Source organism: Pangasianodon hypophthalmus, chromosome 30 (assembly GCF_027358585.1).
Source record: "Pangasianodon hypophthalmus isolate fPanHyp1 chromosome 30, fPanHyp1.pri, whole genome shotgun sequence".
NCBI lineage: Eukaryota > Metazoa > Chordata > Actinopteri > Siluriformes > Pangasiidae > Pangasianodon > Pangasianodon hypophthalmus.
Genome location: NC_069739.1, coordinates 10,980,261 through 11,124,439, shown reverse-complemented (window position 1 = coordinate 11,124,439; position 144,179 = coordinate 10,980,261). Strand labels below are relative to the sequence as shown.

At 38.7% G+C, this 144,179-nt stretch overlaps 4 protein-coding genes and 1 non-coding gene across 13 annotated transcripts; all 5 read left to right on the top strand.

Moving 5' to 3' along the window:
* Window positions 1-15,605: 15,605 nt before the first annotated feature.
* ostm1 (osteoclastogenesis associated transmembrane protein 1) lies at window positions 15,606-24,581 on the top strand. Its single transcript, XM_026918188.3, has 6 exons — window positions 15,606-16,036; window positions 18,466-18,580; window positions 18,883-18,980; window positions 19,113-19,223; window positions 19,543-19,705; window positions 21,143-24,581. Exons 1-6 carry the CDS (start codon window positions 15,692-15,694, stop codon window positions 21,196-21,198), a joined length of 888 nt encoding a protein of 295 aa, XP_026773989.3. The 5' UTR covers window positions 15,606-15,691; the 3' UTR covers window positions 21,199-24,581.
* A 6,753-nt stretch (window positions 24,582-31,334) lies between these two features.
* si:ch73-257c13.2 (uncharacterized) lies at window positions 31,335-35,085 on the top strand. Of its 2 annotated transcripts, XM_053231603.1 has the most exons (4): window positions 31,335-31,458; window positions 31,654-31,685; window positions 31,719-31,840; window positions 33,325-35,085. In XM_053231603.1, the coding sequence occupies exons 1-4, from the start codon at window positions 31,340-31,342 to the stop codon at window positions 34,258-34,260; spliced, it is 1,209 nt and encodes a 402-aa protein (XP_053087578.1). In that variant the 5' UTR covers window positions 31,335-31,339; the 3' UTR covers window positions 34,261-35,085. The 2 variants fall into 2 exon arrangements, with proteins under 2 accessions (XP_053087578.1, XP_026774103.3); XM_026918302.3 differs by having other exon boundaries at window positions 31,654-31,840.
* A 2,099-nt stretch (window positions 35,086-37,184) lies between these two features.
* On the top strand, window positions 37,185-55,269 carry sec63 (SEC63 homolog, protein translocation regulator). Of its 2 annotated transcripts, none has more exons than XM_026918383.3 (20): window positions 37,185-37,414; window positions 39,703-39,802; window positions 40,221-40,335; window positions 40,461-40,573; window positions 41,445-41,506; window positions 41,598-41,656; window positions 42,804-42,854; window positions 42,971-43,079; window positions 43,386-43,480; window positions 44,644-44,776; window positions 46,245-46,337; window positions 46,424-46,569; window positions 46,794-46,941; window positions 47,044-47,126; window positions 50,736-50,795; window positions 50,920-51,087; window positions 51,210-51,371; window positions 51,465-51,665; window positions 52,266-52,370; window positions 52,544-55,269. In XM_026918383.3, the coding sequence occupies exons 1-20, from the start codon at window positions 37,291-37,293 to the stop codon at window positions 52,676-52,678; spliced, it is 2,262 nt and encodes a 753-aa protein (XP_026774184.2). In that variant the 5' UTR covers window positions 37,185-37,290; the 3' UTR covers window positions 52,679-55,269. The 2 variants fall into 2 exon arrangements, with proteins under 2 accessions (XP_026774184.2, XP_026774183.2); XM_026918382.3 differs by having other exon boundaries at window positions 50,736-50,798.
* Window positions 55,270-55,405: 136 nt separating this feature from the next.
* Window positions 55,406-93,419, top strand: scml4 (Scm polycomb group protein like 4). 7 transcript variants are annotated; one of them, XM_026917423.3, is made up of 10 exons: window positions 55,406-57,118; window positions 57,207-57,559; window positions 65,262-65,511; window positions 76,219-76,445; window positions 77,755-77,884; window positions 84,162-84,362; window positions 84,752-84,952; window positions 88,907-89,113; window positions 89,308-89,453; window positions 90,386-93,419. In XM_026917423.3, the coding sequence occupies exons 3-10, from the start codon at window positions 65,298-65,300 to the stop codon at window positions 90,509-90,511; spliced, it is 1,452 nt and encodes a 483-aa protein (XP_026773224.1). In that variant the 5' UTR covers window positions 55,406-57,118; window positions 57,207-57,559; window positions 65,262-65,297; the 3' UTR covers window positions 90,512-93,419. The 7 variants fall into 7 exon arrangements, with proteins under 7 accessions (XP_026773224.1, XP_053087745.1, XP_053087744.1 ...); XM_053231770.1 differs by lacking the exon at window positions 57,207-57,559 and having other exon boundaries at window positions 65,262-65,502; window positions 88,910-89,113; XM_053231769.1 differs by lacking the exon at window positions 57,207-57,559 and having other exon boundaries at window positions 65,262-65,502.
* On the top strand, window positions 83,147-83,359 carry LOC113529419 (small nucleolar RNA U3). The gene has a single exon (XR_003403056.3). It is a non-coding gene; the product is annotated as a small nucleolar RNA U3 (small nucleolar RNA).
* Window positions 93,420-144,179: the final 50,760 nt, after the last annotated feature.

Here is a 144,179-nt window from a genome sequence, read left to right as displayed (position 1 = left end):
AGCATATAAATTTGTTAGCTTAATCATACGCATTTCTGTTATGTAGCAGGATTGTAGGCCAGCTAATGGATTTTTTTAAAATCATAAAACATTTAAAAGTCATTAGACTCAAACAAACTGTATATAGAACATCAAATAAGGTTAAAAGTCGCTAAGGTAAGTAATCATTTGAGATCTACAACAATGATAACAAGCTACTTACATTTGTAGGTGAAGTTGGCTGAGAGTTCGTCCACCATTTTATTTGAGCTGAGAGGCTTCAGAAATTATGACTTCATTTCCAGGAAGGGAACATAGTGCGCATCGATGCTCCCTCGTTTTTGTGGTGCATTGTGGGATTTTTTTAGGGAGCAAACGTTCCAGTGCACGATTGGGATAGCCCTTAAAATGGCCGACTCCCTGATCAGCGCCCTGACTACTGAACTAGGGAGCTGATTGAGACGCAGCCCATGTTATTTTTATGTTCTGTGCTGGATGCTGATTGATACACTGTCTGGATCTACACTTGGGATCTGGGGCATGTTTAAAGAATTACTTGTGTAACTGGCTTAATTTGCACTGTCAAATAAATGGTGAATAGAGCAGCTATGACTGTGTGACGTTGTCCTTTCTGACTGTGGGAAGATCACACCCCACTCATTAAGTGAGGAAGCTTCATTTTTCTGGATTAGACCAGAGGACGGACTGTGTGTGTGTGTGTGTGTGTGTGTGTGTGTAGGAAATAAGAGGGGGTAGGTGTTAATGAGGGATTCCATTGTTTTCCAAAAGATCAGTCTGGGTTGTTGTTGTTGTGCCCTTTTTCCATGACTTGCATGCTATCTGTTAGATAAATGGATTAATAATATTCAAGTGTTATACTTATTTTTGAATAATAGTCATTAACCAGCCTGTGACCTCCCTCCTTGTAATTGGTTGATCACTGATCTTGAAAAGGGGAGTAGCAGAATAGGTGGACTGTATAAATGGAAGGGCAGAGCAACTGTCTGAGCCAATAAGTGTCACTTCCCTTACAGTAGCAACTTTTATTTTCCATTCTTCACACAGGGGAAATCATAATTATACAGTTGCCAGACAGAGCGCAGACTTTTTTCCCCCTTGTACCCGAATTCCTTCAAAAGGCCCAAACACAAATGGTACACAGAAGCCTGGCCCTTGCCCCTTACTCCTCAGACGCCGAGCTATCATTCATAACCTTTCTGCATCGCTCCGATAAAGGAGAGGAAAAGAGAGGAGAGGAGAGGGAGGGGAGGATTGTGGGGAGGACCACTAACGCTTATTTAAAAAGATTTCCTTTATTGGACCATGTGCAGGCAGTTCACTCACAAAGGCCTTAAATGGGATATTTTCTGTTCCCTATAGTTGCTTTCCCTTTTAAGTGCCGAAGCGAAAAAAAAGTAAGTTTACAACTCCTAGCACAATGGAGCTCTTCACTCTCAGGTTGCTGAGACCCAGGCTGACCTGGGAAAGTTAATTAGGAGGCCAACAATGACCGAGCCCGAGCAAAATACCTCGCCTCTGCTCCAGCCAAAGATGTCATCCATTAATTAGGCAAATCTTTAAGGTGGGCTTATTGAATTTACAGAAAGGGAGCGGTTTGGGCGGGCTGCGTTTTTTTGATCAGGCCCTCGCCCAAGACAATGCCTTCTGCTGGTTAAGGAAAAGGGGAGGGGATTGTCAGAGAAGAGGAGGAAGAGAAAGGGAAGAAGGAGGGGAAGAAAAGAGAGGGAGAGAAAAAAATGTATGGGTTGCAGAGCAGCAAGCCTCAATTGGAGTGACGACGGGGAGATTCACAGGGGGTTTAGGGGGGCATGCTTCGGCGATGATGTCATGCAAAGGCAACCTGGGGCCTTGGGAAGAGAGGAGGGAAAGAGGGAGCCATGGAGGCCACTTGAAGTTAACATTACTACATCTAGGCCAAAGCCTTTTCAATAAAGGACCCTTGCCTCATATACACCCATACACACACTCACAATTACACACACACACACACTCTTTTACTAGTCACCTAGCCTTTGTTCTTTTATGATCAGCATCATTAGTCTATTTAGAAAAGTCACATCACACTGATGCCTTTGGCATCATCATCATCACATCTGATTCTTCATTATGCCTCAGGTTTTCTTCAGGCTGTTTCTTCTTCTGAGAACAAAAATAAAAAGTCATACACTTTATATGCAAGTTATATTCCCTTTGAACCATTCTGACTTTAAAAGCAACATGAAGCCATTTTGTGTTTTGGCGCGAATATATCCATGACTTTTTAAAATAGTTAGTAGTTTATTAATCAAGGTTTTCGATTGTTTTTTCTTCTCTTATATGAAACTTAATTGTGCTGCCAACTTTTAACTCCCATACACACAAATTAACTGCTGACACACTCGTGCTCTTACACTTTCAACGCCATTAACTTGGATAAAATATACTTAACCAATAGGCTATAAAGTAGCTAACACATTTCAAAATGTGTTCTAATGTACAGTATAGTAACATCACTACCATGTGGACACCACTACCATGTGACATCACTACCATGTGACATCACTACCATGTAACACCATTACCATGTGACACCATTACCATGTGACATCACTACTATGTAACATCACTACCATGTGACACCACTACCATGTGACATCACTACCATGTGACATCACTACCATGTAAAACCATTACCATGTGACATCACTACCATGTAACACCATTACCATGTGACATCACTACCATGTGACACCACTACCATGTAACATCACTAACATGTGACATCACTACCATGTGACATCACTACCATGTAACATCACTACCATGTAAAACCATTACCATGTGACATCACTACCATGTAACACCATTACCATGTGACATCACTACCATGTAACACCATTACCATGTGACATCACTACCATGTAACACCATTACCATGTGACATCACTACCATGTAACATCACTAACATGTGACATCACTACCATGTAACACCATTACCATGTGACATCACTAACATGTGACGTCACTACATTGTGATGTCACTACCCTGTGACATCACTACCATGCCATGTATCATTTGATGTGATAAAAATGTCAACTACCAAAACTAAATATTGTTGGCCTTCACAACAGCAGATCTCTCTGTACCTCTTTCATATTCTTGTTAACACACAAAGGTAAAATAAAAAACTGCACTCGACCCATGTCATTACATCTTTTCACTGTTAAATTAGAATTGGCAGAAGTGTGTAAAATGTTGGGTCTGGTGTCTGTGATTAGAGAGTGCACTCACAGAGAGTTTGAGTTTTTAAATAACTTTCTAAATGACAAAACAAATGAGTTTTTGGTGCATTTATCTGTCCTTGCTTATGCGCTGCTCTAGACAGCTGCGTAAATCGCTCAGATGGATACACTGCCCTTGTCCAGAAGCTTACCTTATCACAGCACCCTCTGGTATTTTCTAGATATTTCAAAATAAATTCACAATGATGACTCCAGTATAAGCACTAACATTAATTACTAATATTTCCATTGCAGGTGGCCTTCAGAAAATTTTCACCCACCCAATCTTATGTAGAATTTTAACGTTTTTCTTTAAATATGTTTTTTTTTTTTTGCAAATCCGTATTTGAATATTTATGTATTTACTGTACAAACTCTTTCTTTCAAAGTCCAGATCTAGGACACACAATCATGCGTGAGCTCAAGCTCGAATAAAGTGGCCGGTCTTATTCACAAAGTGAATCAGTCGCAGTGCATCACTTTTTTTTTTTTTTCTGTAACTTAAAATATTTAGAATTAAAGATTAGTCAAGGGCTTGGAAATTGCTACTTATAGTCGTCTGAGTTGTATCTGTCCAGAGGTTTGTCATAAAAAAATCCTTGAACAGAATCCAGAGGAACTGTATGCGACTCTGACAGGCCGGGAGCTGTGCAAGGCTTTGAGCTGGGTGCTGGACAGGACCCTTCTGGCTGCCCTTTTGACATGAGAAGCCCCTCAACCCCTCAAGACAAGGTTCTTCATGCACACACACACACACACACACACACTTTACTCCCTCCCTCTCTCTCTGTCTTTCTCTCCTCCGCACTTTATCTCCTCATAGACCCCCTTACCTCCCCCGGTCCCTTAATCGGAGGGGTGGGACCTATGTGTGTTTTTTTGTTGTTGTTCGTCCAAAACAATCACCCCTGGGCCCCATTACGGTCGCTGCACGTTCTGCTTTAATTGGTGCAAAGCGGGGAGCGCGCGGCGGCGGACTCAATGTGAGCGCGTGACAGGGGGAAAAAAAGACTTTTTTTTTTACAAAAAAGAGTTAAAAATATATATATAATAATAAAAAGACTAAAAACTACGAGGTAGTATTTTCACGACCGTATCACAGCAGAGAATTTGCACAAAAAAAAAAAAATAAAAAATCCGTCCAAAATCTTTGGTCATCAGAAAAAAAGAGAGAAGACTAACTCATCTATTTTATTTTATTTTATTTATTTATTTTTTTTATAGGTGCACCCTGGCATCTTTCATGTAGTTTTGTCTACTTTAGGTCGCATATTTTCAGTCGATCAGAAAACGCCTCCAGCATCAGAATATGAAGAAACATGAATATATGATTGTGTAAAATGAGAGTTTGCGTGCTCTGTAAGACTTAAGACGCAGGGCCATTTCCATACAGTGCTGTGCAAGATGTCGTCCATGTTTATTTTGTAACATGCATGGTACAAAATATATGTAAATTTCCAAACATCATTTTTTCCAACAAATCATTTAATATTACAAAAAGAATTGTTTGTATGTCAGTAAAGAAAGCGACACATTACACAACAGTCCACTTTTCAGACAAAAACAGGAATGAATGCTGGGAGTTGCAGGCAAAAAGTCTCCAGAAGAACTACTGCAGATTCTCCAGAATGCTTCAGCATTTCACTGCATGTGACTTCTGCACAGTATATACAGTATGTGTATAGTATATGTGTAGTTATAGGCTAATATAGTGTATTCATCTGTGCACTTGATTTCCATTGTGTGTTTATTTATCTGTTTCCTTTATCTGTTATGTTTTAGCCCAATCATGAGAATTAATAAAAGTCATACAAATGTTTGATGTTTGATTCTTTACTCTACAGTGTGGAGGAAGCCACTGGTTCCTGCTCAGAAGCCACTGAACAAACACTCAGCTGAAGTTGTTCTCATGTCTAGGTCTGTGCTGCAGGAGCGAGTCAGGGTTGGGAGTTGTTATGAAACACGGCGTCTGTCCCGTTTTTCAGCTCAGCCACTGCGTATGAAGTCAATGCGGCCTTTGTGCTCTCAGCCACTGCGCTTTGGTAATCATCCAGTCTGCGTTTGGAGACTCGCTGGAGCTCAGAGCTGAGAGTTGAGCACAACAGTGAGCCAGGAGTTCCTTTTCAGAAACAATATGGACACCAGAAGAACAATAAGGCCTACTATTAACCTGGGGGGTGCTAATAATTTTGGCACATGTGTCTAGAAACAAATTTTATTATTTTTTTTTAAATTTAGCAGCATTTATTTTCTGACATGTGAAGGTCAAATCTTCTGATACTGAACCCTTGCAGTGGAAATCCTTCAAATAATGTGATAATTAATGTGACATCAAACAGGAAGTTCACCTTAAATAGCTTGAGTTGGGAAAAATGACACTTTTTTTTTTCCTCCATAAGATTATAAAAAGGAAAAAGTTAAGGATTTAAATGATGCTTGAAACTCTCAACAACTGTTGTTAATAATGCACTGCTGGATTTTTGTGCATTAAATAGTGTTTTTATGAAATTGAGAAATTCAAGAGATTCACTCAGTGTATTATATTTTTAGAGACTGATGTTGATTTTTTTTTTTTAAATCCTGTGTTATGCTACTACTTCAAGAAAGCATTTATATAAAGTATTATTTACCTTTTAATTGAGTATGAATTTGGAGATTATTAAAGATTTTCTAAACACTGTTATTGTTACAATTGCTGTAAGAAATGAATTATAGAATGAAACTCAGACCAACATCTTAATATGCAGACATTTTTACTTAGTGTACTATATTCATATTATCTTAGAATATAATGATGATGATGATGATGATGATTGGAGAAGATTTTTTTTTTCAAGTCCTGTTATTGAAATGTGTTTCACTGAGTTCATGAATAAGTATGCTACAAATAATAAATAATCTTTTAAACATGCCATTAGAAATGGACATGCAGTCTTGCAGTAAGTTTTGCAATTTTTTTTTTTTTTTTTTTAGATTATGATCTAAACATTTTCCATCACATTTCAGAGATCTTTTGGGTATTTTGTTTTATTCATGGCAAAGAAAGCTCAGACGAGTTAGAAATTCAAAAACTGTCCTAATATTTCTGCAATCCTGGACTTAGCCCTATACTGCAGATATATATTTATATTTATATTACATATATATTACAGTGAAGTTAAGCTGGGAACAATAATTTCCATAATAAAAGGGGTAGATCTTAATGGCCACCAGTGAGCGTGGTGATATTCCTGCCCCTAATGAGCATGTTAGGAGCAATTAATTAGCTTGCATGACTGTCTTTGATGGCTTTTAAGAAACTTCTGCTCACTGAAAAGCAAAAGTTTCTCTTCTCCAAGCTCTCCTCCTACAGAGTTGCCAGATTGGACAGTTTCCCTCTTGAGTGGGTTCCTTTTTTTTTCCTACCTGTGACATTAGCATGTTTTAATCTACAGTCTACTGGAAGGGATGGCTGTTTGATATAATATATATAATAAACTGAGACAGCATGATTTGATCATTTAAGCTATAATTATTATTCTCGATGAATATTATTCTCGATCCGGTTGCCAGCTGTCATATTTCACACGTCGACAGAATCAGAAGCTCTTTAACCAATAAGTTAAACGTCTAGTTTAAAGGAATTTAATTCCACAACTGAGTGCAAGAACACAGAGTGATATCACATATCCCATATTCTATGACTAATTAAACATGCAATCTAACAAATAGCAAAAGTGGCATCGTGTCTGGAGGGCGGGATTACAAAAGTGAGTAGAATGTATTTAGACTTTAGCCTAGTGTAATTACTGTCCTCTTAAACAGAGTAATTGCTACCAATCCTCAACGATGAAATGATACGCATGTGCAACATGCAATTTGTTCCGACTTAAGGCTTAGCGTATTGCACATTGCACATGTTTAACAATTTTATCTTATCAATATGATATCTGCCAAGCCTTACTGACACTGTAGGCCTGCTGATCATTTCATCTTCTGCCATCTTTAGATTATTCTTTTATATTATTTATTATATACACTAGAGGTTTTTTTTTTTTAAACTGGTGTAATTATGTTTTTGTTTGATTTTCAGGCTTTTAACCCATAATGGTATGCATTATGATACCATTTGGTATAAAAAAATAATAAAAAAAGTCTGTACTGTTTTTTTTTTCTAATTAAAATGAATAATTAAACATAATCAATATTTCTTTTCAAAATAGTTTTCATTCTTTGGGATTTTGGAAAGGCTGAAACAAGGGATGATTTCATTTAAAAAAAAAAAAAAGAAAATATTTTTTAAAACAGCAATTCGTATTGTAATATATAACAAGTGAAATTGAAATGTATTACAAATGCATCATTTAATCATCTCTTTTTTTTTTATCATGCCTGCCACTCTACCTCCTTATTCATCATCATCATCATCATCATCATCATCATCAGTCTCTTTCTATCATTTTCTTAGTAATCTCTAGTGTGATTACATTATGGTACGTTGTGTGTTGTTTCAGGGAAACATGCACATTTTTGGGAACAAACATTTATATATTTTTGATTTACCAGTAACCATGAATCAAATTTTTTTATCTTAATGAAAAATGACTGGAGCATTGGATAAAGACTTAATTTGTACTAGAGAAAATATGGTGCTGCAGGACATGTGCATATCTGCTGAAATAAAAATTCAAAATGGCTGCCAGTGGATCACATGACCAATTTTTGCATTTCTGTCGGTGAGTATTGCATCCTCTGATCTTGATGAAGAATGGTTTTTATTGCAGCAAGCCAAATGTCTTCACGGTGCCATGGAAGCTTAAATTAAAGGTGCAACAGTCGATTTTTTTTATTCGTTACTTGTACAAATAACCTGAAAGATATGTAGAAGATGATTTTAAAAAATCAAACAAACATTAGATTAAGCAGTGGCCTTAGAAAAAAACGCTGAGAAACCCCTTTTGGAAATCTGACTTCCGGTCCGGAACGCTTGTTTGTGTTTGGATGCGCCTCCTGTCAGTCATTTTACACAGACACTTTCGGGGCCACCGTAGATCCTGTGATCCTGTGAGCGGAGCTTTGTGAACATGGGCGGGAATCATTCAAATGTCAAACCCACCAAAATATTAGAGACCTAATCTTATTTTAAAAAACAAAAAAAAATCTAATCTTACCTAATGCACCTTTAAGTGTTTGCGCTGGAAACTTGACCCAATCTGGCAACCCATCAGCCAGAAGAGCCAAAAACCTTGCTCCTCATCTGCTGTCAGCCCCTCAGCCCTTCAGCTCGGGCCACTTTGGCTGGTGTGAGTGGGGAAGTCAGGCTTAATCTCCAGGAGGAATCGCGACTAAGGAGAAGCGACAATAACCAAGTCGTGCGTAAAAGATGGAAACGAAATCTCTATTATCGGCTCCGGCATTTCCCAGAGACGCGGTGAAAATAGGCTGTTTTTTTTTTGTCATTCGGGTCAGACACCGAGGGAAAGAGGAGGAGGATTTGTGGGTCGTGGACTCACACGACGCACAGAGAGAGAGAGAGAGAGAGAGAGAATAGGCTACGCATTTGCAAAATCCCCAGTCCCATCCTGCCGTAAGCATTAAATGCGGTGTGACTTTATGTTGTATAGCCAGTCCCAAACAAGAAAAGAAGCACAGTGCTCACCCAAAGAAACTCGGTTTTGGAGGATTAGGGACGGGCCGAAAAGACAGAGAATAACTTCTGCATAACTTTACAGCTCCTCTGTCCCAAAGGCCAAGTTTAGAGAACGAGGTCAAGCACACAGGCAGTGGTTAACCCTTACTATCCACAAGTGCCCCAGGACGCATGGGGGAAAATAATCCAAATTACGCATGTACCCAAACTACTACTACTACTAATAATAATAATAATGATAACAATAATAATAATAATCATTATCATCATCATAAAACGTTTAGTGGGTAGTAGATTTGTTTGGAACAGCAGCTCTTTAGTTACTGCTGATTGCGTAAAATGCGACATTTCTTCATTCATTAGCCTTTATATACCTGTTTCATTTAAGGGAGAGCGGGGTTGGATGGCACACTTTCCACTCTCTGCTGTATATCCCAGGCCCACCACACACCATACACTGTGAAAAATCCAACTAGCAGCAAATTAAAGCTGAGCATCTCATGTTTAAAAAAAAACAAACAGACATTTTCAGTGTCAGACAATATTTCCAGAAATTAGTGCATTCATGAATAAATTATTGTCGTGCACTTAGTTGAGCCCTAACATGGGGTTGGTTGGTACAATGTTAAAAAAAAGTGATAGAAATAATCAAAGTTTTTAATTTAATCACAAGTGTAAAACATTTAATAGCATCCAAATAACCTTACAGAGTAGGCCTATTATTATTATTATTATTATTAGGAGTAGTAGTAGTAGTAGTATTTCATGTTATGAATAATGTTATATGTTATACCCCAGTCTGCAGTAATGACAAATAATTTATCCATGCCTATGTGTCATGCAAAGACATTTGGTGAACTCTTGTTATTTATTGAGAACTCGCTGCTTGCAAACCAAGCGAAATTACCGTGCATGGTGGAATGACTTTGATCATCCGTTTGAGGCTTTTTTTCACATTTAACGCCTCAGTGTTGGCGAGCTAAAGCCACAATCCACTCAGAGTGAAAAAAACGTCGCTTTTACGGCCAGCCTTGCAGCTCTTGCCACGCACGAGACACGAGAATAGGCCTTAATACGCGGCATTCTGCGCCGCGCGTCTCCATTAGCTCTGATGACTGCGGAATTGCCGCGGACTGCAAGTTATCAAGAGGCACTAATTTCACATTAAAGACCATTGACTGCAGTGGCTTGATTCGAGGGTGTATGACAATTACCACAATCAGAATCGGGGCCCCGGATCGTTTACCTTGACTCCATAATTATTTTTTTGTGGCCGTGCATGCTCAGAAATTGCACAGTGTCAAAAAAGCGGGCAGCGCGTGGATCATTGCGACGGAAGCTTTCATATCATCTCGACATGAAAGAGGAAGGGTGTGTGTGTGTGTGTGTGTGTGTGTGTGTGTGTGTGTATTTGCAGTATGTTTGTTCTGTCACTGGCTGATTTGGTAATACTGAGAAGGAAAAGACTCCCAATGAGGGAAACTTGGAAACTCAAATGACTTGAAAGTGAAGGATAAACAGAGAGGAACAAATATTCGAATAAGAAAGAAGGAGAGAACTGAGAAATTAGAACGATTTGAGTTTTACTGTATTTCAGACAAAGCATTGTGGGAAATACCATATAGCATTCCCACACCCTTATATTCCAGTTTCCAGAAGTGGAGTCATGCAGTGTGTGTGTGTGTGTGTGTGTGTGTGTGTGTGTGTGTGTGTGTGTGCAAAGCATAGTGACCCCAGTCATCTCTAATGTTCCAGCTGCAAGCTGAGGAGCAGAGCAGCTCGCACTGCGTGTGAAACCCCCCCTCTCCAGGCCTGAGGCGAGCCAGTGAAACAGCTTTTGAAGACGTGTTGACCAGCCTGTCATCACTGCAACCCACACCCCCCTTCTCCACCTGCTGCTACCACACACACACACACACACACACACACCCTCTCACACTTCAAAATAAAACTGAACACACTGTTCAAGTTCACTAAGAGGTTTTGATGCTCGCTGACATTCCAGTGCTTTCATACTGTTCTATTATTTTGCTATTTTTAAGTCATACAGCGTACAACTATATACGTGTACAAATAGTTTGTGGTGAACTTTAAAATATAAGACGTGGATGAAAATATGAATGCAACAAATTTCAATGAGATAAACTGGTCAATTCTATTTACTAAAACATTTACGCTGGCCAGATTTTCTGTCCTCTATGTAAAAAAGAAAATGTTACAAAAGGGCTGTGTGAAAATGAATATATTGGAGCCTCAAGCGTGACTGTTGTTCCTCTGCATTAAAAATACTGTGACTTAACTTACAGCTGCCCCACAGGATCTGTATAGAAACTTTTGCTTTGACAAAATTGCATCTAGTATTAGTTTCTTGTTATTTATTCTCCTTATCCTTGCACACATATCACACTATCTATAACCAGACCAACATGCTCGGGCTCTCCTATAAGAAGCACTCGTCAAACCCGAGGCTATGATCCTGAATCGTTTGCAATTATTCATCTGGTCGATGCTTTTATCCAGTGTGATTTACAAGTGAGGCAAAATCCAATTGAAGCTTTGAGATGAGAAGCTGGAGATTAAGGGTTTTGTTCAAGGACCCAATAGTGGCTCTCTTCGCAGTCTTAGGAAGTGAACTCGCAACCTTTTGGTTATTACCAGAAATCTCAATCACTAAGCCATCACTGCTGATAATCATCCCGTACTATACACACAGAGATATATGCAGAATGCTTATTAAATCACAGCTCTGTAGTGTCAAAACATGAGCCTGTGGCTAGTAGATACAACCACATGGTGTAGATGCTATGCTCAGATCTTCACTCTGTCCTTAAAACAATGTGCACTGTAGTAGGAAACTTTGCGTGGCCAGTCTACCTACCAGGAAATATATTTTCGCGCAGCGGGAGGAAACCAGAGAACCTTGGAAGAAAAGGACACAGACATACTAACTCAAGCTCAGAAGAAGATGATGATGATGCTACTTGCCTGCTGTAATACCATGTAATGAAAAGATTTCTTAAAATTACATATAATAGAGTATAGCTATTGGTCTGTTTGGGTTTGCGGTAACATTCTCATGGCTAACTGAGGTGGATTCCTTTTACTATTACTGCTAATAATTTATAACATTTTGCTATGATGTGTCCCAACCACTGACCACAAATGGAAAATCATCTGAAGTACTTGTAAATGCGAAACTACTGCCCTTTTAAGTAGAATCAGGTCACTAAGATTACACATTGTCGATGGATTTTTTTTCTCTTCGTTTCCGTCTCTCTCTTAGATCACATACACTTGGATATTCATTGTGTCTGATATTACACTTACCCAGTAAATATGCTTCAGATAAATCAACCAACCAATCAATCAATAAATCACACAACTGATTAATCAACCAATAAGAAAACACTAACATGAGTAGTTTACATATAAAATGTAAATTTTGTTTGTTAAATAGTGAAACATGATTAATATGATGATCAGTGTTTAATGATATTTAGGCACCATGTGAGTATAATAAGTCTAGAACTAGTTGGTAGGTTACAGTGCTATTAAAATAGCATAAGTAAATGCTATCTATAAATGCTTAACCAGAAATACTGTATATACAGTATATAGGTGTACCTTACAAAGAGAAAAACAAGTACAAAGAACTAAGGTAGCAGATATTCACTCAGGCACCACAATACCACGTTCATGTTGAACATTAGTCCTGCAAAATCAAGAATAAAGCAAGTGGCCATATTTAGCAAAGCGTGACAAGAAAGTTTAACTTCATTTTCAGTAGGGTATACAATTATTTATTATAATTTATCAAAAATCAGCCAGAATATTGCAGAGAAAAGTGAGCATGCTAATGTTAATAATTGTCATAATAATATATCATGTACAATATACAGTATAATGTTAATATTTGTCATGCCAATTACTCAATTACTCTTATATTTGCTTAATTAACCCTTTATATTATCATAAACATTTTTGTTTCATAAGCCTCTGAGGTGACATGGTGTTTTTTTTAATAAGGCATGGCCACGAATTAATATCCTGAGGCCACCAGTGAATACTTCGAGGCCTGAAACTAATTATCTTGTGGCCATGAGATACCAAAGTTGTGCCCATTATCTGTGTAACTTGAGTCCATGACTTACTAGGTTGTGAGATCATCATATGTAACTCATGGTCAATTGCATATGCACCTTTCCAAGAAGCAAAGTGTAATATTATCTATTATCTCCGTCATGCTTCGGTTCCTGTGGCCATAATGATATAAGTCAGCTGATTTCTTTGTGTTTCACTCGCTTTAAAATACACCAGGTCACTCATTTTACCAGCTTCCATACAAGTTAAGTATTTCTTGGCTACAAAATAGATCTCGATTATCATCACTTTATTAAAAAGAACTCTCACTGTCGCGTCTGCGGCTTCGTAGGTTAATAGTGTAGCCTTCATAAATCAGTTATTCAATTAGTTGTTAAATCTAAGATTATTTAGTGAAAATGGATTAACAAATTCAATCAATATCTTTAGTTTGAAGATTGTTAATAATGTGATCATGGATGTGTTATCTATTGTTATGAGGGTTGTTAAAAGTATTATTTATTTAGCCTATATGGTTTTAAGCTGAATGGTCACTTAGATCAAGCATTTCTTATAAGCAGCAATTAATATATTGCGTAGGATGTTATTCGTTTCATAACCTAAAGCTCTGCAACTTCAAACACAACGTAAATAACATGACCTTGCAATATTAATAGAATTAGGAGAACTGCTGTTTAGCCTACATGATACAAACACAGCTGGTTTTGGGTTTTGTAGCTGGAAAGTTCTCTGGCTTTAATGAATAAACAGATGGATTATATTTAATTTTATATATAATTTTATAGATGATTATAAAATCAATTTTGTGATGAGTTCATAAGCAGCTCTGTGATTTGCTCTACATAAATGGCTTTTAAAAAGTGTAATTGTTGATATGATTATTTAGCTCTTTTTTTTTTTTTTAAGGAGTCTCCAGTGTCAGCACTTTGTAACAGTTAGAGGTAAAGCTGTAACTACATTTTCCAAAATGGAATGACAGGCTTTCAGGTTTCTCAGTAACATAACAAGCTATGTTTTTTGTCTTATTAACAACTTTAAAAGTGAGAAAAAAGAAAGGATGGTTATAGCTGTTAAAATGTAACATAATTGCTAATGGGAACTGACTAGGCTCAAATATAAACGGCTAGAATTTCTTTAATTAGTAAAATATTGTAATGGTTGGCAAGCTGATGTGGTATAAGAGGAATAAAACATTTCCAGACACTCTTTTTTAGCAAAACAATGAATTTCAGGTGGAAACAGAAACTCTGCTTCACATCAGACCACATCACACTACACTTCCATTAATTATTTTCCTATCACAGCATGCCCTGCTGTGTTTTATTCCTTACTTAATATGTTGTGATTCTAGAGAACCTAAATGAACTAATGTGTCTTGTGGTGATATCTAGAGCGAAAAAAAACAAAAACAAAGCGAAAAACAAAATTATACTACAGTATATGGCCAAAAGTATGTGGACTTTTGACCATCACACCCATATGTTCTTGTTGAGCGTCTCATTCCAGATTTATTCCATCCATGTTTGCTGTTATAATGAGCTCCACTCTTCTGGGAAGCTTTCCACTAGATGTTGGAGCGTGGCTGTGGGGATTTGTGTTCATTCAGCTACAAGAGCATTAGTGAGGTCAGGCGCTGATGTTGGGTAAGGAGTCTCCAGTTCCAGTTCATCCCAAAGGTGTTCAGTGGGGTTGAGGTCAGGGCTCTGTGCAGGACACTCGAGTTCTTCCACTCCAACCTTAACACACACTTACATTTACATTTATGGCATTTGGCAGATGCCCTTATCCAGAGCGACTTACCAGAAATCCCATTGCTGCATCTCAATTCGCCTACTTATACTATGCACTAAAAGTGTGTATTCTTTTTGTGAAGAAAAAGTTCATGCTTTTGAGTGTGTAGAAAAAGGGTATGGAAGTACTGGGACACACTATCACGTCATGTTGCCTATTTACACACACACACACACACACACACACGTGTCACCGTAAACAAACTCCTTGTTGCATTTCAGCTTTTCTTCATTCATTACTCCTCATATAATTTATACTATATAATTTCATTTACCATTCCCTTGATTTATTTCTCCACATTTCATTTACACCTCTCTAAAATGCGTCCTTGAATTCGGTGAAGCAATCCGTCACAAAACGTCCTCCTCCCTCACGCAAGGAGTTGTGGGTAATATTAGCTGAAAAAGTGTTCACGGTTCCGGACTTTGAAAATCGACCAGAAATATTAGACCTTTCGGTTACCTCTGGGATCCTCATTTCAATATACTACGATTTGGGACACACTAATTCTAATCTCGGATACTGTTTAAGTACGGATAGTAGGCGAACTGAGACGCAGTACATGTCTTCATGGAGCTCGCTTTGTGCACAGGGGCATTGTCATGCTGGAACAGGTTCCAGTGAAAGAAAAGTGTAATGCTACAGCATACAGAGATTTTCTAGATAATTCTGTGCTTCCAACTTTGTGGCAACAGTTCAGGGTAGAGCTATATACAGGTCTGAGGGTCAGGTGTCCACAAACGCTGTAGCTACTACAGCTACAGCAGCTGGAACTATCAACAGGTTCCTCAAATCGTCTTCTCGCGAGATTTGGAATCACGTGATGAGGGTGAGCAAATGAAAACAGGAAGTAGTGTGTGTGACAGAAAGGGACCAGAGCAGAGTGGAGGTTTTAAGCGCTTAAAAACATGGGGATTTTGAGACGCTATAGCTGTGTGTTGTGTTTGCTGTTTTGGGGGAATTTGATGTTAGGTGAGAGCTCTGTTCATGCCGCAGAACCGAGTGGAGATGAAGAGCGAAAACCGCCTGTTTTTAAGGAGAACAGCTACTTTGCTTCTGTCAGTCTGTCGGCTTCCTTTTCGGAGGAGCTGGAAGTTAGTGATCATTGCATGGTATTGCTGCATGATTTCGGTCAGAGATATGCAAGCTTAGCGAGCTGTCTGGTGTCCAACGCACGTCCTGTCAAAGTGTGCCAGAACTGCTACAGAGAGTATAACAGCTTCCAGGAAATCTACACAAACATCTCAAACACGGTAAGTGTATTTCTCAGGCGTTAAAGTACTAACTGCTGTATATGTGCACTATAAAGCCTGTGGTGCACAGTGAATGCTTGCACAGTTTTAGTGAAGTGTACAATCCAGAGCTATTTGGGATCCAGCCTTTGTTTTGCAGAAGTTCCCAGCCTGGTCACATGCACTGCAAACTCGTGATATGCATCACAGCATCACTCACTGGACATTTCACCAATCAGAAACAAGGACTACTGCTCTTTCAGTTTCATCCCCATTCCCATCAGACACATCAGACACATCAGACCCTGGACAACATTTTACTGATCATTCCCAAGACATCATCTCTACACACATCACTTTACACTGCTATGATAGAATTTCCTCTTCGTATGCTTTTTTTTTTTTTTTTTTTAAAGAAATGATATAGAGTATTGTTGTGCTTGGTTTTAGCAAGACAGATTCATTACATATTATTTCATTCATCATTCATTCATAAACGCTTTATCCAGGTCAGGATCGTGATGAATCAGGTGCCTGTCACAGGAAAACTGGGAGTGAGGCAGGAACACACCCTGAAATGCTCACTAGTCCATCAGGGCACACACACATTCATACGCTCACATACCAGCATGCTTTGAGAACCCAAAGGAAACCCATGTGGACACGGAGAGAAAATGCAAAACTCAATATAGACAGTAACCCAAGGAAGCTGAGGAATGCTCTTGTAGCTGAATGAACACAAATCCCCACAGCCACACTCCAAAATCTAGTGGAAAGCCTTCCCAGAAGAGTGGAGCTTATTATAACAGCAAAGGGGAATAAATCTGAAATGGGATGTTCGACAAGCACATATACACTGATCAGCCATAAGATTAAAACCACTGACAAAAGTGAATAACATTGATGATCTTGTTACAGTGACACCTGACAAAGGGTGGGATTTATTAGGCAGCAAGTGAACAGTCAGTTCTCGAAGTTGATGTGTTGGAAGCAGAAGAAATGGGCAAGCGTAAGAATCTGAGCAACTTTCACAAATGCCAAATTGTGATGGCTAGACGCCTGTGTCAGAACATCTCCAAAACGGCAGGTCTTGTGGGGTGTTGCCGGCATGCAGTGGTTAGTACCTACCAAAAGTGGTCCGGCGACAGGGCGCCCAGGGCTCACTGATGCACGTGGGGAGCGAAAGCTAGTCCATCTGCTCGATCCCACAGAAGAGCTACAGTAGCACAAACTGCTGAAAAAGTTAATGCTGGCTCTGATAGAAAGGTGTCAGGACACAAAGTGCATCGCAGCTTGCTGTGTATGGGGCTGTGTAGCAGCAGACTGGTCAGAGAGCCCATGCTGACCCCTGTCTATCGCCGAATACGCCTACAATGGGCACGTGAGCATCAGAACTGGACCATGGAGCAATGGAAGAAGGTGGCCTGGTCTGATGAATCATGATTTGTGGATGGCCGAGTGTGTGCGTCGCTTACGAGATGGAACCAAGATACACTATGGGAAGACGGCAAGCTGGTGGAGGAAGTGTGATGCTCTGGGCAATGTTCTGCTGGGAAACCTCAGGTCCTGGCATTCACGTGGATGTTACATTGACACGGACCACCTACCTAAACGCTGTTGCAGACCAAGTACAACCCTTCATGGCAACGGTATTCCCTAATGGCAGTGGCCATTATTTTTCTGCAGGATAATGCTCCCTGCCACGCTGCAACAATTGTTCAGGAATGGTTCGAGGAAATGACAAAGAGTTCAATGTGTTGACTCGGGCCCTCAAATTCCCCAGATCTCAATCCGATCGAGCATCTGTGGGACGTGCTGGACAAACAAGTCCGATCCATGGAGGCCCGACCTCACAACTTACAGGACTTAAAGGATCTGCTGCTAACGTCTTGGTGCCAGAGACCACACACACCTTCAGAGGTCATGTGGAGTCCATGCCTCGACGGGTCAGAGATGTTTTGGAGGCACAAACTATCTAGGCAGGTGGTTTTAATGTTATGGCTGATCGGTGTAGGTGTGATTGATCAGGTGTTCACATACTTTTGGCCATATAGTGTATTATAAGGCACACGATTACTCAGTAGTAACATGCCAATCCCAAGGCCAAAATTGGCTTGTTACAATGGATTGCTTTGAGATTTGATTTGGATTTGCGATGCCGTAAATGCGACAAGACCCAGATCATGCCTGTGAACGCAACTCGTCTTACACCACGCTGCCATAGCAACAGAAATTTTCCCGAGAGTCGACTTGACTGTGATGATTTTCAGTATCGGAACAGAACAGAACAGGGCTTAGACCTCTAGATCTCTATATTGTATCAAAAATGAGAAAAGATGAGTTAATTCATTTGTATTACTGTTAAGAAGATGTGTCTGGTTATTGAATAGAGCCATGAAACAAAAATAAATTGCTTTTTTTGAGAAAGACCATAACTTTTCTTCACACAGACGGGGCCTGGGAACGTGAGCTGTCAAAATATCCTGCTGAGCTCAGATAGGCTGATGCTGCTGAGCAATCTCTACAGCGGCATAGACCACATCTGGCACTCGTCTGACTGTCAAGGTGAGTAGTGTAGTCGTGTCTGCATTTTATTATAAAGTATTGTTTGTCCAAGATCACCTTACCCAACACTGGCAGTGGTGATTTTGGTGATTTGCCACACTGATGCATGTATTAAACCTGGTACTGGATATGTGTATGTCCTGGTTTTGTAGTATGTGACTGGTTGTTCCTCTTGAATTTGTGAATATACATCCAGTTGAGGTCGTGCTGGCAATGGAGATTGGATGTAGACAAAATGAAAAAGTGATGTATTTTGTTCGTTGGGTTATAATATAACATCACTTTGTTTTTGTGCTCCTCAGATTGTCTGACTAAAGATCAGAAAAGCGTGTCGAATACCACAATTTACTTCATCAATCGACACAATCAGTCGCTCACCTGCTTTGAGAAATACCAGCAGGTAACGTCGTTTCTGTTATCCGTAATAACATGAAGAGATGGTAATGTTGTGGTTTATAAGACAGCGACTAAAGTTTGCTTGGTGTGTGTGTGTGTGTGTGTGTGTGTGTGTGTGTGTGTGTGTATTCCACAGGGGAACCAGTCTGAGTTGTGTGTAGAGTGCAGGACCTTGTATAAAACACTCAATGATCTGTACAGTAACATGTCAAATAACAAGTCTCTGTGTATTGATGTGGAGGATGCGGTGAGCAGTGATCTAAAGTGCACATTCTAAATACACACAAGGCATTTCCTGTGGGCAGAAATATACACATTATTTAGTATACGTTCATTACACATTTGCACACCCATAAGCCACTATCCTGCACATTTGAATGTTTTCCTGCTGTAACACACCCGCTGATTAGCAGGGAAAACACTAAAATGCTGCACAGGGGCCTACAATCATTTACTGCCTTACTGTTTTCCATTTTAGCTCTAAAAATATTTCGTAAAGATTATACAGGAAACTCAGTAACAGCAAGAAGCATTTGAACTATTCGCTTTGCTCCACGCTTTCCTAGATGAACATGACGCGGCATTTGTGGAGCAAGAACAACTGTTCGTTAAAGCGTGAGGACAGCGTGCCAGTCATCGCTGTGTCCAGCTTCATGCTCTTCCTTCCAATCATCTTCTACTTGAGCAACTTCCTGCACTCGGAACAAAAGAAACGCAAGCTCATGCACCGTAAGTATCTCTCTTAGCTAGAGTTGGTTGTGCCTGTGGGAGACAGCAGGAGATTATTATTAGTCCATCAGGGCAACAAATAGAAACATAAGAGAGAAAGTAGTGATAGATACAGGCTCTTGTGTGATGGAACAGAAAAGCATTTGCTTTATATCGATACCAAAGCTGTTCTTGGGCAGCAGTCTGAGAGCGCATAATTGGTCATTTCCTCTCTCACCTGTCAATCAGACTAGCCTGTAGGTGTCTGAGCTCATCTATATGGAAAAGGCGGAAGTTCATGTTAGCCTTCAGCATCTCAGGGAGGTAGCTGTCATGTAGTAGGGGATAACAAACTAGCGGGACAACGAAAATGGGAATAATATGGGGTAAAATCGTCAAAAATAGTAATGGGTGAATGTGTGTGTATTGGGAACTTCGACAGAGACAACCGTATCTCAAGAAGACAGTATAGATTATGGACCTACCAGGGATAGACAAAATGGTTGTCCTGAAATTAGGCTAAAATATGGTTAAGGCTGTGGGTTACTGATCAGAAGGTCGGTGTTCAAGCCCCAGCACCGCCAAGCTGCCACTGTTGGGCCCCTGAGCAAGGCCCTTAACCCTATCATGGCTGACCCTGCACTTTGACCGCAGCTTCCTAACAAGCTGGGATGTATTTCACTGTGCTGTAATGTAGATGTGACAAATAAAGGCTTCTTCTTCTAATACATAATACAAATAAAGTATGGTGAGTCAGTTAGCTAGTTAATACAGACTTCAAGTAACCAACTAGTTATGATCATTATCGTCTTCTAACAAAGGTTGCAATGTAGCACAACATTTTTGTGACAAAAAGTCAACAAGTCATAGTTTCAGCTATGAGATTTGGTGTTCTGTCCTCGCATGGCAAGTAAAGATTATTATTTCAGTCGGACTAGCATCTTTATTTTCTCTGCATGTTCCCGATTCAGAAAAGATCACCTGTCATTCGTCGTCTACGTTACTTAATCCGGCTAGTTAAAACCGTTCTATCTTTAGCCAGATTGAGCCTCGGGCGATGCGTGTAGTGCAGCAGGTGATGGGATTCGGAGCATTACGCTGCATCGATGTGCATAATATCATCGTGGAGCATGTTAAGTTTAAACATAGCTACATATCGAATGATAACGTTTGTTTTTGCGAAAGTAGAGTTGTTTTTTCTTTTTCTGGTGAGATGTATTGTATTTATGTATTGTATTCTTACAATTTGGTCTTGCTTTGGCCATTCCTAAAGAGGAAGCCATATAAAAAGAAAAAAAAACCCACAAAGACAAAGACAGCCTATATAGCAGTTATGACACCTTACCTGAAGTTTAATAAAGTCTTAGTATTAGTGTTAGACCATTTTCTTATAAAGCACGTAACCTAATGTCCTTAATGTACTTCGCAAAAACGTGACATCTGATTATTTCTGTACAGCCAAAAGAGCCAAGTCCAGCCACAGTCTGATGAATATCCAAGACAAGTACAGCTGAAGGAGAGGAGGAAGAGGAGGAAGAGGAGGAAGATGGGAGAACCAGTCATCCTTTGCATTTTTCCAAAAGGAACGTTCCTGGTGGATGTGGGATGGAGTGTAAAATATAACAGATATTTATGATAATTGTTAAAGTAATCATCACTTATTGTGAATATATTTGACAAATGATTTTGTTTTTTTTTTTTTCACTGTTTTGGTGATCATGTGAATGAACGCCGTATGTTTATGACAGGATGGACTACTACGTAGAGATTTGTGACTTTCGCCTTGCACTGACAAGAGCTCTGGGTGAGACTGGTTATGCCGTCATCCCGCTGCAACTAAGAGAACATCTTCATGCTTGCTAAAAGCTTTTATTATTTATTTCTTTCGGGTAGCGGGACTTGTACATATAACATAGCAGCAGTAGCACTGTGGCAAGCACTTGATGTCCATTAGTGATCCATTAATAAATACATGGTGCATGCGTGGAGTGAAGAGGTAAAAGCAATGGCTGAAATGAAAGGAGAATGCACTAAAGAACTATGCAGGTCACGTGATGCTTTGGCCGAGCCTTTTCTTTTTTTTTTTTTTTTTTTTTTTTTTGTATACGAAGCAACCATCTCTACCCTTTTTGCTACTAATGTGTTTTTGAGTTACTATAAGGTCATGATGTAGCATCTGACTGGTTTTCTGATCAAGAACAGAAGAGATATATAATGTGTGTTAAGACTGGATGAGTTAACTGCGCTGTGTCATGTTGTACATGATCATTTGTGATTTCCAAATGTAAATATTCTACTCGTGAGAGGCTAATTACTGCAGCAGCGACCTAAATAATGATTCTTAAGGCTTAGCGTGTTTGATATGATTTGCTAAAGATTTACGTAGTTGAAAAGCCACGCTCTGTTGTTTTCAGGTTACTTGGCTTTCATAGGAACATTTTCTCCCCATCATTAGCAGCTAATCTAAATGTAGGATAAAGTTACTTGGCCAAAACAATGTGTAGCAACATATCCATTGGCTTTTTGGTCTCATGGAGCTGTGCCATTACTTATCACACTGGCCTTTAAGCGCATTGCACCTGATTTATTCAATCATATGATTGCTTAGAGGCCCTGAACGGGTGCCATAGGCGGAAAATAATCTTTCGTATACACGTTAAACGTGTGATGTACCAAGAATGGTGGACTTCATTCCTAATAAGCCTTGTGTCTTGATTTCGTAATCAGTCTGGATTTCCTAATCGTGGATGAAAGTCACTATTGCTGACTAACTTCATCTCCACGTGATTGAAGAAACGGTACATCACCTAAATCAACCCCTAGAGAGGACGAGGGGAAATGGGAGATTATCCTTCAGAGCCCGGGTTAGGATTAGAGCAGTGACTCTGGACCTTTAGAACTTGAGAGAATTACGAAATGCCTTGAACTCAGCTGGTACTCAGGGCTCATATAAAGGCAGGCCTGTAAGCAAAGCATCCAGAGTGTGTGTGTGTGTGTGTGTGTGTGTGTGTGTGTGTGCAAATGTTTTTTTATTAAATACATACCCTGGCATTTCACAATCTACTGATTTTTAAAAATAAAAAATAAAATAATAAATTAATAATTCAAACACAAATGCTTGTCTCATTGTCAAGAATAGTAATGCGAGATCAAACCAGCCGAAGCCTAACTCACTTTAGGAAGATGGAGGGAGAAAAAATACAATTTATGATAAAGTGTCACACAAGTCACATGGACTACCTTTATATGAAATCAATAATAAACCCACTAATTATTATTTTTTAGTTATTCTGTGTTATATAGCTTCATGCTTTAGTGCCAGTGTTACAGATTAGATTTGGTAAACTTTAACTTTGTAAAGATTAATTTAATTTAAATGCTTGGGGGAGTATAAGAGGATACTTTATTAGGAGTATTCCTTTAAAGCGTAAAGTAAAACACTGTACATTGGCTCCAGTGTGTGCAACTAGCTTAGCTACTTCCTAATGTACACACAGCGCACATGCTAGCTTCACGGCCCTGCTGATCTAGACTCGTGGCCAAAATTCCATTTTACTTATTTATTTATTTATTATTATTATTGGTAAAAATGACTTCAAGGTGCAAGTCAATATTTTTCATTTCTTATTTTAAAGTAATGTGAACGTTTGGTAGAAATGATAATAAATAATAGTTTACGCCACTGTCTCAGAACAAGTGTTTATTACGTAGCTGAAAAAACCCAGTCTGGAAACCTGACTTCCGGTCCGGAATGTTTGTTTTTGTATTTCGATTGGCCTCCTGTCAGTCATTTTATAGCCACGCCCCCAACGCCCTTTCACCTCCTCATCAATCATTATGAGGACGAGTTACATGTTTATAGAGCTGTAACTCTTCTTTCAAGCAGCCGAGTGTCCGAGTTCGTGTGAAAGTGATGTCATGATGGTCCGTGCAAATGGTAACTCTAGTTGAACCACTGTAAGTTTTGGGGGCGGAGCTATGTGTCTATTGGTGGAAATAGGGGGCGGGCTTAATGAGCTAAAAAAAAATCATTCAAATCTTATTCAAGTCACTTAACTGTTAAAAATCAAATCTTACCTAATGCACCTTTAATTCACATTGTATTTTAACTGTTTTACTTGTTTAAAAATCCAAATTATGGAGATCTGTGCATTGATGCATAATCATTTCTGAGAGAAGACAGAATCAAGATTTTTTTTTTAATTATTTCAGTTTTTTTATTTCTAGTAATCCAAAAAGGCTGTTATGAGGTGTTTATAAGAATGTTACCGGGCCCAAAAGCACAAATTCTCAGTGCACAGGTCATATCAAACTGGCTTTAGCTGTAACTGGTCTGATTGCTCTGTTTTCTGTGTAAAGAATGGTGCAGCTTAATATGGATAATCAGGAGTTTACAAAAAGTTCAAGCTTCAAGAATGGTAGTGTTTGGCACCAAGGAATATTACATGAAAGTAATGTAATGTAATAAAACCCTATGATAAAACCCTTGAACAAACCGTCTACAATCAGCTGTCTTGCTATCTCTCACAGAACAACCTCTAAGATCCCAATCAGTCTGGCTTCAAACCGGCACACTCCACAGAGACTGCCCTTTTGGCCGTCACTGAGAAGCTACATGCTGCTAGATCAGCCAAACTGTCTTCAGTCCTCATCCTCCTTCACCTTTCAGCAGCGTTTGACACAGTGAACCACAAGACTCTCTTGTCCACCCTCATGAGCCTAGGAATCCGTGGTGCAGCATGGCAATGGTTTGCTTCCTACCTGGAAGGTCGGTCATATCAGGTGACATGGAGGGGATCCACATCTGCTCCCCACAGACTCTCCACTGGTGTCCCACAAGGCTCAGTACTTGGTCCTCTTCTGTTCTCCCTCTATACTTGATCTCTTGGTGCGGTCATCCTCACATGGGTTTTCATACCACTGCTATGCAGATGACACTCAACTCATCCTCTCCTTCCCTCCCTCAGACACTCATGTTTCCGCTCGGATATCAGCATGTCTGGCAGACATCTCATCATGGATGACAGCTCATCAGCTGAAACTTAATCCCATCAAAACTGAACTGCTGTTCATCTCAGGTGATTCATCCCCATCTCAGGATCTTGCAATCTCCTTAGACAATCTCGCCTTCAGTTACTGCACGCAACCTTGGGGTAACCATGGTCAATCAACTGTCCTTCTCCTCTCACATTGCTAATCTGACACGCTCATGTCGATTTCTCCTTTATAACATCAGAAGAATTCGTCCATTTCTCTCCTCACAAGCCACACAGGTGCTTGTTCAGTCCCTTGTCATTTTGAGACTGGACTACTGCAACTCACACCTGGCAGGTCTGCCCCTGAGCGCCATTCGTCCTCTGCATCTGATCCAGAATGAAGCTGCATGACTGGTTTTCAACCTTCCTAAATTTTCCCATATCATCCCAATGCTTTGCTCCCTCCACTGGCTTCCTGTAGCTGCCCGCATCAGTTTTAAAACACTGATGCTTGCCTACAAAGCCAGAAACGGACCAGCACCCACTTATCGCAAAGCACTTATCACACCTCGCACGGCACCACGCTCTCTCTCATCCTCTAGCACCGCTCGACTGATCCCTCCATCTCTCAGGGAACAAGGAAGACCTGCATCGAGACTCTTCTCTGTTCTCACATCAAGGTGGTGGAATGAACTTCCCCTAGATGTCCGACCAGCTGAGTCACTGGCAGTCTTCAAACGACGTCTAAAGACTTACCTCTTCATAAAGTACTTAAGTTAGCACTTACAAAAAAAAATGTATTGTCTGAGCGCTTGTCTACTACCTCCCCAACAGAGTTTTGGACTGATGGTATTCCTAGTTTGTGACCTAGTGAGCCAATATCAGAATGTATTTTTGATAGACTTCAAAGCACTTTTGTAAGTCGCTGTAAGGGCGTCTGCCAAATGCCATAAACGTAAAATGTAAATGTACATGCAGCACATCAGTCAAACTAAATGGTGGCTCGAATCCGTCACACGTTCCGTAAATCTTTTCTGTTCAAATTCATTAATTCCTTTGGCACATTATGTACCGTATGGCTTTCCTCTTCAGTAATCCTGGATCTCACTGGCAATCACTAGCTGTTATACACGTGAGCCATTCCTATTAAGCCAATATTAAGAATGTTTTAGAACTGCAGCTTTGCTGGTTATGCAAACCTTTTGTTAGTTAACTGACTCGGGATTGCTCAGCTAATGCCGAAAGCTCTGAGTGCTGAATACACTGCTTTGTCACAGGAAGGGCAAAAACGCAGGCCAGGAGGTCATGATTAGAAGTGATTCTACGGAGACATTCAGCTGTATGAAAGGAGGGTATTATTACCTGCCAGAGGTCAAAGTCTCGAAATCATGGGTTTATAATATTAAGAGAGATTTTACAATCCGTTCATTATGGCAGTCATACAGTGGCTTAGCACTGGCTGTGCTCTCCACAGTCTCCTAATCACCCTCTGCCCCCTACCCCCAACCCCCATTTATCAACACACACACACACACACACACACGCCACTGAATCCTCAAGATCTTATGACAGGTCAGCTGGCAGTGACATCTCAGATGCTGAATGGTAGACAATCCTGGAAACCTTTGGTAGATGACTTCAATGAAAGCATCTCTGCAAGGGGGCATGGCATAAGGGCAGGAACATCTGACCCTTTTCTGCACCCCTTCCTGCCTTTTCTTTGGATACATCAGCTGGAAGAGACATCCTCAAAGCCTCAACAAGGGGGAAATAGATAGGGGTGCATAGAGGAAATAAAATCTGAAGTGTATTTACTATGAATAGTGGAATCTTCTGATGCCAAAACAGCTTACACTCCAATCTGCTCTTTAAAAAATAAAGAATAAAAACAATCACTTTGACATTTGTTGTTTTCCAATAACAGCATGTCCTGTAGTGTTTTATTCCTTATACATTAGTGAATGGGACATTGTACTTAGTTTTTATCCATTTATAGCAACATTAAATGTTGTAGAATGAATTTAGTTCCTGTTTTCACTTTTGTTAATAAATTGTGTTAATACATATAAACAGTCGTTCCCTCATCAGCCTCTTTCTTGACAAAAGAAAGGCAGCTTGTTATGGTACTGAGAAACCTTTACAAATAATAAAAACCAGCTGTTATTTTATGACACATTTGTGGACCTACTGGATATTGAACTCTAAATGTAAGCGGTGTAATGGTCTTTTAGTAGCAATTAACAATTTTTTTCAGTGGAGAAAAAAAACTGAAGCATTGCAGTTTATTCCTTTTTAAAATAGGTTTCACAAAAACATCACAGAGTTAAAATCTTCTTTCAGGAAGAGAGAGAGAGAGAGAGAGTTCAGTGGGATGCTCGCTCCACCATTTAACAATCATCTTTGTGCCGTGATGTTTTTGAGAAACTCGGCCCTGTACTTTACTGGTATATATTTAATCTCCTTCTCCAATATATCATACACAAACTACCTGTAAAACACAATGAAACTATAATAATATCAAAGAATGATCAGGAAAAAAAGAAATAAAGGAAACAGATGCCCCTTAGCCCACATGGCGGTAATGAAGAAACTGAATGTACTTGAAAACAGCATTCATAACAATGTTTTGTTTTTATTTGTGCGATGGTTAATTTCATCAAAAGATACAGAAAAAGGTTTTTTTAAATGTTATAACCCTACCTATGCTTTCAGCCTGCAGAGGTCATGGGAAGTAATTAAGGAGCAGCACCGGAAAATACTTGAATAATTGTACTTTGTTATTGTACTGCGTTGTGAAATAATGCTGAAGTATTATTGAACTTGAATATGTGTACTCTTTCAGAAATAAATTTCCAAGAGACAGAAAAAAAACATGCTTTTCACTCCTTACATTTTCATTTTTGACCAAAAATATTCCAAAAATACAAATCTCTATTTCTCCCCCCCTTTTTTTTCTTAAAGTTAACATACTAAAGAAGTATGTTACTAAAGTATGTTAACTTTACATTTGGTACACTAGCTAGTTAATTTTAGACATTAGAATTAGAATTGGAAATTAGCTAGCTAGTTACAGTTTGCACATTAGCATATTAAATGAGTTAGCTAGATTTGTTTTGTAAATTAGCTTTTTAAATAAGCTTTATTAAGCTTTATTTCCGTCTCTAACGTACCCTAGCATTCTTTCTCAAGGGGTTATTAATCATTAGCTAACCAACAAGCCAAATTCCAGATTTCTCTGAGTTAGCATAGTTTCCTTATCACTGCTTGCTTAGCGAACTAGCTAGTCACGCAGGATCAGGCATGATGAACCTGTCAGCTCTTTTCATCAGTTAGAAATATTTACTTTTTTCTTTGGATACTTGAGTGTGTTTAAATGTACACTAGAAGCTTTTTGACTTTCACTCATGTAGATTTTTCAGTCCAAACGTCTACTTTTAACTGAATATGTTTTGACACAGTATTCATACTTCTACTTAAGTACAGTTTGTACTTTTTCACCCCCGATAAGGAGCCAGTTTAACAAAAAACAGTCAGTCTGCTTAAAGATGTTTTAATTGCTAACATGCTAGATAAGTGTGCTTTTTCAATGCGCTAAATGTCATGCTTTCATCACATTTTGGATATGTTTTAGGTCTTGTCTTTTAGTGGAAGTGGAATGGACTCTTTAAACTCTTTGTGTGTGTGTGTATATATATACAAAAGATAAACATACTTCAGTTCAGGAAAATTTGTAGTTTTCAGAACTATATATAGTAGAAAATATCAAAATTTCACAGTGTAAAGGGTTTTCCCAGGCTGCCACACGGTTAATGTTAATTAACGTTAATAAAATAGTCATGAAATAGTCCCATATTCTCTTCTGATAATAAACAAATTTCAGGTAGTTTCAAGTGGAACCCCATTAAAAAGCTGGAACTATTACCAATCCCTTGAGGAACGCTTTTGCATTGTGACATTAATTTGTTCACCTGGTGTCTGTGAGAAGGGACCGATAAAGATTTTAGTTGATATAAATACATTAGAGTAATATACATTAATGTTAATGTAAAGACCAGTAACTAAGTGATAAGCCAGGAGTTTAAAGGGTTTAGCTCAAGTAAATATGTGATAACTGTTAGTGATTTTCCTTCCACATGTTTTTCACCCTGATAAAAATGCTACAGTTTTCTAATCATGTCAGGAAAAGTAAATTAAGAAGCGGGGTTATGACCTGTGTAATTACTTCCTGCATATTTAACTTTGATTAGAGGACAAGGGTGAGAGCTCCTCTTCAGTTTGAAGAAGGCAGAGCTCATCATCAGGGCTCTCATCATTCGATATTCCTGTCTGCACAAGGGTCAATAGGATTGAAGAGAGAGTGACAAAGGTTACTGAGCAGGGTTTTTCACACACACTCTCTCTCTCTCTCTCTCTCTCTCTCTCTCTCCACCCCCACCTCACCTTCTCCTCCTCTCTCTGTGTACTGCGTTTGTTATCTCTGTATCTGATGCTTGCCTCGGTTCATTATAGAATACTTGATTCTGTAGTGGCACGGAATTGATTAGTAATTTTTTTTATATCTTGATTTTATTTCATGCTTATTAACGCTATCGATGCACTGGATTACAGGACTGTTAATGCTGCACTGATGCCTCCTGTTGATGAGGCGTCAACTTAATGTCCAATCAGTGACTTAAGCTACTGATTTCAAGTCCCTTACAAAAAAAAAAAAGACTTTACATGTGATGTGTAATAAGTACCATGTGGGAAAAATATGATGCCAATGCCCCATAGTCTAATAATCATCATTAACTATTAATTTTATCACTGTTCTTATTCTCGCTTTATTTATGATGATACATCAGCTGTGATAAAAATAATAAACATCATTAAACGTCTATGGAGCTTCACAATTATTAGTCTTCGTATGTTGAATTCTCCATTCTGTTCAATCAGGTGTTGATTCATTTTCTATAATAGCAGCCTTGACAACAGTTCTATATTCATTTTTAAAAGACATGTACATGGGGTTTGAAGTGAAACATGTTCAGGAAGTCCAGAAAGGCCATGAGTTATGTATTTTTTTCTGTACTGTTATCTCAAGATCACGTAGCAGTAGCATACTAGCATTACAACACTGTGGTCAGTGGCACACTGTCATATACTGGTGATTCTGCAGTAATTGCATCCTATTTCCGAAGATTTTGATCACCATTTGTCTTTTTGTCAGCATCTCTCATACATCACGCGATAACCAAGAGGCAGTGGAATTGAACCTGACCACCTGCTCAGGATCACTTTAGTGTCTGTGACAGTAGAGCTGCAGATTTCTGAGTCGGCCACGAATTTGGAAATCGTCTAGCACTGACCAACATACAGCTATTTCCTCTTGGGTCAGTCGCTGATTAAAGTAAAAGCAGATGCACTCATCCATGATGTTACAGCATGTATGCCTAATCATGCATTTTGACATCATGAGAAGAAGTGATTTTGAGAAAACAACTTTTGTTCTTTTGAGATCATGAGAAAAATAAGTCACAGAAAAATATAAATAAGTCATGGTCTTTCTTAAGGAAGCCCTAAGAGGCCATGCTTTATTATCATTATTTATTTTTTATCAGAGACTTACTAAAGCTGAAATAGCTCCATGTCTGTCAGTGATTGACAACTTCCACTTTAGTGTTGGACACTTGAGAAGGAGGCTGTCAGTCTACAACTTTATTGCAATTATTATATTTATGATGGTGATGGCGATGACGATGACAATAGCGATGACTATGGTGATGACAATGACGATGATGGTGATGGCGATGACAATGGCAATGATGATGGTGATGGCGATGACAGTGGTGATGGCGATGGTGATGGCGTTGGTGATGGCGATGACAGTGGTGATGGCGATGGTGATGATGATGGTGATGGCGATGACGATGGTGATGATGATGGCGATGGCGATGGTGATGGCGATGGTGATGGCGATGGTGATGGCGATAGTGATGATGATGATGGTGATGGCGATGACGATAGTGATGATGATGGTGATGGTGATGGTATGACGATGGTGATGATGATGGCGATGGCGATGACGATGGTGATGATGATGGCGATGACAGGGGTGATGGCGATGGTGATAGCGTTGGCGATGGTGATGATGATGGTGATGGCGTTGACGATGGTGATGATGATGTCGATGGTGATGACGATGGTGATGATGATGGCGATGGCGACGACGATAGTGATGATGATGGTGATGTCGATGACGATAGTGATGATGATGGTGATGGCGATGACGATGGTGATGATGATGGCGAAGACAGTGGTGATGGCGATGGTGATAGCGTTGGCGATGGTGATGATGATGTCGATGAAGATGTCGATGGTGGTGGTTATGACAATGACGATGACAATGGAAATGATGGTGATGGTGATGTGGATGACGATAACGATAGTGATGGCGAAGATGAGGACGATGCCGATGATGATGCCGATGACCTGCCTGCAACACCAGTCCAATTCACATTTTCTTGGGATAAAATTACTTATCTCAACAGCATTTTGTTATGAAAACAGCTTTTTGTTATGGCGACATCACGAGAAAACATGAAAGAATAAAATAATAACGCATGGCCTCTTTGGGCTTCCGTACCCTCTGGACTTCAGCTGGTTTGGGGGATTTGGCTTGCGGTACCTGGCAACCCTGATGTCACCACACAGAAGTATGATGGCGCTGGAGAGGTGTATAGCTTTTCTGTTAGCAGATGAGTTAGATGCTGAAGAATACGCACATTTTAAAACACCTCTCCAAACACGAGGAGGGAGGTAAGTTATGCTGTTTTTACAGAAATACTCAGCTGTGAGTGACCCTGTGAGGAAGAACAGGTGATATAAAAGATATGTGGCTAGCTAACTAGCATGCTTCTTACACAAAGCCTTGTGTTTACATTTAAACCTCCAGGATGTTCTCACTGGCTTTACACCCTGCTGTGTGCTTTTCTGTTTATTCCATCTGCACAGAGCTGAGGATGATGATGATGGTGATGATGATGATGATGATGGTGATGATGATGGTGATGATGATGGTGATGATGATGATGATGATGATGATGAAGAAGGCAGAAAGAACTACTTCAGTGCTACAGTTCCCAGCCTCTCTGTCCTGGATTTCCAGAAATGCTTTCAGCTCACACAACCCCAAGTTGAAGTAGGTTTACTCAGTGCTGTTCCTCTAATTCAGCCAACTTTTTCCATTTTAATCCATCACATCAAATCATAAACATGCCTTCGTCATAAATCTGTGAAGTGAAGAAGAGAAAGAACTGCAGTTTACACCTACATTTAAAGCATTATTATTATTATTATGATGATGATGATGGATGTTATGTTCCTTCGAGGGCTGAGCGATATGATAATATAAATGATCAATATCGTGATATGTCACAATACACTTTTTCGAGATCATTTATCAACCCGGATACGAATGGATTTATTCGTAACCCGTTCGTACGAGCGTTTACACAAGAAAATTGTAATTCATGAAAATCCTCTGAATTCAGAAGAACATCCATATCCTCCTCGTGCTCCTGACCGGGTATAAATTTACACACTGCTTTATTAAAAGATTGATAAATGAGATCCACAGCTCATTTATCCAACGTCCACATCCAACATCTTTTTAAAAAAATTATTCTTTTTTTTTTAAATAATTACAAACGCTGGAAGCAAAAGATTTAAATGTCTTCTGTAGTTTTAAAACTGAAAGAAAAAAAGTCTTCCAGTTTAGGGTTTCTATTGCACACAATAACTAAAATTATCACTGAACAATTCTGTAAAAGTCTGCTTTTATGTGTTATTTTTAAACATCGCGTACTTTACGTGAGAGGACGCCTCCAACTTCTTTCACTTCCTCATGCCATACTGTCCGGAGATCTCGGGTTCGAATCCCGACGATGCCCCAGCCGTCCGTGGCTGAGAGTCTAAGAGACTAAAACTTGCCTTGCTGTCTCTGTGGGAGGAGCAAACTCTCTCTCAACTATCAATCACAGCAACTCCAGCCTGTCATGGGCGTTTGTGAGCTCATGTATGTGGAAGAGGGCAGATAGCGCTTTGCGTCAAGTGTGTTACGCTTCGCGTGTCTCGGAGGAAGCGTGTGTTAGCCTTCATCCTGCATTGCTTTTATCTGTCATATGATGGGGAGACGGTGGTGGTATACAGTATATGTTTAAACTTCATGTACTTCAGTAGTTGTAGTACATTTTTTTATTAATTAGCTTGCATGGAAAAACTGTCATACGACTCTCCTGCTAGCAAACACACAGTCACCTCACAGTAAAACACACACAGTAAAATTATTTGAGAGAATAATATTTGAATATAAGGACAAAACAACACGTCATAACCAAAATATTGCCCAATGAATTGCTAACTTTTTGTCAAAGGCGCAAACATGATGATCATATACGTGATTGTTTGGCTTAGTCTGTATTAATGCACTTAACTAGCTGAAGTATTGGCTCAAGCTCCCAAATAGACAATTAGGTTCTGGGCAACTGAAACATGACACTAAGCAGCACATTGAGTCTTTCACTTGCGCAGTAGGCTTGCTAATAACTTTAACCTTTGTCCACCCTTCATTTAATAATTGAGTCTGATCTGTTTTTTCCCTCCTTCGCTGTGTGGCGATTGCAGGAGCTGGTAAACTTGCTGTCACCTTGCGAATGGGCGACGTGTAAACTTGAAGGATGGACTGTCACGCACGCGGTGCTTGCCAGTCTCTGGACTCTTTCCACTCTGGAGCCTCAGAGCAGCGTCGCAGCCCGTTTTCACACCAGCGAGTCTCTAATTCGCCTCCAGCTGATTGATTTCTGCACCTTGATTACAAAAAACTTTGCCGATCAGATCCGCTGGCCCAAGTGGAAAGAAGCCGAAGCTTCCGTGGCCGGGTTCTTAACTGACGTTGGGCTTCCTGGTACCATCTGCGTGCTGGGTTCCTGCTCGATTCCCATCGACAGGCCTGCTGACGTGCCTGATCCAGAGGTGTATCGAGACTCTGTAAAAAATGCATACTCTGTAACTCTCATGGCTTTCTGCAACCATCAGGGTTGCTTCACTTTTGTGAATGCAGAGCACCCAGGAAACTGGCATAACTCCAGAGTCCTCCTAGAGACCGAAGTTGGAAAAGCGTTGCAGGAGGATCCGCTGAACCTGCTACATGGCAAGCATGTAATAGGAGACGGCACCTTTCCGCTGTCCGAGCATCTTCTCACGCCGTTTCCAGACTACGGGATGCTAGGAGAGAAGAAGCTGCGTTACAATTTAAGAGTGCAGGCGGCTCTTCGGGTGGTCCGAGGATCCCTGAATAGTCTGAGGTGCAGGTTTCAGCGGCTGAGGTGTTTGCAGTTGAGTTCTGTAGGCCAAACCGGTCTGGCTGTGAAGACTTGCTGTATTTTATATAACCTGTATTTAGAGACGGATAATGCTGCCTCAGCTGAAAGTGTAGAGGAGCAGGCGAATGTTCAGCTGCCTTTTCACGACCTACCCTACGGCCACTCGGGCAGTCTCGGTGGAATCTCTAAAAGACAGGACATCGCCGCATCGCTTGGACGAAAGACTAAAAAAAGGTGACGAGAGGAACACTTTAAAAAAAAAAAAAATGGTTAATATAATTGTATATATTTCAGATATAAAGATCTTTGTTGGTGCCAGACGGGTTGGTTTGAGTATTTCAGAAACTGCTAACGATTTCCACACGCTGTAGAGTTTGGAGTTTACACAAAATGGTGAATCCAGACAGAAGAAACGCCTTGTGGATGAGAGACATCAGAGGAGAATGATCAGACTGGGCTTTGTGCTGACAGGAAGGCTCAAATAATCACTCTTTACAGCCGTGGTGAGCAGAAATGCAACGCAGCACCTCACAACATGGCAAAAACACATGAGGCTGAAGATCGGGAAAAGTCCAGGTGATGTTTTTTCAATCTTTAACTGTCCAGTTTCATTGAGAAACAAAGATGTTTCTCCTTTTGGATATTTTGGACAGAACACACAACTTCTTGAAATCCTCCCTTTAAAAAAATAGTTACTTTACATATTTCTTCCACCCTAAATTTACGACAAAAGCTTTTGCAATCATCTGCATAGACGCTTTCTATATATTTAAACATAAAGATATTAATAAACACAGACACAGCATATATGTTGTAAATGTTCTATAAAATGTATGAGCTACTGTGAGTAAACGTACTGTAAACTGAAACGCGACAGAATTGTAATTATTGATGTTTATACATTCAAGTTGGTGATTATGGAATTTTTTTAATTTCTATTTTTTAAAAAAAAATAAATCTAAACACTCATGCTGTCACATGAGACTCTGACTATCTGTTGATGTAAAATAAGTGATGAATAATAAATGCATTGCTACCCTCCTGTGGCAAAATGTGAAAACACCCTATGAGTCATCATCCATCACTCGCAGTCTCGTTAACAAACCATTAAATACGTCTTTCGACGTTTCGTTTTCACTACAGTGTAATATTAATAACAAAATAAAAATGTATGTCATTTTTAATTAAAGTCTACCTCATAAAATTAGATATTTGTTAAATTACGAGTTAAATTTCATTCAATTATTGGCCAGTTTCTAAGCTTTCAACATCTCAGTGTCTTTATTCAGCTTTCTTGGAATGTCAGGAATAGTGTGGAATTTAAAAATCCTGGAAAAGAATGAAAACATTTGTGGAAGAAATGAATGTTATGGATGTTTTTCCTGCATGATGACGATATTTCATTCCCTTTTTGGGTTTTTTTTAATTAATGCAGCTTCTCGAATGACAGTTTATGACACAGTGACATTTAGTAAAGAAAACCTTAGCAAATCTGAAAATTGTAAAAAAAAAAAAAAAAATTTGTAAAATGCTTGAAAAGGCTTTTTTTTCCCCCAAGAATAAAGGCTCAAAACTCTGTAATTGTCCTGAGCAGCAGATTTAGCATCTAAATATATAAATATAATATAATAACTGATATAAATAACTTTAGTAAGTAACTTTATTTAGCTTGTTACAAAAAAAAATCGGACATTTTCATTAATTATGACATCACAGTGACTCATTTCGGCTCTGCTTAAAAAAAAACATATTTAAAAATATAAAGACGTGTAATTTATTACAATTGTTTGTATAAAATGTAAAATCCTCTATAGCGTAATGATACGTAATCTTGCATGTACTTGATGTTTAAGACCCTACAGGTAGAAATGACAGTTTTGGCCACATTATTTTTCAGATTGTTGGATAAATTGCAATATTAACATCTTCTCTTAAACTGTAATAATAATAAAAATATCAGAATTCAACAAAAATGCTTACATCACTGTTTCTGTTCGCTCACAACCACAGCGTTATCTGAAACTCCATCAGCTCCACGTCGTGTCAATGTACTGAATATTATGATGATACTTTATTATTATACACTATACATATACATCACTTTCCTTTATAAACCGTATGAACTGCACTAAATAAATCACATTCTATTTATTTTTATTTTCGCTAAATATTTTTTTTTCTGTATTTAGAACCAAAGTCTCGGTTTCTAGATGTCCTGCATTCAGGCAGTTTGTTCATTCATCTCCCTAATGAGAGAATATTATGGAGAAATTTCCCAAAAAATGTTGATTATTGTTGGATTTATCTTAGATTTTATACTGAAAAGTGTTTGATATGTGGTATTTTTACGTTATTTATTCGAAGTTTTTTTCTAAACAATGCATGATATCTTGATTAAACAATAAATTAAAAGAATTAAAATAGCTTAACTATAATATAAGTATGCAGTTGAAGCTTTATTTGCATAAATAAATGTAAATTTTGGGTAAAAGTCTTGTAAGAATTTCAGCAATCAACTGGCAAAGATTTATTGTTTTATAAAATTTCCAGTCACCTGCAGTATCTTGCCTTAATTTAAATACATAAAGAAACAAATTAACAAATAAAAAAAAAACCCACATATGACCCCAGTGCGCATGCGTAGAACACGTATCCCAGTCCACAGAGCCTGTCTCGGTCGCATTGTTTTCACTCGTCAGGTGTCTGTGATGTGAGTGAACATGGGAAACGATAAGATTTTTAATAGCAAATAAAAAATAAAAGTATTTCATTTTATACTCAAAGAAATGTATTCTTTATTGTTATTTGTCACTACTGTTCCAATAATCTGTTTGGATTAGGATTTAAAACATTACGTATGTAATATAACCTTATGCATGTAAATGGTGTGATGCGTTTCATATAGCAAAACTGAGACTTTTATTTTACAAAAATAATCGTAGCTGGCTTCAACATTCAAAATGGACGGGTCTTTTTCTTCCCACCCGCATTCTGATAGATTCCGTGTCTTGTATATAATTGGCTTGTGCAATCATTTTATCCTCACGAGCTATTAAAATCGGGGTGTAATTGGTGGACTAAGACATTCCAGCCAATCAAAAAGCAGGGGGCGGGATTAGTCAGAATACGGGTGGGAATAGAACGCATGCGCGTTCCTGACTGCTAGCCTGGACTGTGGGCTGAGGGGCGGATAAGCAGCAGCAGCAGCAGCGGCGGCAGCGGTGGAGAAGTAGCGGGCAGCGGAGGGATTTTTCTCGCCCGCTCCGACATGGCCGGACAGCAGTTCCAGTATGACGACAGCGGCAATACGTTTTTCTACTTTCTTACATCCTTCGTCGGTTTAATTGTCATCCCGGCCACCTATTACCTCTGGCCGCGGGATCAGAATGCAGGTGAGGAGGAGGATGTGCTGGACCCGCGCTAGCGAATTAACCTGCTAAGCTATAGCTAGCTAGTTAGCCTCTGTGCGCTAATACCAGCTCCCTGTGCTCTTTTAGCACCGTGATTAGCGCGAGCGTGTTTCGTCTACGCATTATACTTGTTTGTTTGTTTGTTTTTTTAAGAATAGCGATTTGCGTAAATTGTGTCAACGTCTCTCTCTTTCTCTCTCTCTGTGTGTGTGTGTGTGTGTGTGTGTGTGTGTGAGCGCTAATTTGCTAATGCTTAGCTTGAGATGACTGCTAGCTAACTTGTGCTGCTGTAGACGCAAGCGCGTAGTAACCTTTAAGAATCCAGCCAGCTAGCTTTCTAACTAACTTCACTTACGCAACATACGCAATCTACGCAACGTCAGCTGTGTTATGTTGTATTATGAAACGCAGCACGGATGCTAATCGCTAGCCACTTGTGTGATTGTGGCCTAGCTTCAGTAGTTTATTAGCAGAGGCTCCGGTGGAACAGTGTTTATACACCGCGGCGGGGTGAGATCACGGTTCCGTTAGCAGCGTCACTGAAGCAGGCACGCGCGTAGTCTGACGTGTCGATATGGAGCCAACTTTCTTTCAGGGGAAAGTAGCTAAAGCACGCTAGAACTCGCCAGGTGACGTCACGGGCTCATTTACATATGCACTGATAGATCAAATTCCAAACTAGGGTACATGAAGATAGAACAGAAAAGAGTTTTATCTGAGTCGAAAATAAAAGATTATTTTGGTCATCTGTGGTCACAGGACTGTGCACAAACTATTTACACATTTACAGTATACTTAATATAAAGAACAGTGATTGGTCGTCGGGGAACAGTGGTGATCAGTGATTGGTTATTGGGAAACAGTGCTGATCAGTGATTGGTTATTGGGAAACAGTGCTGATCAGTGATTTGGTTGTTGGGAAACAGTGGTGATCAGTGATTGGTCGTCGGGGAACGGCGGTGATCAGTGATTGGTCGTCGGGGAACGGAGGTGATCAGTGATTGGTCGTCGGGGAACGGAGGTGATCAGTGATTGGTCGTCGGGGAACGGAGGTGATCAGTGATTGGTTATTGGGAAACAGTGGTGATCAGTGATTGGTCGTCGGGGAACGGCGGTGATCAGTGATTGGTCGTCGGGGAACGGCGGTGATCAGTGATTGGTCGTCGGGGAACGGAGGTGATCAGTGATTGGTCGTCGGGGAACGGAGGTGATCAGTGATTGGTTATTGGGAAACAGTGGTGATCAGTGATTGGCTTCCCAACCAGAAGCCGAACCTCAACTGGCTAGTTTTAGCAGTGACTCTACCTCGAGCTCCTCCTGAATGTCCGAGCTCCTCACCGTATCTAAGGCTGAGCCCTGACACCCAGCGAAGGAAGCTCATTTGTGCCGCTCGTATCCGTGACCTCGTTCTTTCGGTCTCTACCCAAAGCCTGCGACGCATCGTATCATGCATCGCGATATTTCAGTTTAATATTCATATTAAACTAATCACAAAACTAATCAGAAGGAAGTGTTACGGCACACGGACCAGGTTCAACCCACAGCCTCATTTCATTCAGCCCGTGTGAACTCGGGGTAAATAATGCCGCCTGTATACACTCCTGCTCGGCATTTCCCACACTATCCAGAACTCACCGCTGATCCGAAGGTTGTTGCCTTAAAGCGCCGTGTATACGCTCTCCGGTCTCTACTGTAGCTTCCTGTAAATCACGCTCCTGTCTAAAAACCGATTCGGAAGCATGTCGTGCTTCTGGTGAGGAAATATACAAAATATAATCACGACTGTGGTCTCGCAATTTACCGTCAAATAATCTTTCCATAATAATAACATGTTAATAATACGGGGAAATTACACCTTATATTATAAATCCTGTTCTGCTTTTCTTACAGCGCAATACATTGCTATTACAGTATTCAATTTTACAATTACAAAAATAAATGTATTAAAATACAGTGTTTGTGTCCGTATCGTCTCGTGAAGCCTGTATCGGGATATGTCTCGCATCGGCTCTAGTGTATCGTGTCAGTCCATGGCACATTCGCGTACATACAGTAACTCATTTAAAGATAAAATGTTACTTTGTTGGCTGTTCATGCTGTGAGCAGCCATTTTGATCTGATGCCACTTGCTGAACTCGGGGTTGAGTAAACCGCCCAAAGTTTCCGAGTAGGAATTCTGAGCGCGTTTTGTTTGTTTTTTCCTGATCACAGTAACAGCGCTGTAGGACTGTGATTAGTTTTTTTTTAATGAATTTTTGTTTTTTTCACAGAACAATTGCGGCTGAAGAGCTTGAGAAGAGTTCATGGAAGATGTCTGTGGTATCGCCTCAGGCTTATGAAATCACAGCAGAGCATTGTCCCAACACTAAAGTAAGTGTGTGTGTGTCTGTCTAATGTTTAAACTTTAACATATTTAACAGACGTTCCACAACATTAAGTGAAACTATAAATGAATAAAAGGTGTGATGCTCTTTTTTAATAAATTAGCTGATTAGTGTCGTCCCCTCAAAAAAATGTAAGAAAATGACACTTATCTCAATTTTAATGATTATTATTTTATAGCTGTAGGTCATGTTGTAATTGCTGAAGGAGATCCTGCAGCTTTATAGTTTTCGATTTCTGTTGCCATGGGAACAGTAACTGTAACCTGTATATACACTTTATATCCTGCATGACTGAAATGAATATAAGAAGTGAAAACGAAGTCTCTTTCATGTTTGAAATTGCATATTAAAAAGATAATTGTTTCAATTGTTTCATTTCATTTGTGTGTTCGTTGTCTGAACAGAAAAGCAGCCCTGCTGTTTGGTTGGGTGATATTTATCTTCCTGGCTTATAAGGTGTCTAAATTAGATCGCGAGTACCAGGAGTATAACCCCTATGAGGTCCTAAATCTAGATCCGGTAAGATTTATTTTTTTTTAAAATCAAAACCAGGATTTGTATTATATTGTGTCATGCTTTTTCAGGCTGTCCAAACGTCCCTGAGGATTGTGTGTGTGTGTGTGTGTGTGTGTGTGCGCATGTAGGGTGCATCTGTGTCCGAAATCAAGAAGCAGTACAGAGTGCTGTCGCTAAAATACCACCCTGACAAAGGAGGAGACGAGGCCATGTTCATGAAGATCGCTAAAGCTTATTCAGCGTAAGTACCACTGCACTTCATCTGAGCTTCATTCCTCTGTTTTTTTTTATTTGTAGCAGTTGTATGTGTTTTGCTGTTGCGCTCCACACAAAGAACCGTTACTACAAACCACAGAGGTAGAATTTAGAAAGAGCACGGTTGTGTATTATACAGTCTGTCCACAGTTGTGTATTATACAGTCTGTGCCGTAATGCAGTTACCAATATGGCAGTGTAGAAGCTACGTAAAAAATCATAATCACATTATATGTATCTATATACATTATAAGAGCTTCAAACTAGCACTAGTAGCTCCTGCTGAATATTTATGTATGATCAGGGTGAGGCGAGAGGGCAAGCCCAGGAGAGTGACTCGTAATCGGACATTTGATTAATTGAATAAACAAAGTCAACAACCTGGAAACTTTTAAAAATGATCGATTGAAACATAATGAGCTCCGTGGCAGCGCCTGAGCTCCAAAGCTGGCTAAAATGGCCCACTTCTGCTGCCTGTTTCTCTTTCTTTTATTCGCGAATGTCATATGAAAGGTAATGAAAAACTCTTTTTAACGGTTATAACGTGGCGCATGTCATTCATTGCGATCAGGAGCTCGGTCAGTTCACAAGTGCAGATGATCCCTGTTTTGGCAGTAACGCAGGTTCTCCATGAAAGAACACAATCACGTGACCAGCGTGCTCTCTCTCTATATATATTTTATCTCTATGCTACAGACACAATGTGTGACGGTGTGTGCGCGTAACCCACACAGATATTGGCTTGCACTGATGAAAGATGAGTTCTGTAGACAATATGGCGCTTTTATGCACCGTGTGCAGAGCTTTGTTGTTGGATATCAAGTGACAGTCTGTATATTGTTCCTATTTGTTGACAGTTTAACCAATGATGAATCGAGGAAAAACTGGGAGACCTACGGCAACCCAGACGGCCCAAGAGGTAAATGATCCAGTTCAGCTTCAGCGCTTTCAAGCTTTGTTTAGTACTTTACCGTCTCAATCTCTGTCTTTGTGTCTCTTTGCTCATGCAGTCGCAAATTTTGGAATTGCTCTTCCTGCATGGATTGTTGATCAGAAGAACTCCATGCTGGTAGGTTGTTCTATCAGTTCTCTGAATTAGTTTCTGCCTTATTAAATCGTTTCAATTATTTATATTTATGGCACAATGGTGACTAATTCTCAAGACAGATTGGTCAGAAGGTGTGGACAGTCTTCTGTACATCTGGAGGATTAATAGCAGCGTCTGATGAGCTGAATAGCAGCGTAGATGAGCTCTTTTTCTCTTTAAAACTTTGTGCCATCGACGTGATTGTTGTCATGATCCGCGTCTCAAATCAAAATCCCTCACGGTACATTCAAAAGTATTTACTAATCTGGAAAATCCGGAAGATTGGTTTCCCTAAATGGACCTTTCTATTGAATGGATCTATTTCAAGAGATTAAAGAGGTTTTTAAAAATTCGTAACACACTGCAGTAGTGTTAGTAGTAGTAGTAAACGAGTAGTGTTAGAGACAGTCTCACATGGTGCTATGTACGATGTATATTCTCTATGTATGTTGGGAAACGCGGCGGCCATCTTGAGTACCCGTAGTTAACAGCATTTATAATTCAGCTTTAAGGCAAATTACAGGTTTTTATAATATGTTATGGATTCTCTATTAACATCTCATTTACCGGGACCGAAGTGGACGCTCCACATAATTTACACGTAATAGTAAAAAAAAAAAAATGTATTGTTATTTAACAAGGATTACTGTAAGGAGACGTTTATGGAAGCGGTCTCCGGTGTCTGTGTTTTGTAACAGTCAGCCAGTTCTCCGCCGTGGGAGAGTCTTCAGGACAGAGGGCTGTTGAGGGAACAAGTGTTTGTAGCTGCTATAACATGACGAATAACAGGAAGTAACTCGTCTCGAGGATGTTACACAACATTGTACGCAACTAAATGGTTAAAAATTGCCACGTGTCATTTGTTACAAAAAAAAAAAATTTGGCAAATTGCTGTTGTGTAAGAGAAACAAAACACATGATTTATTTCCCTGAAGCAGCTCATGCTGTTGTTTTATTGCTGACTCACGGCTGTGTCGAAGTATTAAAACTATAGTACCATAGTCTAGTGTAATATTGATTTTCATAGATCTGAGGCAAACCGTTCTTGTGTATGACTTGTTATTGAACGTGTGTGTACGTGTGTGTACGTGTGTGTACGTGTGTGTACGTGTGTGTACACTGTTTGCAGGTGCTGCTCGTGTATGGTTTGGCCTTTATGGTCATTCTTCCAGTGGTTGTGGTAAGATAATTGTTTTAATACTTATTTTCTGATACTCAGGCCATATGGATTTACAGATTGGAGTTACATAATGGTACTGCATGATCTAAAGTGTGTGTGTGTGTGTGTGTGTTTAGGGTACCTGGTGGTACCGTTCCATTCGCTACAGCGGCGATCAGATCCTTATTAACACAACCCAGCTCTTCATGCACTTTATGTACAAAACGCCCACTATGAACATGAAACGTAAGTACTCATAAAAGGCAGATTTGAGCTCTGTAGAGTAAAACTGCAGATTAAAAAACACCAAGCAAAAGCCTGGTTAATAGCACTTTATAGATTCGTATAATCTTTAAATACACAAATTAATCCTCTTCTGTACATACGCACAACACCGTCGCTGTGTTAACATCGTAACTTATTATGATATTAATTTATTTTAACCTGTCAGTTAAACTAATGTATTAAAATACTATAAAGCCTGCTCAGCCAGCACAATGCCTGACTTATAAATCCACCACAACCACAACAAAGATGCATGCTTTCCCACAGGGCTAGTGATGGTGCTAACGGCCGCCTTCGAATTCGACCCACGTAGCAACAAAGAAGCGATTATAAGACCAACGGACAACATTGAAGTCCCACAGGTATGGACTGTTCATGATCATGATCGTCTTAATGCTATGTGGAACTGACATTTATAATGTTAAAGGTATTGTTTGTCATTTTAAATGTGTTTCTAGCCCTGTCATGCTTATATCTAATTTGCAGTATTTCCAGTAGCTTGCACTAGTGACTCCTATAACACTCCTATATATAACAGGAACATGCACTGCTCATGAGGCGTGTATAGTTTTAAGATGAGGAAGAGATGATGGGGAAGAAGGCTCTAAAAATTACGCATCGCTCCTTTAACGTTGTCTGTTTTGTCACAGTATTTATGAATAAAGGTCCTGACTAAAGCAAAGTGCGCACTACATGATTTTAACCCTCTCGTGTAATATGAACAGTTCAGCGATGTATTTTTCTGTCTGCAAGCGATCACGGAGACTTTGATATTTTCTCGCATGTTTGATTTTCTTGTCATATGAAACTACAACTAGTTGCAAGCGCAGTCCACGAGAGTACCAGAGGAAATCAAATTCATCTGCTGTCATGCGCAGCAGATCCCTGAACCCAGTTAATCATCTCTCTGTTTGTGTGGGAGAGCGCAAGGCGAAATGTGTATATAATGTAAATAAGACTGAGAAATAAAAACAGTATAAGTGACAGTATAAAAATAACGTTTTTTTTTTTTTCCCACCATGTGCTGCCTCGTTTTCCCCAAACAATCCTTTCTCCACTTTATTTTTCTTCGTTTCTGTATAAAATAAAAATTGTGAAAAATTGACGATAGACACCTTTCACATTTATTTTCGTGAGAAAGCGAGGTTTGGGGATTCAGGCACAAGCGATTCAAGTCGGGTCAGCTATTCTGAGATTTTCAAAGTACCTAGCTTAAGACATGCGACAAGATTTTTTCAAAGGGCGCTGGCTTCCTTTTTAAAGAGCAAACAAACAAAAGGTGAAAATCATATTTTAGTTTTCTTGATAAACTGCTTAAGCATAAGGGTCGTCATCTTCGGTTGGTTATAAAAATATTCCAGCAGATTTCTTTTCTTTTGTGTGTGTCCTGTTCCTGTTCAGATCCTATGTTACATCCTGTGAATTTTTCTTCCCTACTGTAAATGTGTTTTCTGAGGAATCAGTTGTGCTGCTGAATACTAGCTTAGTGTTGTTTGGAAGTCATGCTGTCTTGATGTGTTTGTAGCTGATTCGGGAGCTGGGGAACATCAATGTGAAGAAGAAAGAGCCTCCATTTTGTTACCCCTACAGTCTGAAAGCTCGCGTGCTTGTCCTCACACACCTTGCCCGGATGGAGGTGTCGGAGAATATCGAAGAAGGTAACCCCCCTTCTCTCTCTCTCTCTCTCTCTCTCTCTCTCTCTCTCACTTAACCCTCTGTATCCATCAGGCTCTTTCACAGGGTAAGCGTACATTTCACGCTGTTGCATGAGCAGCGGCATCGCTTTCAATACACTCCTGCGTACTGTCTCTGCCCTGGATTAGTAAACGTAACAATGAACGTCCAGATTGTCAGATTATGATGTGCATGCTAAATGAAAATGGGGTGAAATGATATTTAACTTCAATGTACCGAAATGTTTGAATTTATAGTCATAGTTGAGTGTGTAAGATTAATTTACACTTAAAGAAAAAGCATTCCAGTCCATTTCCACCTTATGTAGCACATAATAATAAACCGTCTCCAACTCTAGTCAAATATTTACTGACTTGTTTGTAGATTTTTGTAGTTCTGAGCATCAGTACAGTATAAAAATGGGGCTTTTACAGAACACATTTAATGCTGATATAAAAGGAAAATATCACATCAGACAACCTGTCTGCCTAAATAACAAAGCAAAAAAAATAATGTCGTACCAGTTAATTTTTATTGGAAGTTTTTATTCTAGTGTGTGATTGAAGCTAAGGCTGCACAGTACTTGATGAAATAGTGCCTACTAAAAGTGGTCAAAGGAAGGACAACCACTGAGCCGGCGACAGGGTCGTGGGCACCCAAGGCTCACTGATGCATGTGGGGAGAGAGAAGGCTAGTCTGTCTGGTCCGATCCCACAGAAGAGTTACAGAAAAAGTTAATACTGGCTGTGACAGAAAGGTGTCAGAACACGCAGTGCACCACAGCACACCTTCAGAGGTCTTGTGGAGTCCGTGTCTCGACGGCTCAGAGCTGTTTTGGCGGCACAAGCGGGACCTACACTATATTAGGCGGGTGGTTTTAATGTTATGGCTGACCGGCGTAGATTCCATAAAATTGTAAGTGCTATGGTTTAACCTCTGCAGTAAATTATATAAACAAAACAAATATCAGCTGTTATATCGAGACTTCAGTGGTAAAAAATGAGGTAATTTACATATAGTTAATAACATAGCTATTTAACGAGATTGCTCGCCATCTAGTTAGCTAAGTTCTCATATCAGCCCGAAGGATAAAGGTTCATCAAAACCATATACATATCCATGCATGAACTTGTGATCATGCCATAATTATTCAAACAAGTTTTTTTTTTTAACGATTATAGTCCATTTCCTATACAGTAACTCCACCTCACTGATGAGCAACAGTACAACACAAAGTAGTAACAAGACATTTGTCGGACAAACGTACTCTACCTGTCCTCATTGTTGCTTGTTGCTCTGTAAGGACAGCCAGTAACTGTTGAAAATTTTTCTATCTCTACACTCTTGAAAATGTCAGGCTTTTATATTTTGTACACCAGAACAAAATCTGCTCTTAAATTACAACTGATGTGGCATCCATTTAATTTCTGCTTGTTTGTGGATCTCTCTCAGACCAGCGGTTTGTGGTAAAAAAGTGCCCGGCTTTGCTTCAGGAGATGATCAACGTTGGTTGCCAGCTTACAATGATGGCTACCAGCAGAGGAGGTACACACACTCATTGTTTTAGGATTTAGAAGGTTGTAGATTGTGTTTTTGTTTTTCCAAATGGTTTATATGATTGATATACGCAGGATTCCGCGCTCCCAGACTGTCCTCGATCGAGAACTGTATGAAGCTGTCTCAGATGGTGGTGCAGGGGCTACAGGAGGCCAAGTCTCCTTTACTGCAGCTGCCCCACTTCGAGGAAGAGCACCTCAGATACTGCATCTCCAAAAAGGTACACAGATCCCCAAATGTCTTGCCTTTCAGCATGGTGGTGTTTATATTCCTTGTTTATTTGGTTGGTTTTCATTAAAACAGTTGTATTTCCATCTTCTATGTTCAAAAGCTTCAGGAAGATTGCATAGTCAGAAATTAGCATATTATATATTATATACTGTTTTCCCAAAACGTATTAATTTCTATACATCTGTTTACTCACTCGCTCACATTCTCTCTCAGTATAAGGTACGGAGCCTTCAGGACCTGGTGAGTCTGAAGGACTCGGACAGGAGGAACATGTTGAGGTTTCTGGGAGAGGAGAAATATGACGAGGTTATAGCAGTGCTAGGAAGCTTCCCCCACATTACCATGGAAACCAAACTTCAAGGTAGGGAGCGGAGGCTTTGCTTCAGTGGCTATATCTACATCCAGTATCCCAAGTTTAAATCACATTGTCTATTTATGTGTTTCTCTTTTTATTACCATTAAGTGCTGGACGATGAAGACAGTAATAACATCACAGCAGGATCCATCGTCACGGTTACGGTCACCTTAACACGGAAGAGGATGTCTGTAAGTAACACGTTTGCGTGTGTGGTGATTTGCCAGGAAAAGTAAATGTGAACTGTTGTGTGTTTCCATCAACAACTAAAGTACATATTAAGTGAAGTGAAGTGACTTGTGGCCAAGTATGGTGACCCATACTCGGAATTTGTGCTCTGCATTTAACCCATCCAAGTGCGCACACACACACAGTAGTGAGCAGCCTTTTTTGCTGCGGCGCCCAGGGAGCAGTTGGGGGTTCGGTGCCTTGCTCAAGGGTCTCACCTCAGTCGTGAGGGTTGAGGGTGGGAGAGAGCGCTGGTCATTCACTCCCCCCACCTACAATCCCTGCCGGACCTGAGACTCGAACCCACAACCTTCAGGTTCACCTTTGGGTTGCAAGGCCGACTCTCTAGTCCACGACTGCCCCCTATTTAAAGTGCCCTATATATTTAAAAGAGAAGCAGTAGATTATGTGATTATAGGACTACTGTGTAGTATACAGTACTACAAGTAATAAATTCATTAATTAGTCCACCAGGCAAGTATGTGCTCCAGTGTGCACTTCGCACTGTATATATGCACAGTATATTTGGCCTTACATCCCCACACAGTAAAAGCTCTGGTACCAAAAGTCTTCGTCCAGAGTTCCCACAGGAGATCCACTTCGGGCGGATGTGGGAGTACTCACAAGTCTCAGGCTGAGGGCCTTGCAGTTGAAGTTTTTGTCAGTGGACTAAAGGGGTTGCCTCCATTAGATTTCGAGTTTCAAGAAGGAAAACTCCTACCTGTTGTTTGCACCGAATATCAGGTTGGTGTGTTCATCCTTCTTGGAGATGGTGGAGCAGGTGCTTGAGTGGGTACCTGTGTATATCAGTCCTGTAGTGCTCACTTTGAGTGGAGTGGTGATCAGGAATGGCCTCCTCGTTCTGAACCCAAGTGGTGAAATGTCATTATACTTCTGTGCAAGCCTTGATCACAAAGTTTGATCACAAGTTTGCTCGTAAGTGTACTTGGTACCAAAGCACCTTGGGTCAAAGGTCAGTGATCAGTATTGTGATTGTATGATCAGACTTCAGGGCACTTGGGTACAGAGGGAAGCAGCTGATCACCACTTGGCCAGGCAGATTTACCTGGTAAACCCAGGAGAACTTCACAGAAACTGTAGTGAAAGATGATTGTTGCTCACACTTCTATAAGGGCTTCTCCTGAATGGACCCTGTTCAAATCTTCAATTATAGTGTCAATAGCAAGACGCTGTGGCCAGAAAGCTGTTGATGCCTGTCATGGCGGTAACCCTTGGTTGCTCTGGTGGACACGGGTGGTGAGGGAAGCCATCCAGGTGAAGAAGAAGGCCTTCCAAATGGTGCACACAGAGTGCTCTCCTGATTCAGTTGAGCGCTATAAGAGAGCCAGAAGGGCTGCGGCGAGATCAGATGCAAAAGCAAAAGCTCGGGCATGGGAGGAGTTTGGAGAGGCCACGGAAAAATAGTTTCAGGTTACCACAATGATCTTCTAGCAAACTGTTCGGAGCCTCTGGAAGGGTTGACGAGATCATGCACATGCTCTGCTAAGCAAGTAGGGGGAGTGTTGGCTGGAGATAGTATTGAGTGGCTGCTGAGAATTTTGCTGAGTGGTGGAATGAGCATTTTCTGGAACTCCTTAATCCATTAGACATTCCCTCCATTTAGGAGGCAGTATCAGAAATCTCTGGCGTTTTATTGTCCATCTCTGTGGTTGAGGTTGCTATAGGAGTTAGAAGCCTTCATGGTGGCAAGGCTGCAGGGGTGGATTATATTTGGCCAGAGATGTTAAAGGCATTGATCAAGGTTGGGGTTGTGTGGTTAACATGCCCTCTCAATGTTGAGATCTGGGGCAATACCTTTGGACCAGAAACTGGGATTGTGGCCCCTATTTTTAAAAAAAAGTTGTGTATTCTAATTATAGTGTAACCATACAATGGTTCTCTCCTGGATAAGAGTGACATGTCCACTTTGGGTGAAGGAAGAACCCTTGCCTCTGGCTGAGACGTTTAAATAACATGGACCTGATTCACAAATGGTGGAAAAGGGAGTGTGAGATTGACAAATGGATCGGGTCAGTGGCAGCAGTGTTACAGTTACTGTGGTGAAACAAAAGTTCAGTTTGCGGACCATTTAGCCGACATCCCTATCCTCGTGGACCCGTGGTCACGAGCTCTGGGGAGTGACTAAAAGATTAAAGTCATGAGTACAGGTGGTGGAAATGAGGTTCTCACTATTATATCTCACAGTTGGCTTAGGATCATCTGGGGTTCCCCTAGAAGGAGCTGTAACCTGTGGCTAGGGATAGAGAAGGCTTGAGCTGACCTTCTTGCTTGAACGGACTTCATCCCAAAGGTGTTCAGTGGGGTTGAGGTCAGGGCTCTGTGCAGGACATTCAGAACATACTTTTCAGTTATATGCTGATAGCGCAGTGTTGATGTACAGTTGGTCATTTAAACAATTTTTTTTATGTTGGAGTTAATGGACTGTGGCCTGTTACCTAAAATGAGTTTGATACCCCTGCTGTAGAATGTGGTTGTGGACAGCCATGCAGAGACTGGAAAGTGTTACTGCTGAATAATTTTTTAATTCTAAATTTAAAATTCTCATTTTTAATCTACTGAGATGATGATGTGTCAGGTGAACATCCTTCAGAAATGTACCCCACACTCCAGTCTCATCAGTCTGTTGAGTTTTCTGGACTGTGTGTAGTTACAGGGGGCATCCACAAGAGGTCAGTGTAATGTTTTCCGTACTGATGGAGAATTAAGGCTGACTTTCAGAAAACTCAGTATTTTTTTTTTATTTGTCAGTTTGCATAAATAATAGCAAATTAGTTTTGATTTAAACTTTACAGTAAACTTTAAGATTTACAGTATAAAAACCCATATACTCTTATCCATTGTATCAGTATTTATATTTACTTAGTCATAAAACGTAGCTGTTAAAACGTTACTGCCTCTTAATCTAAACTGTTCACTAAGATACACACTGTCTTAATTGTGTCTATAGACGTGAAAAAAGCTGCACACAGGCTGCACTCGGTGTCCGTTGTTATTGTAGCTTTTATTTATTTTTGGGTTTTTTTCCGGCTTTGATATCATGACTGTGATTCACAATTCATTGTATATTTAGTAAATTATTATGAATCAGGGATTTATTAATCAGGGAAGTACTAATTGGGATTTATTTGTAACTTAATATTAATGCATTATTTTAAACATTTGTTGTCCCTTTTCACTACAAGTGGGCATTAGGATTGTTTTTCGACGTTGTTTTTCCCGTTTCTCCTGTAGGCCATGGTCACGGTGAATAAAGGGGAATACTGGTGCTTCGTTTCATCCATTAAGCACCCGAGTGCAAGTGCTACAAAGTCGATGCTATTCTTGAATTGAGTTGCACTGAGAAATGAATCTTAATGCAATTTTGTTACTGGTTTTGTGCAGCCCCAGTTCTGCTAGAGAGAGACGGCAATGCAACAAAAAGAAACAGCTTAAATTTCACTTGCTTCATTTTGCTATGTAGATCATTCATGGAACCTCTATAATACATTCCTGAATACATTCTTCTTTTGTCTTGTTTTTAATTATATACTTCTGCTTGTCTACCATTTCAGGAGGTTTTTGAGAAGGAGCAGGAGACTCCAGCACCTGCGGAGGAGGCTAACACAGAGGAGGCAGTTCGTCTTTAATAATATTTAAATTAGGCTTCATTTTAACTTCAGTTTAATAATCATTGTTCATATTTCGGTGGTAAGCGATTCAATCAGTGAACGTCGTTTTTTCCTAAATTATTTTCAGCAAGGTGACGGCGCGAAGAACAAAATGAAAGTCTGGCAGAACAAGAGTAAAGGTGCTAAGAAAGCAGCCAAGTCCAAAAAGAAGAAACTGACGAAGAAAAAGCCAGTCTCTCAGCAGCAGGTCAAAGGAGACAAGGCCAAACAGGCCAATGGCAACGTGGCAGGAAATGTAAGTGGCCAATCACAGTTCATGTCTGAGTGCCATTTGCTCTGGTCCGTGGGTTTCCTCCTACTGTCCAAAACTGCCTTAAAGACAACTGTTGACTACTGGTGCTGTTGTGGCTCTTCTAGGAAATGGCTGCAGCAGCCAAAGAGGAAGATGAAGAGCTCTCTGACAAGGGCAGTGAGTCAGACGAAGCGGAGGGAAACAAGGACTCTCCCAGCGAGAGAGATGACGAGAGTGACAAACAGAGCGACACCGAGGCAGACGAGGTCACGGGAGACGATGAGGAGGTGTGTGGGTGTGTCTTTTGTAAAATTAAAGGTTGCTCAGTTGAATTAAAGCTTTGCTTGAATGTAAGTAATATTTTGTAACGCGGCCTGTAGGAGTGGGAGGCCCTGCAGCAGAGCATCCAGCGGCGAGAGCGAGCCTTGCTGGAGACCAAGTCAAAGATCACGCATCCCGTGTACAGTTTGTACTTCCCAGAGGAGAAGCAGGAGTGGTGGTGGCTCTACATCGCTGACCGCAAAGAGCAGACGCTGGTGTCCATGCCCTACCACGTCTGTACTCTGAAAGACACGGAGGAGGTGAGGGAGCGCTCCTGTAGGCTCCTGTCCTGCTGACGGAGTTTTGTGTTGATCACAATACATACGCGTTTTTTAAATGTTGAATGAACACAAATGCTAATTTAGTGTTATTTCATTTTCTTTCATTCAAATTAGAGATGTTAGATTGCACAGATACTTCTAGCCATTTTCTTTAGCAAATGTGACCCAAGTTATTGCTCATGGCTACTTCAGTATTCTAATGTTAAATTATATGTGTTGTTATATGTGTTGTTATAATGCAAAGCATTGTGGGTATTGTTGTAAAAATGGGATTTGTTTGTGTGCTTTGAGAGTGTGTGTGTGTGTGAGAGAGAGAGAGCGAGAGAGACTAGCTGCATCTTTTCCACAGCAGCTTGTTGCCAGGCAACATCCATGCTGCAGTGTCTGTACATTTAAAGAGACAGTTACTGAGCAGACAAACTGGTGCACCGTAATTCACCTAGTGACATAAACGTACCGTCTGGATGGAAAGTCTGTGTATTTCGTCTGGTTTTGTGCCTAAACGAGCATCCTGTTTGTATGCAGTGGCTCATTCATTAGACTAAATTCATTCCTGTCCTTAATCTTTCCTTTGTGCAGGTCGAGCTGAAATTCCCTGCTCCATCCAAAACAGGGAACTATCAGTATTCAGTGATTCTGAAGTCAGACTCGTTTATGGGACTGGATCAGGTTAAGCCGCTGAAGGTCAGTTTCTTTGTGTGTTTTTTCCTCTAAAGTCGTCTGTAGTGTAGTGTCCGGCACATTTGGTCGTTATTTCAGTATATGGGGTGTGTGGTCAAAATTTCCCACACTTGGCTGTATGAGAAAATGCCTTCTAGTTTGGAGGCATACAAACTGTGCGTTTATGCCGTTCTCAGTTGGAGGTGCATGAAGCGAAGGCCATGTTGGACAACCATCCACAGTGGGACATCCCAGAGACTGAGGAAGAGGAGGACCAGGAGGACAGCGACGGAATCGAGGAGTCGGAAGAAGACGATGAAGACAATGACTAATCCAGTCAACCCTATATGAACTGAATCACACACCCATGTGCCCTGTCTTGTTCTCACACACACACACACACACACACACACAACTTTGCAGCTCAAAAGCGCCGCCATACACAATGTAAACACAAACATTTAAGAGGTATGTGATGGCCCTCTGCAGTTCCTTTTTTTTTTTTTTTTTTTTTTAAATGCTCTGTTCACTTTGAAATCCAAAATGGCTGCCGGGTCTCTTTCCTGAAGTCCACAATGAGGCGTTTTACTAACTGCCGTTTAAGAGAAATAAACAGACTGCTTCCCTCGAAACAGGCACCTCATGATCATCTTTGTTTTTGTTTTTTGTTTTTTTTTTTTAACCTATTGATTAGTCATTGATTTTTTATTTTTTTGCACATTTTCTGTGTATTTTCTTTCTTCACATTTATAGTGTAATAGAGAAAGTGATTAGGATGCGGGCAGTGTGAGCTGGACAGGCTAACGGGTGCACATGGAGTTGAGTAGCAATGCTCAGTAGGGAACTGGAGGCGTAAATATTAATCATCTCATTTTCATTCTAGTTAGAGATCTTGGAAGCTCTGCATCAGCTCTGCCGTGACACTCATCATCTCTTCCTCGTGACGATTTCAGACATTCCACAGCCAGGTTTTTAGTGCGCTCTAACCTTGATAATGGACCAGCTGTATGGTTTAGTGTGTCTTGGTCCTAATACACACCTGTATGAATTCACAGGTAGATTTAGCTGCTGTTTTCCTTTTGTAATTTTTATTAGCGATATCTTTCCTCTAAGGCTAAAGATCACTGCAACATCCGAACGCAGCAGGTGCGGGTTGACTTCGTGTAAAGAAAACGTCTTCGTCGTCGTCGTCCCACGGCAACCCTCGCCACCCCAGGACTTGCTAACACACTACTCCATGGCACTGTGTCTCTTTAGGGTTTTGTTCAATTGGACAGTGAAACACTTTAATGGCAGAGTGAGTTCAAGACAGTCACATAATCAGGATCTCAACAGATTTTGTATTGGCTTCCCACAACGATAACATCTGCTGATTTTGATGAAATCCGTTATTTTAGTATTTTCCTATTTAGATCACATTCCACTTATAAGATATGCCTTATTCTTACTGGAAAGTATAGAGTGCATCACTTTTAAATACATTATAAAGTTTTGAGAGATTTTGATTTGTGTTTCCCGCTGGCACATCTTTATTTTTGCATTTATTTCGACGCCTTTAATTGCGACGCCAATAATCAAATGCAGTTATCCATATAATCACCTTATTTAAAATAATAAAAAAAAGGCTATGTACACAGTGGGTTATTTATATGACGTGAAATTTTATTGCCTTCATTTCATTGGGTCGAAATCACAGGGCTGTGGCTCGGTGACTGTAGGCCCTGTTTGCCCCCTCTTAGGGTTTTGCTAGTGTTTAGATAAGATAGTTTGTCTATTTTTGAATCTATTAATTTTTGTGGTCATATGGATATATTTCATCAGTGTGTTTGGACGTAGTTTCGGACAGGATGGGGGGGGTTTATTGACCAGGCGGAGGCGACGTACTGTCTTGTGGTTTCAAACAGTCGATTGTGTGGTCTGTTTTATGTCAGCGGGATGAGCGGAGAGAGAGAACTATAGCTTTATTCTCCCTCCCGAGAAGCTCTTTGTTTAGGCTGTGACATGTCTATAGTAGTGCTGTGAAGGTTACTAATGGGCTGGATGCCCCCAATCTGCCGTCAGGCTCCTGCTATAATAATAAAAGGGGGTGGATTTAGCCTTCCTGTGGACATGGTTTTTTAGATGGAAATAAAAATAGTATTTTTCAGTGGGGATATTTTCAATATTATTATTATTATTATTATTTTTTTGATGGCTGCGTGATATCCGGCTGCGCTTGAACGTGTAATTGTGCCCTGTGAGATCTGATCATTGGCGCTCTCAGAAAGATGTACTACAGGCAAGCATGAATTGTGGATATGTATAAAATCTCTCTCTAATTATGTTTTTCCCCCCTTTTTTACTTCTTCTGTTATGATTTTTTTTTTTTTTTTTAAACTGATAATACAGGACATGATGGAGCCCAGTGGCACGTATGTATTTTAATGGTTCATCTGGAAGTTTGCTCATTTTTAGTAGCCAATCTTTAAGACCTTATTATTTCCCTCTTTTGAATTAGCATTAGCCTAAACAAAATGCTATTTGTGTCTTTTAATGAAAGCATTGTATCTTGGGTTCACATTCACACGCATCCTTAAATGATGTACCAAACGATACACATTTTTCCAGTGGGGTTTAGTGTTACAGAGCCACACAAATGTAGTGTCCTTTAGAATGATGTGTATGAGAAGCTGTGACATGGAAAATAGGGTGAAAATAAGCCTTTGTGTACACACACACACACACACACTCACTCACTCACTCACTGTTCTAGGCCAATAAAGGCTTGACATGTATAGCCCAGCAAAACAAGCCGGAAAAGAGGTGTAGTGCCCAGAAAACCAGTATGTCTGCCACTTTTGTTTACAAGAATACTCATTGTAAAAATGGAAAATATATATTATTTGTATTTAAGTCATTTCAAATAAAATAATTTTTAAAATTACCTTTTTTTTAGGGGGTGGAGATGTACATCAGATAATCACAGACACTGGTCTATTCATCACACCTACTGTTTTTCTGGTACAAACAAATTAGGGCTGCATTCCCAAATGCCCAAATTGGTTTCTTCTGTTTTTTTGAACATAATTTTCTTTCTTTTTTTTTTTTTTTTCATTTTAAAACACACAACAGAGCGCAACATCATTACTGCATGTGGTGAGTGAAAATCATTGCGTTGTTTATCTGAAAGCGAAGGTTTTTTTTTTTTTTTTTTTTTTAAAGAAAATGTCCACACCTCTTCCTCTTGCTCATGTGTTCCTTATTTTCCACCTAAACGTGCACAGCTATAAATAGACTACTCCATAAATGGCTGGAAACAGTCCCTAATTAATTTCGGGAGAGTTAGATAGCTTGCATCAGGCTGCAACTTTAAGGCTTTTGTTCTGGAAATTTGATCATCCACATTTTTACTTCATTTCCTCTTCTGCTCATTTACACGGTGCAGATAAATCCGTTATTCTGTAGATTCGCTGGATTTGCTGTTTGAACTGGAATTTTTCTGAGGGAGTAAAAAAAAAATAAACAAATAAAAGCAAATAAAAATCACATTGTCTAAAAAGGAGAGGGCGCAATTTTCGGTTTTTCCTCCATCCCTGTATCTTAAACAAGCTGTAACAAGCTGGTCATAAACAAGCTGTGATGGTTTACATATTTTTAGGTTATTAAAATAGAGTTGGGATTAAATTCAGCCAGTTTGAACAGGGATTAGTCCACTTTCATTTGATTAACAGAGCAATGCGCATTTTGGCGTCTCCTGTATCGCGCAAAGCTTAAGGTGCGTTTTTGCGCAATTAATAAATTTTTATTTATTTATTTATTTATTTTTAATTAGACCTCCAGCAGCAGAGAATTCATTCAGGATGACACTAAGGAGAGCTTATAGACAACTGGATTCTACATTACAGTTTGCTAGGCTTGTGTTAGGGAGCTCTATTTAAATGCGTGCTGATGTTTTAGCGCAAGTTTTTCAGCACAAGATTTCCAAATGCTCACAAAAAAAAAAAAAAAAATCACATTTTAAAAAACAAAATTTGACTCATCAGTGTGTTCCTTTCGTTTCAGCACAGAAACATGACCTGCTTCTTTAGTCCTTTATTAAAGATAGACAGACTTTTTTTTTTTTTTAGGTGAAGGCATCCATGGGCTACTTTTGTTACCTGCCAGATGTGTGTGTGTGTGTGTGTGTGTGTGTTAGTAGAGGGGTAAAATCATGACTGATTGTAAATAATAAAACATTTCTGGAGCAGTGTGTTACATAAGCACCACTGAATGACGAAAAAAGCCCCAAAGGCGAATTGGACGCATTGGGAATCGGTCGAAACCTTAAGCACCGAGCCGAAGAGCTTTCCAGCTGCAGGTCTCTGCTCAGAGATGATGATGATGATGATGATGAAGGTGATGATGATGGTGGTGGTGGTGGTGATGATGGAGGGGAAATGATGCAGATTTTTTTTTCCCCCTCAAACGAGTATACTCGGAAATCCTGGCGTTTTTACGCACTTTGCACAAGACCTGCGTAAGAAAAGAATCAAAAAAATAATATTTCATTGCAATTAAATTGATGAATCAATAACCCGAGATTCCTCGTGCTGTTTAATAATTAGCTCCCTCGCGAGCTGAAATCCGCGCGGTGTCTCTTCTCTGTTTCCCGCAACCGAAAAAACGCTTCATCCGCATCAGCGGCGCGCGCAGATCAGCAAACCGAGCTCGCGGCTTCCGGGGCGAGGCGGTCGGTCTGCACGCGCCAGACCCATGAGGACCAACTAACAGCCATAACACCCACAGACGCCGAGGTAAAGTGTATATCTGTTTGGATTAACATTTTTTTTTTTGCATTGCTGGACAATATGTGTGTGTGTGTGTGTGTGTGTGTGTGTTTAGGGTATAAGAACCCCAAGCGCGCGCCAAGTTCCCAAACGGAGCTCTTGCTTTTGGAAATCCAGGCGACATTCAGGATGTTTATGGTTTGCTAGTCATGCAGTGTTTGGAGAGCAGCGTTATAACGCGTTATGCACTGATGTAGACTGAACTCCGACCGACTTGCACTGGGATGTTGCTGTGTGTTGTACAACAGCAGCAATGTTACCATCTACTTTTCAACCAGCAGCGTTCGGAAACGGATAATAAAGTTTAATGCATGACACCAGGATTGTTCTTTTCGCACAGAAAGGTGTGTGTTCTCCAGGGATGTGCCCCACCTGCGCATTCTGCATTTGCCTTGTCAACAAATCCCAGTATGTATTTTAAGCCTGTGCACACCGCTAATATTAAACACCACACCATCATACTTTTCAGCCTGCTTCCCTGTGCATCCTGTCCTATTTGCATGTTCATGTGCTTTGCCTATTTGCAAGTGGCAATGACTGAAACTCGTTCATAGTAGGGCTTTGGCTGAGTTTGATTCTGAATGGCACGTGCTCATCACCCAAGGACTAATCATTAAACATGGTTGTGAATTTTTAGAGAAACATGGCTTGGGAAGTTGAATGTTGAAATCTATTAGACAGGGACCTGCATTTAGTGTTCTTTTTGTCTCCTTAAAATGCACACACACACACACACACACACACACACACACACTCAAATGCACTGTGCAGTGGGGTGTGTGATGGGACCCTGAGGCAAGTTGCCAGCCTGAATAGGGAGACACACACAGTCTTTATTATTGGATCAAACAAGCCACTAGAGATAGCTCTATGTGTATGAGTTTTCAAGGTTGGAAAAATAAGCTCTTGCCAGTGTGTGCCTCTTGAGCCATCCAGACAATAAGCTTCACAGTAATAGTAAGCTCACACACTTTTGGTGTGAAAGAGGGGTAAATAATTAACTCCTGGTGACCTTCAGGCCTGTTCTCTAATAACAAATACAGAGAGTGAATCCCTCAATCTTCCCCAACCTGGATACTCTAGATCTTGCTATAGTGGATGCTAAAGCAGTGGGAGTGCATTTATGCATAAAAATATTCGCATGTTAATTTGGAAGTATCTGATTCTGCTTGAAAGAAGTGATGACATTTGAAGTTGAAATTCAAGGTCACTTGTGTTATGGACTCCGTGGCAGCCATCATCCAAGTCCTCGTTAACAACTCCGTTCAAATACTAATTACCTGCTTTGAATGATCAGTGATGTAAAAAGTGTTGCAATTTGACAAATGTTTAAGCTAATGACCCTTCGATTTGCTCGCCTTTCTAGATTCATGGGCTAGCGTACTCACTTAACTTCATCAAGTTATTATTGCAAATAATAGTGTCAATAGTGGGAACTCCAACAAGTGATAATAGAGGCCATTGGGGCAGGAATCACGCTGCCCCACGCTCGAGGGAGGAGCCGATGACAGGACTATTAATGACAGAGTTGCCAGGGTTGCAGTTTATACATCAGATTGGGATTTTATCATACTCCATGGCTGCCAAGAGCTTGTTTTATAGCACGTAATCAGAATTAAGCTGAATAAATTTCCACAAACAAAGCCGAGTTCAGACAGTGTGTCTGTGATGTACAGAAACGTTTCTGTTGTAAGATATATTGAAAAGTGTTGGAGAGGGAAAGGGGGATTATATGGAGTGGATGATGGCTATACTTTAGAAATGCGTGTGCACTACGGTGACCATGTTTCGCACACAAAGGGAGAAAAAGAAGATGATGAAGAAGAAGAAAAATGTGTTTCCAGTGCGTAATATTTTGGCGGCTGGGTATTTTGTGTGATTTTTGAGATATAGATATAGATGAAACCTGGCAACCCTGGTTAATGATACAGTATTAGCTCTTCTGTGTGAGCCTCGTAGGCGACGGGAAACACACCTTCTGTATCGAACACGGTTGAGCAGAGGGACGTCTAAAGCCACTCAAAATGGCTGTATGTTGTGGGCATTTGATGGGATTACTCTAAAATTACACTAGATACCAGCTTATAGTGTAAGTGAACTGTGCTATTCTCTTGACTTAATTTGCTCTGAGGTCATTGTTAATGTCTTCCTGCCCCACCAAACGCTACGTTCACATGTGGATGGAGTTTGATCAATCATGGTCAAACTGCCTAGCTTTTATAATTAAACTAGTGCTTTAATTCTAAAATTTTACTCGGTTTATTTTGAAGGATCTGCAGACCGTTGACCTCACTGACCTCTCATTGTCTGTGATTAGGTTGGCAGTCAAATCAGGGGATTTTTATTCGATATAGCCAATACATTTCCATAAAGCCAGGCACACCTTTTCACTTCACAATCCGTGTAATGAGCCCAATCCTTTCAGCAGTCAAATGAATAAAGCTTGTTAATCTAATGTAACTGCTAAAAGGTTTGATTTGATATAATATCCTCTTGGCTCGGTGACACTTGACTAGTTATCAGCAGCTTTACTGTGTTCTACCTGTTCTGTCCAGGGTTAAGGTGCGCACCATGAAAACAAATGCCCTTGTATGAGGTTGCAGGTAAATGGAAAGACATACAAATGACTTAAGGGCTCAGCTGGCGACTTGTCAGCTGCACTCCAGTACTCTTTCAGCTTTGAAGACAGTGAGCGCTGTCTGTAGTTTTTATAATGGAATGACTGTTGTGATAGACAAAGTGGGCTTTGATTAAAAAGAGTGTGTCACGGGCCACGCTGTGCCGAATTGATTCTTCCCAACCTTTAGCTTAGCCTCCTTATCCACATTAGGAAGAGGGGAATTGGAAACAGGCCATCTTCTTCTTCTTCTTCTTCTTCTTCTTCTTCTTCTTCTTCTTCTTCACAGAGCAGTCGTTTAGTTTTAGCAAATAAGGAAAATCCAAATGAACCTTCAAAAGTGGCCTATTGATGTGCATGGGAATTAACATTGTGCTGTGCATGGTGCTTGGTTCCTCTCCAAAAAAAAAAAAGAAAAAAGAAAATAAGATCACATTCAAGGACATTTATGTCCTCCAGTCTTTTGTCTTTTGAGAATGATAGATAAGCCTAGCTACCTGAAGCCTTCAGTTCTGCTCAGCTCAGTGTAAAGATCTGCACCGTCTTCTTCCGGTGAACATCTCTAGTGGCAATTCAGGCATGAGAAAGATAATTGATTCTTTAATATATTGTGTGGATTTTTGCACAGGCTGAGGTACGCGCCTTACAGAACATTTCTGATATAATAGAAACCTAAAAAAATTAAGCATAGGGTTAAAAAAAAATACTACATGATATGTGTCTTAATATTATATTGTATTAATAATATTATTTATTTAAATACCATTTATTTAATATCATATTATCACATCAGCCAGAAATAATTAAGCTTAATGTTTTAAAAAATGTATGACAATACCCAAATAATATAATGTTTTAAAACCAGCAAGTTATAATGTAGTAGAGCTGGACGATATGACGATATAATATTTATATTGTGATAAATTATGTAATGATATGCTTTTCTGAGATATCACTGGTATCTTATGATATCAGATATATATTGAATCTTTAATCATTACAAATTACAGCTGGTTAAATGTAAATTCATTTACATAATCTTTGAAATTTGTCATTTTTACACATTTCCTTTATTTCCCTCTTTTCAGTGTTAGAATTTTAAGTGTTTTGAATTTTGTTATTTCTAGGCATTAAATAAATCTTCAAACACACATTATATTTTGTGATACATATCAGGTTTTGTAGAAATGTTGTCAAGTATCGTGATATGATATTTTTGTCAGATCGCTCACGGCTTTAATGTAGGTTATATCAAGTTGCATAAAGAAATGATTTATCTTCGCTTTGTGGAACCCTGAATCAAAATCGGATCACTCAGGCCTTAGAGATTTCCACACCTAATATATATTGTGCTGCCAGGCTTTTTTAGACACACACACACACACACACACACACACACACACACACACACACACACACACACAATCCATCTGGCTTATAATATATATGATATTATAATATATATAATATTCTTTATCCATATTCCTGCTTATTCATCATCCATCTTACCTTCTGAAATATGTGCCTGTAAGTATGTATGCATGTATTCACGAGTGTGTGTGTGTGTGTGTGCTTTTGTGTGCAAGTGGGTGCTGAACTGCGCTTGATTTGAATACCTACATTTTGAGAATGTCACTGCCTTTGATTCCCTCAATTGCCCCTGAAGTGGGACTCGAGGGGGGGCCCACGCCCCACTCTGCCTACAAGCCGAAATATAAATATAATCAAATATGCATGAATGTTAATACAATGCTAAAGTGGCCTTTGTGGAAATGATTCCAGAGAACATGCTTGTGTTATAAAAGCACAATGCAGCCTGCAGCATTTCGTTTCAGACTAACTGGAAAGAAAACAGCCTTTTTCATGGCTTGTGTACAGACGCACAGGAACCATTGTGTTGTGTGTTAGTAAAATTGTGGAGTAAAATTTCTTTACATTCAAAACTGTACTCACTTTTCCATTGTTGCGTCTTTTTGGACTGATCTTAAGAATCACAACATTGTGAAAAAAACACAAACTATTTAGTATCTCACATTTTATATCATAATATCTGGAGATATAAACTTAATATCTTTTAAGAGAATGATGTTAAGCCTCATAACCTTGCCGTGGCAGGGCATGTGTTCAGTTATTAGGTTAAGATTTTTTAAAAATAGTCAGTTTCACGTTTTGCCATCAGTCGTTTATCAGAAGAATCTAGAAATAGTCTCTCATTTTCGCTTTTTTTTTAAAAAAAAGTATAATAGGTTATTGTTTCTGTAGTAAGAACTTACACATGGACTAAAGCTAATAGTAAAAAGTTTGAAAAATGTGCAATTAATTAAGCAAAAAAAAAAGTATAATCGTTGATATGATGAAGCTGTCTGTAAGAATATGTTATGGAAGGAGTCTCCAGTGTCAGTGCTTTGTAATGGTCAGTAAGTTTTCCGCCATGGGAGAGTGTTCAGGACAGAATATTACATTATACTATAGTACATTAAATGTCACTATAAAGGGTTAAAAGTCATTCATTAATAATGAAAAATTGTAACCTTTGACAAGTTGCTGATTGAGACGATTGCCGATTGTTGATTATTTTCTCATAACAGCATGCCCCGTTGTGTTTTATTCCTTTTATAGTATAATGTTAAAGATATCTTAGCTTAAACTGTCTTCTCATCTCGGTACTTAGCTCTAAATTAAAATAATGCCTAAGAAGAATAATGGCGACGGGATAGCTACGAAAATCTGCACTGTAGAAAAAAGGTGAAGAATTTGATTGTGATGAAGTTTTACAAAGTTTTATCGTCATTATAAATAATAATACGTGCTTATGTGCAATAACAATGTCACACTGCAATAGTTTCCTATCATTTCAGTCCAGTAGGTGTGTGTGTGTGTGTTGCTTTAAATATCTCTTCATTTCACTCTTTTCCCAACATGTCATCTAACTGATATTAAAACAACGAAAGGGGGTTTATGTTTCTTAGTCTTTTTGAATGAAAGTTTTTTTTTTTTCCACAATGTTTATGCCATTTCTTCTCACAGAAATGTTCATGTGCATCCATTCACTTGCCCAAGCTCTGTAATATTAAATGTATGCCTTTTGTGGCTGTTTTGTACTTAGGAGAACATAATCAAAACCTTGTGACTGAGCTCTGGAGTCGGCTCTGCACCGTTTCATTAACTCAGATCCCTGCGTGCCTGTCTTTATTAGTTTTCAAGACTTTTCAGTCTTTCAGCATGTCAGGTGGTGACAGATTTATAGTGTTTTTAAATGTCTTCTTTTTGTGCTTTTGGATAAACAACGTCTTTCCAGTATTTGTAAGTCATTACGCAAGCATATAATGGCTTCAACAAAAGTGCAAAAAAAAAAAAAAAAAAAAAGAAGCATAATCTTGTAGCATAACTTTATATACTTATAGACTTGCAATTTTATATAAATGTTCAAGGTTCCTCAAGGGTTCTTTGGATAGTTCAGGAGTTCTTGGCTTTCTAAAAGGATTTTTTTCCGATAGAGAAACACTGCATAAGAGTTGGAAGAGTTGAAAATCCCGTAAGGGTTCTATATTAAACCGTATTTCCCCATGAGAGAAGATACGTTCACATTTAAGTTGAAGATCTATTCATTGTTTTTCCAGAAAGACTTTTATTCTCTAACTTGGGAAAATATATGGCTCTTGAGTGCAGGTCTGGCTCAGTCTTTAGCACAGAACCACTCAATAAAGACTTTCAATGGGAGAGAAAGAGGTTGAAAGAGGGCAAGACTGAAAAGGAAGAACTTTGTTCACTTTTTCTTATTTAATCCGCAGAAAAATGAGCTCTGCCTCACGGGCCAAACTATTTAGACCTTGTTCCTCAATGGCTCCTTTGTGCAACACGGTTTCCTAATTTACATGCAATTTTTGAATCCGTTGGTCATTCAGTTGAAAACGTTGTTCCATTAGAGTCGGGCACATGTGTCATCAGGGCTTTTGTTTTGCTGTAGAAAATGAGAGAAATGATTCGTTTAAAGCAATGGTTAATTAAAAGGTTAGGAGACGATGGAGATTAATGGCTTGGAGACACTGGCAAGTTCCCTGAAGCTTTTAAGTGTTTCATGTTTGGTTTAAAGTAACTGAGTAACGCGTAATTATATATTCTGTTTAAAATTTCTTATATGCACAGTATATACAGTACATCCAGTGGTGGGAAGATTTAGGGAAAAGTTAACGCAACGACAAAGTTTCATTATATCCATGTATATAAGGAATAAACGCAACAGTATGTGCTGTTATGGGAAATTAATCAGTCACAAGTGGTGTGATGTTAAAACCCCAACATTGATTATATTCCAATAACAGCACATCCTGAAGTGTTTTATTCCTTTTATACCACAGCAATTTGCCAACATTTACATTTTTTATTAATAAAAAAATGACACATCCATCACATTTAATGTTGAGGAACATCCATGAAACGCATTAGTTCCTTGTTATCACTTACGTTACAGCAGTTATAAACAGTCATTTCCTTACTTCCTCTTGACGTTAAAGGTACAAACAAATGTCCTTCATAAGCTGCGCAAGAAACGTGCTTCTGAGGCTGTAGGATACAAATTTCTTTCAAAAGCATACATGTTAAGGAGATCGCTCGTTATATTGTTTGTTCTTTAAAAAGTAGGTGCAAAGAATTTGCTGCAGTTGGAAAAATGTTTTCTCGCGATGTTACTTACAACACCATCGAAATAATGTTACGTATTTCAGTACACGAGCACAATCCTCTAGACATCACTGTCAAAATGCTGTAAATGTATAATATTTATTTTACAGCAAAATACTGTTTTGTTATTTTACAGGATTATACTGTAAATGATTAGGAAGAACGATTAGAGAAGTGCACTCGGTAAAATAGCAGAAAATGCAATGCGTAATGGGATATATAACGTTTTAAGCAGGAGTGAGAATGGTAAAGATTCTCACTGTGTCGATATCTGTGAACTAGTGCCTCATTTTCATGCCTTTTATTTCAACTTTAGATTATATGCAGGTCAAAACGTTGTCGTTTAGCGTGAGTTAACTCATCAGTAGAGGTAGCTGAAACAGCGGGAGCTGGTTGCGTTAGTTGTGGTGGCTTACGGCTTTGTGTTACAAGTCAGATGGTTGTGTGTTCAAATCCCAGCTCTGGTTGTGTCCTTGAACAAGACCTTTAACCGTTTGCGCAGTTGTATCCTGCATCAATTGTAAGTCGATTTGATAAAAGCATCAACCAAATGAACAACAAATGTACTGGATTATGTTTATTTTTATAGTGTAAATCAAATTTTTTTTAAGTATTTAAAATTGTACGCATTTTATTTGCAAACCGTACAGTGTATTCCTGGAAACATACAGTGATAAAAAAATAAGAGGAATGATCTGTAAAGATATTACAGCACTTTACTACAGTAAATGAAGTGAAATGCTCATGATCATTGTGAAAGGTGTAACTTTTGCCTAAGTGTGTGTGTGTGTGTGTTTCTTTTATTTCCCTCAGTGTAATGTTAGGGTTGAAGTGTGTGTTGCCGAGGGAATGAGACTGCGTGGCAGGGATCTGGACGATTCCACCGGCTCCTGGATACCAAGCGTCCTGGGCGTGCAGAGTGTCAGGCTTCGCCTTCGCCTCGATCGCCGCACCGACAGGGGGAGGAGCCTCTGGCAACTGGTCGACCTGAGCGGAGAGGCGGTGCCGAGTGGGCAGGGCTTATGGGATAGGACACCACCCACTTGTTCACAGAGTAAGAAAGGTGTAATTACATCTTTATAGATTATACATGAAGCTTTTGCTCTTTTCTGCAGTTTATGTACTTTTTTCCTCCAGATGCACTTGATTCAAGCTTCTTTTTTTTTTCTTCATCTGCTTTGCTTTTTTTTGCTTCTGAAGTTTAATGCTCTAGATCAGCGGTTCTAGATCAAGTTGGTCTGTGAAACATTACCTCCTTGATTTTTTTTGTTACATTACATCATAGTTATTATATTATTACTGAGCTATTATAATTATTAGCCTTTCAATCTCAATGTCTGTATAAAAATATGTCTATTAATAACGTCAACTTAAAATCTGTGAGTGGAAAAGAATAAAAAGCTCTAAAACAGCCAAAAAATCATTGTAAATAACGAGCCTAGTATTTGACTAGTTTATGTTAGATTATGTTAATTAAAAAATCTGTGGAACTTTGTTACATTTAAAGCTGTCTGTGAGAACCACAGCTTTAATGATGTTTTTTTCCCCCTCTAAATGCTATGGGGTTTATGGATTTTATCCTTCAGATGTTATTAAATTTATGTTTTACTCTCAGTGCTGACAAATTCGTGCTGTTTCGCCTTAAACGCTGTGTGGTTTGTGCGTCTTTGCTCTAAACGTCTGATCACACAGATGAGTTACTGTTGATTGTACTGGAACATCTTTCATATATCATGCTTGCCCTGGATTCCGTGACAGAAATAATTACTAAAAAAAAAAAGGATGATGTGTCAAAGCTTCGAGAGAAACCGTAAAGATATTTATACATCTTAGATAAGTGGAAAATGGGTAGATGGTTTGTGGGTTGTGTGAAGGAGGGAAAGAAAATGACAGAAAAATGTCAGAAATTAGAAGGAAGAGAAATCGTCCCTTCATTTAACACCGCCCTGGGATTTAGGGGGTTAGTGAGCTTTGAAAAGGTGACGTTTATCGCGTGCCCTTCTTAATTACCTTTGTCTCTGAGATCACAGAGGGAGCGTGTGTGATAGAGAGAAAGAGGGTGCGACAGAGAGAAAGATTTAATCCTCCCATTTTTGCTCTGAAGTGTCTGAATTCTTTAAGTACACGAAATCTATCTCACCTTGAAGCACCTATGCACGTGTCTGCATACGTTGCGGTTAGTTTTGCTTTACCTTGTCACATGGTTTTATTGCGGTATCAGATTTTCCAGATTTTCCTGCCCTGTTGCCATGGCAACGTGGTAGCATAGTAAATAACTTCTCACACGATGCATTTATTAGAATATTTTCCCGTCATCCTGCCTGCCTCTGACTGTAGGCGTTGGCTGGATGGTTTGCCAAACGATGCCACTTTTTATGACCTATTATTTTGGTATGAGTGTGTATGTGTGTGTGTGTGTGTGTGTGTGTGTGTGTGTGTGTGTGTGTGGGGCTGCCTTTCAGGAAAAAATTACAGTCAGTGAAAATTGTGAATATATACACAGCTAAATTAAGGCGGATAAGATCTTAGGCTTGGCATGAAGAACCCTTACTGCTTAGCAATCTCTGCTGAGACCATAGCACAGCTGTGTGTGTGTGTGTGTGTGTGTGTAAGTGTGTGTGTGTGTGTTTGGGCACCATGATGAGTGCCTTTTGTAGGGCCAACAATAACAGCGGACAATGGAGAATGTAATAAGTTTTGAAAATAGCAATCATGTTTTACGTTGGTGCTTTAATTTCGGCTGAATTGGCTGAACAGAGAGTTTTTTACAGAGAGGGTTTAATAAAACGATGTAATTTGGGTGCTGTTTATAGAGAGTGTAAAGAGTTTATAGAACTTTTTGTTTCTGCAGAAATGCTCTAGATTTTAGGCATTTAATTAAAGTGCTTAAATCACACACTTTGGCGCTGCACCTAGTGTTTTACTAACAAAAAAAAATTAATGGAATGGATACACCATACCTCAGGACTATCTCTCTCTCTCTCTGTCTCTCTCTGTCTCTCTCACACACACACACACACACACACACACACACACACACACACACACACACACACACACACACGCACACACCCCGTGGCTGTCAGGTCTAAGCGGGTCATCTCCCCCAGTAGTGTTAATGGGCCTGAGATGATTGAGTTGCTGCTGTAGATGAATCTATGTGTTTAATTAACTCTGCAATTGATTGGCTCCCATTTCTCAACCATATGGCACTGGAACAAGAAAAATGAAACTGTAATAGAGACAGAGCCGGAAAATACTTGAACAATTGCACTTCAGCACTAGAGCTAAGTTTTTTTTTTTTTTTTTTTGGCGTATTTATACTTTACTTGAATAATGATATTGAAATTGAATACTTGTACTCCTACTTAATTACATTTCCAAGAAAATTTTACAAGGTTTAATGACAATGGCTGCATTTTGCGAGGATCTGCAGGAAATTCTGATGATGCAACTTCCGGGTGTGTGTGTGTATGACTTGTGTGTGGAATATTCCAGATATTCCATAAGGGTGAATGCATTCAGGAAACAAGGTTGAATGAACTTTGAACATGAATAAATGCACGTTTTTCATGATCTGTAATGGATGACTTGTGGAAAGGGATGTTTCATGCGTTAAATGGATTCACACATTAATGCAAAAATAATATGATTTTTTTTTAATAAAGTAAAGCTTTACTTTACATGAACCATACACGATATTTCAGTAGCTGCAGACTTTCGTAACCACACGCCTTTTCCTATTAGTAGTCACTAACCAGTAGTTAAGCAGTAGTTACTGATTAATTTACAGTCGTTAATGTATAATGGCCTATACACCAAGATGAATAACTGAATAATAGGTTAGGAGTTTAAAGAAGGGGTTAATTTATTGCTCTAAACTGTGAAGCTAGTGTTTGACTGAGTGTAAACAAGCGCACCTTACGCTAGACGTGACACAGATGAGCTGTCCTCCTGTCTGCCATTCGGAGACATGAAACGATTTTCATGTAAAAGCAAAACAAAGGACTACAAGAGAAGCGCTTAGTTAAGGGTTTTTTTTTTTTTGGGACTGTAAGACGTGGTCTTTTCTTTCTCTTTTGTTTGTTTGGTTTTCTTTTTTTTTTTTGGTAGTTAGCAATGGCTGTTGTCATGGCAACCCCTTGTGGGAGGGCTATTGATCTTGCCGATGACCTATTTGACTTCTTTTTCCTTTGCTATATTTGTTTAGGTGTGTGTGAGTGAGTGTGTGTGTGAGTGTGTTGTGCCTGTGTGGTTCTGCATGTATAATATACGATATGGAGTCCATCAGCACTCAGTGCAGTGTGTGTCTTGTGATTTATGTTCTGCATTACTTGTTCGTTGGTTACATTTAATTTCTCTTTGTGTATTTCTCCAGATTGATTCTGCTTTTGTTAAATTGGCTTCTGTATGAGTTTTCAAATTGTACTTGCATCAGCTAAGGAAAGGAGACGTTGAACTTGAACTCACCTCTTTGTTGTCATCTCTCTCTCTCGCTCTGTGTGTGTGTGTGTGTGTTTATTTTAGACCACTGGTCTGACCTTCAATTGACCTGGAAGTAGTTTGTCAAATGCAAGGGTCCCCATGGGAGGTCAGGGTCAGGTCTGTGTGTGAGAGACAGTGTTTTTGTGGAATGTGGGTGTTTATGTGTGATTATATGCTCTGTTTGGGAAACAGGGCCATCTGTGTGTTACAGTGCTTGTGGTAATGTGGAAAAAAAGGGAAAGTGTAATTTATTACCCCCCTCCCCACACCCACACTCACACACACTCACACACACTCACCTCAGCCTGCATGTTTAACCCTTTCACTGGGGACAGACCGTGTCGCAAAGACAAAGTGTGGAGCCGACTACGGCGCTACCTGCACACCCGGTTGGCCATCACAGTCCCAGATAAAAACGTGTAAAATATTACAAATATATATTTACCAAAACAAAACAAAACATGGATGTTATAGTAAATATCAAGCGACGCTAAAAATGGGATAAAATATAATTAAAATATTGGATAAAAATAGCTGATTTCACTGATTAGACAGATCTAGTCACTAGGCAGATCCTAGAATTACAACAGTGTTTTTAGGGCCACTGTTTAAAAAAAATTAAAAGATTTAGAGAATAAAGTCATATTTTTTTTAAATACGGTTGTAATAATTTTGAAACCAAAATGGTAATATTAAGAGAAAAAAGTTGCAGTGTTTGAAGAATAAAATCGTAATATTTCAAGAAAAAGTCATAATGTGAGAAAAAAGTCATAATATTTCCAGAATAAAGAAAATAATCTAATAATCTAAGATTAACTCTTTCTTTATTTGTAAAATATTTATTTATTTTCATTACTCTGCCATGGACCATTCTGTTCTATTATGATGACTTTATTCTCAAAATATTACGACTTTATTCTTAAATTCAGTTCAATTTTATTTGTAGCGGTTTTAACAACGGACATTGTCACAAAGCAGCTTTCCAGAAATAAATACATTCAGGATATAAACTGTAAATGTATGAATTTATCCTTAAAATATTATGACTTTATTCTCAAAATGTTCAAAAATCTTTTTTTTTTATTTTATTTTTTTTTTTATAAACAGTGGCCCTAAAATGTTAGCATATAGAACTAAGGACAATAGCTCAAGCTAATGAAAAAAAAAAATCTGATTTGTTCAACTCTTTATATGAAAACCTACAGAATTAGGAGTAATGTTCTCCCTGTGTCCATGTGCTTTCTTCTCTGGTTCTCTGGTTTCTCCTAAAAACATGGTGTTAGATGGATCATGAATGAAGACGAATGAAGATAAATGAATTATCACAGATGGCTACAGTTGCATGTTAGCGTTCACGCCCTCAAACAACTGGATCGCTGGATTCGTAGATGAATGGACCGGTCGTTGTGATGATCTGCGTCGACTGAATGCTACGGTGTAGGCCAGGCTTCAGGGTGGTGTGGGTGGAGAGTGAAGGAAAACCTACTTCCATGGTGAATGGAGGGATGGAGGAAGGTCTGCACACGCTATAAGCTCTTTGTAATAAGCATTCTCAATATTTTCTGAATTCATAACCAAGCTTTTCTAAAATTCAGTATGTACAAATTAAATAAAAGTCCACCACTATGGGTAAGATTTTATAGTTTATTTCTTGCAGTATACCACAGGATTGAAAAAGTACTACACTTCGACATCAATCTAAAGAAAGATACCAACACAACAAGGAAAAATCGCTGCATAGTCAGTAGTATGGCTAAGTAACTTTCCATATTTCCCAGTCTACCTTATCGCCCTGTTTCATAAAAACCCAATTTAGTGCTCATAAAATCCTTCAATGCATCATTTAACCATATTTGTGGGGTGTTTCATACATCCATTATATCCCTTCACTTTTCCTCTCCCCACTTATTGTATTTTAAGACAATTAATCCCAAATAACATGAACCACGCAGTCCCAAATGACCAGATCATCTTTCTGAAAATGATTACAGTGTAAACTTTATGCTTATTATGTTAGAGTACATTTTATACATACTGTATATGCATCATAAACACGTGGAACATATTAGTCATTAGACACTTTTATAAGCTTATGAAAAAGAAAAAAAAAAGCTAAAGCATGCATAGTTTTGTTCTACTTCAAGATATTTTTGGGGTCAACTTCCTGTTTGATGCTGACCACGCCCTCTTATCAAGTAAGTCATGTTATTTCTATGAAGAGGTTCCACTCCAAAGGCTAAATAAATGCTGTCCCAATTTAGCTGAAATCCCCCTGATTTCTTTAGGAATAATGTCAAGAATAACGTTTAAGCCATGATTAGCATTCATCTGCCTTTATACTAGCCTATATTTCAGCATTTTTTTTTTTGGAGAGCTCAACAGCTTGCTAATTTATGCAGTGAAAGTGTTTTCTTTAGGAAGACAAATTTGGAATGCTGCAAATTACCATTACTTTACCATGCCAAGGACAGCTGGTCTTTTACTCTCTCTCTCTCTCTCTCTCTCTCTCTCTCTCTGTAGTATATGATCCTTTGTTATTAAAAGCACTATTATGAAAGCATTCTTGGCAATAACAAGCATTGTGAATTGTGAATTTTGGCCATCGGATTATTAATTAGCATCTGCTTTTATAACCGAGGATTAAAAAAAAGCTGCTTGTTGTGTAGGTGACGGGGAACAGGCGAGGTTTTATTGCACAAGCTTACTAAAGCAAATACGCCTTATTGGATGTGCTGCCATGTTGGAATTTATCAGCAGCTGTTCTCCAGTGTGTGTAATTAATCTGGGGAATAGTTTTGAATGACTTAAGGGCAGTTCATTCGGGTTTTAGCCCGTGTTCACATTTCTGACCTTTTACTTCTGTGGGTTTTCTTAATCCAGTTCACCTCCCCTGTGGGCTGCACAATATATCGTTTGTTAGGCCTAATCGTTATAGCAACACATATCGAATTTCTGACGGTGCAATGTGCAAATTAGCCATCAAATGCTATTATATATATATATATATATATATATATATATATATATATATATATATATATATTCTTTTATTTTACAAACACTCCACATTTCAGTTGGATATTTGGTTCACGAGATATCACAATCAGAATACATAACAGTTTAGGTCTAATATCAGTAGGATTATTTTTCCATATCCTCCAGGTGTACTTACATTTGATTTTATCGCTCCAGTAAATATGAAATATCCCGTCCTGTGCTTTTTTTTAAATATAAAATAAGTAAATAAGTAAGTAAATAGATAGATAGATGGACTACATGACCAAGAGTATGTGCACCCCTGACCATCACACCCATATGTGCTTACTGAACATCTCATTCCAGATTTATTCCATCTGTGTTTGTTGTTATAATAAGCTCCACTCTTCTGGGAAGCTTTCCACTAGATGTTGGAGCGTGGCTGTGGGGATTTGTGTTCATTCAGCTACAAGAGCATTAGTGAGGTCAGGCGCTGATGTTGGGTAAGGAGTCTCCAGTTCCAGTTCATCCCAAAGGTGTTCAGTGGGGTTGAGGTCAGGGCTCTGTGCAGGACACTCGAGTTCTTCCACTCCAACCTTCACACACCATGTCTTCATGGAGCTCGCTTTGTGCACAGGGGCATTGTCATGCTGGAACAGGTTTCGGTCTCTTAGTTCCAGTGAAGAGAAACAATTGTGTGCTTCCTACTTTGTGGCAACAATCTGCGGAAGAACATATACGACGTAGAGGTGTGAAGGTCAGGTGTCCACATACTTTTGGCCATATAGTGTAGACAGGTAGATAAATGAGGATTAGTCTATCAAATAAGCTGTGTAGTGTGGAGATGGGAAATTAGTGCTTAATTAATGAGAACGCTCGAACGCTGGAGACCATTAATAAGTAATTAGTTCGAAATATATAGACCTACATGTTGATGTCTATATTTTATGCGCTGAATAGGTATTTCTCTCATCGGGGAATACTGACAGACGGTCTCGCTGTCAGATGGCTGTGCGATATGAGACGAGATGTATAACCTACCTGGAGGCTATATGTTCGCACATTTCCCAGACATTCTGGATGGTTCCATCAGGCTGCAGTTTAGACTCAATCCGAGAACATTAGCCTACAATTAAAAAAACTTCAATCTTCAGCTTAAACCTGTTCTTTGAATTGATTTCTAGCTTATTTGGGGATTGGATGCATTAGGTGCTGTAGAGTGTTTATTGGCTTGCGTTAGGTGCTGTAGTCTGTGGCTTCGCAGCAGTGGAAGGATGTTAGGAGCCTAGTTGCCATGACTACCAAAGAGGGACAGTAGTTTGTAGCGCGTGGCGGCGGTGGAGTCGGTGGAGTCGGGAGCGCGCAGCGGAGACACGAGCTGCGATTTCGGGAGCTCGGCGCACGGGAGCGCGCAGCAGCACAGCCTCAGCCAGCGGTATCGGAACCTGAGCGGTCGGGAGCGCGCACCGGAGGCTCGACTTGCTGACTGCCGGTGGAATCGAGGCCGGTGGACGAGGGACGCAGAAGAGAGAGAAACTGAACGACGTGGTTTTTTTTTTCTTTTCCTTTTCTTTTTTTTTTCTGCTTGTGTAGATGTGGATGTAGGACTGCGCTTTAACATCTTATCATCGCCTGCCTGGTATGTGCGTCTCAAAATATCCTTTGAATATATATTTTTTGGAGAGGAGGAAGGAAGGAAGGAAGGAAGGAAGGAAGGAAGACGCGTCATTGCTCACCACACACACACACACACACACACACACAATTTTTTTTTGATGCTCTATTTTTATTGGTCTGGGTATACCATTTCCGCGTGCGCTTCAGGCTGCAGAAGGTGATTTGCTGGGATTTGTGGCATCTGAATGAAATCTGTGGATTATCTAAACTGCATCGTGATTAAAGAAATCAATAAAAAAAAAATCAAAAATCGGTGACATGGAGTGGGAAGGACCGAGGCAGCGTGTGAAAGGTGAAGTAGAAATGACGCACAGGTGTTCCCAAACTTCTCTCTCATCTCATCCTCTCTTATACACTTCATTTCATTAGTTTCAATAAAATAAAAATGGTCTGTGTTTAATGTTGAGCTGTATTTATGGGAGCTTGTGTAATTCATGTAGACTTTTTTTTTTCTCTGCATGAAATATTTACAGTTTAGTTATAAGTCAGCTTGTATATGATTGGTTTATTAATTATTATTATTATTATTATTATTATTATTATTATTATTATTTTACCTAGCAGTGCTTTTGCCAGGATGCTGAGTATAAAAATGTGCCAGGATGGCCCTTGACATGAAAATGTATTCCTATAATATAAAATATTTTCAAAATCACTGCTTTTTTCCTGCATTTGAAAGAATATAACATGAACATTTTTCAAAACATTTTAATTTAAATCAGTATGAAATATGTGTGAACTAGTGATTGCATGACGAATATATTATTATGATTATGATTGTTATTCTTCTTGTTATATTGAAGCGTACTGCGGTTATGCTCTCTAGTAGCCTTTACTACAGAAACACTAGTGATGTGGTCAGGTCCAAAACCATTTCGGTTGATCGGAGCATGCGCGTGTTGTGATTCATCAAATCAGCTACAGCAGCTCAACTCTGCAGCACACAGGAAAACATTTCTTTATCTGTCTGTGAAATGCTCCTTTCACCTTTTATCATCCTTAATATTCTTGGCACTCTTGTGAGTTCCCTGCATGAGGAACACCTAGTTGAGAGTGATGGAAAGAGGGAGATGGAGGAGAAGGAGAAAAGGGAAGCCGTCCATCAGGGATCCGGAGGCCAGGCACCGCAGCTGGAGGGGGAGGGGTGGAAACAAACGAGGGATGGGGGAGGGGGATGAGAGCGAGAGAGCGAGAGAGAGAGAGCGAGAGAGAGAGAGAGATGCTTTATATGGTTTCTAGACATCATAGTATTTCTACTTTCACTACACTTTGTTCAAGCTCTTGAGCATTTGGATTGAATACATATTGTCCAATATTAAATGTTAAGTCTATTTTATAAAACTAAGAGGTGTGTAATGTGTGTAATAATAAGATATATAGGGAGCAAAATAAAGACATCTCGTGACTATTGGACATCTTTGGCTTGATTTAGTGTTTTATCTGTAAGCTTAGCGTTGCTGACGGTGTTTCTTGGTGGTGTTGGCGTGCAGGTTACGGTGTTATTGGTCATGCTGTTATGCTGTGGTTTCAGGGTGTTAAGGCAAGCTGTGTGTCTGCTTTCCTGCCAGCCCCTCAACTGAAGTGACTGTGGTTTGGTGCTTCCTTTACAATATGGGTCATCGGTTATATGTTTAACAAGCTGCACAGTTTGAAGCGGCATGATTTAATTCGTGGTTTTGTTTTTAACTAAGAGTCTTTTTTTTGTGTTATGTAGGAGATCGTGGGATAATTGTGCTAGAACTTTAGCGTGGGTTGCATATTGTTTTACGGTCGTTTGTGTGTGGCTGAGTTCGTATTGGTAGAAGTCATTTATATTCTTTTATACCATGACACTTTCAAATTCTCAATTCTGATTGGTCAGAAGGTTGATTCATTTTCTACAACACCATGGATCTGATGTTAGTGCTGACTGCCAGATTTATATGAATGCTCTTGTTCTGATACAGTATGTTATCTTTTCTTTATTTTGCTGTTAATTAGCAAAGAAAACCGTGGAATGGTTGATAGGGCGAAGTAAGGAGATGTTTATTTAACATTTATGGAAGGAGTCTCCAGTGTCAGCAGTTACAACGTCATAGCGGTTACATTGAACTTTCCAGTTTCTTAGTAACAAACAAACAAACAGCGTTATTTTGTGTTATTCACTTCAAGAGAGAGAAAAAAGAGACTGGTCAGGGAAGACTGACCAGGTTATAGAGGTTATACTGTAAATGATAACAGGAACTTGTTTTGCTGAGGTTTCACAACAGCTTTAAAGGCTAAAACTTATGATGTTGTTCAAAAATAAATTAAAATGTGAAACTATTGACAAATATTTCAGGGTGGTAACAGTAAGTTCTTTGCATTAGGCCACGTTACACCACCGTATTGTTGATTATTTTACTATAACAACACGCCATGTCGTGTTTTATTCCTACACATATGATCATATTGAGTATCTCTTGTACTGATCTCACCTTGCAGCACACAGCCTTTATTTTATTTCCTTATATAGCTACCTACAAAGGACCATCATTGTCTGTCCCACAAACCATTAAAAATGTAATCTGTTGTGGCCTGTTAATATGATGGATATTTTTTGACTGCTGTGCTTAGACCCTCCTCTCTGAATCTCTCTCTCACTTGGTTGAAGGTCTGATGAGTATTCCTACAGCAGCATCTGGACAGACGGGGGGTGGAGACATGCAGTCACCTGGGGCAATAAGCCCCTCCTTCCTCCCACCCCCAACTGGAAAGGTTCCGGGTCGTAAGAGGGGACGGCCGCCGCTCAAAAGGCATCCGGAGTATCAGAATCGCTACCCAGAATCCCTCCCTCCCATCAAAGTGCCTAAGAAGAGAGGGAGGAAGCCTGGATTCAAGGTCAGCACGAGTGTCTGTATATCTGTGTGTGTGTGTGTGTGTGTGTGTGTGTGTATGTGCTGAGTAGCTATAATTCACTTGTAAGCAGATGAATCAGTTTTTATATATGATTCATATATTTCATATATATTTGTGACCCACTTTTCTTTTTTTTGGTAATATCCAGACGCTTATAATGAAACACATTTGTGTTTCCCACTCAAGATTAAAGGAAAGGGAGGGGTGTGTGTGTGTGTGCGTGTGTGCGTGTGCGTGTGTGTGTGTGTGTGTGGTTTCACAGTGACTGATGTATCTGCAGTCTGCTGCTGTAGTGAGAGTTATTTTTAGCTACATGTCTGCAAGCCTCATACTACTGCTGCAGATCTTTTCTGAGTCTAAAGAGAGGAAATAAGAGATACACACCTCTTTGATGTGTGTGTGTGTGTGTGTGTGTGTGTGTGTGTGTGTGTGTGAGTGTGTTTGTGTGTGTGTGTGTGTGAGTGCTTGTAAGTATGTCAGCTAAGAAAGAATACTCTGAATTTAAACCGTATTGCATCCTTATTCATAATGATGTCCTGGTTAAATGTATGACATGATGTTCAGTAATAAATAAAAAAATCCTGTGGTATAAGAGGAATAAAAAAAAAACTTCATGGTGTGCTCTTGTTGGAAAACTTCCATTTGGACCCGGAACCGACCCGTCGCTGATTGTTTTCTTAACAGCATGCCCTGTCATGTTTTATTCTTTACATATTGCACACTATTTTTATAAGAATCAATATTTATATCCACCCAGAAGTGAATGGGTTCCTCTCAAGGTTTCTTCCTCATGTCAGCTCAGGGAGTTTTTTCCTTGCTACTGTCGCCTCTGGCTCGCTCATTAGGGATCTAAGTCTACATTTGTACTTCTGGTAAAGCTGCTCATGTGTACAGCTACACCAATCAGGCACAAGACAAATAAAATCGAAAACTGAGGTATTGGCCACACAGTGCTTTCGTGCATTCGATGGGAAACACACAGCACTTGATTGTGCTCTCAGACACCTGACTTGGTGTCATGTTGCTCAGTGATTGGAGGACAGATGGGGTGCCATGGACAGAAGTACTAGCTGGCGCGCTTGCTGCGTGCATACATTGCATGCATAATACAAGTACATCACTTCTCCTTGTTCATTTGAAAAAAAAAACCCAGCTCGTTCTGGAGATACTCGTGAGCATATTTCTACGTGGTAATAGAAGATGATACTCAGAGCTCTGAGATATATGTAGGGATCAATGAGTCTTTATGTGTTTCATGTGTGTATGTGTGTGTGTGTGTGTGTGTGTGTAGCTGAAGTCCCGGTTGGCGATGACTCCTCTGGCCATCTCCCCTCCCAGCAGCACTCCAGAACCAGACATGAGCTCCATCCCTCAGGATGCTGCCACCGTTCCCCACTCTGCCACACCAGAGGTCCTTACAGGTAAAACACACACACACACACCATGAGCGCTGTCATTTAACACATTAGTCTGCAGTAAAATCTGCCTCTGAGGAAGTCTAAATAATGTGCATTCAGTGACTCCTCCCTGTCTCTTTTACCTGCATAAATCATACTCTTTACTGTTCACCAGGGATTTACAGTATATACCTGATACCTGTGATTGCTGTGAATTCAGTCTTGTGAGACGTGTGTCATGTGAGACGTGTTCAGACGTGTGGGGCTCAGAAGTGCAGTGTAGACGTGTGCTGATGTGGTGACTTATACACATTTAGCTCAGCAGACTGAGATGCTGTATTTCTCACTTTCAGCCAGCCATGTGGGTAATATATCAGTAGAAGTAAGCATTTCACTGGTAATATAAATTTCATGCGTAATTAGGCGAGATGTGAGCCTGGCGTAACCTTAGTGCTGGCAACTTGTTAGTTCTTTCTCTTTATTAATAGCATGATATTGGAAGAGTCTGATCGTGCTGTAAATTTCAAGATTCAAGATTCAAGATTCAAAGAACTTTATTAATCCCAGGGGGAAATTGCTTTGCCATGTTACAGTTTTCCTCTATATATATAGTGGTGCGTAATTGCGTGGGGTGTACGATTGTGATTCCAGCCTAATGATGCGTGTCTGTGGACCACACACACACACACACACACACACACACACACTCTCTCTCTCTCTCTCTCTCTCTCTCTCATTATCTTAGAGGTCATGACTCCGTGATTGGTGAAAATACAGAAGTGAAAATATCACAGCGAGAGATACAGAGCATGAGTGAGCATGATTATTATTTTAAAGGTTAATAGTCTTAAGGGCCGCAGAGGGCATTATCAAGTATCGTCCAAAATTGTCCTTCATCTACTAATTAATCATTCAATTCATTTACACATTCCAGTTGTTGCTAATTAGTGTTGTTTTTCAGTGAAAATGTCATGCACGGTGCAGTGAGATTGTAAGCGCCATCCACAGTAAAGTGGACTATAGATATCTCTGTACAGAGTATAAATCAGGCATGCACTGTGTAACTTTTGTGTGCAATGAAGTAAAAGAGAAAATAAAAGCTGTATGTGATACACAAAATATTTTAGTTATTTATTTATATAATTACCTAATCGTTTATTTAGCGTAGGCTCCGTGTTGTCCACGCTCGGGTGATGTCTGTGATTCCTACACCCTTTTTACACACCTTTTTGTTCATTTGATTATGTGCTGTGTGAAACCAAATAGGAAACAAACTAAAAGTTTGATTGAATTTTGCTCTGATTCGTACTTAGCAAAGAGACTAATGGGCATGGGGTACCCCATGGAGATGCTTTTACTCACACTTGATTTGGGATATAAGGGCGTGTTTTTTTCCTGTTCCTGCCCCTAATGGTAGGATAATGAAGAAATGTACTGTATATGTTGCCAAATATTGATCAAACTAGCGTCTGTGTGTGTTTTTTTTGTCCATGCAGCACACTCTCTTTTTATGCATGGATTTGGATGCTCCAATGCTCCCTTCACCCAAAGCAAACGATGTCTGGAGCAGCTGAAATTGAGCCGATTCAGAAAATTGATTCGTGACAGCCAAATTGGGTTGAAAAACAGGCTCAAGTGTTCCACTGGCTGCTACAGTCGGACGCCTGAGATATTAAACCTGCTCTGAACAGCCCACGTTTCCTTTAAACTTGAGATCAAGGGGTGTTAAATTTGAGCTCCGGAGTCATAAAACCCAATTCCAGGGCTTTCTTGAGCCGCAGAGAGGTAAACAAGATGCCATGCGCGTCTCAGGTTTGAGCATCAGGGTTAGGTATAGAGTCAGCTGTCTGTGGGAAAGTCATGCTCTTTTTTTCCCAATTCAGCACCAGAATATCAGGTTTTAGTATGCTGACACACACACACACACACACACTTACTTACACACCATTTCCCTGGTGTTGCACTGTGTTATCAATGCGGTGGGCGTTGCAGAGGGAGTTGTAGCTTCTGCTGGTGGTGGAGGTCATGACCCTGCTGACCTGAGGTCATTACCATTGGCTCTAATGTGTTCACTTGTGTGCTAATTCATCCGTCACAGAACAGTATATCATTCTTTGACACTGAATCTGTTTGTAATCATGCACATATCCATGGATGGATGGATGGAGGCTTTATTGCTTTTATATGGAAGTTTTTATATCTATTTATACTTGCAGCCAAACAAAATATAGTATATGAAGAGCATACATCTGATTCAGCTAAACCTGATTAGTCGATGAATAAAAGGAACTTTTCGTCAGGCACAATTGAATCTTGTTTATGACACCACTAGCATATTTAACAGAAACATGGGACTGTGCATAAAGAAAAGCACCTGATTAAACTGTAAATTGGATTATTAAACTGGATTACAGCTGTTGGAGCATAGCTGATGGTTCAGGAGCTCTTGTGGAGATATTTCCGCTTAAAATATCTGGTTGCCTCTGCTAGGAAGTTTAAATCTGACACTAGTCCCAAATATATACACAACATCCAAATAAAAGCAGAAATTATTACAGCAGTTTTTTTTTTCAATGGCCATCTCATTCTTGGATTTAAACCCTATTAAAAAGCCCGCGGTCTGAATCGAAGAGGGCGTTGACATGCTCAAAAGTGTCTCCAACCTTCTTAGGCATAACAGGAAGAGACTCAGTTCTGTTGTTCTCTCACGAAGAGTGTTCTACTAATATTAATTTTGGGGGCCTTTAATTTTGATACCAGAAAATGTGCTGTACTTAGGAAACATACTGTACATGTGTTGAATCAAAACTACACAGCATCCCAATCTTTTAAGGTCAAAATATCATTGTATTATGGCATTCAATGTACAGTATATTTCTAATTTCTAATCATTTTTACAAGGAGTGCCAATAATTTAAAAAAAAAAAAAAAAAAGGCCGGACTCACAGTGTACAGCTTGATAGAACCTGGCAGGAACGACTTCCTGTAGCACTTCATTACCGCACGGATTTGTGTGTGTGTGTATGTGTGTGCACCGTCTGGACATCAGGCCGTTTGTCTGACAGACGCCAAAGGAAATCCCAGAGCATGTCGCATGAAAGCAGCAGTGCGGCACAGACGAGTGGGGCGGAATGTGTGTGTGTGTGTGTGTGTGTGTGTGTTAGGGGAGGGATGCTGAGTGATTGGAGGATTCCTGTACACACTCCTTCAGGCTCATTTTTCCATTACCCCAACCCCCACCGCCATATCTAGCCAAATGCTTTGTAGCCAAACATTACTTCTCTGCCATTAGATCATCGTTCTGTGTGTTTGAAGACATTAATTCAGAGCTTTTATTGCTTCGTCTGGCTCCATCAGTGATTCACGTTATCACTATAAACAGGAGGATGGTGCTGACTGATGCAGCCCAAAGGCAACACTAAAGTCTCCTGTTGGGCTGTTCTAGGCTTTTAATAAAATATTATTTCACTTTGACTTCATTATTGAAGTATTATAATGTGCAAAAAAAAGAACTAAATAATAATAACAACAATAATAATAATAATAATGTCACCATGTTACTGTTCACGTGCATATTTATGCATTTAGTAAATTTTCACACCATTAACAAGAGTTGAACATGATGTGGTCTTCTGCTGTCGCAGCATGTTATGTTATGCTTTCTAAGATGCTTTTCCGCTCACCATGGGTGTAAAGAGTGGTTGTGTTATCTAGCCATTAGTGTTAATGTTAGTTAAAGGAAATTAACCTCCCTACACACAAACAGTGGATAGGAAATACACAAAAAAACCTCATTGAATTTACTTCATTCTAACGCATACATCGGTTCCACTTGATTGAACCGAGTCACATTAACACAATGTGTGTTTGTGCATTCAAATATATACTCCACACTCTCACCTTAACTGAGGATCAAACCCACATCACTAGCATTCTGCAACAGCCACATTACCACCGTGCTATTCTACTACACGTAGTTCAGTTGTGTTAATATAATACTCTAGTTATTTATTCCCATCAGTGCCAACATGCTCGTGAGATTTCAGAATGCAACTGGTTTACGTTAATACTGCATGACTTGCTCACGCTCACTGTACATAATTCAATCTAGAAACTAGAAACTTTAAGTTTATTTTAGTATAAACAACGCAATCATGTTTTGATGAAAAACGTAACATTTTTATGTAAAATATATGTAATACATTCTCTTAAATCTGACCGACCACATATTCCATACTTTTTCAGTGTAGCTGATTGGAACAAGATTGATAGTAGTAACATTAATTTAGTTAGCATTGACTAATTATCCACGGCTAGTTATCCACGTATCAATAGCTACAGTGATGTAGGACTATTAACAGACTCACCCTGTTTGTGTGCACCTGGTTGCACAATTGCACTATTTGTCCATATAGTACACAATAATAGAAGGGAATTATTTATAATCGCACTAATAAATTTTTATTATGAATGTTGTTTTAACCCCAAATTCATATGCTAGGAACTCGGAGCTTATTATGTACTTACAGTTAAAGCATACTTACTTTAGACCATCTTTTAAGGTCGATTTTGTTTTGTCCATTTGGGGAATGTTCTTCCTCCCTAATCCTTTAGAGTGTGATCAAATTTTATTTTCTCATTCGCTCCATTCTAGGAAGCAAACACCATGTTGTTCTTGCTGGTGTTATTTCAGAATCTCAAGCTAAATGACCTTTTAAAGGAAAACAAAAAATAAACCTTTTAAAGGCATTTAATTTAAATTAAATTTTAAATTTTAAATAATTTTTTTTCGCATTTCTTGCTTTGTACTGCTGCTTTACTGGGTCTCAGCACATTTAATTTCCCTCACATTTAAAAAATATATATTTATACCTGTCTTTCTGAACATATATGTTCAGACTATTCAACAAATAATCAGGTTTTGTCCAAAATTATTTATTTTTTTCTGCCTAAAACATACAATGGGTCATGATGTACACTCCTGTGTGTGAATTCAGTTTGGGTTTTTTTTTTTAACTTGTCTTTATCATTACATACTCATTCTCCACTTCTGAGTCAGAGTGAGTGATTTCCTTTCTATTGGGTGCAAAGCATGATGGGAATGTTTATATGATTGTATTTTAAAAAAAAAAGAAAAGAATTCAGTTTTTGTTTTGAGGATAGTTTTTAGGATAGTCCATGTGGAAGGCTATCATTTTCATGTGGTGTGTGTAGAATCTAAAATCTACCATCTTCAGGATTTGTGTGTTGTTTGAGGTTATCGCTTGTGTGCAGAGGAGAAAAGTTAAGACTATACTTTCATGGATCATTTCTATAGCATTTGACTAGGAAATGTGATTTGAAAGTGTTGTGTCTCTCTAATCACAATGATGAGTCATAATGTACTTTTCTGAATGTGAAATGAATTTTAGCTAATGATTTATTCATGGGCTTTAATTCTTGATGAGTGTTCTGTACTTCTTGAGAAGTTGCAGAGGAAGAGTACATGATCAGAGTGATTAATAGTTTTTTAGTAAATATTGAAGTTTCTAGAACATTTTATAGCTTTGTATTGTTAGGTATAATTTTCTAGCACAACTGAAAATGTTTCTGCTTTAAGTTTTTAAAAGCCTTGCTAGTTTTATGTTAACTTTCTCTTAGCGTGAATATTATGCTTTCATTGAAGTGATACAGATGTAGATCTAATCCTTTCAGTTTATAATCAGATATTGTCTGTGATGCTCCTGTGTTGCAGTTGGATTAGAAACTTGTGGGTGCGATACATGCAAGAGTGAAACCTCTTTCAGTTCAGTTAAGCCTGTAGTTTTCAGAACTACCAAATAGATATAGTAGAAAATGTAAACATTTCACCATGTAAAGGGTTTTCCCAGACTGCCACACATATTTGAGACCAAGGTATGTGTGTGTGTGTCTTAGGAGTGTTTGTCTCAGTATACCATCAGGAATAATCCTGCATGTGATTAATGGCTGTAACCCTCAGTCTAGGAAAAAAAAAATTCTACTAGGAACTCTGGATAGTCTTCTCAACCCTGAGTTCAGCAAGTGACATCAAATTAAACATGGCTGCCCACAGCATCAGCAGTAAACAAAGTAGCACTTCTTACCTTTAAATAAGTTATTCTGTATGTATATATGAATATTTGCTTTAGATAGATATATTTGCTTGTTAAGTCTATAACACTGACTATACAGCTAGCTGTTTTGAGGAGGAAAATATACATCACAGTTAGCTGCCTAGCTTGTTGCTAACGAAACATAAACATCGCTCTTTCTTTCTCTCTCTCTCTCGCTCTCTCTCTAGTGTGTATCTACGTGAATAAACAGGTGAACACTGGTCCTAACCTGGACAGACAGAAAGTCATGCAGCTTCCCGATCACCTCGGCCCAGCGCGGCCTTCCGTGGTGCTGCAGCAGGCCGTGCAGGGTTGCATCGATAGCGCTTACCAGCAGAAAACGGTCTTCACCCTGCTCACACAGGGCTACGGAGGAGAGAAAATATCAGGTTACACACATTCACACGCACTCACACACAAAAGCATGCTAATGGAATGTGAGCGATGCGAGCAAATACTTCAACGTCCTCTGTTAACAAAATATTATCAGATTTCGTTCAGCGATTCTGAGTGTCGTCGCTGTTGTCACTGTTGTCACTACAGATGCTTTAGACGAACTTTCTGTTTTTCAAAATGTTCCTCGTTCGAGTGGGATGTAACTGAGTCACACCTCTGTTTTAGACGAGCTTCGCCCCACGCATGCAGTTCTCTCATCTGTTTAAAAGCCTGTCGTTATGTCTGAATACCAGTGTGCGCAGTTTTGGCATTAACTCCTCGCTCTATGCACGTGACTGTAACTCAACTCTGATTATTGTTTCTTTCCGTCTCTTCCCTGCAGCCACGTTTGACGGCAAGCAGCACCTTTTGAGTCTGCCAGTGGTGAACAGTGTTGGCTACGTCCTTCGCTTCCTAAAAAAGCTCTGCCGGAGCCTTCTGTGCGAGAACCTCTTCAGTGATCAGCCGATTGCACCTTCCTCCTCTCCCTCCTCCTCTTCCTCGGCCCACACAGACAAGCATTCAGACGGACAATCCAAGTCGAGTGAGTGCGCAGCTTTCCTCTTTCGCCTAGTTCTCGTCTTCCGTCTTCCTCCTGGATACGGTAGCTCTTAAACGGTCTAATTTGGAAAACTTTTTTGGACTTTCTGAAGCGTTTTAGGACCATTTTAACTGAGGTTTCATTTGAGTTGAATGTGTTTTTTTGACCCAAAAGTCAATAACATTATCTGACACTAAGTGACTAAATCCAGTGAAGACTGCTTGTTAATAACAATAACGTCGAACGTCTCCTTTATCTCCTTCCATAATTACATCCCTAATAATTTGGATGCTGTAGGTGCTGCAAGTCTGTCTGAGACTAATCACATTTAATGACATAATAACTGGCACTATTAAGTTGTTCGGTCATTGGATAAAGGTATCAGCTTCATTAACTGCTTATGAGTTTCCTCAGTTCATCCTCAAATAAAAAAAAAATCTCACTTAAGGAATGGAATCTGAAGCAGAGTTGATTGGACAGAAAGTGGGTCAGTTACATAACAATATTTATGTATTAATCTTTATTTAATTTTAATTATAACAGGTATAGTGCACCAGTATTTATGCAGGGAAAGTCATTATCAGTTGTGCTGTGCAGGTGCTTAGCATTCAGATTATTGGACATGCACACAATTAACACCTTTTTTTTATTTTTATTTTTTTTTAAAAATTTTTATAAGCGCCCTCATGGTAGCTGGTTCACGGTGTTTAGTAAATACATTTTAAATCAAATACTTTCGGCACAAAAAAATCAGAGAATATAAAATACAAACTATTAAAGCAGATTGTACCAATAAAGACTTGGAGGGAGAATTAAGATCCATGTGCATGAGGTTTATTACCAGGAAAACTCGGGCAATTCAGCAACTCAGGTACACAGAAAGTCACGGCAAACGTTAGGCAGAATAACAGTCCAAAATCGATATAGTTAAACAAGGCAGGGGTCAGAGTAAAACAGCAAGGCAGTCAGGGATAAGCCCCGATTACACAAACAGGATAGTTGGCAAGACTTTGCAAAGACACTGACACTTTGATGTATTTATATCTAATAAAAACAGGAAGTGAAAGGGGACCTGAATAAGGAACTGTGCTATTCAAGAGACGGTGACCTCTACTGGTCGGAAGGGGCGTTGTGAGTTACCGTAACTGATTTTTGCTGTCATTTGCAATATGCAATAAAAATAGAGTGAATATTTTAGGCAGATTCTCATCATCCTTTAATTGTAGCAGTGATTATTACATTAGTTTGCAAGCAGGTAAAACTGGGGTTCATTTTTACCACACGGCCACAGGGGCACAATAAGATTTTATTATTATTATTATTATTATTATTATTATTATTAGAGAAGTTCAGGGATAGGAACGAGACTTTGTGAGTTCAGAATTCCAATGCTGCCAGAGAAAAATTCTGGGCCCGTGGGCACGGCCTTAAATTGTCTGCTTCAATTGTGTCCTGCCTTACTTGTAAATCAGCTTGTATAAAAGTGCCAGATATTCTTGTCTTTTATAATTGCCACTTGCACAGTTTTTTTTTATGCACTGCCATTTGTCTGCAGTCAGTGTACTTTTCAGCAAGGCTATAATTTTTTGACTCATTATCTGCCCTCTCCCACACTGAGAGTGTGTGGAGGAGATCTTTTGACGTGCCTGAGCCCTCGTAAGTGCCCGTCAGAAAGGGCTAATCACTTCTCAAGTGCTCTTTTCTGCAGTTATATGGACATAATGGTTGTGGCCTCCGTGGATTTGGAAACAGCAGGAGGAGCAGATTTATGAAGTTCAGGATGACGCAACTGCTTTATAAATTTCGGTTTCTGGGGAGATGTTCCCATAATAATTAAGCCTCATCTTGGCAGTTATTGGATTTAAAAGTGGAATGTTATCTTGGGAGTGTTGCAGGTGTTTAGCCTCATGTGTGTGTGTGCGTACATGTCCATTAGTCATTGTGCAATGGGATTCACTGTAAATATCCTTTATGCTATTTTTTTTTTATACCACTTAGCAATACTGTTTCATTGACCCAGGCCATCTCTTTTCATTTTTATGCAATATCAAAACAATTGTGCATTTATTTTTAAAACATTCACCACACGAATTCAGTACAAGTATCAATAATATATGCGTTATTTATGGAAATAGACACACAGAGCCCCTTCACATACTCTGGGATCCTCATTTACATTTCTACCATTTCGCAGAAATCCAGAGCGACTTACAAAAGTGCTTTGTAGTATCCATGAAAAACATATCCTCATGCTAGTTAATTAGGCCGTGGACTAAGAATACTATTAAGCTAAACCACTATTGGCTGTTCAGACAGCCAGGGGACATTCATTCTATCATCCAGGTGCCAGTACAGAGAAGCCTTGTGTCTTCCTTGTATCTTGAGGGATGGTGGGTCCAATCGAGCTGTGCTAGAGTGTTGCATTGTGGGGCGTGATAAATGTTTTAAGGTAGGCTGGTCTGTTTCTGGCTTTGAACGCAAGCTTCAGGGTTTTAAATCTGATGCAGGCAGCTACAGGAAGCTGGTGGAGGTAACACAGCAATGTGAAGGTGTTTGAGAACTTGGGGAGGTTGAAAACAAGTCTTGGAGCTGTGTTCAAGTGTCAGATGGTGTGCAGGAGCAGATCTGCCACGAGTGAGTTACAGTAGTCAAGTCTCGAAATGACAAGAGACTGAACAAACACCTGAGTAGCCTCTGTGCATAGGAAAGGCCAAATCCTTCTGGTGTTGTAAAGGAGAAACCTGCATGACCATGGTCAGGTTAGCAATGTGAAGAAAGAACCATAGTTGTTTGTCTGGAACTACCCCAAAGCTCACTGTCAGATAGTGTGATGTGAATGTTGCCCAGTGAGATCACAAGATTGCAAGAACTCCAGGGATGAACAGCAGCTCCGTTTTGCCACCAGCAAGACTCCCAGACATGCTGAGATCCGTGCAGAGACACGAGTGTTGAGTGATGAGTTGAGTGTCATTAGCACAGCAGTGGTGGGAGAAGAGGACAGAAGAGGACCCAGCACTGAGCCTTGTGGGCCTCCAGGAGAGAATGTCCGTGGAGCAGATGTGGTAAGAAATAATCCACCCCTATCCTGTGCGATGAATTCCAAGACTCATGAGGATGTGATTGACTTTGGTGAAGGCTGCTCAAAGGTCAAGGAGAATGAGGAGGTGATCTTGCAACATAGCCTGGAGTATTGTGGAAGGAATGGGATCCAGAAGACAGATAGTGGTATTGCAGGATCTTTTCTGCAGAAAGAGGAAAACATATGACATGGAAAGAGAATGATCGTGAAGTGTAGGATGGATGGATTGGCAGATTTTGCTCATTTTCTCATCAAAGAAGGTGGCAAAGTCAGGAAGAAGGGTGATGGAGGAGGTGAACAGTTAAAAAGTGAAGAAGAAATCTTGTCTGTCTTATGTGGATCCGATGCAGATGTTTCCAGCTTTCCCTTGTAGAATGTCTTTGCAGCCATCACGTCAGATGAGAACTTTGACAGTATGAGAGCAGTATGAAAGGAGATCAGTGTCAAATTGTGATTTCTGCCACTTTTTCTCAGCTGATTCAAGAGGTAGAGAGGAAAAGGAGTCAGGGTGTGGAAGGGTTGTTAGATTGCGGTAAGCCGAGGAGGAAGGAGAAATCGAGTGGAGGTTGCAGCAACTGACGGAGAGGTATGAACAGTTGGTGACAGGCAAGGCAGGGATGGAGAATGAGGGATGCAAAGTGACGATCTGAAAGATGGAGCGATGTCTACGGCTGGGGCGGGCCAGCTGAAGACCAGGTCATGAATATTTCCTCCCTTGGTGCTGCTGTTGAATGTGAAAGGTTGAAGGATAACAATATTGTGAAGATGTTGTCATAAGATAAGTGGAAGTACAGATATAATTGAAGTACCTCAACATTTTAACTAAACAATTTGTAGTTTTAAAATGAGTTTGAAATGTGTTTTCTTTTCTTGTGTAGCAGACTCTATGGTGGATGATTACCACTCTGAAACAATGGAGTCCAAGCGCTACTCTGTCGAGCATAGCGACACGGCCTTTGGTGTGATGACATCACCGTACATAGCCTCGAAATCCACCTATGGGTTTCGCTCTGGTGCCGCCTACTCTGGGGGTGTTTGCAGACCATCGGCCAGTCCCAGTGCATTCCAGGAAGGAAACAGAAGTGGTAAGAGAATCCAAGGCTACCATGGTATAGACATGGTAAAGATAAAATATCCAAATATTTACACATTTAAACACACAGAGGTACACAGTGCACAGGCAATAATACATTTACACATTCATGTGCAGAAATTTCTAGATATTGTAATGACTGTAACTACTATCTCTCTCCTTTTGTCTTTCTCTGTCTCTCTCCAGCCTACAGTCCGTCCCCGGAGGCAGGTGAGTCAAAGCCTCCCCCGAGTAAAGACCCATCCCGGTGGAGTGTAGAGGAGGTGGTGTGGTTTATCAAAGATGCAGACCCTCAGGCCCTCGGTCCACACGTGGAACTCTTTCGCAAACATGTGAGTGTAGGCTGTAGTTTTATTACAGCATGATGAACCGTGAGAGAACATACAACGTGAAACCCAAAAGCATGCTTGCAGTTGAATGCTTTAATAATAAGAATCCTTTAAAGAATACCCGCTGTAATCAGTACAGTACATACCCATGATAATCAGTATAATATATACTCTCAATAACCAGTATGGTATCTACCCATGACATTTACTACAGCATATACCCATAATAATCAGTACAGTATATCCATGATAAACAGTACAGTGCATAATAATAATAATCAGTACAGTATATACCCATGATAATCAGTACAGTCCCATAATAAACACTACAGTACATACCCATAAAATCAGTATAGAATATACACATGCTAAATCAGTATATTTTACACCTCTTATAATCAGTACAGTCCATGCCATAATAATCTGTAAAGTATATACCCATAATCAGTATAGTACATACCCATAATAATCAGAACAGTCCGATAATAATCAGTACAGTACATAATAATAATCAGTACAATATACACCCATAATAATCAGTACTGTATATACCCATGCTAAACAGTACAGTATATACATATAATCAGTACAGTACATAATAATAATCAGTACTGTATATACCCATGATAATCAGTATAGTATATACTCATAATAATCAGTGCTGTATATACCCATGATAAACAGTACAGTCCGATAATAATCAGTACAGTATACAACCATAATAATCAGTACAGTACATAATAGTAAAAATCAGTACTGTATACACCCATAATAATCAGTACTATCAGTACTATGATAAAATCCAGCATGAATTTTCATTTCATAATGATATAGCACTATAATGTTTTTGTAAAAGGGGTGAAACTCTGAAAGTAGTTATCTGAAACTCTGAAAGAGCATTTGCTTGTTGTGTGACTACGTGACTCGTCTTTCAGGAGATTGATGGAGATGCTCTCCTGCTGCTGAAGAGTGACATGATCATGAAGTACCTGGGACTCAAGCTTGGCCCAGCTCTCAAACTCTGCTACCACATCGACAAGTTAAAACAGACCAAGTTCTGAAATGCGCTTGGCCATAACCACCAACCCACCTTCCCCCACACACCACTACCAGTCCCACACGCACACGCGCACACACACACACACACACACACACACACAAACTCTTGTGCACGCATGCTTATTTCCCTCCTACAAACACATACACACAAACACAAACACACCGAGACGGACTACTTCACAATATCAAGACATCATTTTTCTTGGTTTTCATTTGTGTTCTTCATACGCATTTTGACCCTCACCTACCAAGTGCCCGTGGACTTTTTAAAATATCTGTGATTATTTTGGACTTGACACTAATTGACAATTCCCTTGAGCTTGTTTTAACATGGGTTGAGAGAGTGATGAGCCACCCATGATGAAAGTTATCGCTGGGACTTCCACAGAGCTTCTGGAAATATGCATACTAAAGATAGATAAAGATAAGAAAATGTAAGGAAGTAAAAAAAAAAAATCTGTCTTGGACAACAACAACAACAAAACTCATCCTGCCTAGTATGGATAGTGGGACAGGTGATGATTTGTCGTGGACTGGACCCATACAACTTCTGTACATTTGACACAATGTATGGATCATTTGAAGGTGGTTTTTGGCCACCTTGTGGTTAAAATGAGACATTACAGCTCCCTGTGACGCTGGATCCCATTTTTCCAAGAGCAGCTAAACAAGACTTGATCATATATTCATACTGAACTGTACAGACACAGTACTTTAGTGTGGAGTCACATCTGAAATTCTAACTTTCAAACACACAACAGGGCTACTACTGGTTTCAAAAACTTTTACCTCCATAACCAGCGAAATCCAGGCACTGATACAACCGTGGACCAATCATGAAATTCAGTATGTGTTTGGGTTTTTGCACAAATTGAAGTATCACCTTTACATGCCACACATCTAAAAATCTTAATTTGTATTGCAAACCAGCACTAAGAACATGCATTGCAGCACACCGAAACATCTGCACAATCCCGGTTTAACTAAAAGGACCAAACCCAGGTAGAACCACGGCACGTTTCTTTACTGAATCCCACACACACCTGCCTCAGTTCAGTAAGGTGCAAATATTACATAGAACACTGATATTACTCTATAGGGTATTGGAAAATTGATTAGTCCTTCAGTTAATAAAAGATATCTCAAGATATATATTACATGGAGACATCATATAAGATGTTTTACTATTAAAAATACTAATCAGTGTCAATATTATACTGGAGTACATAAATAGTGTGTTATTTTTGGATGCTAGCATGCCGACTCATCCCAAAACCTCCATTTTTTTTTTTTTTAAACAGAAGATTGTTTTGGCCTCATTTCAGTGGTTGTAATTTTTTTTTTTACTGCGACGGGTACTTTTTTCTTTGTGAAGTGACTCAACTGTCTGAGTTTTAGAGGTTTTTTTTTTCAGCAGGGAGAAAATGTGGTGATGGAACACAAGTGTAAAGTCAATTTTTGTGTAAATACAACAATTTCAAGTAGAAGCAACAGATCCATACCGTGCCCTCCAGAATGATCAGCACCATTCATGAAAAGGTTTTTGGCAGCAGTTTATGGCAGTAAGCTTCTTCCTGTAATGTCTAACGTGTTGGAGACACTTGTAGAGAAATGTTGGTCCACTCCTCCATGCAGAACGTTTTAAGCTCCTTGATAATCTGAGGTTTCAGTAGGGTTCAAATCTTCGGACTGAGATGGTCGCTGGAAACAATTACGTTTGCGTTTCGTTAAACATTTCTGTGTTGATGTTCTGTGTCAGAATTACGTTTGTTTCATCATCTTGTTCAGAACTCTATCTATAGCCAAGCCTGAACCTCCTGGCAGAGGTAACCAGGTTTTGGCATAAAATATCATGGTATTTAACAGAATTCATGATGCCATCACAATCGCCCCTGACCAGTAAGAAGATAGCCCCAAAGGACTGATGATCCATAGTGGGTATCTTAATTCTTATGAAAGGCCAAAAAGTATTTTTTTTTATATTCATTGCCTGATTTGTGTAGGTCAAGAACCAACAACCATCTTTTTTTTGTGTTGAAAGATTGGTTTGTCCTATGGTAATGGACGACAAAGGGATTTTACATGTGTGTAACCTCATATCTGTACTCCAGGGAAACAGGACAAGGGAGCAGCAGTTACTGATGAGTGCTCTTTTTTTTTTTTTTCTTTTAAGAATGACAATTTGTTTGCATAAATATTTCTTGAGAGAAAATACTATTATTTAAAAAAAAGAAAGATTTTTTTTGTAAGAAAAACATTATTTTATTGAGTTAATTTTTTTGAATTATTGTGTGTAATGTTAATTTTATAATGTGCTTTTTTGCTCATTTTATGAAGGGTGCCAGTAATTCAGGAGGGCACTGTATTTGAAAAGTCACATAAGTCATACCTTGTGTTTATCAGATCAGCAGTTTCAATTGCACAGGAGGAAAAATGACTATTTTAGAGTAATTACGCCCAAAATGTGTAATCTGCTTTCAGCTCAGCTTTAGTGTAGCCGCCCTGCTAGCTCACTTGTACAGAATCCCTTTCTACATTTTTGAATTGGTTCAGGCTGTTTGGTGTTTTCTCTTTCTTTCTGTGGAACTTTCTCCATGTAGCACATCCAGGTGAATGAACATAGCCCATGTACTGTACATCATACTGTAATAGGAAAGAAGCTGTTAGTCCAGCAGCCTGTGTTTCTTCAGATTCATGCTTAAGTGCTGTGTTCAGATTTTTACCTGGTAAAACGTTCTGTTTTAGAGGGTAGGTAGGTGGTCATAACATGCCTGACACTTGAAACATTTAGATAGGAGAATTAAAAAAAAAGATATCTTGAGTACTTAACTGTACAGCTGAAATTAGCTCGAAAAGCTTAGAGGTGCTGTTTTCAATCTGTTAGCTGTAACACCCTTTTTATTTAATCAGGGAGGCCTGTCCTGCCTGTCCAGTTTTCTCTGCTTGGACTTCACTACAATGTTATCATAGCATAGGTTTATAGGCAATGCAGTTTATGACAAATTATGATATTATTACATAGAGTGTGTAATGCCTTGATGTTAAAGGTTTGGCTCTGGTTCGGCTCTTGTAAGCCTTATTATTTAAAGGGAAGTATTTCTGTTTTAATTCCTACAGCTCTGGAGGAGAAGTTCATCTCCTCCTTTGTGTCACTTTTGCCTCTGTGCCGTGTCATTCGGTGTCATATTTTGTATAAAACATAATGTAAATCTATGTTTATGAATGCTACTATAGACAGTCTCACCCGGTGATGTTTAGAGAGACAACTGTTCATATATTAACTCAAAGAAGAGGCCGTGTGTGTGTGTGTGTGTGTGTGGATCTTTGGAAGCTGCAACATGGACCATCCATTTTGGTGCTAAAATATGACTGTATTTAATGACTAATTTGATCCATATTAGTTTACAGCTGTTTTTTTTTTCCCTTTATTGATTTCAACAGTGTGGCTTCAGTGTTGTGAAATATTGTGATCACAGACAGGCCGTGGTCCGTCTGTCTGTTTGTGAGATGATAATACAGTATACAAAGAATAACAGAAGCACCTGAATAAAGCATTAATGAGCACTTAATACTTTCTCTGTTAATAATTTGTCTCTGAATCACATATCCAGTCATTTCTACTCTTAAATCATGATTATAGTGTACATTCTTTATTTTATTTGTTACATATCTTATATCTAATTGTATATTGTATTCTATCAGAGCCAGCTTTAACTTTTTTCAGCAGTTTGTACTACAGTAGCTCTTCTGTGGGATCGGACCAGATGGACTAGCCTTCGCTCCCCATGCGCATCAGTGAGCCTTGGGAGCCCATGACCCTGTCACCGGTTCACCGGTTGTCCTTCCTTGGACCACTTTTGGTAGGTACTAACCACTGCATACCCGGAACACCTCACAAGACATTTTGGAGATACTCTGACCCAGTCATCTAACCATCACAATTTGGCCCTTGTCAAAGTCACTCAGATCTTTACGCTTGCCCATTTTTCCTGCTTCCAACACATCACCTTCGAGAACATCATTTCCATACTCAGTACTATTTCCATACTAGTGAACAAAACGAAGAAGAATAGATGACATAACTAAGACAAACCAAGGCTAAAGAGGAACTAAACTGAATCCCAAAATGAAAGAATTACTATATTACATCACTACATTACTACATTGACTATGTTTTTACATCATACTACATTCGCTCTAGTTAATGGCTAACGGTTGCATTGAATACTCTTTTTTTTTTTTTAATAGCATCAAATGATATGCTTTGTTGTTGTTTTCTTACAGTAGTGGGATATTTGGCTCATCCCCAGTGTTGAATTAACCCCCGAGTGTTTATATATGTCCAATTGGACACAAATGAACTCGAGTTAAAGAGTTAAATCAACACGCTTGGGTGTTAATTCAACCCTGGCGATTTTGCTGTGTAAAAAAAACATAATTACAGATTATTTAAAGCCATTTATTATTATTTTTATTGATTTATTTTGCATTGCATTACATTTGGAGCTGTTCGATGGTGCTGTTGTGGATTTTTACACATAGGTGGTGCTCTTGTTTCACACATGTCCTTACCTATCTCTAGCATTGAGGTATAAAACTGAAATGATGACATCTACCAGGCAAGTTTTTTTACCCTTAACTTGTAAAGTTGGTAAAGAATCACATCTTAAATCACGGATTTGATTTTGTCTTTCCACTTGTCATGACCTCCCAGAGACGCAAGGTTAGGAGGGCATACACTGTGAACAAAACAAGCACAAAATCAAAAAGCCGTTTTGTATGTATTTATTCGGAGGAGTTTGGCTGAATGTACATTTATCTATCTTGTGTTTTTTTTTGTGTAATAAAGTAAATGTAGCACATTACTACCCATCACTGTCGTATTATATAAACAACTTTAACCAGTAACAGTAATGATTTCAAGAGATGACTTTAAGACTAGAAGACTACAATCCTGTGACATGAAGATTTCCATTATAACAGATATGATCCATTCTATCTATTTTATGACAATTAAAAAGAAGCCTTTTTTGGTTTCCGTACATTTTCCATGCTGCTTTCAAGATCAGACCCTCCACTAAAGAATGAGGACACAAACCTATAATAAAGGTACTATGTTTGTTCACTACTGATGAAAAGGCTTCAAAGTATGACCTCTGAGACATTAGCTGGCCTGATGGGAATGCAGTCAGGCTCAACACAGTAAATTACTGGGACTGCTGAAAATCAATTCTATGATGGAATGCTTTCAAAATTGCATACAAAGAAAAAGTGTATAGAGAAAGGACAGCGCATACGCTTTAAAAAGCTGCTCAAGGATACTCTCCAGCTGCTCTCCAGGCTCGCCTCATTATTAGAGAGATTCTGTGTGGATTCTCAAAGCTTTCTGAGCAGCAAGGATGATACTCGTGCAGCTTAGTGGAGAGCATTTTCCTCACAGAAGAGCAATAAAGCATAAAAAGTGTGTCAACTCTACCACACTATAAACACATGAAGGAGTGCCTTAAGCCAAAACAAAGGTGGAGAGGGAGAAAGCGTGAACAAATATAGAACTGAAGGATTTTTACAGGAGATGGTGCTTTAATGCATGTCAAGAATACACAATAAATCCCCGCAAGGTGTGGACAAAATCCATAAACTGAAGCTGTTGGAGAAAGAGAGACAATTGAACATACAAGACAACACATTTGTACACTCAGTAGATCATTTCTAGCCTCATACCTTGTGGGTATTAACCTTAACAGTGCATCAAATAGTTTTACTACACTATATACATGGGATTGTTTTGTGGTGGTACGTGCTGACACAAGATCACGCTGATGGCTGACCGCTTGTCCTGATATTAAATGCGCAGGCTAAAGAACTTCTACCACCTTTCAGTAACTTGATCTTATTATTATGAAACCATTATGGTCTTATCAAATGCATAAAACTATTACACATAAGAAAACTCACTGACAGACAGACAGGCAGCACCATTTGTGCTTCCTATTTATTTTTTTTTAAGTCAGATATTTCAAGTCTATTCTGTCATTGTGTGATTCTTCTGAATAGCACGCATGCCATTAGCCAGCTCTTTTATTCAATCCACACAAAAGTATCCCTTTATATAATTTGTACTTTGTCGGGACAATGTTAAGTCTATTTCATTCTAGATTCAAAGTTATATATATAAAAAAAAAATTGACAATTGAGAAAGTGATCCACGTCATTTGTGTTTGTTTCATCTGCTATTGTATTTTCAATCATTGCTGATGATGTTATGGATGTGTCAGTGAAGCAGACTTAAAAACAGCGGCGCAACAGAAACGCTTTCACCATTTAGCTGGAAGATTGCGAATTCCCCCCAAAATGCCACATCCATCCAGGAGCCAAAGGTGCAAAATTGGGAATGCGCCGAACAAACAACAACAAAGAAACTGCACAAGAACCACATACACCAGGAACAATATACGCCTATCATTTTCAGGCCCTAACGCTGATGACGCCCAGAATATTTCCTTATAGTGCCTGAAAATGACCATCAGACTATTAGGCTACTTAGCATGGTGAAAGGTTTGAACTGGGGAAAATAATTTCTTCACCGGTCTGAGTTGCTATAGAGCTGAAAAGAACTGTAGGCGATTGATGTTTCGATGTTTCGACCATCAAGTCAATAGGATACTGGGGTCATAGCTAATAGTTACAAGCTAGCAACATGACATGTGTTAGCCTACCACTTCTTATTCTAGATACTAGCTAGCAAGTAATTCTTCCATTTTAAATACATCAACAAGCGGAAGCATGAAAGCAGACAAACGGACTAAATCGAATTAATTAGCATCTTTTTTCTTACTCATTTTTTGGGTCTGTTTCTCCACTGCTTCTTTTATTTCTTTTGGCAATTTTTTTTCATTTCATGATCGCTGCTTGATCGTGATCTTCTCATGATAGTTACCTAACTTAGTTCAATAAATTACGGTTTCTATTACTTTCACACCACAAGGGGGAGCTCTGTGATTACCTGATACATAAACCTTTTCACCAAATGATACTTAAGTGTGTGTTTTTGCGTATTTGTGTTAAAAGTCACGGGGCCTCCTGGTGGTCCAGGGGCACTAAGGAACTCCTTATCGCACTTACAGGGCAAGAAATGCCCCTGGGAGGGGTACAGGTGACCAGATTGGTGGAGAAAATGTGAAAAAAAGACCCCAGTGGACACCAAAACTCTGTAATAGCTTGACACGAGTGGTGACGATATTCTGAATTTATCTACAGTCTGGGCAAGAAGAAATCAGCCCCAGTCTCTACTTCACACCATTCTTTGCATATTTGCTTATATTAATGTGTATAAGATGCCAAAAATAAAGGGAGAGAGGGCTTAGCACTGCTAGTCCATTTTGGGCCTGAATGTATCTGCAAAGACTTTTTATGCCAAATCATGCAGTCCATGAAATGACATAAGGAAAAAGAATCTTTTTCTATAATTGTATTCTGCTTTTAAAAAAAAAAATGTATGGCATAAAATTTATTGGTGAACTATTTCAGATTTCCTTATGATCTTCATGCTGGTACATCTTCCCACTCCTACTTGAGAGAGGACATATCTCCATCTCATGCTGACAAGATGGCTTTAAGGAAATCTGAATCTGACATGTGTATGTCACTTAAGGACATTACCACAGCTCTGTCTGGCTTTCTGCTCGTCGTGAAGCTCTTTCATCTTTATAGGCTCGGCACAGCAGCCTTTTCTGCCACATTAGGTTGTGCTTCGTGTAGAATGCTTCTGGAGATGTTTTAAATGAGAAAAGCAGACGGAGACGGCGAAAGGGGAAGTTGCTTATCGGCTTTGACAGACGGAGAGCGAAATGGGGAAATATGTCATTCCCTCCCAGCAGCCTTCCTCATGCTCATGTTCCTGTTTGGGCAATAATCGTTTATAATTGTATCCCAATAGACAATTCCAAAGACATTTCTCCTGCCTTAGGTATTAGTAATGTTTCTGTTTTTCACTTTTTTTTTCCACAGCTACCACCCATGGTGGGATTTATAGTACACATTATTGATTTGATTTTTTCTCAGGATATGTTTGAAATTAAGTAAATTGGACTGGGGATGCTTTGAGAAATGTTATTATCATTGAAATGATCATGGAACACTTTGTGGAAATGACTTACACTCTTAAGCAAAAGAAGGTGCTATATGTAGTGAAAAAAATAACAACTCTTTGTCTTGTAACAAAGGCTTTTGGTGCCATATGGAACTATTTTTAAAACCATTTTGATATCCCAGTCATGATGACATTATGATATTTTCTTATATGTAGACTACTTCATTAAACATTTATTCAAATGTTATGTCCCAAATGAAGCAATCTTAAACTAGTGCTCTCAAACATTATGTACATATGTTCATACGTACATTTGTACACATGCTTAGGTTTGCACAGGACTGGAAAAGGGAGTTGATTCCGAAAAGAACGAATGAGACATTCCTTACAAGCCTCTGATGCATATTTGTTGTTCAGTAGATTTAAAAAAAAAAAGAAAAACAAAAAGCTGTTGTAACATGAGTGTTGTAGAGTGGAGACATGGAGACAGTTTATCCTTCTCCATGCAGGGAAAATAATAATAATAATAATAATAATAATTTTATATACTTATTCAGACTTACATAAATTAAGTAACCGATTAATTTCCAAGTAACACAGTTCATTACATTTCAGTTTTTAAAATTTAATAGAACTTTGCATTGGCTAGACATGTCGAATTAATTTAAGTGTGGTTAACTCAAAATTAGTAATAAAGTTGACAATAGGCACATCCATGCAATTGCTGGCGTTCCTGATGTCAAAATGTTTATTAATGTTCACTGAATTTAAAAAAAAAAAAAAAGATAAATATGCAAAAAAAACAAAACAAAACAAAACAAAAAAAAAAGCTTAATAATTCTTCCAAAATCTCTGCCTCAGAAAAAAAAAAAAAAAACAATTTAACTGCTCTATGGCACTAGTAATATATCTTACTTACATATAGTATATGTGTTTGAAAATGTAGCTATGGAAAAGCTACACAAAAAGGCTAATTAAAAATGTATTTTTAAATTAAAACCATTAAACCCTATCAGCAGATTTGACTGGAAAGCAAGAATATTAGCTAGCCTAGCTTTAGACAATATAAGAGAACTATACACTTTTTCTGCATTTTCTGCATTTTTTTTGCCTTTCCGTAGATATTACGAAAAAACAAATACAAGTCAGAGGGAAAGGAGAAAGGACGCAGTTGAAATGAAGAGCAGGGAGAAGTGAAATGTCTGTTCTTTCGTTACCAGAGTACACCAATTGATCTGATCTGCCTAATTAGGCCGAGGCCTGACAGCGTGTATGTGTACTCATATGTCGCTTGTCTCCAAAGGGTGGTGGTTTGTTTGGGTGATTACACACACCAACTCTGAAATAACTGATTCCAGAGATAATTACAGACAAGATGTTAAAGAGAGAGAGAGAGATGAAAAAAAGGAGCAGAGCTGTTAGGATGATCTGTTCCAGTTCAAGCTGACAGTGGGACCCACGAGGGATGTGGTGATAATGAGTGAGTTTTCTTATAAGAGAAGTGAAGATTGTTCGATTTTTTTTTAACTCTCATGTTCTGTATACTACTTAGCATTGGATATCCCAGGTCATGACTCTTGATTTCACAGCAATTCGATTGTAGCCACAATGCAAAAACAGCTATATTTGTGAGAACAGACTGTGTTTGACTTGTGATCGTCTTGATTTGCGCACAGGTGCGAGTGTATATTGTGGATTTCGTATGACTCTGAAACACAACTTGTTCATGAACGCAAGTGACAAGCATTGGATTAAAGCTAGGTTTACAATGTGCACTTTTTGGATTTAGCTCTAAAAAAACCAGACATCCTGAAAGAATTCTTTGTGAATTCGATTGCATATGCATGTGATACGCTCACCAGCGCTTGATTTAATGCCATTGTGACCAAAGACGTCCTGTCTGGAAACTTTTATTAAAATCCCACCGTGAACGCTGTTACGACGCTCATCTAAATAGGCCACCAATTGGAGGACGGGCTACGTACAAATTTCACAACGTGGATAAATCCACTGACTGTCATTCACTAGCAAGCAATAAATGCTGTAGCTATTCAGCCAGAAAAAACCCATCAGCCCATTTCCTTCTTATATTTTTAATCTGTCACTCCTGTTTGTTTACTCTCTCCCGCATTTACTCTTCCTCTCCCCGTGATTGGCTGCTGGCTCTCGTCACCATGCAGTCAGACTTCTTTTGTGCCTAAAGCTGGGGCGTGAGGATCTTTCACGTAGCTGAGCTGGGATATGTGTTACAGAATTCACACCATTTCTGAAGTGACACTCCTGCCAAAGCACTTCGACTTAACGTGGGAAGTCAGAGCTCGGAATGATGACATTTTCGATGTATGTGCGTTAAGGCTAGAAAGTGGGAAAAAAAGCACTGATGCCTCAATGTTTGTCTTTTGTTAGCAACACGCTAGCCAGCTAACTGTGATGAGTGATTTTCCTCCTGTATAGTCAGTGTTATAGATTTAACAAATGAATATGTCTGTATGTTGACTGATCTACTTGTATATACAGTAAAACTTTACTGTAATTTATAAATAAGAAGTGCTGCTGTGTTTACTTCTGGTGCTCTGAGCAGCCATGTTGGTTTGATGTCACTTGCTGAACTCGGGGTTGAGGAGACCGTCCTGAGGAATTCTGACTTGAGGTGGCATTTTCTTCGTTTTTGTTTTTTTTTCCTGGTCGGAGGTCAGGAAGTATGAGTTAGGACTCTTTAATCGAATGCATTACCATGTAGGGGACAATGAGAAAAAAAAAACAAGCTGGAGCTTCCCTCTGAGCTTCTTGCAATGAAGAACAAGAAGGTAACATCTTCAATGTTTTGCCTTCACTGACGGAGCCACTGTCATCTCCTATTGCCCCAAGAAAGGGAAAAACGTCCTGCTGATGAGCACCATGAACAAAATGCTGTCCTGAGCACCAGAAAAGACAGGAAACCACAAATGGTCTTGGACTACAATGATTACTCCTTCTGTTTTACAAATACAATCGTTCTAAATGTTTGAAATTGTGTTTGGTTTTCCTGGGGTCAAATTGACCCCGAACATAATACATGTTACTATCCTTGATAACAGAAAATGTTCTTCTTTCCAAATGTTATAAATCACAAAAATCTGTACTTAGAAATAATATAAAGAACTACTGTTACTGGATTGTCAGGGACTCACTATTTAATTTTGTTTTCAAATTTCTAACAAACTCTAACACTAATTTAAGATAGCATTTCATGATCCACTCTGCTACTTTAACAGAATAATTATTTCTGATTTTCTTTTTTTACTGTATGCCTTGATAAATTATTTTAGTCTAAGAATTCCTTATTGCTGTTCAGAATTGATGGAATTAAAAAGAAATGACATAGAATAAGAGTAAGTATGTGGTGAGCTGCTCATTATGGGCTGTACTGAAGTCATAATAGAAACTACGCAAGCTATTTTAATTTATTATTTTTTATTTTTTTACAGTTTCTTGGTTGCACATTGACACAACATCTGCTCAGTGATTGATAGCCAGTTTGACTCTGTAATCAGTGTGTTCTCTTCTAGATGCTTCCGCAGAAAAACGCAGCACTCTGTACTGCCTGAAAATTAAGTCTTCATCTTGTTGCTGCACATGTCTGCTCATGAGTGACTAATAAAAACCCTTTTGCAGGACTCATTAATATTTTCAAAAACCCAAAACCCAAGCTCAGGATCAAACCAGGGACCCTGGAGCAGGGAGATAGCAAGGCTACCCACTGCTCCTTTCTGCCTAAATAGCAAGCATGATAGTTCAAGCATGAGAGTTTCTTGGCTATGATTGCCATTTCAAAACGCAAAAACTTCCGTTTGTCATTGTGTACTTTGATTGGACAATGTGTGCTTAGCCTCTTTACTTTCTGATCCAAAGGCGCTGTTCATTTTCATTATACTTGCTAATGTATTTTACTGTTTTAGAACTGACACATGATAATATAGATTCGTTTTTTTAAACAGCAGTGGTTGATTGAATCCTAAACCAATCCACAAGCATTATCTGTAAGACATGTTCAAGCAGAAAATGATGGGAGTACATGAGTGAAGATTGAACTGAAATCCCAGGCAGACAGAAATAACTGCTGATGACACTACAGCTGGTCTACAAACAAGTGTATGCGTGAATGATCAGACATGTGCTTTCGAGGCTACAGAGGAGCTATGCAATAACAAACCCAGCAGAGAAATCTCAGGCTCACAAAGGAAGCACTGATCACACCATCAGCTGAGGTGAGAGGCCCAATCTTCGGCTTAATTGAAACGCCAAAAAATGAGCTGTTTTACATATGTGGAAATGACAGGTACAATTCTTGTTACAGTCTCCATTCTCACCTGTGAGGCTTTGGGCGTAGCACAGAGTGATTTTGGATGAGCTAAGGCATACTGTAATCCCACTGCCTGGTCCCTGAGCTGGGAGATTAGATTCAACAGTTGAAAGAATTATTCTTCAATACCCATGCAGAAGAAAATGTCAGTGCCAGAGTGTTAATAGAGAGAACCGGGACTTTTCACAGTGGACCAGGTTGCTTTTTGGCACATTATATTCCCAAGATCATCAAATGGTAGCACCATGGGTTGGAATGTGTTCACTCTGGCCACTGAACACATTTTTTTCCAGTTACATTAAAATGATGTAGAATCTGTAAAACAGAGTAAAATAAAAACTGGTTCAGCCGAGAGCCAATACGTGTGCGTGTGTGTGTGTGTGTGTGTGTGTGTGAGATTCATGAGAATGGCAGAGAATTGAAATCATGCTCAAGTGAATAGCAAAAAACATGTTATAGTTAGCTATTGAACTGAAGAAAATGAGTTCTCTTAGGCTGAGTATAGGAAAAAAACCCATCAAGGATAAAAAATTGGTACTGAAAGGCAGACGCACATTTCTATCGTACACTTCAGTTTTAAATGAAATGAAGTCTCAAGATTAGTCTAAAACATGGAGCACTAGTGTTTTTTTTTTTTTAAAAAAAATAAATTCTTCTCAGAGTCATTGTAATTGTGATTAATGTACATTATATAAAGACTCAGGTAGGCTTACCGTGTAACACCGGGTTCTGCTTTTTCCACCACATTGTTTTTCTCTGCCTGAATATCCAATAGTGTGCAGTGCACTATGTTGAATTTACAAAGGTAATTATGTTATACCCTAGGTAGAGCATTGTTTTTAAAATTAAAAATTTCAATCAATTTAATGGAATAGTCTCCAACGTAATGTGGTTGCATGTTAAAAATGGTAACAGGAAGAGGAAATTTGCTCCATCTAATTGATGCTATGTAAATTATGACTAATGCAGTCAGTATTGCTTTGCAATTCCCAGTTTTGGCCAGTTCAGCACTAACAAGTTTTAATGCTTAATACAAAAGCCACATTTTAGAGTTTCCCTGCTAACACAGGATTTCCTGACTCCTTACACACTTTTGATTTTTTTTTTTGAGAGCAGGGAACATTTAAAACTGTGTAGGGGAATCAGTGCCCATGACTGGAGGTGAGAAACCTGATTCACACACCTGATTCAACTAAGCAGGTCATTAATGAGTTTAAAATGAGAAATTTTTTTGCAGGGAAAAGGTTTAAATATGGGCTTCTGTGCAAGGCATGTGCAGGGATACAGGGCAGTAGTGAGGCAGTAGTTAATGCACTTGTGCTAGTGATGTGATGATTATGGAGTTCAAATCCCAGGACTGCCAGAGAGACACTGCTCAGTTTTATGCTCGGAACACCAGATGTGATTTGGATAAATGTGTCAGCCAAATAAATAAAAAAATAATATATAATAAATAAATAGATGTGAATGTGTGTTGTGGAAGATAGTTATTCTATACGTAGAAAACTAAAAATATTTTAACAATGTATTATTACAAAATTTATACATTATACAAAATTTAAATTATTATAAAATATGTATACAAATTTATATTTGTATTATAAATACATATTTTTTGAAGTTATGCAGAAATTGTTTTCAGTGTACTAATAGCTGTTGAGGTGTCAGTTTACTTTTTAAAGTATGTTACTTTATTAAAAAAAACAAAAAACAAACAAAACCAACATGCAATTTCAGGGTGTTCCAAAATCAGAATGTATTTTATTGTATATTATTATAATATATTTACATATTAATGTATACATTTACATATTAATGTATAAACAAAACATTGATCTGGTATGTATATATTGTACAGAATTCAGAATTTAAATGAAGCACATACAGTCAACTCCAGAATTACTGACAAATTCAACAGAATGAGAAAAAGATTACACATAGAGCGATTCAAATCTTGCAATCAAACCACTGCAAAAGCTGCTTACCTTTTGTCTAAAAAAATGGATCTCATACAAACTTTTTAGTGTTTTAAACTCCTCTTCCCAAAAAAAGACTTAAAAAAATGTATATTTACTTTAGTCAAGTGGCTTTTATTGTCATTTCAACCATATACAGCTAGTTAGTACACAGTGAAACGAAAAAACGTTCTTCCAGGACCAAGGTGCTACATAAAACGACACAGAGCTACAGGAGACTACATACATTTACATAAAGTGCACAGTGCAAACATGTGCAGACGCCACAAGACAGTACAAAACTATCAAAAACAGGACAATGGCCACGGTGAGTTACAGTGCAGCGCTGACAAGTACACAGTTCTGGTTTAAAGTGAATCATCATCATCATCATCATCATTTATACATCATCATCGATGGAATTTAATAATAGACTCCCACTGCAAGCTGTTTTCAGATGATTGCAAGTGCAGGTAGACTTTATTGCAACAGGTAGGCAAATCCAAATCAACAATCAAAAAACAGCATCAAACAACAGCCTTGGTTCAACAGTGTCAACAAACAGACTTTCAAAGACAAAACCAGAGCAAGATCAAAACCAGATGCGCAAAATGCAAAGGCTTGAAATGTTCATGAGGCAAACTCAGAGCAGCTGGTGATGGGAAATGGACAGGCCATGTTGTGATGCTGTAGTGGATTCTGGAGTTGATGTCCAAATCTGGCAATCACATGATAGCTCCTCTGCAAAATGCTGGAACTACAATTAGAAACATGTAGCATGGTTAGATGAGACCAAAATTAAACTATTTGGCAATGGACAATACCGAGCATGGGGACTCCATACACGGAAAAACTTCTGTAAGATATGGTGGTGGATTATTGATGTTTTAGTGATTGGTAGTTTAGGGGCTTTGGTGCAGATGGGATAGGATCATGAATTCCCCTAAATATCAGGATATTTTATGCCAAAACCTGGTTGCCTCTGCCAGGAGGTTCAGACGTGGCCATTGGTAGATTCAGATCTCAGGCATGCATCCATTTTCTAACAGAACTGGTTACTGGAACAAAATAAATGGTTTACCATGACCTCTGATTTAAACCCTACTGAAATCCAGAACAGAATAGGCCATGTTCATGAACGGTGTCATTAATAGGCCTAGTGGGGTTGACAGTGTGCAATTCATATGCATCTGAACACTGGTGATTAAGCTTGACCACATGTTCAAATAGTACCTTTATCTGTCATTCAGGTGCCATTTAGCACCAGTGGGTTTAAAGTCAGCAGTAAAACATATAATTTTACCCAGAACATGTTCTAAATGACTTATAGTTAGCTTGTAGCACCAGTGACAGCGTCCATTTATTCCTCCTTTGTGGTCACAAGTGGGCAAACCGCACCGACTGCACGCACCGAACACTTCCTCGTCATCTCATTCGTTAGTTTTGTATGAAGTCCAGCGAAAACGCCCCCATCATCAGAATTCTTATGGGTGTTGAGTGAGATTGGGGTGAGACAGTGGAAGTAATTTGAGATGTGGATTTCAAGGCACTTTATTTATTGCGTAATAGTAACATTAATAATAAAAGTGAAAAGGTTGGTCTTTGTGATGCGTGAAGGAGGCCAGCTTGGGTCGCCTCCAAAGCCTGTTAATATTGCAGACGGGGAGGAAAATGAATTAACATTAATATCCGTGCATATAATTTATGTCCTTGTCCTAATACAGTACTCTCTCAGCAGCGTTAACCATGCTCTGGGACAGGCCTGCTACTATAGGTACTGACACCGGATCTGGAGTGTATGTGCGACTTTAATAAGTGTGTTGTCATGGCCTGTCTGTTCCAGTGTTAGAAGCAGTGATTTATAGCTGTCAGCTCAGAAGGCTCTCAGGTGCATCGTTTCCTTTACACATGACCCTGTCAAGAGTTCCTTTCTCCCTCTCTTTCTCTTTCTGATTATCTCTATTTAAGTCAGTGTCTCTCACTTTTATACTCTAGGGCCCTCATTCACTATGATTGCAAATAAGAAGTACTAACTTGCATGTGTAAGTGGATAAATTGTGCACACAATTAGCAGGTTACAGGTGATTTACAAAGAAGAATTGCGTGCAAAGTAGTGGAAGGAAACAAGGTTCTTAAGTGTATTATTTGTTCTCAGTATCTGCCGGAAGACACAACCTAAAAGTTTAAGACATGATATGAACTTAAAATAAGAGTGTAGACAAGGTGTATATAAAGGGAGCCATTTTGGATACTTTTGATTTGTACCTAGGAAATGCTGATGTAATCCTAAAGACTATGGTGCTCATACTGTTTGACATTATAGCATACAACTGTAGAAGAGTAATGACTAACAATCGCACTATCCGGTGTTACCCAGAAGCAGATGTGTTCCCTTTTGGTTCTTCTCAAAGTTTCTTTCTCATGTTGTCTCAGGGAGTTTTTCCCTGATACTGTCACCTTTAGTTTGCTTATTCAGGATCTAAATCTACATCCGGATTTCTGTAAAGCGGCTTTGCGACAATGTCTATGGTCAAAACGGCTATACATATGAAATTGTATTGAATTGTTATGAAATATGAACTTTAGCACTATAATGTCTTCATTTCAAGAAACCTTCTTGTTATTAAGTGTTCGTCTGGAAGAAAAGCGCTGACGCAAATGTAACAAACTCCAAGGAGGAGGCGGGAACTGAATGAACTCAAACATAAAGTTTTAATAATAAACAAAACTCAAACATGACAGAAACAAAAGTAACACCAACATAAAACATGCGTGCATCTCTCTCTCTCGCTCAGGCGTCTCCTTTATCACTCTTTCCCACTGATTAGCCGACTCAGTGCCAGGCGTCCATCATCACAGCCTGGCCCCTCCCTCCTCCTCATCACAGCAAATTTAATACCTGCCTTTTGGTCGTATTAATTTGCACACATAGGGTGCATTTGCATAAATACTGATCTGTTTTTTTTTTGCACCTTTAGGTAGAAATGCCCCAAATTACACAGTCATTAGCAAACTCATGTGCTATGCTGCTCACGTGAAATCTGCAATCTTCTGTAGACTCCACTACTAAACGTCTGAAAACTTTCTCTCACTCTAATGTAGCTTTCACACTTACACACATATCTAAAGTGCAATTTAAAATACTCTCACTGAATACTCTCATTTCTCTTTTTTATCACACACTCTCGTTTTCCCCCTCTATAACTTATACACACTCTTTCTATAACATTCCCCCCCCCCTCTCTTTTCCTCTCTCGCATTCTCTCTATCTTGCTCTACTTGAAGGATTTTGCTTAGTTAATCCTGCACATTAGAAAACATCAAGTGGAGAGGAAGCGTATCTGAAGGAGTGTGTGTGTGTGTGTGTGTGTGTGTGTGTATACAAGATTATTTGAGCAGAGGGAATGTTTAAATTTCATTCAGCTCACAGGACAACATCAAGCTATAATGGATATTCAGGCTTCCTGTAGATTTGTGCTACTGGACAGAAGAAAAAGTGCTTTGGTAGTTTAAAAGGTTCAGGCTACACTAGCTGTAAAAAAAAAAAAAAAAAAAAAAAAGTGCTACGTTGGCTAGCTATGGCCTGTGACATGTCTTAGACCCTCTGTGACACGTACCATTAATAATCCTGTATATAAACTCTATACCTGTGTGTGAGAATCTGCATACTTTATGCATGCTTTTATTTCTTGCTGAAGCTGATATTTCTCCGCCTGGACTTGGAGAAGCAGTAGATCTCCTTATCGATCCTCATTAAAACAGAAGGCTTTTGTTAATGGACTAGCCAGCAATCTTCTTTGTTGTAAAGATTTCTCCCTGGCTCCATTTAGCTGTGATAGGTTTTAGTTAGTACACCTGCTTCTATTTTCAGCTTCACGATAAGTCATTTTTATTGTTATTCCATCCACGACACGTGATATATTTCTGAACTCCTCAAGGTGTTAACTATCTACATGTAAATGAATATCATGACTATCAATAGCATGGCTTATTGTTTTTTTTTTTTTTAAATCTGCCTGAAAACCATTATTGAAAACATACCTGGGAATTTGGGACACTTGATGTTATTACTTTCATCCTCAGTGACACGTTTAAAACATTATTTATTCAGTGACAATGAGTAAATACTTTTTACTACTCTTACTACTTTCTTTCTTACTTATCTACAAGACTGAATTTCCCTTCGGGGATTAATAAAGTTTATCTTATCTTATCTTATCTTATCTTATATTAAGATGTTGGCCTAAGTAACATTCTATAATTCACTGTGAACAGATTAAGACTAAACTCACAGTAAAAACACAACTAAAAGGTCACATTTTATAATTTATTATAAATATATCTATATATATTATATATCTTGCACTACATCAGTTTAATATAGGATTAAAAAAATCAACAGTCTCTTGAACAGAATAGATTACATACTCTTTAATATTTTTTTTAAAAAATGTATGAACACAATACACTAAATAGAAATTTCTGCATACTCAGTAATATATATATATATCCAGGTTACCTTCTTACTCTGATTATTAAGATGTTTCATAAAATACCATATTATCCACATAGAATCCAACAATGCATCGTTAGCCATAATTGTGAAGTGTTTCATGCATCTTTGAAAAAGATTAAATTATAAACATATGTACGATTTAAACTTAGCTTATGCTTATTTTGCTTATTTGATGCTGACCACACCCCCTAATATGACATCACATGAATTCAGAAAAGTTCATGTTATTTTTATTGAGCAGTTCCATTACAAGCAGCATAAGTTCCATCTTAGTAACATAAGTTTTGACTTTTACTTACCAGAAAATAAATGCCATTAAGTTAAACTGTCCCAGTTTACCTGATAAGGTAAATGTCAGGTAGTAGCATATGCATAGACTGGCAGAAAATGTAAGTGTAATGAGACTTTTTTTTTTCCGATATATTAAGAAAGTAAGAAAGCTTTAAATCAGTGTTATACTTGACACACAATGACACATAGATTTTCATGTGTTTTGGTTTCAGTTGCTCTTTTGGGACAGCACTTTAAGATCTGAACTTTCCACAGCTATACACTGTTTTCTTCCCCAATCTTCCCTAATTAATCTTTGGAAATCACCCACAAGACACCCATTAAGTGTATGTGCAATTTATCAGGTTAATTAATACTCGTTATTTGGGATCTTAGGGCTTCAGAGTACTACAACTTAAAAAATGTTTGGAACCCCTAATGATCCATTACCTTAATATCTTCGGTGTCTCATGTCAACTCCTGTTACCCTTGTATAATGTAACACCAGCCAGTTCACTCACTATAGGTCCAATCTCCTCATCCAATACATTTTAAAAGTAAAATTAGTGTCGTAGTATGGTGTTGGGCTACCACTACACTTTGGCTTAGATTCTGCAAGTCTCTGGAACAAAACAAAAAAAAAACTTTTTACTGCTAATATTTTTATTAAGACTTTCAAAATACTTGTTACAAATCCTCAGAGTCTTGTCTTCTCTCATCCAGCCAATGACTGTACTCTATACATGAATAAAATTCCCTCAGTTTAGCATTCAATCATTTCAGCTTAGACTCATAGAAAACGAGGTGTCCCTGCCTCTTTAGGAGGCCAGGATGCCATGTTATTTGAAAAATCATGTTGAGATAAGTTTTGCTAATTTGCTCTCATTAACTGGCTATATTTAACGAAGCGTGGTTTCTTTGCTAAATGTCAGGTTAGATGTGCATCAATTCCAGTAGCTAATAAATTGGCTAGGAAACAAGTCAAATACTAGCTAGTGGTGAATTAAAAACTGGAACAGGTTTAATAAATTAATAAAAGTTCCTTTTTTTTTTTTACATGGAAACATGACATTATTTTAATTTCATCAGTTAAAAAAAACATATTTAATACCTGAGTACATTTAAAAGCATACTAAAGCCTGTTGTTATGCAGTGACTCAGACAGGGTTATGTAGCTGCTGTAGCTGTAGCTGTTGTTGTTTTTAAATTGCTGTCCATCCAATTTGCAACTGTTATTCACTCAATTGAAAAAATCCATTCTGACCATCACCCATCCTCACTAAACATGACACTAGCATGACCCCAGCCTCAATAAAATGCACTTCATATGGCTTCTTCATTAGGTATAAACTGCCATTTCAAAGCCATTAAGACCTTCTTTAGCATGCTAATGCAATATATTTGTCTCCATACACACACACACACACACACACACACACACACCCACACAGCATGCTTGTGGAATGATAATAAACAGCATCAGAAAGAGGTACAATGGGGAGCCGTACTAGGGTGCATCTGGAGACAAAAAGGAGCTGACAAGAGGGATATATTGAGAAACATGATGATCCTTAGCATGGGAGAAGAGTGTAGGAGTAAGGACGAGGAGGGCACGAAGGAGGAAGGACGTGAAAAAAACACTACAAAGTGAATAGAGAGTGATTGCTTAGCCAGGTGGGCGAGGAAGAGACAATGGGGTGGCAAGAAACTAAGTACAACCACAGAGGGCAGACGGTGGTGGTGGTGGTGGTGGGGGGTTTGTTAGGTGGTGTGGGGGCGTAGTGAATGAGGAGCGTGTAGAAGCTGAATGTTATTGGTGATGTGTTTTTGATGGTGTGATTCATCTGATTGGGGATAATTGCATGAGCACTTGGTGTTAACTAAGAAAAACACCCACCTGTCTGAGTGTGAGGTCTTCCTGTTGATGCTCACCTTAAAGGTAAATTATCGCTCATGCGTCAGGGACAAAGTAATCATATTCTCAGTGGAAAAAAAAAAAAAAACATCTGTGGATATATTGCTTGTTATTTCATGTAAACGGCTAGCTGATAATTATGCAGTGTGTTCAGATAATGATACAGATGCCTGTGAGACAGACACTCAATAGAAAGTAAGCAAATAATTTATTAAGACATTGGGGCCTGGGGGTTTCATTGCTGCATATTTTGCATAATTTGGTTTAAATTTTTATTTTTAGGACTAATCCTGGGAAGCAGTAAACAAGTATAATTGCCAGGACTTCAGTACTGAGCAAGACTAGAAATCAGTGCTTTTAAAAAAAAAGCAGAAAAAACACTTTAACTTTTAAAGAATTCGAGGTTAAACCGTAATGTTTCAAGCTGGCCCAAACACAAAGAAAGTGTGTCCTCTGTGAAAGGCAATTGATTTCAGGTCGTTATTGGGGCTGAAGCTGATACTAAATCACAGCTAATTAATATGCTAAAACTTTCCCTCCAGCACTTATCTCTTACTACAGCAGCCAGCACCATGTTATTTAATTACTTTAGAGGAAAAGTTTTTAAAAAAAAATGGTTTCTGGACTGAGAATATGTGGATTCCTTTAAAAATACTAAATTAAAATGCAGACACGTGGTCAAACACACACACACACACACACACACACACACACACACACACACACGGCATGTGCTGGCTCTGGTGTTGGAAAGGAATTAATATTACAGTACTTTTAACCAAGGGGTTTTGTGAGGCCATTTGATAATAAAACTGGAAGTTCACATTTTTCAGATTCCCCCATTTTCTGTCTTGACACTTTTTGTTCTTCTATTCAAGTTTGAACAAAATTCAAAGATATTTTAAAGGGCCATGCCTCGCAAAGTGGGGTCCCTGTCTGTAAAACGTTTGAGAATCCTTGTTATAGTGTGCTGTTCTGGTACAAATGACTGTGAAACATATGTAAATACTTTGAACATGACAGCATTTTTCAGTATTATCGATCAGGAGTGGAACGGAAAATATATGCTCTATTTTCCATTGCTGGACGACGTCTCGGTGATTCAGGATGTCTCCAGGATGGTCTCACTACTGAAATTTCACTGAATTGGTATGTTAAGGTCAGGGTGAGTGACAGGTTTAGCAGTCATTGCTTTTCTAATAACTTCACTACTATGAAAAATAAATTTTGTCTTGGAAAGAAAATGGTTTGGTGTCCCTGGGGGCTTCTGGGTACATCTGCTGTTAACTCTCAGACGGCGTTATTCAAGCTCTCTGATGGAGGAATTGGATGAAAAACTGCTTGCTAACTACAGCATAATATTATATTGATCAATCTCGCAGCATACATCGTAAATATACTGTATGTTGGGTCACTTATGTTAAATCGCTCTAGAATCTCAAGTTGCTGCTAACATTATAATTTATAAATGTTTGAACATTGAGTTAAAAAGCCAACAACCATTTTTATTTCAGTTTCAGAAACTATTTTGTATTTTGTATTCTATTTATCCTTATTATATATTATTTCATTCAAAATTTACTAACATCATTTAAAAAAAAAAAAATGTACCTGATTGTACCAACTATTGACAAAAACTAACACGTCTTAACATTTCAATGAATTGTAACACATGAAGCAAATGCTATGGGAACAGGATATCTACATATATAGATATTAGGGGTGTAATGATATGGCACATTGTATCATCAAGTCGATATATCTAGATATCGAACAAAACTTTCAACATGCTGCATAACAAAGTAGGCTATTTGTCTACTTGGTAAAATACCATTTACGTTACAGGAAGTGTAACAAACACACTCCCTCCTCTCAAAAAGTAGCGTCTTGTTTATCTCAAATCAGACAAGGCTACAGGGGTTTAAAAAAAAACCACACTCCTCCTAGCTAGCGTATTAACAAGTTAGCTCAAGCAAACAGCAATGGCTACGGTCAGCAGGAAGAAGGAACTGCTAGCGTCCACTAAATCCTGGTGTATTGGAGCACTTCAAGTTACAATGTGACGTACAGTGAGCGATGGATCGCAACTGACATCGATATAACCCTTAAAGATATATTTCAGTTTAAGAGAATTTCTCAAACAACTGAAACTTTGAAACATTTCTCAGTTTAAACTTATTGAAGTCATACTTAGCTGATTTCCAGGAAACATATCCAGACCTTTACAAATGACAAAAGAACCACAAGATGACATTATTAAATCTTTATGCTATAGCGTAATTACAACATTCAGCTCTCAACACAAAAATATACTCCAGCCAGTGAAATGTTTTCCTGTTTTGTTGGCTTGATTTCAGGAAAAGTCTCTCCCCCCCCCCTCTCCATTTGGCACAAGCATCATTTCACATCCCAAACCATGAGAAGGTGTGATGAAGTGCTGTATGTGTCTAATATCTAGATGAATTCTCGCATGAAGAGATTTGTAGGTGATGTCGTGTTAACAGGTTTAAACATCAAATAATTAAAATCATTTGTAAGAAAGTCCATTTCTAAGATGAGAAAACAGACTAAGAAGCAGAAACTGCCAGATTTGTATTCATAAAAAAGCAGAAACTGGCATTACGCCATTTTTTTTTTTAAAACTGAGAGGTTGCTAGCTGTGTGTCATTATTCTGACCCTGATTCATACTCCAATATAAAATCTTGATGCAATTTCCTGAGTACACTCAAAGGACAAAACATAATCTTCAACAATGAAAAAAAAAAAATGTGCCATGCTCCATCTGGGTGCTGTTTGGACTTATTCATCATGAATCAGTTTCTAACACAAGATGAATCAGTTTCTAAAACAAAAAGAGTAGCAATTAATTCACTTGTATTATTCACACAGGTGTCTGGATATTAGTAGACCTTGTAACTACACGTATTTGCCATTTTATCAGAGAAACTTACCTTAGAGGTCACTTCATAAGTACCATACCATATATAAGTACCAGCTGCTATATGGAATTTGCATTTCTCCTAAATGAGGGGTCATAACTCCATGTAGGCTCGTTTGATTTACAAATGGAATCGCTTAAAGTTTATGTTGTATTCATTTATTTTACAAAATAAAAGTAAGAAATATTACTCTAACTACGAAGACAGATTTTGTGAGCTTCTACGTTACTGGAGGTCGCATTCAAACGAGCTATGTTTACATTAAGAGCGTATTTTTATTTAGTATTTTAGTCTTTTCACTCTCCTGACAATTCAGCAATAAAAATGGACAAATTTCCCTCTCCATCTACCTCTGCTAAACACACTAGTGTCTCAAATCACACACTTATGTACTATCCTAGACCGTTATTGAGCACTAACAGTAACCGGTTTTCCTGTTACAGTTAGTGTTTGAATTTTAAAAACCTGTCATATCGCCATTAAACCTACCGAAGGGTCTGTTTATGTTCCAGTCTTCTGGATTTTCTAGATTAATAAATACTTTTGAATATAAGGTCAGAGTTTTTTTTTTTATTAGTGATGCAACTCATGACAACAATCACAATGACAGCAGAACATTTTAAAGAGAAACAGAGCTCGTCAGTGTGTTTAATATTACCGTGCTGGACATCACTGGACATTTTACAGTTCGACTTGGAAACCTGATGAACAGGGATATTTTGTCGTGCCATCTGGTGAATATCGTATTTGATCCTCTGGATGTAAATAAGATCGGCAGTTGAGTGAACAATGCCGCTCGCATTGCTGCAGTTTCTACACATGCATGCAAAGTCATGCGTCAAATATAAATCTAGAAACTGCTACCTACCCTCTTCCACATACGATCACAATTAGCTAGTGTCCATGTGAATGACATGGGAAAGAGACTATCCCATCCCTTCCATCCAGAGAGCATGGGGTGTGGCATTGGAAGGATTCGCACTCGCAATCACTTGACAGAGTCTTTATAAAGTACGTATCATAACATACTGTAGACTTGTATTAAGAACTGCTCATAAAAACTGTCCTGTGCGTATCCCAGGACTGTTATTAACAACATCCTCATATAAAACGTCTCTTCAACACACTTAGTACTGACTTTATAGTGTACTGTTTTAGCAGTGTGATGATTTATAATCTGACTATGTGGTATCACCCAGAAGATGATGGTTTCCTTCTGAATCTGTTAAATAAAGTAGCTATAAAGATACATTTTGGACCCATTATAAATATGCAACCAATTTTTAGCACCAAATCATGACTTTCATTTAAATCTAAAGATTCAACACAGTCTCAGAAATGCAAATGTATAAGAATTTGTACAAGGTTGAAGGGAGAAAGATTAGTTAGCAGTCACACCGTTGCTTTCATACTTCATGAAATGCAATTAAGTCACCCTCGTTCATTGGTATTTATATGAATTTTGTATGAATTGGGCTGAAAACTAGTATACACCGATCCGTTTTCAAATGCAAATGCTTCACCAAGTTGTCTAAAAAAGATATATTTGTCACTGCTGCGGACTCGAGCAAAAGCAATTTTTTTCCCTTCATGCCAGCTCCATACAAATCACTTTCCCCTATTCCCGACCAGTAAACAGGTCGTGTGGGAGGCTGAGCTGAACAGGATGAAAGGATTCCACATGCCATGTGGGCAGCCCTTTAGGCTACTCTTATAAAAAAAAAAAAAAAACGCTTTTCACATTCGCTTGGCACTCGTGTAAAATAGACTTATCGGACTGCCAGAGTACGTGCAGTGAATATGTGACAGCTTTCTCCTGCTACTATCTTATCACTCGAGAACATCGGGGCCTCTCTCAGAATCAGAATCGCTGCAAATAAATAAATAAACTCAAACCTGGACCCCAAGCACTTTGTGTCGGCCCCATTTGCACTTCAAAGTGGTGGAGGAGGAAAACAAGTGAGAAGGTGTCTGGTTGTCAGACATTTTCCCCCTTCATCGTTGGTTTTAGTTAAAGCTGTAGCATTGATGTTGTCTTATCGGCTGTGCTCAGGAATGGCGTGCTCTCTCCTGGGATTGGCCCAGAGGGGACACTGAAAGACACACGGGTGCATGTCTGTGGAAGAGGCAGTGAGCAAATAAAACTGAAAACTATACATGGGTTTAGTGATATACTGACATGATGGTATTCAATAATAGGGGAATCAGACTTTACGCTATAGCAAAATGGCATCGTAGGGCATCATGAACATTTCCAGGTGTCTTTGAAATATTCAACAGATTTAAAATAATAATCTGCTTTTTAAAGATCAACTACGATCCAGTCAAGTTTTAAAAAATTCACTGCCACTTTCTGAAGAACAAGCCGCTTGGAAGCATTGCATGAAAGAAGAAAGAAGCCCTTCCTGAGGATCTCATAAAACAAGCAGCTGAACTTCACCATTAAGGTGAAATTCATGCCGACACATATCCCCACTTTTTAGGAAGTCGGTGTCCAAGCACAGGGTCAGCCATGATTCAGCACCCCTTAAAGGCCACACACTGGCAGTTTGGCAGTGCTGGGGCTTGAACCCCAACCATCTGAATAGTAACCATGGGCCTTAACCACTGAGCCACAAGTCAACTACAAGGAGCATCATGTGTTGTGGTCGGATGAGAAGTCATTATAGCCCACATAGTGATGATTAGCCAAATTGATCTACATACCACAATTGTTTAAGATTAGTCACAAAATTATTATATATTGCTGTTTGTTACATTCAGGAGTATGATATGGAAATACCTGACTAGTCTTTGATTAATAAATAAGTACCTAATTATTAATTAAGAAAGCTGAAACAACACGTTATCACAGTAACTCCATGAATCAGTAATTACATGTATATCAATATGACATTGTTAATGCAGTGGCTCAAACCTGGATAACATTACAGCTTTATCAGAATAGTAATTTAATATTAGTTACCACTTTATAGTTTATTGTAGTGTTTATTAATTATTGAAGAACTACTATGCTAACTCGTGATTACTTATTGCTAAGTTTTTAAGTATTTAAGCATTAATCAAGGAACTATATTGTAAAGTGTTACCCATTAAATTCCCTTCCGTTGATCTCTGTGCTCTGTTCTTTTTGTTCTGAATATGTCTTGAATGTACTCTTTCCTAGCCTTTCTTTCATTCATTGACTCATCCATTTGTTTTTCACCTCTACAGAAGATAAGCACCTGCTCCATCATTTGTGTGTTTACCCTGTACGTCTGCTTTTCCTGCATTTTTCCCTGTAGCCACTCTGCTATGCCACAGTGCCTCAGTCTCAGTAGGAGCTGGCATTTGCCAAGGATTCCCTTCCAACTGCACTGGCAAATTCATTGGCATGTCCTCAAACAACTGTCTCCCTTTCTCTTTCTCCCCAGGATTCACTGATCTGTGAAAAAAAAAAAAAAAAAATATATATATATATAAATGACTAATTGCCTCAATTTATGATTCGAACCTTAAAATGAACAGTACAAAATGATGCATTGTATAATGCTTGTTGTATTATATGACTGTGATTGTATTTTAGAATCTCTGTAAAGCATTTTACTTAAATGTAGTGTCTGATAGACTGTAGTGAAGTAACCTTTTAAATGGGGCACGCTGTGATTGGAAAATAACCTAATGCAGAGGATCATTACTACCCTGCAGCTGATTCCTAAAAAAAACACATCTCAATGTGTTTTATTCCTCTTATGCCACAGTAATTTGCCAGTGATCATAATTTATGTCTAAAGAACGACATAATACTTTTTATTTGCGTATAAGTTATCACTTATGTTATAGCAGCTATAAACAATCGTTCCCTCGCAAAAAATGCAGCTTGTCACTAAGAAAGCACAAAGTCCTCCGTCTATAGACGTCCCTGTGGACTCTGACACTTGAGTTGTTCTATGGGCTACAATCTGGAGAATGTTTAGAGCAACCACAATACAGTATAAAGAATAGCACCACATTTCGAGAGGTTTGAAATGTACCTTTGTTCAACTGTGTTTGATAGAGCATGTGTGTTTCCTGTCACCAGCAAGGCACACACAGAAGAGCAAATATCATTAACTAGGGTTACCAGGTTTCAGAAAAATGTCCAGCCAGACTATTTCTTAAAAACCACACAAAAGACCTGAAAAAAGTCCACCATTAGAAAACGGAGACATATTTTTGCAATGGTGATCAGTGATTAGTTGTTTGGAACATGTGATATGAACTGGAGCGCCATAATGTGTGTGGGACAATCATTAACACCTGCTCAAACAGTTGCTACGCTAGTCAGTGAAGGGGTGGGAAAAGGTTTTTTTCTTTTCTTTCTGGCTGTGGCGGAGTGCCATTTAAATATTTTGTGCTGTCTTGCAGTTTCTGATGAAAAATCAATTAATACATAATTAAAAAAAAACCTCCTCCAACTTCCAATCTTGTCCCGTACAGAACAACTATTGTGGATCGAAATCTATTCTGCCTGGAGAAAGTACATTCACCACTTCCATTAGTGACAGATAAGGCCAAGTAAAGTCACAAAGCAATAGCCACAGGGACTATATAAAATCTCTCTTGCTCATGATGTAACTTTAGTGTTTATGAGCTCTTTGAACTGGACAGCGTCCTCCTTTTTTTTTTTTTTGTATATCTTCTCTTGAGATCAGCTGCTCGGTTGTGCCGCTCGTATGCAGAAAGATCAGGGATCAACTATTATTGACATATCATGACAGATACCTGGGATACATTTCTGCAAGTAGTATATCCATCAAAGGCGAAGATACACCAGTGGAAAGCTTATTTTGGCCTCTTAGGTGTTGACAACTCACACTAATGTGTCATGCATTTCTTTCATTTTTTTTTTGTGTGAATCTGTGAAATTTAGATTTCTGTGATTCAAAAATATAAAACCTATTCCTGTTTTTAATTTTTCCACAAACCAACACACATACAAACAGAATTTTACAAAATGCTCCCCTACTTGACAATGTTGTATCTTGAGGGGACAATAATATGTGACATGGGGCCTTGGGCTCCAGGCTTGTGACCCTGTGTAGGATAAGCAGTATGGAAAATGGATGGATGGACGAATGGATGGATATGAAAAGTGGAAACATCCAGCCAAAAAAATGTGGGAAAGTTAAAAATATCACTACTTGTACTAAATGTACTCAGATATTAAAAAGTAAATCTTATAGTTTTATTATTTACATGATATTTTCAATCAGAAGTAAAATATCATGTGACTAACCAATATTTACCATTAGCTAGAATTTGACATGCTACCTTGCTAGTTTATGTTAGCTACTGGAATCCATGCTAGTTGCTATAGATGCTATAGCAAGTTAACATTAGCACATTAATGGATCCCAAAGTGTATTATTCCTCATAAACCACAATAATCTGCTGATGATTATAAATTCTTATTTGTTAAAGAACAACATAATACTTTTTATTCGCCTATTGTTACATTTTAACGTTGTGGAACAGCCACAAAACAAGTTAGTTCCTGTTAGCACTTGTCTTATAGCAGCTATAAAAATCATTCCCTCACATTCATTTGAGGTGAATAATACAGAAAAAATGGAGCTTGTCTCTAAGAAACGACAACGTCCTCCGTCCTTAGACGTCCCTGTGGCAGAAAAGTAATTGGCCATAAGCATTACAGCTAAAGATTTTACAGAGTGTACAGATATTTCTATTTGCTTGTTAATGTTAGCAAATTAGTGAAACTTACCTCAACATGCCTTTTCAAATTATATGGAGTTCATGCCTTCTAAGGAAGCTGAGGAGAAGCCTCACTTTATCAGTCTTTGGTTACTCCACCATCATGAAGCATTATTCTGAGGAAGGGCCAGGGGTGTTCATCCTCAAGGTCGACACTGCAGTCAGAAGATTTATGTATATTCAGATGCACAAGCATAGTGTTAGATAATTACAGTGTTAACTACATTATATACCATGAGAAGGTCAATGGAGGTGACAAAATGGCATTATTCATTATCCTTTTGTTCTATATGTAAATAAATGTAAATAAATGTGCAGGAGCCCATTCTACTGGTGTATAGTCATACAATGATACAGTCATTAGCTGGATGAGAGAAGAAGAGACCTTTTAGATATTCAGTGAGTATTTTGAAGATCTAAATAATAATGTAAGGCTGCAGACCAGCAAACTACCGATTTATGTGAATGTACTTGCACTAATACATTATCATTTCCACATGAACAGCTTACACAGGGAGTTGTAGTGAGTAAAAGAGTGAGTAAAAGTTTTCTGTGAGGAGACATTTATGTCACATTTATGGAAGGAGACTCCAGTGTCAGTGCTTTGTAATGGACAGAGGTTAAGCTTTACTTTAAATTTTATGCCATGAGGAAATCTAAAGAATGGAGGACTTCTCAGTAGCATGACGAGCATGTTTATTATTTTTTTTTTATCTTATTGACTTCAAGAGAGAGAGACAAAAAAAATGAGGAGTTTGTGAACATTATAACAATATAACTGTGAATGAATAAAAAGTGCTCTTTAACAAAGAAAACATTGTTAGCATTGGCTAATGATAATGTAAGAGAACTAACAAGCCAGGACGTGCTGTTAACGGACATATTCAGCTTGGCTTTGCATCAGGTCGCATCACACCACCCTATCACTGATGACCTACACATCTCCCTGATTTCCTGTAACAGCACACCCAATAAACAGCTCATGTTTTATTCCTTATTTAAGGGTTCATTAAATATTGGCATCATTTCCTCACCATGACTGTGTGGCTTGGGGTCCATCTGGTTTCAACTCATTGATTTTCATTATACTGCAACACTGCACTCACCACCAAAGAGTTTGCACAAAGTTTGAAAAATTCATGAACCAACAGTTACTGTGTCCAACTAGATTCAGCGTGTGTGCTGCACACTGAGCCCACTCACCTAGCGGATTCATCTCTGTGATAGAAGCTTGCAGCCTTTTGTACACCACATTGTCTGCGGTCAATATTCAATATTCTTCTCTTGTAAAACTAAGAGCACAGGCTCACGTCAGGCCTCCTAGTGTGCTCTCAGTGCAAAAGAACTTCAAGAATCTCAGTTGAAATGGTGAGACACAAAGCAAGATGAATGATATATGTGAAGAATCAGTAGTGCTGATGGAGGCCATTTCACCACGTCACAATCGATTAATCAATCATTAATTGAATAAATTCCTCTCGTATGTTTGAGGATAGTCCCTACTTCTGCGTTACCATGTGGTCGAACCACATTTCTGAGTAAAAAGTACGCAGCTGATGCAGTATCAGATGTGAAAGGGCAAGCATGGACTCAGCATATACTTTATTTTGGAAATTTATAACCACAATCTGTAGCATGGGTCAACGGGTGAGGACAGAGTTATAAAAAAGTACACTATATGAGTGGTATAAAACATAATCATAAATGTACAAAGGAGGCAAAGGTCAAAACCAGGAAATAAAATATCTCTTATTCATCAAAGTTTTGTACGGTCAAGTCTGATTATAAAATGATCGTACACCAGTGAGTTTTCTTATTCATCAGTTTCAATGTTGGTTTATCGGTATGATCAAACTCGTGTCTGTTTGTGTTCTGCAGAAATTTGAACATAAAAGACCCCAAAACAACAAAATGAAAAGCAGAAACACCATGTTTTCCATGGAAACTGCAACACAAACCATAAAAGGTTTAATTGTGACAGCGATTTATGTTACACTCACTGTCCACTTTATTAGGAACACCTGCACATTTATGCAGTTATCTAGTTATCTATTATGATTTTAACCGTGGTACGGATGTTGGTGCTAGAAGAAGTGGTTTGAGTATTCCAGAAACTGCTGACCTCCTGGGAATTTCACACACAACAGTCTCTAGAATTTACACAGAATGAGGAGGTCTGGGGTTCATTCGGCGTTCCAGTTCATCCCAAAGGTGTTCAGTGGGGTTGAGGTCAGGGCTCTGTGCAGGACACTCGAGTTCCTCCACTCCAACCTTCACACACCATGTCTTCATGGAGCTCGCTTTGTGCACAGGGGCATTGTCATGCTGGAACAGGTTTGGGCCTCTTAGTTCCAGTGAAGGGAAATTGTAATGTAGCATACAAACACATTCTATACAATTGTGTGCTTCCAACTTTGTGGCTACAGTTTGGGGAAGAAGCACATATGGGTGTGTGATGGCCAGGAGTCCACATACTTTTGGCCATATAGTGTATAAAATCTGAAATCAATCAATCGAGGTTTATATTAGTTAGTCTTCTTATGTGTAAATTTACACACACCCAGGAACATGAGTACGATATGAAAGTTTTTCGGAATTTTTTACAAGATTTTCACAAATACCAAATTTATTGTGTAAACACTCGTTCAAATGATTTACAAATAAATCTGTTCGTATGCAGTTTGACAAATCAGGCCCAGTGTTCACAAAGCATTTGGACTGATGTAGGCTTTACTTAGAGAAAAATGAATGAAGTTGTTCTGGAGTTCTGCAGTGAATTCAGAATGCATGCTGGTTTCTGGGGTTTTCTCATTAGCTCTGGCATGCTCAGAGCAGTCCACTGGAACACACTGATAGGCCACTAAATGACCAGCATAATGCATCCCCCTGGTTTCAGACCGTTCTTCTATATTAATTACTTGGCTAAATGTAGGATGGAGAAATTAATGACAATATTAGGAGATGAGCATCAGGAGAGAGAAGGAAGGATTTGGCTCTTGACTGTCCATTATACTGTTCTTCATGTTCTAAAAAATGAACCTCATTAAACCATGGAGGCACCTAATAAGCACTAATCCTCTGCTGCAGAGGGACACACATACAGGCAGTGGGAAGGGCGCATTATTAAGAAATTGCTTCTTTCTTATAAGGGCAGAGAAAAAGAAAATAGATTTGACCATTGACCAGTAGGATTGTGTGTTAGTCACAAACAGGCCTTGTACAAAAAAAAAAAAAAAAAAAACACTTACAAAGCCTCACGGAAGGACACACACTTTGAATTACTTTTTTTTATGGGGGATAAGTCAGACAGCAACTCATAAGTAATAGCCTAGTCACACACTGTGCTCTGTGCTCCAGCACAATTTATTTGAAATGAGACGAAGACCATAAGATTAAAGTGCAGAAGGTCAGCTTTAATTCAATAGTATTTACTGTGCATTTACCACACAGGAACCTATTTTATGGCAACACAAAATGTTTAGTATGCTGTAGCAGTTCCTTTTTCATCGCTGACAGAAGGTTGGGACCATTACCTGATGCTGGATATCTTCCTACCTGGCAGAACATACTGTATACTCATATAACAATATTTACACTGTTAGCTAACGTGAGCAAACTTTAAATCTCAACACTTAGAAACCATCAGTGGTGTTAATAAAGTAACACAAATAAATTGTACACAAGTACTAACTGTTGTTTGTCTTAACAGTCAAGAACAGGAATTTGAGGCTACAGTGGGATGCTTTTCTGCTCACCATGGTTGTAAAGAGTGATTATTTTCATTACTGTAGACTTGCAAGTCTTTTCTGATCTGTCTCTCATTTAAACTTCATATTCAGCCTCATTTATGAATTTTGCCAGATAACCACGGCAAAGATATAGATTCAATAGGCATCAATAAAGCATGTCCACTGTACATTAAAGCACACAATCCACACTGCAACATCATAATCATTGTTCCACTGTCCAAAGTCTGGCTGCAGTTAATCTATTGTAGCCAATATCTGCTAAGCTCAGACCCAAATCTAACTTCAGTGACGTTACAAACTTCCGCCGACTCTTAGTTTACAAAGTGGAAACTCAGTTATTCATTATTTGAGGCCACAGTCCTTACAATCGCGTGCACACACACACACACACACACACACACTTATACACATGCATCTGCAGTCACCATCCTTGGCCCAGGAGGATGTGAGGACAGAAGACGACAGCTCACTCTTTGTTTCTTGTTTTCTCTCACACATTCTTTTTCTCTCCTCCTTGTCTCCCTGGATTTGCCACATTGTCTATCCATCTGCACCTCAGGAGAGTGGAGTATGAATATGTGAATAAGATGAGACGAGAGGCAGATTGGTTACACTCATGTGGGCACAGGTATATACAACAAGCTCACATGCACACACACACACACACACACACACATCTTTTTCTCTCCTTATGCCAACGAAAAGTGAACGTGCATTTTAAGACGTCTTCTTCGCCACTGTGCGTCATGTCACTGACCATGAAAACCATTATAAACCTTCTCTTCAAAAACAAACAAACAAACAAACAAACAAAAATAGCAAAACCCCTCCCTATATAGAGGGGCATAAAATTCTGTACACTATACATGTACTCTGTAAACTGTAATATGTGTTCTCTCTCTCTGTGTGTGTGTGTGTGTGTGTGTGTGTGTGAGAGAGAGAGGAATGTCTAGATGGTTTGATCCATAGCCTTGAATTCAATCAGCAATTCTCTATAGAACCCAAAATAATTCATCTCTATTACGCCGCTTTATGTTTGACCCTCTGCACTCCTCGCTTTCCTCTTCGCATAAATGAAGAGGAGTTGTGCAGGGGTCAAGCTAAGAGCTTATCATAACCATCAGAATGACCCAAATGATTCTAGCACCTGTCATTCGACTTTACTTTGTCATTGAGAAGTCCGGCTGATACAGCCAACAGAATCTTCAAAGGCGATGCCGTGTTTGCTGATTCCTGAGCCATTTGCATGAACCAACTTCCATTTTTGGAACAATTTGGGACGAGGAGCACAAATTCATATAAATTCCTAATGAAACGACGCTCCTTCATTATGTGTAAGATGACCTGTCCCTGAAAGCAACCAGTAATCTCATGTAAAATACATATTGTAGGAATTCTAACAAATAAGAGCAATCTCAGCAATCAAGCCACAAGAAAAGCTACAATCTTAAATCATTTTACGATTTATAACTTGGCAACACTTTGCTGAAGGGTAGAGTTCACAGAGCTGTGCATACATACAAAGCTGTTCCTTTCCACTTTTTTTAAGCAGCAGAGATTCTCAAATCTGATTGGTCAGAAGTTGTTGATTTTTTTTCTCTAACAGCAGCTCTGACAATAGTGTACGGCAAATCACGGGTTTTCATTAATGCGCACGTTCCAATATGTTACAGAGGGATTGTGTATCTCGGTGGGCGCTCCGCATAATATAATAAACTAATGATACATTTTTAACAAAAAAAAAAAAAAGATATAATCAATGGCATGGTGAGGTTTTCTGTGAGGAGACATTTACTCAACATTTATGGATTATTCTCAGCACGTAAATCTGTTCATTTAAGTTTTTTTCACCATCACAGAACTTTCTCAGTAACATGCCAAGCTGTTTAAACCTTATTCCTCGTGAGAGAGAAAAATAACTTGATTAACTTGAAGAAGTTAGAGTATGAGAGAGAAGGCTATATTGAGGAACTAGTTTGTGTCGTGGATGAAACATTAAACATAAGTATAAATAGTTGAAAAGCATGTTGACATGTTGTTCATTAATAAATAAAAAAAAAAAAATGTAATGCCTGGGATATTGATGTGGTTTAATCATATCACTTTGCCATTGATTATTTTCCTACAACAGCGTGTATTTTATTTCTTCGATTTATTATAAGTTTATAAGATTATTATAAGATGCCAACTGCCATAAAGTCTGTCTTTGTGCATTTTGATGCTACATTCAAATACCACCAAAGTCAAAGTCATAAGATTGTGTTAATAGATTTTCTGGACTGGCTTGTGTTCTAACATCATAACAGACATAATCGTTTTTCCTTTTAACTTCACTTGGTAAGTCAAATCACACCATTATATACCATCAAATGTAAGTCAGTCAAGAAAGTGCCATATCGTAATCGTATGTGAACAAACATTTACGTCATTTGACATCCGTTAGTGGGTTTTATTCAACCGGACATTAACGCTGACACCAGCTGATATAAGCCTGTTAATGTTTATTCAGGTTTATGTCATTTTTCATATAGTGCAATACTGAGAATTCAGATTTTCAATAATGAGTCTTTCCTGACCTAATGCCGTGGAGACGTCAGTGTACATTTGTTTTCTCTGTACATTTTGTTTCCATGTGTTCTGTGTTCTCCATGTTTAATTTTTGACATTTCCATTGAGATGTGGAAATCTAGATTTCACATAAAAACAGGTGGAAGAAAATCCCACTACACTAGGTTTATACATTGTTAGAGCTGTTAAAGTCGTCTTAGATTTCTTAGAGTTTAGTACCATCTGGACGAATGCACGTACAGCTGTAATTTAATCATCAGCAAACCGGAATTTCCCTTAAGATCAGTCTGCACGTGTCTTGAGTAATTTTCACAGGATTTGAGTTGGATTAGAAGTTAAAAAAAAATCAACACACCCACATCCTGAATGTCAAACAGAACTTGCATGGTAGATCACCTTACAGATGTCGAACTCCATTTCCTGCAGAGCGCTCATAATGATCTTACGAAGCTCTTATAATCTTTACAATCTCATTATGCTGTTTAACAGGAAAGCCCTTTGGGAAAGACGTCTTTTCTAGTTCCCTGTTATTAATTTACTCCATTTCCACTTTGACTCAAGTTCCTCTCACTTTCCGAGTTCGTTTCCAAGATGTATGGATATGGCGACACCGTGGCATTCTGCCTAACCCTGGCGTGGAAAGAGCGACAGATTTAAAAAAAAGGACACTACAGCTGCATAATGGGCTGTGACACCACTGCTACAGCAAATGAATATCAAAAGAAAAATGGCTTTAAAAAGGGGAAATAGGTGTGAGACGGAGAGAAAACGCGAACTCAACAACAACTCTGTTGACACGATAAGGTATCAAGGAGTGTTCCCTGTCAATTCCTAAATGATGAATTCAACACGAAAAAGGCACTTGGAAGGTTTAGCTCGGAGGAATCGAATTAATCACTCCATGGCTGGCGAGGCTGTTTGCAATGGGAAGCAATACAGAGATACAATCTGTTTTATGCTTTTATATATATAAAGTATATCTGTCTTATACTTTACACTTTTTTTTATTTAACTTCCTGTGTAGGCTGCAAGTAGAGATCCCAACACTGTTCTCAGATCTGCCAAGTTCATGATTCATTCAAATACATTACAAAGTTTACTGCGAGCAATGCTAAAGTATATTCGAAGAGATGTACAGTAAACTTTTGACATACTATCATGTCTTAGTCTGTTTGAAGAGAAGTACATTTTTGATATGTAACTTCAAGTACTTGTGAAATTTACAGTGTATTTTTATATTATATTTATATTTTTATATTTTATATATTTTTATATACTTTCCATTTGTAAGTATATGTAAAGTGAAGTACACTAGGTGCTACGTATTCTATACTCCAACTATTATTTTAGTTGTAGATGTAGTAATATGAATATGATAAGGTACTTGAATATGCTACTTTTTTTTGTCAACCTTATATTAGTCATGTTTTTACTGTGTTTTGAGATTTAACCCTGTAAAATTGTGTTAATATGTATATTTTATTACATTTTATTAAGCATTTAAAATTGCATTTGGATAACAGATTTCAATTCCATTGTTTTGTTTTGAATTCCGAGTGAAAAGATTGTTGGTTCAAATCCAGCTGGTTGCAGCTGTGGTCTTTTTTTTTCTGTTTTGCCTCTTTTTAATCTGAGAAAAAAAAACCTCATGTCTCTTTTTTGCCTCATTGTATTTCTGCACAGGAATGTTTGGAGAAACATTTGTGACAAAGTTGAAACCTAAATGAACCACACTACAAAAAAAAAAAAGAAAAAAAAGAATTTACAGAATCTTACAAGACATCTTAGCAAGTGAGAACATTTTGAATATAGTTAAATTTATCTAGTATTTCCAATCATAACATAAATCAATCAATAAATCAAATATGAGATTTTTAAACGTATTTCTAGACTTTTTTTTTTTTTTTTTAAATTGTCTTCTTGAAAATGATCTGCCAAAAGAACAAGACTATTTCAAGCTTGAAATTAGTAAAAAGATCCAGAAACAGGTTTAATAATCATAAATTTGGTTTACTCTAATCTTATATTAGGAAATACTGGAAAAGATTGACTATATTCCAAATATTTTCATTTGCAAAAATGTGATTTTTTTTTTCAGTGCACAAGCAGAAATCCCCATTAAATCTTCTGAGATATCAAAGAGAACCTTTAAGGAAACTTTCTTCCTGGTAATAACAAGCAAGAGCTATTTGGTTACATACAAGCTGAACACAATTTTGACAATATGCACAAGTAAAATGCTGTAAGATGCAAACCAAACAGAAAAGCAAAGCAAAACAAAACAACACAAGCAGTGTAATTGACAAAAAAAAAAAAATTTGCTTTGGCCATTCCGAAATATTTTTGGCAGACTTCTAATCTCTTGTGCCCTGGTGAGGCTCAGTCTCACGCAATTACACTGATACATGGCCCCTTCCTCACACTCTCCTGCTTCTGTGCCAGATGGTGAGAGACACTGCAAATTAGCTACTTCACTGGCCTGTATTTGTGGCTAGCGTGGGATAACGGGCTATAGTTCATGGAGGAAACTGACAACCCTGGAAGCTGACATTGAATTCCTATCTTCCTTTCAATAAAGCACTAAGACATGATGGTTTGCTTTGTCTTCCATACCTCATTACTCCCTGGCTCAATTTTCCTCAGCGCTCTGACTGAGAAATGAATTTCAGATTAAATGGGCCTTGGGCCCAGGTAAAGCCACGGCGCAGACCAGCTAAGGCAGAGAACGTTCTAGATCAGCAGCTGGGAGACAGGCTGGAACATATACATGCCACAGTGGGGGAAGATATCATGTCTGGAATTCAATATAGGCCACATTTATACTTATTAATAAGACATATAAACATATCCAGCCAGGGTTCACCCTGTCGGAGAAACTTTTCCAGCCACTTTGTCTCAGAGGGCTGTATAGGCCATGCTTGAGGGGCTTTCTGACATCTGCTTGCTTGGGCGTGTGAGCCATTGCCATGATTCAGCCACTTCATTACCCTGCTACAGCTCTCGTGGGGGAATGAGCTCCTGCAGAGAAAAAGAAACCCCTCCATCAACCTGAACAGGTCAAGGACTCAGAGAATGGTCCATGACAACCAATGAGGTAAACTGCAGCTACCAGACTATATATATATATATATCCCAAGGTCAGGTAACATAGGCTGTCAGACATCAGCCTATTATTTAGCCTTCATTCATGTATCATGCTGTTATACTATATATTATATACTATATACTAAGCATAGTTGTGAGTGTAGACATTCTGGCAGATGACAGACTCTCACCGTCCACTTTATTAGTAATACCTGTGCACCTGGACATTATCCAATCAGCCAATCATGTGGCAGAAGCAGAATGAAAAAAACAAAAAAATATCAGGCACTTGCAGGTCAAGAGATTAAGTTAGTTTTCATGTCAAACATCCGAATGGGGAAAAAACGTGATCTCAGTTACTTTAACCGTGGCATGGCTGCTGGGGCCAGAAGGGCTGCTTTGAGTATTTCAGAAACTGATTTTGCACAGAATTGTGGGAAAAACAAAAACATCCAGTGAGCTGCAGTTCTGCAGGTGGAAACAGCTTGTTGATGAGAGAGATCAGTAACTTAAATAACCTCTCTTTACAGCTGTGAAAAGCAGAAGAGCATTTGAGCACAACACGTCTAATCTTGAGGCAGATGGGCTACAAGAGCAGAAATCCACATCTGATTCTACTCCTGTTATCCAAGAACAGGAATCACCTAAACTGGAGGACGATATTAAGATTAGAAGAAGACCAGGTGATGTTGTGTAGCCTCAGATTCATGTTCTCGGCTGGCGGGAGTGGAACCCGATGTGGTCTTCTGCTGTTGTAGCTCATCCGCCTCAAGATTCAGCATGTTGTGTGTTCTGTGATGCTTTTCTGCTCACCATAGTTATGAAACATGGTTATTACTATAGAAACAATAATGTATTAGAATGAGCACATTAATATAAACCTTGCTGCCAGAGCTATTGTCACAGCTGCTGTTATGGAAAATGACCACCTTCTGAGACTTCAGTCAGACTTCAGAATTCAACAGCAGTGCAATATAAATAGCCTTAATGCAGGTATTTAAACACAGTTTAAACACAGGCATATTATATAACCTAAACACAGGCATTGGACTGTTTTATAAACTTAATGTATACTATGTTCTCCTAATACTACCTCTTGACACTGGTGGTTCAGTGGTTAATGTTCTGATTTAGTGATGTAGTGATTTAGGAAGCTAGTTTTTTTCCCCAAATTCTAGGACCAATGCCGTAGAACCACATCTGGGCCCAAACATCTGGTAAAAAGGAAGACCCTTTACCCTCAACGGCTCATCTCAGTTGGAAATAAATATACAGTATATTTGTCAAATTCCTAACTATCTCTTTTGTTAGCAGTAAATGCTTTCTGTGTATTCAAAACATCACTGGTAACCGTTATACGCAAGCACTGGGGGAATGTGCTACCTGTGTTTAGATTTTGTAAAATTTTAGGACAAACTGAATCTGAGCCGAAGCTCACTGAAGAACAACAACAAAAAAAAACCCTATATATGAAATAAAAATGAGCAAAAGCAAGAAATCATTTGCAGTAACACTCCATTTGCTCTATTCTAATCCAAGAATGCATTTATTTCCATCTAATAATATAAAATCATCAAGAAGTGCTAATTATAGAGAAACACACCTTTGTATTTCTTTCTCCAGTGATATCTTTGAATATTAACATGTTCTTCAAACAAAGGCCAAATACATTCCTCACTGCTGTAATAACAGAAAAAAAAGTGTCAATTAAAAAGAAAGAGTAGAAGAGCAACTATTATCTCTGAATAATTAAATTCAACTGAACTTGTTCTTTTTTTTTTCTTACTTGCAGCTGAAGGTTTATGTTTTTTAGATGAAACAAAAAGCAGAAAGCCTTCTTTCTGTCAGTAAAAGCAATATTGCTGCAGTGGAATGAGAAACTCAGAGAGGTGGAAGGGGAGAGCTGGTGTAACAGGCTTTGGAGAATGAGAAACAAAGAACAGCTGTGTGAGGTAAGTTTTGGTGAAGGCATAGCAGTCACACAATTAAGGTAGAACAAGCGCGATAAAAGGAATGATGTTTAAAAAAAAAAAAACAGCCGATGGAAAAGGCAAGAGGAGAAAAACATTAAGTCTTCCTTTGTGTCCCGTCCAACATGAGCATGCTCAGTTCACACACTCACCTTGTAATCACTCCATAATTACCTCTGATTAAATGCCTCTGACTGTTACTCTGCATGATACTGAACTCTGCTAATCAGTGTAGGACTGAATTTAATGTTGCTGGTTTTACACAGCTGATTATTGAGTGTTACCTGCCACAGTGTGTTCACCTGCCGTTAGAGGTTGTGGACCTCTGCATGGGTGACTTGTAAAAATGAACTAGCAGGGCAAAACTCTCATCTTTTAAAGACATAAAGAATTCATATTTGATTATATGCTGTTAACAAATATCTTAAGGTGGATTATTTTGGATTTTTATGTAACGCACATCACACATCAATGGCACACAAATTAGTCAAAAGATTAGGTCTCTAGTGGTGGCCACGCCTCCATTACCTGTGGCCAGAAAGTTCAGTGAGAATTAAAATTATCAGGGATTATCATGACCATTTTCAAGCAATGAGGTATGCTATTTGTTAAGGATATTGCCATTCTTTATTATTTAGAAACTACTTGAACACTGGTAATACGCAATAGCGTGGCTATAGGCTAGGGAAGTTAGGCAACGGCAGCACATCTACTGCACTGCTCTCCCTCTCGGCAGATGGCCTTTTATGGCACTTGACAATTTATGACATGCCATTACATTTCACTTATCCACTAATCACGTAACTCAAGCGCTCTTGACACAGTGGCATTTTTGACAGAGCACGCATCAAACTTCCGTGTAGCATCAAAAATCAACTTATAACACTATAAACATGCAATATTCAGCTCATGCTGATTCATGAGGATGGTCAAGAGGGCCTTCATTGTTCTGTTTTTCTTTGTAACGAGCTCTCATGCATTTCGTTCTACTGTGTCACTGTTAGCTGGTTAGCATCCTTCGCGAACTCTCTTGCAGTTAACAATGCTATTGTTAAGTTACAGTATATCAAAGCACAGCATGGTGTTTTGTTCACAGGAGAATTATCCAGCTGTGCTGTGCACTTTCCTGCATGTGTTTTCGTTCCGAACAGACTGAGATGGAGGTGAAATGAAATGGCGTTGGGGAGTGTCTATAAAACAACTAACATGAGGCCCATGTAAATACAAACAAGCACTCTGGTTCATAGTGCAGTTCCTAGCTAACTAGCTAATGTTTACCTGTTCAGCACATGCTCTCTGGAGTAGTTATTATAAGCACACATTAGATTTGGTCTCTTGTAATTTGCAGTATGAATACTGAGTCGAATATTTAGATTTGAGTGCTGTGTGAACAACGCCAAAGCATACAATGACAGAGAGACCTAAAGTCTAAGCTAGTGTTAGTCATTAAATGATGAGAAATGGTAACAGGTTCCATGATATGCTTTTATTGCAATGAAGGTATTGTAGTTTTAAGAGAATATACTTTAAAAGAATATATTTTCTGAGGTGATTGTATACCATCCACTTGGCAAGCAATGTTACAGTCTACTGCCTTTCTGCTGAAAGTGCTTTAGCTTGTCATCCTGGACAAGAAGTCTCACTGAGTTGAGTTCAGTTTTCTTATTATATACAAAAGAAAAAAAAAAAAAAAAAGAAAAAAGTATCACCACATGCTGTAATGTAGCTGGTTAAAAAACTCCATCCGTTTTATTTAACTGCCACCTACTAGATATTGTTTTTCATATTATAATTTAATTAATTATATTCAATTACATTCCTTCAGAAAACAAATTATTATGCTCTGTTTAAATGCTGGTGTAGAAAGATTCCTAAAAGTACCGATATCCCTGTCCATCACTCAACACCTGTATTTGTGCAGCCCAAACATCTCATATTTATGTAAATTGTCTTTGACATCATGGAAACTCCACTGGGAAAGTGTGTGTGTATTTGATATTCAGGAGGAACGATACGGAAAGAGGGAAGAGAAAATGCTGATGCACTGTTCAGAGATGCTACTTGCATGTAAGACACACACACACATACACACAGTGTCATAAATGGACAAAGATTTGGATACAAATGCAGGTAAATCCAAAGGGAGGAGAAAAAGTCGAAGTCAAAAGGGTTCAGGCAATCAACAAATGGACTACACTAGGCAAAGCAAACTCTTAAATAATAAAGGTCATAGCATCATATGCTGACTTAAAGTTATGTTGCTATTTATGCAGGGGAAATAAAATGCTTTCAAGGTTGAGAGTTTTTTTTTTTTTAGTAGAAATGTCTGAGAATGGGTTCTTCAATAGCATCTAGACTGCTTTTAAACACAAGCACTTGCTTGTAAGCCGCCTAAAAAAAATGTTCTTTTCTGTCAATTTTAAAAATGTTTTATCTCACTTTTATTTCGCTATTTTCACTCATTCAGTCACTTTCAGTAATTGATATACCCCGGCCAGGGTCATGGTATCCCGGGAACACTGAGTGTGAGGCAGGAATACACCCTGGATGTACGGATTCCACTCATTCATTCGCTATTTTCATTTTGCAAATTAATACAATAATGCAAATGATTTGGTTAATTTGGCGAACTCTTCTATATAGAAAAAAATTGCCCAAGGTTTGAAGGATAAGCTGAACCAGCACTTGTCTGTTACACATGCTTCAAACGCTGTTCATAATTTCATCCATGAAAATTCAGTCCTCAACTCTGATTAATCCTCAAGATATATATATATATATTCATATCATAAGGATATTTGCAGCTATTTCTTTGGATATTTGGCTCCAAAGAACAGACACTCACATTTTTCTATGCTTTTGTGCCATGGAAAGGAAACCAATCCATTATAGCAGTGTGTGTGTGTGTGTGTGTGTGTGTGTGTGTGTGTGTGTGTGACCTGTGGTGCGTTATGAAAGGTTGCTATTCTTTTGTCATCCTCAACAGGAGTTATCGTCACACCTTGCTAGACACAGCTAGTAATCCCCAGACCTGTGCGGCACACACCAGAAACACTGCATTCCATTTGGAACAAACACCATCCCAGCACAGCACTCACTGAGCTTCGCAATGTTATTGCTGACTGCATCAGGTTCTGATGTACTCGCAACAAGAGCGATCCCACTCTTATGTGTTATGAGCATTGTTACATGTTGCTATCACACCGTGTCAAGTAACGAGAAGACCAAATGTGCAATAAGCTTCCCTGGATGGAAGGAGACTCGAGGGAATTTTCAGGCGGCTCAGGTGTAGTTATAGGAGGCACACATTAGTGACATCAGTTGGCTGGTTAAAGCAAAGTCGTTTCAGGAACAAAAGGATCTCAATCCGCACACTGTGATATTAGTAGGGATGGCTGGTAAAAATGGACTAGCAAGACTCCCTTCCTGTCTTTCAAAGATAAAATAATATCAGTATATGGTTTTATTTATGGCATCCACATGGTTGTGAAACAACAGTCACAGGTGTAATGTATGCGAACAAGGTAGAATTTTTACTTTATTATATCTTTTCTTTTCCCAAAACTAATGCAGAAAAGCAGATAGACTAAACACTGTAAGTTTGGTTTGAACAAAAGAGTTACAACTTTTTTTTTACTGGCTACGATGTTTGGTCTTTGGAGGAAACACAGCATGAAATTACTTGAAACACCTAATAAAAGTCAAAAATCTAGATGCCTGTCTGTCTTTGAAGTGTGTGTGTAATAGTTTGCCCCACATCCTTCTTATTATGGCATCCATGAGACCTCGTGATATAATGCTCATCATTGCTCAACCCTAACAGTTTCACTGTCAAGCTGTAGATATTAAGTTTTTGCTCTCCTATCTCACAACCAGCCATCAACCAGCTAAAGGCACTAAATTATCCAATTTACATTACATTTGCACTTCTTAATTTAGAAATCACCTTTATCCGAAGCGGCGTACAGAATTTTCAGTCTGCTTGAAAGTGCTAATGCATAATCTGCCCCATTTCTGTCTTTGAATGTAAAGCACCATAGATCAAAACCTCTGCAGTGTGTGATTGTGTGTTAATGTGCTGTCTCGCATTCCTTCATGCATAATCTTTCCTTGTAATTGTCTAGGAGGAGCCACATTATGGGCCAGGTAATGGCAAAAGATGTGATTGATTGGCTGTCGATTATACCCCGTTCGACAGAATACAGCAGCTCTATGTTTTGTGTTCGTGTGTGTGTGTGTGTGTGTGTGTGTGTGTGTAGAATATAAGAAAGAGTCAATTGCTGCTACAAAACACTTTCTATCTATACTACACAGCTTTTATCATGCTAATATGGACCTTCTTATGCTCTGAGCAGTGCACATGGCTACAAAAGCCCAGAACAGCATGAAATCTGGATGTGTATGTACAGTGTAATGATGGGAGAAAGTAAGGATGAAGGATATGCAAAAAAGAAAAAAGAAAAAAAAAAAAAATCCATGCAGATCTCTGATTCCATATTTTTTTCTGCTATGATCCAGAAGGCTGTGTTTGGCTCTAATTTGCTCTGCGTTTATGAGTTTTTGCTCAACGTGGCATTAATAATGCACCAGTGAGATTTGAGCTTGCTGGAGTGTAGTTATACCTCTGAGATGGTGTGTGCGTGCTTGTGTGTGTGTGTGTGTGTGTGTGTGTGTGTGTGTCTGTGAGGCTGTTAGGAGGCTGCTTTATTGTCACGAGTGCTCAGAGACCTCAAGGCATTGAGGGGTGATAGGCATTCCCACTGAGCAAGACCAAAGGAAATAACAAGACTCTATTTCACCTGTATAGCACCTTGTATTTTATTTTCTTTAATTTGTAATGACTTATTTGCATTAGTTTAATATTTGTTGTTGTTTTGTGCTTTTAACATGTATTCAGTTTATGTTCATAGACTCACCTCAAGCATTTCGATGCAAAATGACTTTGACATAATATGCACATGATAAATAAAAATTTTGACTTTGCCTTGTCTTTCAGTATCACACAGGACCTTAACTCAATTCCTAGCCCATGCATATATAAATTGCACTTGAATTACACATGTTCTTGGAGGATTTAATCTAAAAAAAATGTCTCATAATATTGTATAGTGGTTATTTGATGCATTTACCGGATCCAAAATTTGTGATGTCTAGTGAAATCATACAAATGATATGATATTTCCATTAGAATCCTGCAGTGATAGTAACAAACACCTATGCACCATTTGTGGCTGCTACAAGGCTTCGAGCTATCCTACTCCCTAATCCTTTAACAAGCCTTTAATCCTTTAGCAGCTCTTTTGTCATCAGGCCAGATCCCTCAAACAACCGGAGTCCTCGGACTGCTAATTCAGGTCACTGCTGTGCCTTTTTTTTTTTCTCAACAACACACAGTCACAGAGTCTGACGTGGTGATAGAACACAATCTGGATAAAAATGAATGTTGTCTGTCTATAATGCGAATGAATAACATCACAGCAAAAGCATTCAGCTGTCCCAATCCTCATAATCTCCTCTCGCTCCTGTTATGAGTTTGACTGACAGGTGGGTTCCTCTAGGGATGATTCCAGGATCTGTTACAGTGGAAACACTTGATGTATGATGAAGTCATTATAAAGTGGTAAAGTGCAAACTTTAGCTTCATCAGCTTATTTGACGATAAGATGTATTCAGATTTATTAACTCTAAGATTACCATCAGTGTGATGCACAAGATGAACGATTCCCTTTTTGAATCTGGCCCCCAGACCCATCCATTACTGCCCCATCCAGTGAGCAGCAGTTCTGCAGGGTGGTTAATCAGACACGTATCTTTTGCCTTAGGATTTGACATTTTTTGCATTCTGAGATGCTTTTCTGCTCACCATGGTTGTAAAGAGCGGTTATTTGAGTTACTGTAGCCTTCCAGTCAGCACAAACCAGTCTGGCCATTGTCCTCTGACCTCTCCAGTCAACATGGTACGTCCACACCTTGGATGTTTTTTCTTTTTCACACCATTCTCTGTAAACTCTAGAGACTGTTTTGTGTGAAAATCCCAGGAGATTTCTGAAATACTCAAACCAGCCTGTTTAGTACATGGTCAAAATCACTGAGATCGCATTCTTTCCCATTTCTCCCATGATTTCCTCTTAATATTATTTTATATTATTATTATTATTTTTATGTATTTGGAATATTAACCATGATTTTTCTTCCCATTATATATATATATATATATATATATATATATATATATATATATATATATATATATCACACTGTGACATCTCTAAATATGCCTGAAAGTGATCAAATGGGACATTTTTTTAATTGAAGCAACATTACTGCACCAGTCACACACTCGTTGCTCCAAAGATGACTGTCTAATTGGAAAAGCCTATCCTATATGCAGCAAATGGTCTGATAGCTAATGATCCTCATTTATCATTGCTCTCAGAATGATTCTATTGGCCTCTCAGTATTATTACTATTTCCAATTTCAAATTCACTCAGTCTCACCAGCCAAAAGACACAGCTCATTCTGATATTTTTTTCAAAATAAAGATGTACAAAGCTATAATGGCATAGGAGCTCTAAGCCAAAGCCTCTTGCTCATTCATTTGTTCTTGTGTTTTGACTTGATGGATAACAATTATACTTTAGCACATTTCGGCATGGCCATATGGCAGATGTTCAGTCTTAAACTAGGACAGATGCTGGGGTTAGAGAGAAGATATATCAGGGAGAGGCTTCATTACTTGAGATTCCTGCAGACTGAACATCATGTTTCTGCAAGCATGATAAATTCCAGCTTAGGAAGATACAACTATTCAGATTTTAAATTCTGAAGGGTGTTAGTGGAGCCGTTTAGACCAATGGCGGATTCAGGAATGTTCCCATTAAACTGCTCTATTATCCTCTGCAGGGCCTGGCCTTTTTTTATTTTGCTTTTTTGTTTTTTGCATTGCCTTTCTCTCACATGCTCCCACATGTACCAGAGACCCTATTTGTGATTAGCTCAGTTGCTCAGTTTCTATACCTAACTAACTATGGCTAAGAAATGATAAGACTGTCCCATGCTCATTCCAGGACTTTTATTCACAACATGCTCACATTAAACATCCTTTTAATCCACAGCACTGTTTGTCTTTACTCTTCTACACCTGTATGCACTGTAATGATATATAGTAAGGTTTCTACCTCATGTCATCTCAGGGAGTTTTTCCTCGCCATGGTCGCCTCTGGCTTTCTCATTAGTAATCTAAATCTATATCCAGATTTGTGTGAAGCTTCTCAGGGACAATGTCTATTGTTAAAAGTGCTCTACATATAAGTTAGCTGCTTAAAGGGATGACTAACTAGCAAAATCAGTCCTGGTGTGATGGCCCCGTAACAATACAGTTAACAACTTAGCTATCTAGGCTACATTTGTAACTCTTCACCTTCATTGCTTCTCTCTGTGATACATGAATTGCACTGTATTTTGTTGCCCCAGACACTTTGGTGGGTGTTTCTGAATTTTTAGTAGTGCTGGTGCTCCTAGTTTTCTGAACTGAACAGAAAACTGCTGCTAAACTGCTGCAATCATGTCAATGCTTTATTAGAAAATTAGATCCCTTAAGTACACTTTGGTTGTCCTGCTGGCAGAACCGTAAAGAGTTCTGTGTTCAAGCCTGCAAAAGGGAAAGGGTTCCAGATAAAACTTTTTTTAAGCAAGTTAAGAGCCCTTAATTATCTAATGAACTATTAAAGAACCCTTACAGATCCTTTTTGTAAATTTGTGTTTTAGATAAATAATTAGTATTTGCACACAGCACTTTGTTGCTAATCACTATATTTTTCTTATTTATTCATAATGCAGCCCTATGTTGTGATACTAATCGATGCACTTTCATTAATATTATTTTGGACAAATATAGGGGCCTCTAGGTGGTTCCCATCTGCTTCTGTTTCAGACCATACAAACCAGACTGTAACGTGCGTTGCAAGAAAGGATATACATATGTTTGATTGGAGTAAATCCAAGAATCATAATCTGAGGGGTCAAAACACAGGCAGGCAAAATGAAACAGGGATAATCCAGCAATAATCCATAATCAGAAACTAGGAAACAGTGAGGGTCTAAACTGGGAGAATACAGAAATCAAGGCTTGGTGATGAAACACAAGCACAATACAACTTTGTGATGCTACAGAGAAACAGGGATTAAATCAAGGACCAACACAGAACAGGTGACCACATTCAGACAACAAACCAAAACAAACACAAGCACACAATGTTTGGTAATTAAGGCATTTCAGATACAATGCTGTGTTAAGTTTGTAGCAATATTATTGCAGTTGCTATATAGTTCAGTGTGAAGGCAATACAAAGTCTTGACTCAGGTAGGCTGCCAAACTCAGTGGGCTTATTTAATTAATTCAGAGGGTAAAACAAAATACAAGTGAAACAGACGAAATCTCTCTTTTTTTTTTTTGTAACCACAGCCTCTGGGAAGTTTGGATTTTCTGAGAGTTGGGAGACCCAAGCACATACGGTATACACAGGACTCAAGAAAGTTAAAAGAGTAATCTTTGGGCAAGAGCTTTGACGTTTAGACGCCAACGTTCATCACTTTCTATTACAGTATGTTCCCTTTCACATTCATCAATGTCAGAAAGTTCTGGAACGTGTTTCTGGAGTCTCCTCCTCCTTTCTCTCAGTAAAAAGCTATGAGTCATAACCGCGCAGTTCCCAGGCAAGGTAAAGCGCTCTTAGAGGACCTTAATATTAGTAGAATATTGGAGTTCACAGCAGGTAGCAGACAGTGGAGGTATTCCTGCAGTGAGCCATTTAGATATTCTGCCACTTAGAAGCCTTAGGTTCCCTCTATCAGCACACACACACACACACACACACAATTTTAATCTTTTTACCAGGTGACGATGAATTATTTATCTCTATAATCCACAGATGGGAGGAGAGAATAAGAGTGCAGATGACAGAGAGAGACTAGATGTGGTCTTTCTGCAGATGTATGTGACTGAGCAACACATTAAATCATGATCTCAGAGGAAATACAACATAGCGGATGATCCAACAGTCTACTTCCAAACGCCGTCTCTATTTAAACATTTATCAAAAACTAACAGAAATTCATTGAAATCATTCTAGTTCACTAGAATTCACTCACGTGTGCACTTTTGCCTCTTGTTTTTTAATTGTTGCGACATGATAGTTTCAACAGTAGCACATAGGTGCTCAAGCCACCGTGTTAAGTAAGGAATTAAACAGGATAGACATGCTGTTGCTGGAAAATAATCAGCAACATAGCTGTGTGATGTGATGTGTGTGTGTGTGATGACCTGGCGAGAAGAAGAAGATGACTATTTTCGAATAACAACACATTTTATTCCTTTTATACCACAGCAATGTGCAAGCACTAAGAACTGTTTATTTATTAAAGAATGATTTTTTTTTTCATTTTGTTAATTTGTAGTTATATTTAATGTTATGGAACGTCTATGAAACAAGTTAGTTCCTGTTCTCACATTATAGCAATAGCAATCATGTTATAACTGTTAGAATGAGCGCATTAATATAAGCTTCTGATTCGATTTGATTTACAGCCCACACTGCTGTTATAGAAAATGTATCAACACCTTCTGACCAATCAGATTTGAGAATTCAACTGCACTGTGGTATAATAGTTATTTTCTAACAAATCATACTTGATAGTGACTCTAGAAATACAGTCATCTGTGTGTTGTGTTATCAAATCAAATGCTTTCAGTGAATAAGATTAAATTTAATGAAATACATTAGCAAAGTGATGTAAACTTATTTGGGAAATTCATCATTCATTAGTTCAGTAATCTTTAGTAACTTTATCCTGGACAGAGAGCCAATCCCGCTAATATCCATCACAGGGCACTGTTCACACACATTCACACACTCATTCACACCTTCGGGCAATTTAGCATAGTCAATCTGCCGACCTGCGTGTTTTTCAACATATATATATATTATAATGTAACAATTCCACACATACAGTCTTAGTAAATTTAACTAAGCATATTTTTAAGTCTATTTTAAGGTATACATGGCATCAAAGATTATTCTCATAAAAATGTAAGTAAATTTAACTAGCAGTTTTCTTTTATTGCATGCAAGAGTGCTTAAGTAAATTACTTACAGCACTGTTAAAAGTACACATCATATAAAAGTTATCATTACTACTTAATGGCCACTATACGTTGCAAGGCACCTAAAAAAAGTCAACTTTATATAAAAAGAGGTTAAAAAAAACTCATAATACTCACAATAGCCTTAGGCCTTAAAGCCAACACAAAACAAGAAATACTGAAAACAACACATTCATAGCACTCAAAATTAAATCGGTTCAAAGTTCTGCAAATGCATATGCAAATCGAGTTCAAAAGCCACACCCCCATATTAGTATGCAATCAGTTCAAGTAAGCATTACTTCTTTTTTTCTAGTTTTGTGAGCACTTGCAAAATAATATTAAATTTAACCAAGTAAAGTAAGTAAAAATCTTTTTTTCAGTGTGGGAGTTGAAGTTAATTCAGTTAAATAAAATTTGGTCACAAATGCATTTCATGAGAATTGTTCATTACAGTAATATCACAGTCACGTGATATTTAATTTACATTTCTGTAAATACATGTTTCTGTAACTCCTGAGTGTTAATTCCATCTGGGAATTTGATTAATGTTCTGATAGCTTTCATATACGTGGAAATACTGAAACTCTGATGGCTTCCTGTGATTTCATACAAGGCAAATGCATCTCCGGTTAGCCAGACTATAATCTGTATTATGTGTAAATATTCAAGTCAACTCATTACATTTGAACATTTCTGAATGCTGTTTATGATCTCACTAACATTTTTAAACGTGTCACTTATTGATAGGGGCTCTGGTTAGAGAGACAGGTGAATTTACACTTGTATAACAAGTAAAAACGAGTCTCTCTGAAGTGGGTTGAGTGAAAATCCCCATCTAGATTTAATCCTGAAACTCAAGACACAAAAAATGACCAAGTGTAAACCAAGTGTAGACCAAGTGTGACTCAGGGCCTCTGCCATTACATCACTAGGACTGGTTGAGCCAATCAGTAGCATGTGTTACATCCAAATATTGAATCTGAAGCCCAGTGGCCTCTACACTTTAAAGTGCCTTTGGTCGCCGAAGTGCACAAACCCAATCTAATACTAATGATTACTTTATTGACAAGCCTGTGGCTGTCTCTCGCTCTCTCTCTCTCTCTCTCTGCTATTACAAAGCCAGCTTCTCTGCAGCCTCAGCTAAAGGAAGAGACTCATAAATCACAGCATTCTCTGCATTAGTCAGCGAGTACAACTAAAGCGTTTTTCATTAATTTATGTAAGATTCATTAGGATGCGCATGTCTCTTTTTTTGGAGACAAATTCCAAAAATCTGATTCATGCAGTGTGTGTTGGAGAAAACTGAAAATTGAAAAAGCATCTGATTTGTACAGCAGACACTTGAAAAACCATGCCATATTACAATTTATAACAGTCATACAGTATTCATGGTAATACGTCACCTTGTGTCGTAAGACTGACACAGCCATGTTATAAATGTGATGGCAGATGCCTTATGCAGAGCGATATAAGTTTGTCCATGTTGCCATCACCAGTTTGCGTGATGTTAGAAAATTTTTGCTAGTCTTAAGATAAAGAACACTTAGTTAAACATATTTTTTTGACAGATGACGTACTTTATGAATACCTTATGTCATAAGCTACTACTGTATATCGAGACTACTCTAAAGTACATTTGATCACAGTTTTAAATCAGTTCTCTTCATAAACTACCATGCAGGAATTTTTGTGTCAATCTTCTGGTTAAACAAACAATCAAACAAACAAATCAATAAATATGAGAATAAATAACAAAATCTTTCATTACATACATACATACTACTACTACTATATCATTCAGAATTCAAAATCTCAAAATGCTTTTACATAGAAAGCGCTAGAAGGGTTGAACGATAAAATTTATTACTTTAAAATTTATATCCTGAGTTTATATATTTCTGTAAAGCTGCTTTGTGACAATGTCCATTGTAAGAAGAGCTATACAAATAAAACTGAATTGAATAGAAAGTCAGAACAAACCTTTTACGATAAGGTACATTAAAGAGGCACTATACAATCACTAATGAATTGACTGTAAATCTCAGAGAATTACTATAAATACTAAAAAGCTTTTATCAATGTAAAAGACCGAAGAACTAAGAATAGGCCTACCTTAGATGAGCGCAGTGCTCAGGATGGACTATACTGCTTCAGTAGCTTAGCAAGATATGCCGGAGCTAAATCATGCATAGCTTTAAATGTTAAAATCAACACTGATCTATCTATACCATCTACATATTCACGTGTGTGAGAAATGCATCTGGCCCACTGCAGCTTGTTTGGTATTGCGCTGTGGGTCATTTGTAACCAACCTGCAACAGTGGTTTCCCTCTCCACCGCAGTAAGCCTAATATGACAGTGAGGGCATTAGGCTCAGGTTAGTTATTAAGCTAC

Coding starts and splice junctions, on each gene's coding strand:
- ostm1 (XM_026918188.3), top strand. CDS start 15,692: ATGGGGATTTTGAGACGCTATAGCTGTGTGTTGTGTTTGCTGTTTTGG. Junction 18,581..18,882: donor GCACTCGTCTGACTGTCAAG/GTGAGTAGTGTA, acceptor TGTGCTCCTCAG/ATTGTCTGACTAAAGATCAG. Junction 19,224..19,542: donor GTATTGATGTGGAGGATGCG/GTGAGCAGTGAT, acceptor ACGCTTTCCTAG/ATGAACATGACGCGGCATTT.
- si:ch73-257c13.2 (XM_026918302.3), top strand. CDS start 31,340: ATGTCACCACACAGAAGTATGATGGCGCTGGAGAGGTGTATAGCTTTT. Junction 31,459..31,653: donor CTCCAAACACGAGGAGGGAG/GTAAGTTATGCT, acceptor CCATCTGCACAG/AGCTGAGGATGATGATGATG. Junction 31,841..33,324: donor TCACACAACCCCAAGTTGAA/GTAGGTTTACTC, acceptor TGGCGATTGCAG/GAGCTGGTAAACTTGCTGTC.
- sec63 (XM_026918382.3), top strand. CDS start 37,291: ATGGCCGGACAGCAGTTCCAGTATGACGACAGCGGCAATACGTTTTTC. Junction 40,574..41,444: donor ATCGCTAAAGCTTATTCAGC/GTAAGTACCACT, acceptor ATTTGTTGACAG/TTTAACCAATGATGAATCGA. Junction 42,855..42,970: donor TCATTCTTCCAGTGGTTGTG/GTAAGATAATTG, acceptor GTGTGTGTTTAG/GGTACCTGGTGGTACCGTTC.
- scml4 (XM_026917422.3), top strand. CDS start 65,298: ATGAGACTGCGTGGCAGGGATCTGGACGATTCCACCGGCTCCTGGATA. Junction 77,885..84,161: donor CACACCAGAGGTCCTTACAG/GTAAAACACACA, acceptor CTCTCTCTCTAG/TGTGTATCTACGTGAATAAA. Junction 84,363..84,751: donor CGGAGGAGAGAAAATATCAG/GTTACACACATT, acceptor TCTTCCCTGCAG/CCACGTTTGACGGCAAGCAG.